General features: G+C 37.8%; 2 protein-coding genes across 6 annotated transcripts in view; both read left to right on the forward strand.

The window, feature by feature from the left end:
• Positions 1-19,191: 19,191 nt before the first annotated feature.
• Positions 19,192-96,429, forward strand: LOC133533112 (P protein-like). Of its 5 annotated transcripts, none has more exons than XM_061872066.1 (21): positions 19,192-19,474; positions 21,073-21,528; positions 65,108-65,259; positions 76,437-76,620; positions 78,602-78,638; positions 79,462-79,597; positions 80,948-81,141; positions 82,072-82,199; positions 82,791-82,920; positions 83,465-83,554; positions 84,539-84,652; positions 85,152-85,267; positions 86,476-86,614; positions 87,186-87,321; positions 88,028-88,107; positions 89,191-89,313; positions 89,991-90,084; positions 91,273-91,415; positions 92,249-92,359; positions 92,890-93,037; positions 95,665-96,429. In XM_061872066.1, exons 2-21 carry the CDS (start codon positions 21,086-21,088, stop codon positions 95,841-95,843), a joined length of 2,877 nt encoding a protein of 958 aa, XP_061728050.1. In that variant the 5' UTR covers positions 19,192-19,474; positions 21,073-21,085; the 3' UTR covers positions 95,844-96,429. The 5 variants fall into 5 exon arrangements, with proteins under 5 accessions (XP_061728050.1, XP_061728051.1, XP_061728053.1 ...); XM_061872067.1 differs by having other exon boundaries at positions 19,192-19,364; positions 95,665-96,428; XM_061872069.1 differs by lacking the exons at positions 19,192-19,474; positions 21,073-21,528 and adding an exon at positions 29,411-29,775 and having other exon boundaries at positions 64,838-65,259; positions 95,665-96,426.
• Positions 96,430-106,087: 9,658 nt separating this feature from the next.
• The window catches only part of LOC133533115 (P protein-like), a 53,062-nt gene continuing 14,970 nt past the window's right edge, over positions 106,088-144,179 (forward strand). Inside the window, exons 1-9 of the mRNA XM_061872072.1 lie at positions 106,088-106,276; positions 119,872-120,113; positions 129,515-129,680; positions 130,676-130,712; positions 133,380-133,515; positions 139,060-139,217; positions 140,396-140,614; positions 141,537-141,740; positions 142,279-142,394. Coding sequence (XP_061728056.1) covers positions 119,912-120,113; positions 129,515-129,680; positions 130,676-130,712; positions 133,380-133,515; positions 139,060-139,217; positions 140,396-140,614; positions 141,537-141,740; positions 142,279-142,394 — 1,238 coding nt within the window. The 5' untranslated portion in view covers positions 106,088-106,276; positions 119,872-119,911. The remainder of the gene's footprint in view (positions 106,277-119,871; positions 120,114-129,514; positions 129,681-130,675; positions 130,713-133,379; positions 133,516-139,059; positions 139,218-140,395; positions 140,615-141,536; positions 141,741-142,278; positions 142,395-144,179) is intronic.

A 144,179-nucleotide genomic window follows, 5' to 3' on the forward strand; every position in this document is an offset into this window, starting at 1 on the left:
TTATTAATGTTATTATTTATCAACGAACGAATGTCGTTATTAGTTTTGTACATGTTTTTGACCGTTGGGGTTCAATGGGTTCGAGAGGATACATGTCAAGAATATATGATACCTTAGTTACCTTGATTACGTTCGCCATTTCTCTATCTGAAGGTTGTCTGGAAGAGATCGCTGTTTAGCGATAAGTCCGCCTGTTGTTACCTACATATTTATACCTTTACATACTTTGTACCATTTTTTTTTGTAGTGTGCAATAAAGCATTTTATTATTATTATTATGAATATTATGATACAGAAAAAAAAACGTTTCAGATCATTGATCCATATCGTGGATTACATAAAAATCTATGTTAATACATATCAGAAGAAAATAAATAAAAAATGGGGATAGCTTGTATCCGGGACACCAATGGTTTACGTGAAACGTGGCGTGGAAAGTTATTGCAAAGGCACTTCAATTTTAATATCTGTGAAACTTTGCTTTGCTCGGAAAACATATAAAAACTCAAAAATGCGCGTTTTACCATAGTTTAAACTTATCAAGATCGATTTTTCGCCCCCGAAAACCCCCATATAGCAAATTTCATCGAAATCGTATGTTAGTTTTAAGGTATTTATCTATGCGCCACTAGTTGCCTGAAATGAAGATTTTCATTCATTACGACCATTAGAATTAGATGGTTATATAATCGTGTTATAATAGAACATTTTTCAGTCAAGTACCGTGTTTAGGCAACGAAGCTTTCTGAGTTGCCTAAGTAAGGTACGAGATTGAAAAGCTTGATTATATCACTATTGTATACAATACTTTTTCTACGAGTCATCAAAAATAATACTTTTTTTACTATAAAACCTAAATACGTAATGAGAATTGGTAAGTATCTCAGTAGACAAAAATGTAGTACAAAGACATAAACGCGCGATCCTTTAGGTATACGAAATCTTAATTCAATAATTACAGTCGACGAGTGGAAATAACTGGTTACAATGGACGTGTTACAATTTATGATATTGTTATCTTAGTGCAAGTCGGACAATAACAGTGCTAAAAATGTAACGAAAACGACTTTCATTTGATTTCAATTTAAATAAAAACCGGCCAAGAGCATGTCGGGCCACGCTCAGTGTAGGGTTCCGTAGTTACTCTTCTGTCACAATAAGCTAAACTGGAGCTTAAAGTATAGTAAATTGTTAACCAAAGGATGAAACGGTACCTTTCACCCGAGTTAAACAAATAGACAATGTTGCATAATCAGTATCTAATTAAAGTAAGTCTTTTTACTATGAAGGGAAAACTTTTTGCGATAACTCAAAAACAGCTAAACTGATCATGTCCGCTATAGTTTTCATTTAATGTCTTTCTTAAGCTCTACTTCCACGATTTTTTTCATATTTTTTGGACCTATGGTTCAAAAGTTAGAGGGGGGGGGGGGGACACATTTTTTTTTTCTTTCGTAGCGATTATCTCCGAATATATTCACTTTATCAAAAAATGTTTCTTGAAAACCCCTATTAGTTTTGAAAGACCTTTCCAACGATATCCCACACTCTAGGGTTGAAGCGAAAAAAAAAATTCACCCCCACTTTACGTGTAGGGGACGTACCCTAAAAAAAATTAAATTTTTAGGTTTTATTGTACGACTTTGTCGGCTTTATTGATTTATATATCCATGCCAAATTACAGCTTTCTAGCACTAACGACCACGGAGCAAAGCCTCGGACAGACAGACAGACAGACAGACAGACAGACAGACAGACAGACAGACAGACAGACAGACGGACATGGCGAAACTATAAGGGTTCCGTTTTATGCCATTTGGCTACGGAACCCTAAAAACCGGGCAAGTGCGAGTCGGACTCGCGCACGAACGTACGGAACCCCCGTACAATTATTTATAAAAACGGCAAAAAAAAAATATGTTTGTTGTATGGGAGCCCCCCTTAAACATTTTTTTAATCTGTTTTTAGTATTTGTTGTTATAGCGGCAACAGAAATACATCATCTGTGAAAATTTCAACTGTCTAGCTATCACGGTTCATGAGATAAAGCCTGGTGACAGACGGACGGACAGCGAAGTCTCAGTAATAGGGTCCCGTTTGACCCTTTGGGTACGGATCCCTAAAAATAACTTTTTTTGCATTTAAAGAACCAGCAACAAAAATAAATATCTAACTAAATAATTGATCTTTATCGCTTAGTTGAAATAATTTGCTTTTTGACCTTAGCCCGCACGTAATCGCTCGCTTGGGCATCGCAAGGCCATCGCAGACAAACTGCGTGTATTTTTGATACGACCACATAACCAAAAGGTTAGTTTAGGCTTTAATGAACATACTTTCATAGGTTTTATAAAAACAGACGACTTATGAAATAATTCCGCAAGCAATATATCACTACTTTGTTTTAACTCAAAACGTCGCCTTTAATGAAGCGACATCAGTACCCCTAGTGTAAATTTGATCGACATCATAACGTGACGAACGCGTTTGCGTTAAGTCTCATTTTGTATAGGATTTTGAGTTTCCAAAACGTCCCGCTTGGCGCGCTCTTTCTAAATCCAATACAAAATGAGACTAAACGCAAACGCGTACGTCACGATTCAAAATCGAATTTATTTACACTAGGGGTACTGAACTGTCACAAGTGCCTGTGATGTACGAAATAGACACATTACCGCTCGAAAAAAAAAAAACAATTATGCTAAATTAAATTAATTAGTTGAGATTATATTTTATATTTGAACCGACGAGCGTGTATGAGGAATGTCATGAAAGTGAAGGAAGCGAAAGAGGTATGTCAGGATCGTAGCAAGTGGAAATCCGTGGTCTCTGCCTACCCCTTCGGGAAATAGGCGTGATTATAAGATTTATAAGTATGTATGTATATTTGAAAAAAATAACAGAATCATTTTATAGCGTGTGAAGCGTATAAAAAACGTTCGTCTAGTTTACGTTTGCGGTTATATCAAAAATACACACTCGATATAAACGTCGCAAATACCACTAAGATACATAATACTTATTTGTAAGATATTTATCTTTTGATTTGAACACTTTCATTTTAATTTCATACCTGGCTCGTACACAATGAGTTTTTCGGAATTTATGTACGAAATATCATTTGATATTTACCAGTCGCTTTTCGGTGAAGGAGAACATCGTGAGGCAACCGGACTAATCTCAACCAGACCTAGTTTACCCTCTGGGTTGGAAGGTCAGATGGCAGTCGCTTTCGTAAAAACTAGTGCCTACGCCAAATCTTGGGATTAGTTGTCAAGCGGACCCCAGGCTCCCATAAGCCGTGGCAAAATGCCGGGACAACGCGAGGAAGAAGAAGGAGAAGACTTTCGTTTTGGTATTATTACCAAGAAAAATAATAAAAGACAAAGAAGAACATGAAAGACCAGACTTTTCATTATGGATTGTTTTGTCAGCCCCCATTAATTAAATTCTGTGTTTTTAGTACTTGTTCGACCTTGGAATCATTTCGAAGCCGTCGGGGACGATCGACGACATCATCGGCGACTCTAACTACGCCGCCTATGAATACAACATCGCGGATCCGAATTCGAGGTAATTTTTGTCATTAGGAACGTGCCAGTTCAAATTAATTACTACATTTTCATATTTAGTTTTAAGATGAAATCCTTTCAAGGGGTTAGAATAACCAAATTTCATACAGTTACCTGCAATAACATGTTACACAACGAAGGCCGCAAAAATATCTGACACGATCTTAATGATTTTATTAAAAGCTTTTATTTACTTTCACCTGACCGTTGTCTGTTTGTAATCAAATCTTGCAAGTTAAATTTGACCCACTTCCCGGTTTCCGATGAAGCTGAAAATTTGCATACATATGTAAGTCGGGTGACAATGCAATATTATGGTACCATCGAGATGATCTGATGATGGAGACAGGAGGTGGCCATAGGAACTCTGTGATAAAACAACGTAACCTAATTGTGTTTGGGGTTTTTAGAATTGTCTCGATGAGTATTAGTTACTTGTGGAAAGAAAAGTACAGTCAGCGATAAAAGTTTGTACCAAAAATGAAATTTTTGTCAAAAACTTATTTGTAGAGCATAACAGCGTAAGAGTCAAATGTTATTGCAGGTGACTCTATGAATATTGTTTATAGCTGTGAAGATATAAACTGTAAAATTTTGATGAAGAAATAAATTTGATAATTTATATTTTTGTAGTTTTTTAGGGTTCCGTAGCCAAATGGCATAAAACGGAACCCTTATAGTTTCGCCATGTCCGTCTGTCTGTCTGTCTGTCTGTCTGTCTGTCTGTCTGTCTGTCTGTCCGAGGCTTTGCTCCGTGGTCGTTAGTGCTAGAAAGCTGAAATTTGGCATGGATATGTATAAATCAATAAAGCCGACAAAGTCGTACAATAAAATCTAAAAATTTAATTTTTTTTAGGGTACCTCCCCTACACGTAAAGTGGGGGTGAATTTTTTTTTTCGCTTCAACCCTAGAGTGTGGGGTATCGTTGGAAAGGTCTTTTAAAACTAATAGGGGTTTTCAAGAAACATTTTTTGATAAAATGAATATATTCTGAGATAATCGCTCCGAAAGAAAATAAAAATGTGTCCCCCCCCTCTAACTTTTGAACCATAGGTCCAAAAAATATGAAAAAAATCGTGGAAGTAGAGCTTAAGAAATACATTAAATGAAAACTATAGCGGACATGATCAGTTTAGCTGTTTTTGAGTTATCGCAAAAAAAAAATCCCTTCATAGTAAAAAGACTTACTTTAATTAGGTACTGATTATGCAAATTTGCCTATTTGTTTAACTCGGGTGAAAACTACCGTTTCATCCCTTGGTTAACAATTTACTATACTTTAAGCTCCAGTTTAGCTTATTGTGACGGAAGAGTAACTACGGAACCCTACACTGAGCGTGGCCCGACATGCTCTTGGCCGGTTATTTTATGATAGAGGAGACAAACGAGCAGACGGATCACCTGATGGTAAGCGATTACCGCCGCCCATGGACACCCGCAACACCAGAGGGGTTGTTAGTGCGTTGCGATACGATACATGTACAGGTTTTTAAAGGGTCGGCAACGCGCATGTAACACCTCTGGAGTTGCAGGCGTCTATAGGCTGCAGTGACTGCTTACCATCAGGCGGGCCGTATGATTGTTTGCCACCGTGGTGTTGTTTAAAAAACAAAGATGGGAGTACGCTCTTTTCTTGAAGGTTTGAAGGTCGTATTGGTCCGGAAATACCACAGGCGACAGTTCATTCCACAGTTTAGATGTGCGAGGGAGAAAGTTCCTGGAGAAACGCACAGTTGAGGACTGCCAACCATCTAAGTGGTGAGGATGGAAATGTTTTCGCGTAGTCTTATGTCTTTTTGACATAAGACTTAATGTACGATGTACTCCTCAATAAAACTCTTGTAATGAAGAATGAAGAAACTGCAGGATTAGTACTATATTCTTTTTATTGACTTAATAACTAGATACAAGTATCGTTTAGGTATTTAGGAAATCTATATAAAAATATGTGTAGCCGCTTTGGCAGTACGGTGCAGTCTAAAATAGGTACGCGGAGCGGGAAGCCGTGAAGTATGTGTGTCCTGTCACGGTAGCCAAAATGTTCAATGTTATTTTAAAACTGGCTTGTTATCAGAGGAATATCAGAGGCTAATCCATCTTTTTAAATCCCAGATACTCAATAAAATGACATCGCTACTAAATTGGCCTATAAAATTTTAAGTAAGTATTTATAATATAAATACAGCCAATTTTTACAGATTTTTTATTTGATTGTTTAAAAAACAAAACAAAATTCCTACAGTTTCCCGCCACCTGGTTACGGCGACGTGCGCCGACGTCTTGTGCTGTCCTGCGTGTTTGCATCCGGACTCGAACCCGGGGCTGCGCGCAACCGCGCCGTGATGCTGCTTGGCCCGCCGCGTAACGGCAAGAGCTTTCTCGTGGACTGCGTTGTTGGAGAGATGAGTTAGTATTTATTTATTTATTTATAATTTCAAACAAGTTAAACAGCATAACATTACAGTAAAAATACCAAACCACTGCTAACTTAGACATAACATTAAAAGAAACAATACAAATTTAAAACATACAATTCAAAACAATATACAATTCATTACAAATTACAATATTAACATCTAATAAGTTTCTGGCAAAAATTTCATTTTTGGTACAAGCTTTTATCACTGACTGTACTTTTCTTTATACAGGCAACTAATACTCATCGAGCAAATTCTAAAAACTCCAAACACAATTAGGTTGCGTTGTTTTATCACAGAGTTCCTATGTCCACCTCTTGTTTCCATTATCAGATCAGCTCGATGGTATCATAATATTGCATTGTCACCCGACTTACATATGTATGCAAATTTTCAGCTCAATCGGACCGGGAAGTGGATCAAATTTAACTTGCAAGATTTGATTACGAACAGACAACGGTCAGGTGAAAGTAAATAAAAGCTTGTAAAAATAAATAATTGGAACATTTTAAACTGTGTGGCCGTGCATCCATCTTCTCACAAAACCACAAACATTCATGACGCACAACTACCTGCCTGCAAACAAATCACACTGACAGACTGATGCGAGGAGCGCATTCAAAAGGAGCAAGAACGAACAAGAGGGGAATTCCTACGTGTGCCACCTTGCCCACCTCCAAGTGACCAATCCACCATTTTAGGGTGACCAAGCACGCGTTGAATATTCGTATTCAAAAAGTGGCTACAAATTGAAAAATAAAAAAATATATTATTTTTATTTCACTAATATTTATTTGGGAACTTTTCACAACTTATATTACCGTATGGCTAACTGCTCAAAAATACATTACAAGCTTTTATTTAACTTGCCCTGTTAGTATGTATGGGACAAATCTTGCAAGTTAAATTTGACCCACTTACCGGTTTCCGATGAAGCTGAAAATTTGCTTACATATGTAAGTCGGGTTGCAATGCAATATTATGGTACCATCAAGCTGATCTGATGATGGAGACAGGAGTAGCCATAGGAACTGTGATAAAACGACGCACCCTAATTGTCTCGATGAGTATTAATTGCCTGTGGAAAAAAAGTACAGTCAGCGATAAAAGCTTGTACCAAAAATGATTTTTTTGCCAAAAACTTATTTTAATCTAATAAAATAAGCCCCTACGATATTATAACTATTATTATGAAGCGCCCCGGTGCGTTGAAGTAAGTTGCCTCAACAAGTGATTTCGTGTTGTGACCTTTAATTAATTTTAGTATAAGACGAAGATAATTATTGACACCTTTTACTAAAAACGAATTCTGTTTATAGGTGAATAGATTATTTTTAGTACTTATAAGATGGCCAGTTACTAAACAGTGGCCAGCAATAGACGATTTACCCTATCATATTTTATCTTCGTCGCGTTGTCCCGGTATTTTGCCACGGTCCACTGGGGTCCGCTTGGCAACTAATCCGAAAATCGGCGTAGGCACTAGTTTTTACGAAAGCGACTGCCCTTTGACCTTCCTACCAAGAGGGTAAAGTAGGCCTTATTGGTATTAGTCCAGTTTCCTCACGATGTTTTCCTTCACCGAAAAGTGACTGATGAATATCAAATGATATTTCGTACACAAGTCCCGAAAAACTCATTAGTACGATACAAGCCGGGGTTTGAACCCGCGACTGCAAGTCGCATGCTCTTACCGCTAGACCACCAGCGCTTAGACGATTTAAGTTACCCTATTGTTGAATGATAAAATATTAACAATAATTTCAAATTCTACGCTGTAGATGCAGTGAAAATAGACATATCACCAGAAATGGTCAGCTCAGTGGTGGAGCGGCCAGGAAAAACGGTCGAAGACGTATTCCTGGCTGCGCGGGTGTTTCAGCCTTGCGTGGTGTACATGAGGGACGTGGAGAGGGTGTTTATGAATCCTGCCAAGGTAATCTATTAAAAAATGCATTTAATTCGGGAGAGGAAAACCTGGCAAAAGGTGGATGGATTGTGTGAGAGATGACATTTGGATCTGTTTAAAAAATAAATATATTGAGGGCGCCACTTGTCACTTGCCCCCCCCCCCCCCCCCCCCCCCGCCCTCGACCTTGACTCAGGAATGCGGCGGGGCTGACGAGTAAGATAAATACCTAAAGTGCGGCAAAACATACATATATACACTCCTATGTTCGTCGTTTCAGGTTCCACCAGAGCAGAGGTATCTGATGGCAGCCAGTGTGAAGACGGCACTAGTCAAGTGTGTGAAAGGGATAGCAGCTGAGGATAAAATCATTTTTATAGGTAAGTTATACAATACAAATACTCTTTTCATCTCTCCTATTCGGAAAGTTCACCTTTCATAGCCTGATAGTCGGGTGGGAAAATGAATTTCCCACCCTAGGGTGGAAAGTATTTTTTTTAAATTTGTACTTCGAGCAACGGCTAACAGACATTATATGCCATAGTATTCAGTTAAAAGCGTTTATATTAGCTTTCGTATTTTCAGGCCAAGTATTATTGAAATTAAATGTTAATGCATTGCACTATTAAAAATTATACTACTAAACTAGTATTTAATATTTAAATATACGCAATAAACATAAATATTTTTTTTTTAATACTACGTCGGTGGCAAACAAGCATACGGCCCGCCTGATGGCAGTCTCCGTAGCCTATGTACGCCTGCAACTCCAGAGGAGTTACATGCGCGTTGCCGACCCTAAACCCGCCCCCCCTCGTTGAGCTCTGGCAACCTTACTCACCGGCAGGAACACAACACTATGAGTACGGTCTATGTTATTTGGCTGCTGTTTTCTGTAAGGTGGTGCTTCCCCAGTTGGGCTCTGCTCTAGATCTGGAATGACATCCACTGGCTGTGCCCTACCACACAGAGCGAGATGACATTCACAATGCCCATACCTCTCTTTTGGACGCAGTTTAAGGACGTACCCGGGTCCGGGTCCGGTTATACTACTAGTATTTAATATTTAAATGTATGAAATAAACATAAATATTTGTCAATAAATCAATATAAATGATGATAAATGTTTAAAATATTATCATTACATTACATTCATTCATTCATTCATTCAGTTTCACTTTTTTTAAAGGCGCGTATACATTAAGGCCGTTTCAGACAGATCCTTATTAAAGATCGGGTTGTCTATGGTTTTAGATTTGTTTCCGATCAAAATGTAAATGGCGCCAATTCCAGTCATAAAACCTACATTTCTTGAGTTTCACTTTCCTCAAATTCGAAATAAAAAGTAGAGTGTTTAACTCAGGTTCACTTTTCACCCTCGGTTAATAATATATTATTGTATAAAATTTCCAGCAACCTGCACAACCCCATTCGGCTTCCCGGCGGCTCCTATGGTATCTGTATTCGACGAGATGATCCTAGTGCCGCGGACCGACTATAATAGTCTGCAGCTGTTCTTCTATCACAAGTTACAAAGGTTATTAAATTAAATTGATAGATTTAGTCGATGAAATTGTACACCTTTTGTTGGAAATAACAAGTACTGGTTTCTATTAGCACATCGTGTTATCTTTGCCACGCCGCTACGTGGGTTCTGATTACATGAAACTTGGCAAGACCATAGATAGATAGAATACTCTTTATTGGCACACCTCAGTAAAAATATACAAGAAAAATAAACCATTGATTAAATTTAGAGGCAGACAACAGGCGGTCTTATCGCTAAAAAGCGATCTCTTCCAGACAACCTTTGGGTAGCGGAAATAGAGAAGTTAATCGAAAAAGTAGGTGTTGCTAAACCGTTATGAAGCCTACATTCACACACACAATTACAGTGAATAAACATACACATATAAGGAATACAAATAGACATACATAAACATACATATAAATATACATAAAATTAACCGAAACATAGCTAAATATGACAGCAGCATGTCAGCCACAGAGTAAAAATAACTATGTACTATATGACCATTTACACGTAACATACCTATGTCTATGTCAGGGTACACATTTTCATTGCTAAAAGTGGTTATACAAAAAAAATGATCAAGTATAAGTTTTATACGTAAAATCAGCATAAAATATTCATGTAAAATTTCATGTTATTTCGGAATGTCAGCTAGGTTCCTGTGATACTTATGATGACGATGTTCGAATGTTCCAGTATAAGGAGCGCGGAGCGTGATTTCTGCGTGCAGACGTTGGCGCACATGCTGCAGGGCTACGGGTTTGGCATCATCATCGAGGTGTTCAACGAAGTTATGTGTGCTGACAGAATCGTCAGGTCTACAACATTTATTACTGCGTGCAGACGTTAGCGCACATGTTGCAGGGCTATAGGTTTGGCATCATCATCGAGATGTCCAACGAAGTTATGTGGGCTGACAGGATCGTCAGGTCTACAACATTTATTTATGCATGTAGACGTTGGCGCACATGCTGCAGGGCTACGGGTTTGGCATCATCATCCAGGTGTTCAACGAAGTCATGTGTGCTGACAGGATCGTCAGGTCTACAACATTTATTACTGCGTGCAGACGTTAGCGCACATGCTGCAGGGCTACGAGTTTGGCATCATCATCCAGGTGTTCAACGAAGTCATGTGTGCTGACAGGATCGTCAGGTCTACAACATTTATTACTGCGTGCAGACGTTCTTAGCGCACATGCTGCAGGGCTACGAGTTTGGCATCATCATCCAGGTGTTCAACGAAGACATGTGCGCTGACAGGATCGTTAGGTCTACAACATTTTGTTCCTACTTAGTATTATATCAAGTCAAAGTCTTCGTAGTGGAGTGATTTTGTTTGGTTTTCTTTGTTGCTGATATTTAATTACATGTTTATCACCTTTTTAGATTGAACATCACACCGCTCTCACCGGCAGAGTTCATCAACGCTATAGCAAGCCACGACGCTCTCACTTTAGAGGTACTATCAGATGTAAAAGTGCATGGCTACTTTATCAATGAATTCATTCATAATGTCTCCATGTAATTTGTGACCGGATATCGACGACTGGTCTGGCCTAGTGGGTAGTGATCCTACCTATGAAGGCGACGATGGTCCCGGGTTCAACCCACAACGCAACCCTTAATGAGCGTGCTGTGGGACTTAGTCAATTTCTGTAATAATGTCCTATATTTATTTATTTATTTTCGCAGCTTACTGTACAGTGGCGTCAGTAACCCTTTAAAGTGCAGTTATTGGCTTACAGGTGTAAATATATATACACCGTGTAACACGAGGAATCCGGAAGATTTTATCCTCGCACTTCTGAGGACAAAATAAGGAAAATAGCCAAATTTTCTTAAACTCATAGAACATTAGTTTTTCATATTTTTGCATGTATTTGTACATAAAAATTTAATTTTATGGTAAAACTGACACAGAAAATTATTTCTTCCGATTTTTTTTTAGAAAATTTAGTTGTTGCAAAGGTTACTTATCATTTTTTGACTTTTATCATCAAGGATATTTAGACTGCGCCCCATAATGGCATCATCAGTCATCACCATCAAGAAGGCGTTTGCACTAAGTAAGTTACAATAAGAAATAGTTTTTTTTTTTAATTTTTGTTATCTCTGAAATTAGGCGAAATCCAGAAAAGTTTATCGGATATTTTAGTATCTAAATGTGAACAGGAATACACTTAAAATTTTTCGTGTTTCTCTTGTTACACCGTGTATATAGGCAAGTTAATCTAATTTGTGGCTCCTCTACACGATAGCCCAGCGTAGCCCAGTCCAAGGGACGCATTTATGCGTTAGAGGGAGCAAGAGATATTGCTATCTCACTCCACTGCATAGCTGCGTCCCTTAGACTGGTGCACGATGGGTCATAGTGTAGAGGAGCCCTTATACGGAATTACAGAAGTGACCACTGTTGCCTTAAGAGCGTTTTCACGTACGATCCGATATCGGATGTCGGATGATCCTTGGAGAAAAGCAGTCGCTAGTGTCCTATGACTTCTTTTTTGGTTTAAGGTTATCTTTTCGACAATAAACATTAAAACAATGAATAAATAAATATAAAGAAATGCCTAATAAAAAAGAAAACGTTAAAGCCTGAATCGAAATTGAAACTTCGGTCGGACACTAATCGGCAATGAATAGGATAATATAGATTTTTTTATTCGTAAGTTCATAGACAATCAATCAACATATAAGAGTAACATAGAAAGAATGAAGAAGAAGAGGCATCAGAGCTAAATGAATGCAGTGGAAATGAGAGCGTTGAGAAGTGTATGTGGTGTAAGATTACAAGATAGAATTAGGAACTGTGTGATAAGGGAAAAGTGTGAGAGTGAGACTGAACGAAGATGTAGTGACAAAAATTGAGAAAGGTATGTTGAGTTGGTTTGGACAAGTTGAAAGAATGAGTGAAAGAAGGCTAACAAGGAGAGTGTATAAGGGAGAAGTAGAAAAGGAGCTGAAAGGGGAGGGGAAGCTGGATGGACCTCGGCAGACTTTCTCTGATCAAATCGGGGAAATCCTGAAGAAAGCCCAGATCAAGAGCACCCTAAACCGGCGAGCGTGTATGAGGACTGTTATGAAAGTAAAGGAAGCGAAAGAGGTATGTCAAGATCGTAGCAAGTGGAAATTTGTGGTCTCAGCCTACCCCTCCGGGAAATAGGCGTGATTATATTGTATGTATGTAGAAATAATAAAATGCCACGAAATGGCCTCACCTCAGCATGTTGCTGGCTACTTCCAGCGCTGATCTTCCGATGAGACCATTAAGTGAGAAAAATCACGGAAGGCCACACGCAAATAGAAAAGAAACATAAAATAAGCCGAAATAAGTTACATCCAGTAGACAAAAGGAAGCGTATACAGAAAGGAGATACATTATGACGACATACATATATATATATATATATATATATATGTATGTCGTATATTGGTGTCTAAGCAACACAACACAACCCTTATTGAGTTTACTGCGGGACTTAGTTAATTTGTGTAATAATGTCCTATAATATTTATTTATTTATACATAACACTATGGTTTCATTGACAGGACTACCAGCTGTACGAAGAGTTCTTTATCACCAACTCGCCTCTGAAGAAGCCACGGGCCGACCTGATGGACATAAACATGCGGAGAGCGGACGCTTATGAGAAGCTGAGAAAAAAGGCCGAGAAAGAGAAATAAGTTAGAAGAATAGATACCAAGACGCATGGCACACTGCATGCTATTCGCACGTCGCTCCGACGTACGAGCGGGATGTCGTTATAATACGCGCATAGTATTGTCTCACTCAAACATCGGAGACAGCGTCGAGTCGGAAGCAATACAGTTCCACATGAATCCTGTAAGGGTATAGCAATATTCTTAAAACTAACTTATGAGATAACATGCATCATGGGCATAAGCCAATTAGAAAGGGCTGGTGTATGATATATCTGTATGTCTTATTTGTGCCGATAACGTTATTCGTCAATATTATCGTTAAAAAAATCATTTACTGTGTAGTACGCTTTTTTTTACTAGATAAGTTTTTAATCTTATTTATTTCATTAATTTCATTTGAGATTTTAGTATATATTTTTATGGCCATGCCAAAAGGACCTTTGTAGATCATCTGCAGAGTAGAATTTGGTGTGGCTAGTCTAGTTTTAGGTCGTAGGTGGGCTGGTCGCAAGTATTGAGGAAAGAGATTTCCATTATTCTTTACGAATAGACACACTTCCAATGGAGATTAGGGTCAGGGTTCTTAGTTTTACGAAGTATGGTTTGCAGCTTTCGAGTTGATGAATATTTACAAGGATTCTAATACAGTGTTTTTGTAATATAAAAAGATTGTTCACACTTGGACTATTTCCCCACAGTATAATGCCGTATTGTAACCAAGAGTGAGCATAGGCGTAGTATACATTTGTGGCTGTACTGCATAAGTGTACTGACTACACTTTTTTAGATGATATAGTGCCACTTATTTTATTTATGTGATCTTTCTAGTAAAGGGCTGAGTCAATGTTGATACCCAAAAATACAGTTGAACTTATTGATTCTATTTTATTATTATTGTAATAGTAATTAATGTTTGGAAAGGTTTAAATTGTATAATTCTCGTTTTTTCGAAGTTTACTTGTAAGTTGTGTTCACTACGCCATGTTACAACTTCTTCTAATCTTCTTCCTCGCGTTGTCCCGGCATTTTGCCACGGCTCATGGGAGCCTCAGGTCCGCAACGACACAACTTCTTCTAATGTAGAGTTTAAATCGTTGTTCAGGGTTTGTTCGTTTTCGCACGATATAACTATCGTCTAAAAGAAATATCGTCAGCAAACAAGGTGCATGGGCTATTTAATATATTGGGTAAATCATTTATGTAGATAAGAAATAAAATACATCCAAAGACACTTCCCTGGGGTATCGATTGGTTTACTTTTGTTATTTGTGATTAGACATTTTGTAATGTATCAGTGTTGTAATTGTGGCAATACACCATCCTTCCTATCGTCCAATCTGCATGACGTTACCGATTGGATCAGTTAGAAATGACCGTGTGTGGGAGTGGATTGGCATGACTGTAATACTTGACGGTACAATTGAATTTCGATTCTTTTGGCTTGGCCATGGCGATTGGATCATGCCGATTGGACCGTTTATGGCAGTCGGCGATCGTCAGTTCAGTCAGGTCTAGATTTTTGTCGGTCATAGACGTCGTCGTGCGCGCGTTCTCACAACATGTCGCAAAATACAGTCCGGTATACCGCGAAGTTCTTTTTTTTGTTTAATTTTGACAAGTAAAATGCCTAAAACATCTCATCACAATCATGAAACGGCTAAAACATCTTCGTCTGTCACCGGTGACGCCATGGCTTCAACTGAACATCGCTGCTGATTGGACAATTTAAACTGATCGTGTGTGGTGTATATAGACGAACTGCACATTGGATCAAGCCAGCGTCATGCCGATAGGGAGCGTGCATGAACTGTAGGAGGCAGCACAGGAGCCGTCAGATTTTTGGCGCGAGGCGTAAATGTAATGTTTATTGTTCCGATGTAGCCCAAAAGATGGCAGAACCTACTATGCACAAGAAAACACGTGACGTGTAAATGTACATGTATATGGTTCCGATTCAGGCCACAAGATGGCAGACCCTCCAACGCGCGCGGTCCCTATTGGACGATAGGAAGGATGATGTATGGCCACCATAAGTTTCCTTTTGGGGCTTAGTAAGGCAGCGTTGCTGGCCTTATCTCTTTTTAGGGATCCGTAGTCAAAGCGCAAGCGCTGAAGCGCTGGTGGCCAACCGGTAAGAGCGTGCGACTTCCAATCCAGAGGTCACGGGTTCAAACCCCGATTCGTACGGTCATGTCTGAAAATGTCGATACGAAAAAAGTGACAAAAATATGTAGACACGACTTTATTGCCCATATATTAAGGTAGAGATCGCTTTTTAGCGAGAAGACCGCCTGTTATTTACCTCTTCTTTATGTGTTGTATTATTTGTACTGTTTCTGTATTGAGGTGTGCAATAAAGAGTATTTGTATTGTATTGTAGTGTATACATATTTTTGGCACATTTTTCGTATCGAAATTTTCAGACGTGACTGTACCAATGAGTTTTTAGGAAATATCATTTGATATTTACCAGTCGCTTTGCGGTAAAGGAAAAGTGCTGCCAAAGGAACGTGAAGTTGTGCCAACTCTAATAATTTCTCGAAGCAATGCTGAGCCGAACGGAGCTGAGAAAGCCCCAACGCTCTAATTTCCTCCCCCTGGCCGTACACGCACACCTTATGCAAACGGTGTGCCGTCTCTGATAACTGTTCATATATTACAACGTGTACGTCTACGTCGTATCCGGTGTGCACAGGCCTAAAGTAAAGAAGCGTTGCTGGGGGCCGAGATGACAATCATACAACGACAAACGCTAACGAAAATAAAAATTGTATGGAAGAAAGATGTTGCGAAAAGTCACGTGAAAATTTCCATAGACTATTCAAATAAATAAATAAATAAAAATGCTATTTATTAAGGTATAAACTCATAACGTTCAAAATTAAAAATTAAAGTTACAATTACAATTGTTATTAATTATTAATTTATATATATTACACTAAACTAAGCTAAGATTAATAAAAACCGGCCAAGAGCATGTCGGGCCATGCTCAGTGTAGGGTTCCGTAGTTACTCTTCCGTCACAATAAGCTAAACTGGAGCTTAAAGTATAGTAAATTGTTAACCAAGGGATGAAACGCGAGTTAAACAAATAGGCAAATTTGCATAATCAGTACCTAATTAAAGTCTTTTTACTATGAAGGGGAAACTTTTTGCGATAACTCAAAAACAGCTAAACTGATCATGTCCGCTATAGTTTTCATTTAAAGTCTTTCTTAAGCTCTACTTCCACAATTTTTTTCATATTTTTTGGAGCTATGGTTCAAAAGTTAGAGGGGGGGGGGACACATTTTTTTTTTCTTTCGGAGCGATTATCTCCGAATATATTCACTTAATCAAAAAATGTTTGTTGAAGACCCTTATTAGTTTTGAAAGCTCTTTCCAACGATACCCTGTAGGGATGCAGCAGAAAAAAAAAATCACCCCCACTTTACGTGTAGGGGAGGAACCCTCAAAAAAATTAAATTTTCAGATTTTATTATACGCTTTGGTCGGCTTTATTGATTTATATATCCATGCCGAATTTCAGCTTTCTAGCACTAACGACCACGGAGCAAAGCCTCGGACAGACAGACAGACAGACAGACAGACAGACAGACAGACAGACAGACAGACAGACAGACAGACAGACAGACAGACAGACAGACAGACAGACGGACATGGCGAAACTATACGGGTTCCTAGTTGACTACGGAACCCTAAAAAGGTGTAAGTAAAACTTTACGCCTAGCATGTTTCGTACACAGTCTTAACAAACAATGCTTTTCGCCGATTCGTTCACTCCCGACAAACGACCAATGCCTTTTACGCATTATAGCGTAAAAGTCATCTACTGTTCTGGGCGAACATACCCGACGCACTACGAGTACAACGCCACGTCACAGTAGCGGTAAATACCTAAACAAGTTCCGATTGTTGTTTTATTTTATTTTATTCAAAAGGTCTGCCAACAGCGGTTGCAATGATACATTAATAGGTATAGTATACACGGTGTAACATGGGAAACCGAAAGATTTTAACAGTGTAATCCTGATCACATTTAGAGACTAAAATGTCATATAAACTTTTCTGGATTTCACCTAGTTTCAGAGTTAAAACCAATTTTAATAAAAATCTTCTTAGTGTAATTTTTGATAGCGATGATGCCATTATGGGTGTAGTCTAAATTTCCTTATTGATAGATGTCAAAACGTGACAAGTAACCTTTGCAAAAACTAGGTTTTACAAAAAAATCATAAAAATTCATTTTCAGTGCTAGTTGTACCATAATATTATCTTTTTATGTACAAATACATTCAAAAATTTGGAAAAATTCTTGATGTTATACCGTGTATAGTATATATCGATAGGTAAGCTTATTGCATAGCTAATTATAGGCAAGCACCACTTGTGTAAACTTACAGTTAAATCAAACATTAAGAAATTAAATATGAAACGGAAATACGTTGTAGTTCTACGGTTTCAGCGAGGTGGATGGTGAAAAGTTTGATGGCGCCACTCTTTGATATTTAACAAATTTAACACATATCAGTGAAAGAATAAGGGTCAAAGTCAAATGGCGTTCTAAAAGTTTTAATCATGTGTCGTAAGATGGCAGTAAATTAACGTAGCTACAAAGTTTTCTTCGACAATCCACCTCTATGTCGAATTCGCTTTGCTCGCACTAATACGAGAGCCAAAAATAAAAATATAAATCTTGTAGCTATCTATCGGCTTAAAATATCAACCTTTTCTTTGGTTTAGTCAAAGAGAATTTAGAAGACTAAGAATTGCCGCGACATCTATTGTGGAGTAGCAGTACTGAGAGTTCTGCTACTTGACGATAGATGTAGACTACGAAAATAACAGTATTTTTGGTAACAAAACCGTTGTATGGAGTGAGCACTCTTGGTCTTCTTAATTCTCTTTGGTTTATGACACGTGACTACGCCGTGCAGTTTATTTGACGGTAGCATCCAACCTGCTGAGCTAATAATGCCGAATGACGTGTCTGCTGAAACATTTGCAGGAGATTTAGTGACAAGGCAATACAATTTTTTTTATTCCATTTGTAACTAAATGATATGCTAGTGTGTGAAGTTAGCATATCATTTGGTAAAAATCCATAGTATTGGTTTTTATGATAAAAACGCCAGAACTATTGATATAAAGTATCAGGAACTCTAGAACTATGGTGCATGCTAATAGAACTCCAATAAAAACGTGATCTGCTAGACTTTGATATGCCAACTTCACAGACATTCAATCGTTTCGCCTTAATACGAAAGTGCGAATCTGTGTGAAATCACCTTTTCATGCAAACTTAGTCCTCATTTTCCTCTTTGGATATTCACATTATTGAAAATATTTTGACATAATTTGTTGTATATTAACCACAGTTAGATTTTTTCGAATTTTTAATTATTATAAGAGTTCGGAGCATTTTTCAAATTGTACGATTTTTTTAAACTACGTCGGAGGCAAACAAGCATACGCCCCGCCTAATGGTAAGCAGTCTCCATAGCCTATGGAGGAGTTACATGCGCGTCGCCTACCCTAGCCCCCCTTGAGCTCTGGCAACCTTACTCACCGGCAGGAACACAACACTATGAGTAGGGTCTAGTGTTATTTGGCTGCGGTTTTCTGTAAGGTGGAGGTACTTGCCCAGTTGGGCTCTGCTCTAGATCTGGAATGACATCCGCTGCGCTGTGCCCTACTACACAAAGCGGGATGACATTCACAATGCCCATACCTCTCTTTGGACGTAGTTTAAGGACGTACCCGGGACCAAATGTTTGAAATATGTTTTTTTGTTCCAATAATAACGTTTTTGTATGATTTTTTACAGTTAGAATTCTCCTCGCGTTGGTGTGGTAAAAAATGTTGTGTTTCACTCGCTGGTAAAAGTTTAACCCTTAAAACCCTTAGCACAAAGCTTAAAATTCGACTTTTCGAACCTCTACGCGCCTGGTTCAATATTGGAATCTTTCGCTTGCTCGGGTATCTAATTATCTATATTGGCACGAGCGGTTAAACAACATTGGCCCTTGTAAAACAAATAACTATTTAGTTTTCGCTTCATCCAGTTAATGTTGCAAGAAATTGCATAGTTTGCACATTCGCGATATAGGTAGTCACGTAAAGACAATTTGAATAATGTTTTACTAACAATATTCTTTAGCGCATTGTTTCGGTGCGAGCGACTGGGCACGTATATTTTTTTTATTACATACGTTTCAATGGTCGCGCCGCGTTCTCACGCCTCGCGAAATTGTGAAAAAAAAAGGTTGTTTTCTGTGTTTTGCGTTATTAATAGTTTGTGATATTATTAAACAGTCCTTGTGAAAACATCTTTTTTGTATGTGTGTAGTGGTCTAAAATCGTAGAGCAGGAAAAGTAATCTTTTTGCATTTTTATCGATGATTTCAACTAAAACTTTGCTCAGGATTCTTAAGAGGGAAGAATAGCTTAACGATTCTAACCGAACGTATTTTAATGAAACGTAATTTTTGATGAAATTTCCTTTTCGGGAGAAAACGGTTTCCACTAAATCTTAAAACAAATTACTTTGATTTTGATGTTAATCAGTTCAGAATATGTTGAGGCGAGCCTATTTCGTGGTAAACAATTTCAATATGTTTTAGACTTTTTTTTGTAATATATCTACTTCTGTATGTAATTTAAGTTTTACCACGAAATAAATGATTTATGATATGATATGAAGTAATATATTCTAGGTTTATAGGTTTAACTTTTTTTAAATGATATATTTTTTATGAAACAAACGTATAAAACGTGATTAAAACTTGGTTGGTTTAAGCCGTTTGTTTTTTAAAAACTATGTATTTTTTAAGTGAAACCTTTAAACCTTAAATATATTATGCTGAAGCGATCGACATCAAAATCAAAGTGATTTGTTAAGATTTAGTTAGTGGAAACCGTTTTCTCCCGAAATGGAAATTTCATAGAAAAAGTACCGTTATTTAGGATCGCAAAGCTATTCTTCCCTCTTAAGCACATCACATTCACCGTTTTTTGTCAAATATTTCATACGTGTATTTTCAAAATAACTTATTTTTCTATGGAAATCGTACAAAAATAAGCCCTTTGTGAATGTAAGCCATATGTATAATACTAAAGTAGCGGGGTCAAAATTATATAAGACTATACATCGTGTTTTTATTTTATTCCATAACGTTAACGGTATGGGAAAATACGTTTATGGAAATTAAATTTTGATGACCAGTCTGGCCTAGTGGGTAGTGACTAGTGTGCTATGAAGCCGATGGTCCTGGGTTCGAATCCCGGTAAGGGCATTTATTTGTATGATGAATACCAGTGTAGGCCAAACGTTAATTAGAATTGAAAATATTGAAAATTAAACATTACTAATTGAACTGTAAACTGTAACCTTCCGTTACGGTTTACGGCTAACGTTTTGATTTTTGCCGCGCAATATACAATTTTTAAAATTTATTATTTTTTTATTTAATAAGCAAGCAGGCGGTAATGACAACTGATATGACCTGTATCCAGTATTCATAAAGATAGTTATCATGAAGGAGTAGTAGATATAATATGCTTGTCTGATTTATTTTTAAACTGGTTCACATTTTGTGCTGAAACCAAATCTTCTGGGAGTTTCTTCCAAGCCCTCACAACTCAATTGCTGAAAAATTCGCTTTCCCCTACCTTGTGTAGGCATGTAACACGAACAGGGAAATTTAAATACTTGTAATAAAAGATTACAAACAGACAAAGACATGCGGTCTTATTGTTTTATTCGTATTCAAATTTATATGAATCATTTGCTTCAGTCATTACGTCCTAGCTAATAATGTGTTAAGTGGTTAAGGAAAATGTATCATGAAGCTTCGTAAGCGTCAGTTGCCGCTCCGGTGGCGGATTGAGGAAAGGAAGCTAGTCAAACACGCAGAAATTCAATTAAGCATTGAACTATTCAGTTTATTGATTTATTTTAATAGTTTCAACAGGTAAACTTACACAATGATGGCCAACAGGGAGACTGGAATAGTAAATGAAGCATTGGAAATTCAAGAAGATGACAACATTAATATTAACTATAACAACAATATAGCTGATTGTGTGGATGAAAATAATGCTGAACTTGAGAATATAAGTGATAATAACGATAAACTAAATGATAAAATCCTTGATGATGAAGAAAAGTTACAAATTGAGGAAAACGTCAATAATAAACGGACCGTCAATGACGACAATTACAGCGCAGAAAGTAGTAATATAAATGCAGAAAATGTAAGAAGTTTTAATGATAATGGGAGTGATGAAAATTATTTTGAAATAGACGATGGTAATTTAAGAAAATTGAAGAAGTTTTCTGGTGTTTTTATAAGTTTACGTAAGAAAACTAAGAAAAAAGTGTGGAACAGACGATCGTTTCGAGAATACAATCTGGAAAACGAAAGCATGTGAGTGATTTTTAAGTTTTTTCACTTAAACAGTGTAATTTAATTTTTATTTTAAGAAACTGAAATCTATAGACAAAACATCGAATAATACTGACATTATACAGTTTATAATGAATTTATTTTTTATTCAATCGCTTGTTACATAAATAATCGTTAACCGTGAAGCGTGCGTTATGGATAATTTACATACTAAGTGGATTGTTTTTAAAGTGGTAATTTATTATGGTACTGGCAAATTAAACAACGAATAACAATACATATCAATTGTTAACTTCACATTTTTTTTAAGTATAGTATCATTTTATGATTTGATTTTAATATAAGGTACTTCTTTATTTATTAAACTAACAACAAGTAATATAAACAACAAACAATAAAAGTATTATGCCTTAAAGTAAAAATTTACAAACCAAAATAAAATATTTTTTTACTAAATATTTTCCAGCTGTGTTCAATAATTCAAGGTAGTTTCAACCGACTTCAAGATTTCGAAAGAGGAGGTTATCAATTTGGTTGTATGTTTTTTTTTAATGTTTGTTACTCCATAACTCCGTCATTTCTGAACCGATTTTGAAAATTATTTTTTTGTAAGTATGTATATATATATACAGATTGGTCCCGTTTTTGTCAAAACTCAGTTCTGATGATGGGATCCATGAGGAATCGAGGGAACTCTTCAAATTTGAAAGGCATACATATAGTGATTTTTGTATTTTCTGTAACAAATCAACCATTAACATTTAAAAAAGTGACATTTGATGAAGTGGAACTGCTGATCATGATCAGAATGGAACTCTTCAACGACGCATAGTACACGTTTGGCGATTTCTCCTCTTCGCTGTGTTTGTTAAGTAAATTAAATTTTCAAGGCAAATTTTTGTCAGGTTCGAGTCCTGACGATGGGGTCCATGAGGAATCGAGTGAACTCTTCAAATATGAAAGGCATACATATAGTGATTTTTGTATTTTCTTGAACAAATCAAGCATTTACATTTTAAAAAGTGACATTTGATGAAGTGGAACTGCTGATGATGATCAGAATGGTACTCTTCAACGACGCATAGTACACGTTACCAGTCAACCATAGGGCAAATCTGAAATGTGTCAAGGTGGGTGCAGTGGCAAAAAAAACATGTTACCTCCTTTTCTACATAATTAGGCGAGTCACCGTCTGCCAGAAATTAAAGTGTAAACCATTTTACTAAACAGGCGACCGGTTTTATATCCCATAGCCCAGCATTTAGTCAATCGCTTTCACCCAGGGATTTAAGATTCCATCAACTCTCAATAGTCCTTACACCCTGGCGGGTGCTGCCTCTGCGTGCGTCCCATGACACGGGCAAGGGCAGCATCCGCCCATTACAATAAATTAAAGTGTCAAAAGGGCTTCTACGTGTTGGATCCGCGCACGCCTCCCAAATGTCCGGTAAAGATATAGGTAGATGTAGAAACAGGCGGGCTGTCGATCGCTCCTTGCTTGCATTCAGCCTGCTCAGCCTACTTACCGGCAGGAACACAACACTATGAGTAGGGTCTAGTGTTATTTGGCTGCGGTTTTCTGTAAGGTTGAGGTCTGAGGAGTACCTCCAAAAAAGAGGAAGTATCTCCAGTTGTGCTCTGCTCTAGATCTGGAATTACATCCACTGGCTGTGCCCTACCACACAAAGCGAGATGACATTCACAATGCCCTTACCTCTCTTTTGGACGTAGTTTAAGGACGTACCCGGGTCCGAAACTGTGATGGTATTGGGATTATTAAATATACCATGCTTTAAGCTTTAGATGATGAAGTTAGAAATTAGATGTAATTAAGAATTGTATTACTTTCTTAGGCAAACCAAAAATTTGAATCTTTCTATCCTTTTTCCATTTTGTTGTTTATTTTAACTTTATTACTGGTTATGTATTAATCATATGTGCTCCTCCCCTCGATCGACATCAACTTCTCCATATTCTACTAATATGCTACTATTGGACAGTTTTGCTCCTTAGTGTAGGTATCAATGCTCAAGGATATATGCACCGTATGTGTTTGTTTGTTAGTAAACGTCATTCTTCGCATATCTATTTGTAATTAAACCGTTTACGATCTATAAACGTTTTTATGATAAGTAGCTACTTATAATAGAAACTACGATCGATTTATGATGTTGTTTTATTGTACAGACACGTCTGATAATATTTGTACGAAATATGTGCCAAAAATATGTATACACTACCTTAATATACGGGCAATACAGTCGTGTATACATATTTTTGACACTTTTTTCGTATCAATATTTTCAGACGTGACCATACAAGAAACAATAACGCTACTGACTAGAGCTCAAATTAATCGGCCAAGTGCATGTCGGGTGATGCTCAGTGTAGTGTTCCGTAGTTACGCATCCGTCATAGTAGTTAGTTACCGGACATCACCCAAAGGTTTTGGCGCCATTGTTCGAAACGATGCCGCCATACCTTTGGCCTTTGATCTATTAGATGGCGCCACTTTTTAATATTTAACAAACTTAACACATATCAGTGCAAGGATAAGGATCGAAGAGAAAATGGCGTTCTAAAAGTTTTATTCATTAAAGTTTCTACCATCAAAAAATGGCAGTGACTTTACTGTGGCCACAAAGTTTTCTTTGACAATCCACCTCTATTTCAAATAATCTTTGGTTTGGGTCAAATCATCTGTGTCAAACAATCTCTCGCTTGATGCAGAGATCGATATTCGTACTGGCAAAGCAGCGACCATGTTCGGGAGGCTACGTTCAAGGGTGTGGTGTAACAAACACCTCACTGTTAGAACCAAGATGATAGTATACCAGACTTGCGTTCTAAGTATACTCTTGTACGGAGCAGAAACCTGGACGACGTATGCAAAACAGGAGCGATGGCTCAACACTTTTCACATGCGCTGTCTACGCAACATTTTAGGCATAACTTAGGCAGGACAAAGTGACAAATCAAAGGGTTCTTGGAAAAGCGCAGCTGCTCAGTCTTGCCGCTCTTCTCTAACAGAGACGCTTGCGGTGGCTGGGGCATGTGCACCGGATGGAACCCTCTGGAATACCTCAACGTGTCTTGCGTGGTGCAGTTGCGTATGCTAAAAGGAACGTTGGAAGGCCGATGCTGCGCTTTAAAGACTCTGTTAAGCGAGACATGTCAGCATTAGAAATGCACCAAACCCGTTGTCTAAACAACAATGCTTAAATCATCTGCAATAGACGCAAAGGCCTGTGATGATGTTCACATGAATGTATGCGGTCCCCATAGGCGTAGGCAGGTACATTAGGGGGCAGCTGCCCCATCCCCTCCCCAGGCCTCCGGCGATGTCCCCCTAGTTCGCTGGCTGGCTACGCCCTGACTCGCCACATCCTTTTAACATGAAATACTATTACTTATTATATGATTGCCGCAAACATTTTTCTAGTAAGTTTGCTCATAAGAAAATCGCAGGCTTTAGTCTTATTAAGTTACATAGTTACATTAAGTTGAAGACATCGACAGCAGGATAAAGAAGGCGAAGGCTGCGTTCGCTCAATTAAAGGCTGTTTGGGAGTCGAATGTGCTCACGCGACGAGTTAAACTTTCCCTCTTCGAATCCACTGTGAAATCTGTGTTGCTTTTTGGCTGCGAAACGTGGAGAGTGACTAAAGGCCTAACTAATAAACTTCAGGTCTTCGTCAACAAGTCCCTCAGGTCGATCCTTCGCGTTTTCTGGCCAAAAACCATTCGAAATGAAGACCTATGGAGTATATGCCGGCAAACACCCATTGACGAAGAAATTGCGACACGGAAATGGAGATGGATAGGACATACTATTCGAAGAGGGGAAACGAATAATGCTACCATAGCTTTCGCGTGGAAACCGCCGGACGGAAGCCGTGGCTCCGGGCGTCCTGTACACTCTTGGCAACGGTCCGTCCAAAGAGAGTTACGAGCGGTCGGGTTGAGCTGGAGCGAGGCCAGAGGACGAGCTGAAGATAGGAAGGAGTGGCGCGAGCTTGTGAAGACCCTTTGCACCTCTGGGGTGCTTTAGGACAACAACAAGTTACATAAAATTCTGCACCTAATTTAAGAGTTCGCAGCAAGCTCGGCCGAATTTCACCTTCTCATATAAACGGGGGTTCGTTTTCATTTTAAAACTACGTTTTGGGTTGAAATGAAACGTTGCACATGCAATGAGGATGCCTGTATTAATTTTATATAGCTTTCAGTGGCGGCGCGTCACAAACATTCGTAGGGAACCCGGAGCTAATTTTGCTTTCCTTTTCTCCATGGACCGATCGTGAAAGTACTCAACGGGCTGAAGTTTAGACAAGCCGGTGGGAATCGAGTTCTTTGAACGATCCGCCACTGATAGCTTTTAAGCTAAGCATAAGAATAAGAAACCATTTAATGCCACACAATAAAAAAACAGATAGGTCACAGAATACAATGTTTAACTTAAAAAATTGGCATGCGCGGCAACAGGAAGGGGCTCAGCATACGCTGCGTCAGCCATTGCATTACAAATTGACTGCGCAGCGCTAATTTGCAGTCCGTCTCCTTCACTGAACCACATTGATATGACATGCGGGTTAATGGATTAGCTAATAACTAGTTTATTAATTAGTTTTCCTACTCCTCTACTGTTATCTGTCATTTATGCATTCATTAACACGAATATAAGAACATACATAAAAGGTTTCAAGAAAAGTCTATATTGTCTATTCCTCATAAAAGCTCTTGTGCTTTTAATCGCTATAACGTTACTGCGATTAATGGCTACCAACCTAACAAAACCAAAACGAATACAGTTTTAAACTAAGTGCATTGCTGCCAACTTACAAAATATTCATTTGGTTGCATAGTAAAAATAATTACTTCATAAGTCAGAAACACGCATGTGACACCCGTAATATAGCAACACCCATAGACTACGAAGACCGCTTAGCGTTGCTTGTTAGTCTCCGTAGGCTACGGTGGCCAAAATTGAGAAAAAACTGTCCAAAAATTTAATTTAGCAAGTAGCAAGTACCAGGGCCTCATGAGTTACGAGAAGGTGTCGCTGACCGGCCGGCCGCGGCCCGGGGCGGGCCGGGCGCGTAACAAGGTATGCTCGCGCGTCTTGGCTATATTCTTTTGCTTTATTTACCTAAATTAAGATTTATTTTTGTTGACTCGTAGGAAAAATATTGTATGCAACGTTGTATAAGTAGGTCAAAAAATGCTCGTGGCGTATTCGACTCACGCCACTCGCCTTTTTTGACCCTTCTTATACAACTGTTGCATACAATACTATTAATGTAACCTTCAGATACCACTGTTTTTCATACAAAACTTATTTTTGTTCGATTTCGTTTGTTTTATAAGCTAAAGGTGCGACCAGACCGCAGCTTAAAAAACGGTCACGATACGGAATCGCAGTGACGCCTCGTATGCGTACCGTTTTTGACGCATGTTCCGCACACCGCTGCTTAAAATACGCAAAAGCACCGTAAATTGATCTGCGTAAAAATCGCAAAAAATATTACACGGAGATCTTATGGCAGACACCACACCGGTGACGTAAAAGACGCAACTGTTTTGCGAACAAAAAAGATTCGCGTGAAGCACGTCACTGCGATTCCGTACCGTCACCGTTTTTTAAGCAGCGGGGCAGCGGTGTGGGGAGCATGCGTCAAAAACGGTGCGCATACGACGCGTCACTGCGATTCCGTATCGTGACCGTTTTTTAAGCTGCGGTCTGGTCGCACCTTAAAAGCCGATATTTAGGTATTTAAGAAATTTAACACATATCTATGAAAGAATAAGGGTGAAAGTCAAATGGCGTTCTAAAAGTTTTAATTATGTGCCGAAAGATGGCAGTAAATGTACGTCGCTGCAAAGTTTTCTTTGACAATCTTACACCTCTATTTCGAATTTTCTTTGCCCTACACTGAGCATGGCCCAACATGCTCTTGGCCGATTTTTATACTGACAAAATGGTTTGCCAGACTATCTATACTTAATGTCTCTTAGTGCAACAATTTTGTGTTTAAAGTCCTTACTCTTGACAATGAACTGTAGAAATCGTTATCTATTATTGATTTATGGATTATGTTTGTTTATTCATCGCATTTGACCTACTTAAAACAGTAATGAGTCTTAAGGCCAGATCACACCGGGTGCGTGTGCGTAGACGTGCATGTGCGCGTGCGTTAAAATGTTGGAGCCCACGCACACGTCACGCAAGCGGTGTGCCGTCTGTCATAAGGATCTGTAGATTACAACGCGCACGTGAATGTCTACGCACACGCATCCGGTGTGCACAGCACAGGCCTTTGCTTGTGACTAGTAAATCCTGATAAGGGTATGTATTCGTGTGATGAGCACGAATATTTGTTCAAAGACACCGGTATTCTAACTCCATTTCGTAGATAATCAATAATTTATTTTTATCTTATAAGGCCCTCACGAGCGTATACACTTGCCTTAGTTGTTTACATATATATTAGTGTTACGCTATATCTTCTACCTCGCGTTGTCCCGTCATTTTGCCACGGCTCATGGGAGCCTGGGGACTAGTTTTTACGAAAGCGACTGCCATCTGACCTTCCAACCCAGATGGTAAACTAGGCCTTGTTGGGATTAGTCCGGTTTCCTCACGATGTTTTCCTTCACCGAAAAGCGACTGGTAAATATCAAATGATATTTCGTACATAAGTTCCAAAAAACTCATTGGTATGTATGAGCCGGGGTTTGAACCCGCGACCTCCGGATTGCAGGTCGCACGCCCTTACCGCTAGGCCACCAGCGTTTCTTAAAACTACATGCAACATTTAATTTCTTTTTATAAAAAAATATATACATATATGAAAATTGACAATAAATAATAAATAAATAAATAAAAATTGTTTATTTCGGACCATAATCCATAGAAATTGGTCAGTAGCTTCTTAAAAATCTATGTTAGTCTTATGAATAAATATATATCTACAGGAAACTTAACCTAGTAGGTATTGGGTCTTACCTTATTTGTCCCTCCCAATAATCACATTAACCCAGTATGCCATTTAGTTTCCTGTTAACAGAATTCAATAAAGACACGTGTATTGTATACGTATGTGTTTGTCGTGGAGTCTTAACACACATAATAATATAAAACAATCATAATTAATCCCTCTGATAAGAGTTATCTAGGTATGTTTAAGATATAGAATACACAGACAACGGATTATGAAGCGTTTACGAAGAATTCAAGGTACCTAAACATATATGTACAGGTTGCAGCCGTCTGGTTAAGTTAGTCGCCTAGACCGATAGAAAATCACTGAACATTTAACAACTTGGCGTAGTGAAAATCAGCTCTTAGAAAACGAGCAAACTTGGCCCGAACGAACCAGTGTTCGAGCCAAGTGATTTAAATGTAACTTAAACAACTTAAAGAAATGAAATAACATAATATAAAATAAATAATAAATAAATGTGCAATATAGGGAGCGTGCATTAACTATAGGAGGCAGCACAGGAGATGTCAGATTTTTGGCGCGAGGCGTAAATGTGATGTTTTTTGTTCCGATGTAGCCCACAAGATGGCAGAACCTACTATGCACAAGAAAACACTTGACGTGTAAATGTGCCTGTTTATGGTTCCGATTCAGACCACAAGATGGCAGACCCTCCAACGCGCACGGTCCCTATAAAACTAACCTAACATCAAATTAATCAATATCCTAATTAACAATATGACTACTTGTCTAGTTATTGTTTAGTTAGTATTATATGATCTGTGCTTCCGTATATTATTTGTGCCTAATATGCATAAATCATTGCCAGGTCTAAAATATATTTATATTAAAGTACATATTTCTATGCACTTACTGTAAATATCATGTGCATAATATGCATAAATGGCTGCCCGATCTAAATATACTTACATTATGTACCTATTTCTATGCACTTAGTGCAAATAACATTTGCATAATCACTAACGTTCACTTCAAATATTTATTTTTCGTCATAGGAAGTAAATCGCTGCACTTTTTCATCCCGCGACCTCTCCAATCATGAAACTGCGTAACGAAACGCATATTTCCCATACAAACATAATAAAACATACGACGTTTGTGTTTTAACGTATAAACAGTCATTTTATGTTACACTTGATAACGCCAATGCCGATAAAAATCACAATAAAAACAAGCAGTAACCATCCGCGCGCCGACGCGATCGCACGCGTTTTAAAAAGAAAAATTAAAAATAAAACTTGTCTGTGACCGTTTCGCGCCAAAAGTAAAAAAAAAGAACAGTGTTATGAGTTCTTAGGTTATTCATTACTTAATGTTAATGTTGGCGGTTGCTAGATAATCGGATTAGGAGTGTGTATTGGAAATGTTAGCTTATAATCTGTGTATTATGAGTGTTTAATTTACTCTTTAGAGGTAATGGAATGTCCCCAAATCTGTTTTAGATAGTGTTTGTGTTATTATGAGGAAATGTATGTTCTCATTAAATATAAATCTGTACATTAATACATATCACGATTGTCATGAACGATGAATGAAGTAGGTGATATGTTATCTTTGTTGGTTACGAATATGTAAGTATTTAATCAATATATGTAAGTGTTATTACACGTATGAGCTCCCTTCCGAGGTTTTCCCGAGGGTCTACAGTATGGGGTTGTTTAAAAAAGGAGTGTACAGGTTTTTAAAGGGTCGGCAACGCGCATGTAACATCTCTGAAGTTGCAGGCGTCCATAGGCTGCGGTGACTGCTTACCATCAGGCGGGCCGTATGCTTATTTGCCACCGTCGTGGTATATAAAAAAACGTAGGCGATGCGATCCGAAAATCCTAAATTTCGACCTAAGGCTGTAATCTCTTTTTTATCACACTTGCTAGGCGAGGCAGTCCGTAAATCCTAAATTTCGATGTAGGTACGTACGAAATTTGGCATAAGTTTTATTTGTTTCCCTTTCTTTTACCGTAAATCCTTTTAGAAATTTAAGCTAAATACGGAACCCTACACTGAGCATGGCCCGACGTGCCCTTTGCCGATTTTTCTTGTAATCTAGGTCTGGGGGTACGGTAGTGCCCCCGCCAAGACGAGTCAAGCGAAGCGCAAAGGCACTACCTACCTTTTTTACAAGCATTTCGTCGTTTTTTTGAACCCTCAAAACTTGGGTTTGGATTATCCTAGATAAACAAGATTCTCGGAATATGATGTCAATAGTAGACTTATTAAACATAAAAAGTTTCGATTGCATAGCTCTTATACTTTAGATTTTATTGATATCTAAATAAACTCGATTTCGTCACTGACTCACTCACTCACTGATGATCATCAAAATTCTATGGTTGCTCCTGAAGTGATAGAAAGCTGAAATTTGGTACATAAGCTACTTTTAGTACATAAACAACAATAAAAATCTAAAACTTGGAACTTTACCCTAAACTAAACTAGGGGATATAAATTTGTATGATAGTTCCGCAAACTTTGATGCTAGAGTTCTGAAAATTGATATATGGACTTCTTGTTATAAATAATAGAATATATATATTAGGATTTTTAGTAAATCACCCTCCACCCTTTAAATTAGGGGATGGAAGATTGTCATAAGCAACTTACAAACAGAAATCCCACCAAAAACATTTTCATGCAAAATGTTGCCAAGGCGAAACAATAAGGCTCGCACTGTCAAAAAGTTATCAGATCTCATGTAGAGCCAAGCTTCTAACTCTACAAGCCCTAACTTCACAAACTCTACACTTATTTTGTATATCTCATATATATAATTATGGCCCATTTGTGCCCAAAAATCTCCTGCGACCGCGAAGTCATAAGCTTTTGGCCGTCCCAAATACACGCACTGTAGCACATAAAAACTCGCCTGCTGTGCGGGCTCTAAGGCTGCTGAACTCCCTTCTGTCATGGGCACCAGATTGTGATATGTTTGCAAGTCGATGGACGGCTGTGTATCAGATGTGTCTGCGGTATTGCGAGGTGATGGACGAAAGTTGATTGTGATCTGTTTTTCCTAGTATGTAATCCTATTATATAATCTGAATTGTACAGTGCTTTGGTCTCGACTGTAATGCTGTATATTATTATGTTACAAAATAAAAAAATGACGGTACGATAAAAAAATGTCCCAAAAATTATTATGGAAATAGTAGTTTCCTTTCCACTACGTTACGCTCATACAAGTGAAACAAAAATCACACTAAATCGTGACGTAAGTGACGTAATGGAACGGTAATTTTTTTTTTAATGATAGGATGGAGTAGTCTTTTGTTTGTTGTTATGTATAATACTTTTAAAGCCTGACCAGTAATATATGATCACGCGCCATATTGCGGAATTTCATTGGAACTAAATTTTTCATACTAAACTGAGCTGTCACCCTATACATGAGAATAACAGCGCCCTCTTGACAATGATTATATAATTCTGGTCGGGATTAAAATTAAAATTAGGCGATGCGTAATAAACGTCGTTTTGGACGTAACGCGATATTAGGTAAGGTTAGAATGAGCTCAAGAAAGTCCAGATCTCTAAGAATCACATTCAATATTTATTTTAGAAAAAACCCGTACTATGTATAATATTTTAATTATTGTATAATTAATAATTGGCCAGGGCAAATTTCGTATAATAATATGTATGAGGTATACATTATTACAATGTTACATTCAATGTTAATGTTTGCTTATAGTTATTATTTTTTGATAGTTACCTCCTCTTATAAAAAAAAAATATATATTAATTTATTTAGACAACGATATATATAATATATAAATATTTATAAATACTTAAATACATAGAAAACACCCATGACTCAGGAACAAATATCCATGCTCATCACACGTATAAATACCAGGATTTGAACCCGGAACCATCTGCTTCGTAAGCAGGGTCACTACCCACTAGGCCAAACAAGTCGTCGAAATGGATAGAGTATGAATGAATGAATTTATGTATGAATGAATGAATGAAAGTTTATTCACAAGAACATATGGAACAATAGAAATATACATTATTGCTCCTTGATATGCTCGACCTTAGGGCATGTGATCATTATTTGTATTGACACAGTTCATGCATGTCAAAGTAAAATACGTTACATAAATGTCCTGTTTACTAAAATATTATCAAATACAAACATTAAATATTAACCCCTTTATTCATAAACGTCTACTAAAGTTACGATGCCGCTAATCATCGTTTGTCTTTTTCCATCATACCAATACGTCGGAAAGGGACAAACGATGATTAGCAGCATCTTAACTTTAGTAGACGTTTATGAATTAGGGGGATAAATTATTAAATACAGACGTCATATTTTAAGTCTCAATCTGCAGTCAGTTAGTCATTCAAATTCATCAAACTATTAGCTAATAACTAGTTAAATCCAATTTACTTATTTATGTCAAAATGAAGTAATAATTACAATTCATAATGTCAAAATGAACCAGTAATTAGAATTTATAATGTCAACAGTTAAAGTAGTAATAGGAAAACTCTTTATTGTACAAAAATGAAAACAAAACAGAAAATAAAACACTCACCTTAAGGGATCTCTTTCAGTTAACCTTTGAGCAATTGAGGGAGAATTGGAGACGGTAGACATCCGTACTGTACAAAGTGGCGAAAAAAAAAGAAAAGGTATTTATTTTACTTATAACCTTTTTTATTTTTCATTTGGTTCTAATTGGACTCAGATACATAAAAATATGTCTCTGGTAGTATTTTTACAGCATCAGACGTGCATTGACATCTCGTCCATCCAAGCGTCGCGAGTCTAAATATAGATCCAGATTCACGGCGGCTTTAGCCTAGATCTAGCTACTGTCAAGGAATTTGATTTCCAAGGCCCCAACGTTATCTGTTCTTAATACAATATTGAATACTCAAGCCGTAGCCATTTTAGTGGTTACACTGCTGTGTATGTGTGCGTAAAAATGTGTGTGTGTGTGGGTTTTTAGAGATGTGGATGGATGATTTTAATCATGTTATAATCGATATCATTAATTGAAGCTTCGATATCTTCGCTATAAATAAAGACCATAGATATGCTAATAGGTAATAAATATTTTATAGTATAATACAATAACTAAATTCTTGAGGAAAACATATTTTATTTATTTATGTATTGTAATTAAAAATCTGAATTTTCCCTTCGTTTCGACCTGTGTTGTCGTCACGATAAAATCGTGATTTGATAAACATGATAAAAAATAAAAGCGTTTTTGTCCGTTTTAGGTATATGTAGTCACTTTTTTCAAGTAAAATTTAAATTGTAAAAAATATCGATTGTTTATCGATATGACTTTATCGACATGGCCACAGCAACCTTTTTTTTTTATACTACGTCGGTGGCAAACAAGCATACGGCCTGCCGGATGGTAAGCAGTCTCCGTAGCCTATGTACACCAGCAACTCCAGAGGCGTTACATGCGCGTTGCCGACCCTAACCCCACCCCCCTCGTTGAGCTCTGGCAACCTTACTCACCGGCAGGAACACAACACTATGAGTAGGGTCAAGTGTCAACCTGGTAACACAATGTTAATTGTACATATATCCGGCCCGGGGAACCCTGATCCCTATGACAGTTCATTTTTGTATGGAGTAACTGTCAATGTCACTGACGACCGGTCTGGCCTAGTGGGTAGTGACCCTGCCTACGACGCCGATGGTCCCGGGTTCAAATCCTGGTAAGGGCATTTATTCGTGTGATGAGCATGGATATTTGTTCCTGAGTCATGGGTGTTTTCTATGTATTTAAGTGTTTATAAATATTTATATATTATATATATCGTTGTCAAAGTACCCTCAACACAAGCCTTATTGAGCTTACTGTGGGACTTAGTCAATTTGTGTAATAATGTCCATTAATATTTATTTATTTATTTATGTCAAAGGTTTTTCGACTTTTTTTGGTTCTTAAACACTTTTTTATTTAGAAATATAACAATTAGGTAATAAAAATACGACGGATTATGTTAGATTTTTTTTTACATAATTATATTATACTGTTTTTACGCAGTGCAAATTCTTATCTATGGATATCTATTGTTGGTAACCTTATTAGGTATTTAAATATTTTGCTTGTGCGAAGTTAGACTGCAACGGTAAAGTTAGGTCTCTTATTTTCAATGAATTGCAACGTTGATAATAGACAACAAATCCGTCTGAAAATATCGGTACGAAAATGTGCCAAAAATATGTAAACACTACCTTAGTATATGGGCAATTAAAGTCGTGTATACATATTTTTATTATTATAAGTTATAAGCATTAAAAAATTTGTATGAAACCTGTTTTTCGCTCCTAATTTTTACTATAACCAAAAAAATCGAAAAAAGTCAAACGTACGGGCATAGCTATGGTTAAAATACATCCAATTGTGTAAAAATATTTTTCATAATGTCAATATCCAGAGAGAAAAATGGGGACTACGTTTGTATGGAGAAGCGGTCGTCCCCTTTCCTCTTAAGTGATTAGGTTACACAATAATCACTGTATCGATAAACAAATCGCACCATTAAGCCCATTAATGATAATTATCTTATCTTGAGATAATAGCGCGCATGTGATTTAGATTTAACGACCAGACAAGATAATTATCACTTAGCTCTTGTGCTTAGACTGTTTAGCTAGCTATGTTACCTTGGTAATTCATTATAATATCCCCTAGCCACCATTGAAATATATCTAAGGACGGGCCTTAAGGGCAATAAGAATGGGGCCAGTTCAGCGGTGTCACGCACACGAATTCTAGCCAATCGTGCAGTCTAACGGCCCGATTCGAAGAATAAGATATGATAACGATAAGTTATCATTTAGATATCGTTTATATTATGGAAGGTAGTAGTAGGAACAAAAAAAAGTGTCCGACAAAAAACCATAAATAGGTGGCGCTACAATACCTAGAATACTTGAGAAAAAAATCTAATCATAGCCAGCGCACTTCACTCCGTCAACAACGCAGGGGTTCTTAGCTACTCTAGCACACAGCAGGCACAGGCTTTGGAACTATTATTTATAGCTGATAGCTGGACACTTTTGCAACAATTCTGCCTAAGGAGTTTCTGTTCCTTGCCTCTACCTTCCATAGTTTATATGTCGTATAATTGACAGAAGCAGCTCGATCAGGCAACCAATGTCACTTTGACGTTAGAAATATCGTAGATAGATCTTATTGGGATCACAGCGGAATCGAAATAAACGTCAATTTTGACATGTCGTTTAGTGATCGATCTTTTAAAGATATTTCCAAGATCTTAAACGTGTCTTAATCATTCTTCGAATCGGGCCGTATTACCACAACGCGATTGGTTGATGATTTCACATCACGCGCGCGATTGGTCGCAACTAGTTGCGTTAGACTGCACGATTGGCTCAAATTCATGAGTGACACCGCTGAACTAGCACCGTTCTTAGTGCCCGTAAGGCCCGTCCTTATATATATGTCAATGCTAGCCGCCCACGAACTGAATCTTGCCGTCTTGCAATGTTATTATTTGTGCATATCTATGCTTATAACACAAATAAATGCCCTTACCGGGATTTGAACCCAGGACCATCGGCTTCATAGGCAGGGTCACTACCCACTAGGCCAGACCGGTCGTCAAATAGATGATATTCTTCTAAATCACTCATGCTGTGGCCTTAGTTGCAACTTTGTACTTTGTAGTGATAAAGTGGTTTCTAGGTTTCTACTGATGACTTGAAAGATAAATGTTATAATTATACTGCGGTGTCGTTACGCAGAAAATACATTTCACAGATTTTTAGGGTTCCGTACCCAAAGGGTCCCTATTACTAAGACTCCGCTGCCCGTCCGTCTGTCTGTCTGTCTGTCACCAGGAACCAGGGCTGCCAGATCGTATAATTCGATACGAATTTCGTTTAATCGGTCTCATTATCGTATCTATAATGTATAGGTAGTCGTCGTTCGGTATAAGTGGATACTAAAAACACGACTGGTTATTTCGCATATCTATTTCAGCACGTGATTAAGAGGCTGTTAACACCCAATGTCCTTGAAATTGATGTTACTTAAACAGTTTTTAAGAAAGACTATTTGTTTTAGTCAAGTAAGAAAAATATATGTTCATATTAATTATATTTCAAAGACCGTGGTTGTACTCGATAAACGATTGAACGAAATCGGCTCGATAGAAAATAATTGCTAAGATTGGTCTTAAAATCACAATTAAACGGTTTTATGTCTTTATTGTTTTGACTTATGGGTCTGCAATTAAAATCACAATTTCAAAACATTTATATCTAAACCGTGGTCGAGTTAAATATTACACTAATAATCCACTTTTTTTTATTTAAATATTTTTCTTATTATTCCCTTGCCCAGGCCCGGTAACATGCGACAGTGCTATCTCATTTACTCCGATACAAATAGACAGCATCTTAACAGAGACGGATTGCCAACTTGATAATACGATACGGTGACGGTTTGAGTGGTTTTTTTCTTTAGACTCGCCTTTGATCGGTTTGGTGTTCTATATGATGGGTGTTTGTTAATATGTGAGACGTGTTTTACTTTATTGTGATGTGTTTCGGCGCTACTTATTAAGAGATTTCAGTACCCCTAGTGTAAATTCAGTCGATAGCGAAACGTGACGTACGCGTTTGCGTTAAGTCTCATTTTGTATGGGTTTTTAAACAGCGCGCCAAGCGGGACGTTTTGGAAAGTCAAAAATCTCATACAAAATGACACTTAACGCAAACGCGTACGTTACGTTTCGCTGTCGAAAATATTTACACTAGGGGTACAGTTACTACTTACTAAATACAAGTCGGTTTTTGAAGTAAGCATTAGGAAAAGTCGGGTATAATCGTTTTCGTATAAAACAATCGAATTTCGTATATTTTTGACGTTGAACTGTACAATCAAGATTTATGTAGACTGTTCAGTATGGTGATGGTGGGCATCCGAAAACGAAAATAATGAGCTGTTTAGGTTTTAAATGTTCTAGTGTAAGAACACTTCTCGATGTGTACTATTGAGCGGCATCGTCTTTTAGACTAAGCTCGTTAAATAAAGATAAAAAAAAAAGATTTATGTAGACAGTTGAAATAGTCACAGATGATGTATTTTTGTTGCCGCTATAACAAAAATACTAAAAACAGAATAAAATAAATGTTTCAGGGGGCTCTCATACAACAAACGTATTTATTTCGCCGTTTTTATAGATAATGGTACGGAACCCTTCGTGCGCTAGTCCGACTTGCACTTGGCCGGTTTTTTTAAGTATCTCAGATGAGTAGGCTACCACCAGTTTGCCACTGACAAATGTATTTCCTAGCGTGTGCGCAACTTACTATCTATGCGTCTCGCTCGCACTCGCATATTAGTGTGAATAGATTATTATTGTTAAAACGATTACCTATAACATTTTAGATGTACGCAACGGTAGTCTATTCGCAAATGTGCATATCCACTTTATAAATTAAATTAAATTATCATTTACTTCGACCATCTGGGATCATACAACAAACAAACAAACAAACATAATACATTACAATAAATTAAATAAATAAATAAGTTAATTAATAAAATTTAACAATATTCTGATTACCGTAAAACTAGCCAACTATAGTCCAATACTGCAACTATGGTCCACAAGTTCAAAAGGAAATTAAGTATCTATACCAATGTTCCTTGTGGTTTACTCCTAGTTTTACCTTACATTTATAAACATACTTTGCCTTAGAACTACAAAAATATAGTAAAATACACACCTGAACGAGAAAAATTGAGTTTATTTGTGGATCATAGTTGGGAGCTTTGGACTATAGTTGGGTGGTTTTACGGTACATTAAAATTAAATATAACAAATTGCCAAAATTACATAACCATGTTAGTACCTACTTATCTTACGTCTAGTGTTAGTATACAATATTATTATTACATATTGTTGTGTATGGCTGTATATAAGCGCTGGTGGCCTAGCGGTAAGAGCGTGCGACTTGCAATCCGGAGGTCGCGGGTTCAAACCCCGGCTCGTACCAATGAGTTTTTCGGAATTTATGTACGAAATATCATTTGATATTTACCAGTCGCTTTTCGGTGAAGGAAAACATCGTGAGGAAACCGGACTAATCCCAACAAGGCCTAGTTTACCCTCTGGGTTGGAAGGGCAGATGGCAGTCGCTTTCGTAAAAATTAGTGCCTACGCCAAATCTTGGGATTAGTTGTCAAGCGGACCCCAGGCTCCCATGAGCCGTGGCAAAATGCCGGGACAACGCGAGGAAGAAGATTGTCGAATACATGGAGCGCACTGCAGTGGTTCAGATACGCACCATCCAACCTGCTTGCAAACATGGCTAGGATGCTGTTGGTGCTGGCCCTCACCCTGCTGATTTATGAATGGAATTTTTCATTCCAATATGATACCTAAATAGCTGCGTTGAAATTAGTTTTTGCAAATAAAGATAATTTCTTTTAGTTTTAAATTTAAACGCACCGCCTACAATCTTAACTGCTTTGCCCTAAGGTTGACTGGTAGAGAATGCCTCATGGCTTTAAGTTAGCCTTTTGTACATTAAGTTTTTCTTTTGTGCAATAAAGTTTTAAATAAATAAATAAATAAACAACAAGATTACGCTCTCATTTTCAAACGACTAGCTAGATTTTTTTTTATGAGAGAGGAGGCAAACGAGCAGGCGGATCACCTGATGGTAAGCGATTACCGCCGCCCATGGAAACCTGCAACACCAGAGGGGTTGTAAGTTCGTTGTCGGCATTTAAGATGGGAGTCCGCTCTTTTCTTGAAGGTTTGAAGGTCGTATCGGTCCGGGATAGCGCAGGCGACAGTTCATTCCACAGTTTAGCTGTGCGAAGCAGAAACTTTGTACTTACAGTAGGATAAGGTATATCTAGTGCTTTAACTAGTTTATTTAGCCTCAAATACCATAGTTAAAAAATACAGCGATTTTAAGATTTTCATATAAAACTTGTTAGGGTTCCGTACACAAAGGACCCTATTACTAAGACTCCGCTGTCCATCCGTCTGTCACCAGGCTGTATCTCATGAACCGTGATAGCTAGACAGTTGAAATTTTCACAGTTGATGTATTTCTGTTCCCGCTATAACAACAAATACTAAAAAGTACGGAACCCTATGTGGGCGAGTCCGACTCGCACTTGTCCGGTTTTTTTTGCTCCATTTTGTTTCTTTTATAAGGTGGAGCAATATAAACTAATTTCAGCCCTAGATATACTTCATGCCATTGTATGTGCAAAGTTTCATTACAATCCAACACGTAGTTTTATAATGAGAACGAAACAATCGTTTGTATGGGAAGGTGCAATTCGACCGAGCTTGCCGGGGACTTGTAGAACAAATTTAATCATGACGACGCCCTGAGGGCTTACCGCGAACCACGTTCGACGTGTTGCCTCCCTGTCACACTTACGAACGAATTCATAAGTGCGACAGAGAGGTAACACGTCGAACGTGGCTCGCGGTAGGCACTCTGTTGTTAATCTTTCCGCCTACGCTTGGTTTCGGTGAATCCCAGAGAGGATAATATGATAAAAAAGCGGCCAAGTGCGAGTCGGACTCGCCCATGAAGGGTTCCGTACCATTTATGACGTATTAAAAAAAAACTACTTACTAGATCTCGTTCAAACCAATTTTCGGTGGAAGTTTGCATGGTAATGTAGTGACTAATATTATATATCATATATTTTTTTTAGATTTTTCATTTTGTTATTTTAGAAGTTACGGGGGGGGGGGGGGACACACATTTTACCACTTTGGAAGTGTCTCTCGCGCAAACTATTCAGTTTAGAAAAAAATGATATTAGAAACCTCAATATCATTTTTGAAGACCTATCCATGTATCCGTGTATCACGTATGGGTTTGATGAAAAAAGATTTTTTGAGTTTCAGTTCTAAGTATGGGGAACCCTCAAAATTTATTGTTTTTTTTTTCTATTTTTGTGTAAAAATCTTAATGCGGTTCATAGAATACATCTACTTACCAAGTTTGAAAAGTATAGCTTTTATAGTTTCGGAAAAAAGTGGCTATGACATAAACGGACAGACAGACGGCTATGACGAATCTATAAGGGTTCCGTTTTTTGCCATTTGGCTACGGAACCCTAAAAATATACCCACGGGCATAATGAAAAAAAAAATCTATTACCGCTCGTGGTCATTATATTGCTCATTCCATCTCCGTTTATGAGCAAGTGTGATGAAATAGTTATTTACGATACAAGGGCAGAAAATAGGAAATTCGCAACGAGTGGTGATAAATTAAAACACGACCGAAGGGAGTTTACAGTACATATGGCTCTTTAAAGATTCAACATATGCACGGAAAGTGCTCATTCCCGCACGCGTGCGTAAAGGTTCCGTACCAAATAATTTATGATTGGTTTCCTTGCCAGAATCCCAAGAGTTGATCATCAATGAAAGTGTACCTTACAATATTTAGGGCGTTTCCTTATCTATTTAATTACGTTTTTGTCAATAATGTTATAACTTTAAAACCATTCTAAGATAGAATAACCTACGACGACCGGTCTGGCATAGTGGGACCCTGCCTACGAAGCTGATGGTCCCGGGTTCAAATTCTGGTAAGGGCATGTATTCGTGTGATGAGCATGGATATTTGTTCCTGAGTCATGGGTGTTTTCTATGTATTTTAGTATTTATAAATATTTATATATTATATATATCGTTGTCTAAGTACCCTCAACACAAGTCTTATTGAGCTTACTGTGGGACTTAGTCAATTTGTGTAATAAAGTCCTATAATATTATATTAATATTATAAAGCTATACAACTCAGCTATAATTATAATAAGGATGTTATTATTCGCTTTCGCATTGCGAATGTTTTTCGTGCTGGCCCTTGATTCGCAAAAGTAATTATTTATAATAAGACGCAAAGTATTTATGATAAGATTAGGCAGATTATAATAAAAGTATAAGGTGTCCAGCGGTGGCAGCATGGTTCCATTTTTATCACTTATCACTATACCCGTCACTTTCGCACTTACATAGTTGTTAGAACGGGACAGGCATGGTGATAAATGATAAAGAGCCGACCATCTTAGCCCTACAGCGGTGGCAGCATGGTTCAATTTTTATCACTTATCACTATACCCGTCACTTTCGCACTTACATAGTTGTTAGAACGGGACAGGCATGGTGATAAATGATAAAGAGCCGACCATCTTAGGTCTACAGTTGCAGATTTATGATTTCACAATAACATATTTAAACCAAACTATTTATTGCTAGTGGGTAACTGGCAGTGAATGTGTTAAGCATATACAATGTGTTTGTCCACGTATAGTGGAGCCGTTAACCACGTATAGTATGATAAATTCTATAGACAACTCCCCCCCATACCCATGGTTTTTCTCACCCATTTTAAAAATGCACCCTTTCAAAGTTTTATGGTGCCAAACACTTGGTTAATGTACCACTATCTGTCCATTTACCTATCGCACATTTAAAAAATAAAAAAACATTCGATAACTTATGAATTAGGCCATAAATGTTACAATTTTCCACAATTACTCGAGAATCAATAACAAAGATAAAAACTGTCTTCAAATATTTTTTTTACATTTTATCTTTTTTTTCGAAAACGTGGTCGTTGACCTGTACTTTTTTTATTGATAAATGGTAGTACATGATATCAGCTAAAATGCCTTTTCTAAATGATAGCCCTAGTTAAAATATTTCACAAGTTACACGTGTCCAAACAAGACCTTCTGTAATGACTGACTGCCCTTGGTCGTTATATATAGGTATGTAAAAAAAAAAATTGTGTATGCGTAGGAGGGCTCAGGTCGAGACTTCTGTTGAAGGCGCTTTTGGTCCAGGTGTTCAAGTCAAACTTCTTCCCTTACCTTCTCTTACCTTATTGCGACATTCTTTTTTTTTTTATGATAGAGGAGGCAAACGAGCAGACGGATCACCTGATGGTAAGCGATCACCGCCGCCCATGGACACCTGCAACACTAGAGGGCGTTGCCGGCATTTAAGATGGGAGTACGCTCTTTTCTCGAAGGTTTGCAGGTCGTATCGGTCCGGAAATACCGCAGGCGACAATTCATTCCACAGTTTAGCTGTGCGAGGCTGAAAGTTCCTGGAGACACGCACAGTTGAGGTCTGCCAACCATCTAAGTGGTGAGGATGGAAATGGTGGTGATTCTGATCTCTGAACCGCAAATTCCTGCCAACGCTCTGATTGGATGTCGCAAGCTTTGAGATGACGCTTCAGAACGTCTTTATATCGCAGAAACTGTCCCTCGTGGCTAAGTTTCCTGTCCTTTCGAAAAGAAAACGGGCTTAGGGAGTCTACAGTCTAAGGTCAAGTCTATGAAGTATAAATAACACTTGGACATTATATGCTATCAAAATCGTTGAAGAGTTATCTTTGTTGAGTTGTGTTGTTGACAATTTACGTTTGCGATTGTAAAAATTGTCATTCGTAACTTCCATTCTCATAATAACACACATATTGTAGTCAAGCGTGGAATATTATTAGATTATTACCATTTACAACGTTTTTCTGTCACATTTATAATTAGACACATAATAAGGTAGGTACTAACTATTATTCACATTGGAATGCACGATTAGGTATGCGGTGTTATACACCGTGAGCTATAAACTCTTATATAAATATATAATGTATTTATCTAGGTTAATATAATAAATAAAATAAAAATAAATAATAAAGGACGTTACTACGCAAAATGATTAAGTCCCACATTATAAGCTCAATAAAGCTTGTGTTGTGGGTACTTAGACAACGATATATGTAATATATAAATACTTAAATACATAGGAAACACCCATTACTCAGGAACAAATAAACGGGCTCAGTACACAAATAAATGCCCTTATAGGTAAAAAACTTAAGTAAGTCACCTGTTGTATGTAGTTGTGACGTGTTCGAATAGACATTTGTTTTGTTTGTGTGTGTCTTTTAAACATGTATTGTCTATTCGAACACGCCACAACTACATACAACAGGTGACTTACTTAAGTTTTTTCCCTATACCAGAATTTGAACCCGGAGGATTCATCGGCAGGGTCACTACCTCATTACCCAATAGGCCAGACAGGACGTCAATAATGTACAAGTAGTAGGATTTACAATTTATTTTATTAAGAGGCTGTCAATACCTAAAGCGCGCACACTGTCTATTTGTATCGGAGTAAATGAGATAGCACTGTCGCATGTTACTGGGCCTGGGCAAGGGAATAATAAGAAAAATATTTAAATAAAAAAAAGTGTATTATTTGTGTAATATTTTACTCGTTAGCGGTTTAGATATAAATGTTTTGAAATTGTGATTTTAATTGCAGACCCATAAGTCAAAACAATAAAGACATAGAACCGTTTAATTGTGATTTTAAGACCAATCTTTGCAATTATTTTCTATCGAGCCGATTTCGTTCAATCATGTATCGAGTACAACCGCGGTCTTTGAAATATAATTAATATGAACATATATTTTTCTTACTTGACTAAAACAAATAGTATTTCTTAAAAAACTGTTTAAGTAACATCAATTTCAAGGACATTGGGTGTTGACAGTCTCATAAGAAGGCGCATTGTAAATTTTGACGTCAGGTATCTTGATTTATCTCAGCAATTACAAAACTTATGAAAGTATTGTTTGGTGAAATGGTTATTCATGGCATTGATTTCATTTCTGTATTTGTCGTTACTCGATTGGTTAACTTTTATAGCAGAGATAAACGTATCAAAGATGCCTCTTTTTAATTTTAAACAAACATATTCATTGTACAGGCAAATGGGAACGATTGAAGGTTGAGGGAGGCGATGGCTGAGATACACGTCATACTCGTGAACGGGTGCTGTTTGTGGAGACCGGTCTGTTTAAGCTTACACGGGGTACAGGTTATGTTAAAGTATGTAACTTTACTTTTGAGTGACATTAACGTGAGACACTTCATTCAGTTCTTGTCTGTTTTAATTTTTTTGTCTTTTAATTATTTATATAAGAATTCAAGCCTTGGCGACCCTCTACATCTCTAAGGATAATTTAATATATATTTTTATATTTTATCTCTGACACTTAGAGACTTATACATCTCTAAAGAATTTTAGTATTTTATGGTTTTATTTTTTTATCATAGTTTTTTTTTGTGTAATTTGACATTTAGAGACAGTATACATCTCTAATAAAGTATTTATTATTTCATAGATTCGATATTTGTAATTGTTTTTTTTTTTAATTTATTGTTTGTAAAAATGGACATGTAAAAGTGCCCCTGTGGCCTATTTGCTGAATAAATGTTTGATATTTGATATTTGATTCACACTTCAAAATTTTTCATGTAGATTAGTCTAAACATATATATCTATAGTTAAGAATTATGCAGAACCCATAAAAAACCTTTATAAGGGAAAGCTCCCTGAATGCAAGTAAAGGGGCCCATTGATTGCTCAAAATAAGTTTGCATTTAAAAAATCCTTACGTGCTTTCTTAGCTAGCAGAATGAAAAATTTATAATGTATGTGTAAGCTCTGTATGTTTTGTCGTTATTCATGTATATATTATAAGAAATATAAGTATGTATATTTATGTATGTATGTATTATGTATGTATGGTATGTTATTGTATTATATTTGGTTGTTGTTGTTAAAGTACCACCGCCCACAATCTCTCTGCTTTGCCTAAAGGTTGACTGGTAGAGAATGCCTCATGGCATTAAGTCCGCCTTTTGTACTATAAGGTTTTCTTTTGTGCAATAAAGATTAAATAAATAAATAAATAAATTACCAGTTCGCCGGACGATATCGGCCTGTCAGTCATTCGCGATTTAATTATCAGCTTTTGCGAATAACTGACAGGCCGATATCGTCCGGCGGACTGGTAATCACTGGGCCCCTTTAAATAAAAAGCTAAAGTAAGTTATATAAGCTTGTAAAAATAAGAATGTAAAACCATAGGCTGAATGAAGGATTCAATTATCACTTAGATGGGGTAAAATAGCAGCGTGTTAGGATGTAATTAAGTTAATATGAGGTGTGTTCGCCCAGGGGTGTGTACTGTGTGTAGTCTGGTCTCGAGCCAAGGTTGACACGAAACCAGGAGGACAAGTGGAACTTAATTTTATTTATGTCCAAATCATGTTGTTATTATTCGCTCATTCTTGTTCGTACATGTAGGTATTGGTGCGAGCGAGACGTACGTATCATCAAAATGTAAGTGTGAAGTTAGTTATGCATGTTATTGTATTGTTTAGTAGAGATAACTATTTTGAAAATACGCGCTTCCTCAGAGCACCTACGTTTACCTATACGTGTAAGTATGTACACACAAGTTCATAGATAATTTAAAGGATCCCCAGTAAGTTCAGTTCGCCATACAAACGTGGTTATGCTCTCATTTTGAAATGACTAGCTAGATTGCTCTGAAACTTTGTACGTACAAAAGAAAAATATATATCTTTATCTGTAAATAGTTTTGTAGCTTCAGATACCATAGTTGAAAAAATACAGGGAATTTAAGTTCTCATACAAAATTTGGTTATGCTCTATTTCGTTTGTTTTATAAACTGGAGCTATATAAACTAATTCCAGGCATAAATATACCTCATTTCATTGTATGTGCAATGTTTCATTACAATCCAACACGTAGTTGTAGAATGAGAATGATGATGAGATGATGTAAGCGCTGGTGGCCTAGCGGTAAGAGCGTGCGACTTGCAATCCGGAGGTCGCGGGTTCAAACCCCGGCTCGTACCAATGAGTTTTTCGGAACTAATGTACGAAATATCAGCTGATATTTACTAGTCGCTTTTCGGTGAAGGAAAACATCGTGAGGAAACCGGACTAATCCCAACAAGGTCTAGTTTACCCTCTGGGTTGGAAGGTCAGATGGCAGTCGCTTTCGTAAAAACTAGTACCTACGCCAAACCTTGGGATTAGTTGTCAAGCGGACCCCAGGCTCCCATGAGCCGTGGCAAAATGCCGGGACAACGCGAGGAAGAAGAAGGAGGAGTTGTAGAATGAGAACGGAACTCCGTTTGTATGGGAAGGTGAAATTCGGTCGAGCTTGCCGGGGACTCTTAAGAGGGGCTAACATTATATTATCTTTTATATCGATTTTTCACACATTTGAATCAAGGGCCAATGACACGAACTATTAGTAGCAAAGAGAATTATCAAAGATTTTTTTTAAACACAGTCAATTTAATGCCATCTTTCGAGATCGCCATCGCTCGAAAAGATGCCGCCACCTCTATTAGCTAAAAATTCCGATCGCTATTAGTGGTTCAATTTTGGAATCTTTTGTTCGGGTATTAATATTAGCACGAGCGTTTAAATAACAACTTTGCCGCCTTGTAAAACAAATAACTATTGTAACTTTAAGGCATTATTCTCGAAGTATCACACAAACGTATGAATTTAAATGAGCTATTGTGTTTAATGCAATACAGAATTGCAACGTACACATGTTTTGAATTATTAAACTTTAGAATTATCTACTTCATGTACAAACGTTTGGAGAATATCATACATTTATTTTAGATTTTGCCTCTTATGAGCTCAACGAGGGGTGGGAGGGGGTTAGGGTTGGCAACGCGCATGTAACTCCTCTGGAGTTGCAGGCGTACATAGGCTTCGGATACTGCTTACCATCAGGCGGGCCGTATGCTTGTTTGCCACCGACGTAGTATAAAAAAAATTATGATTTATTTTGTATTGCATTTTTTAAGGTTATAATTAGTATCGCATTCTGCGGTGGCATCATGGTTCCATTTTATCACTTGTCACTATGCCTGTCACTTTCGCGCTTTTTTGTTAGAACGTGACAGGCATGGTGACAAATGATGAAGAGCCGACCATCTTAGCCCTACTCATTAGGAAAAGACGGAATGATATAAAACTCGATTTTATTAAGATCGCTTTATTTACATAATCATAGGTTGGGAAGCCCATAATAGGTCCTGGTTTCAAGACTTGGCCCGAAAACGGGCATTAAAACAGATGTGCGATGAGGGTCGCATCGGTGCGGACCCTCAGTTTATTTGCCATAAATGTGGGCGATTATGCCGTTCAAGAATCGATTTGTATAGCCACTAGCGGCGCTGTCGCTAGATCATAGATGCTGCTTAAATCATCTGTAAAGATGTACAAGGCCTGTATATTTACATAATAGATGTGAACATTAATAGCTAGCTTAAATTTAAAGGGGCCCAATGATTACCAGTTCGCCGGACGATATCGGCTCTGACAATCGTGAAAAACTGATATACGACGAAGCCATTATGACGACTGGTTTGGCCTAGTGGGTAGTGACCCTGCCTACGAAGCCGCTGGTCCAGGGTTCAAATCCTGGTAAGGGCATTTATTCGTGTGATGAGCATGGATATTTGTACCTGAGTCATGGGTGTTTTCTATATATTTAAGTATTTATAAATATTTATGTATTATATATATCGTTGTCTAAGTACCATCAACACAAGCCTTATTGAGCTTACTGTGGGACTTAATCAATTTGTGTAATAATGTCCTATAATATTTTTATTTATATTTAATATCGTCCGGCGAACTGGTAATCAGTTGACCCCTTTAAATAGGCCCTTGAGGCATTGTACCAACGATGTTGGCGGCATTTCCTCGTTGCATTGCAATACTGATACGTTGTGCGAGGAAGCCGTCAGCTCTTCGGTCACCATTTATTTATTTATTTATTTATTTATTTATTTTATTTATTTCACCATTTACGTCAACCAGACGCTTCGGGATATCGCGATTTCTACAAAAAAACTTGTGCGCTTAACTCTATTCAACGTAATGGCGGAGAATATTGACCTATTCTCATGTTCTCTGAATGAATTCACAAAGTCAGCATTATATATATTATTTTATAGATGTAATGATATACTTTAAATTGTATTTTTATATATAAGTAGTTACAATATTGTCTTAGATTTAGTACCTGTAAAAATAGTTGTGTGGGAAAAAAAATATTTTAAAGGTTCCGTAACAAATAATTTATGATTGGTTCCCTTGCCAGAATCCCAAGAGTTGATCATCAATGAAAGTGTACCTTACAATATTTAGGGCGTTTCCTTATCTATTTAATTACGTTTTTGTCAATAATGTTATAACTTTAAAACCATTCTAAGGTAAAATAACCTACGACGAGCGGTCTGGCCTAGTGGGACCCGGCCTATGAAGCCGATGGTCCCGGGTTCAAATCCTGGTAAGGGCATTTATTTGCGTGATGAGCACGAATATTTGTTCCTGAGTCATGGGTGTTTTGTATGTATTAAAGTATTAATAAATATCTATATATTATATATATCGTTGTCTATGTACTTACAACACAAGCCTTATTAGAGCTTATTCTGGGACTTAGTCTATTTGTGTAATAATGTATGTATTTATTTATAAAATAAGCACACAATGCATTGGCGACATCTTTTGAAGTAGGTATTTTCCTTGAATAAACACCTATGTCGGACGTGGGTAAAATAAAACCTTCTAACAGATTTCTAAGAAATCGAATTCGTATTTTTCCTGTTTTCCTACCTACATAGATTTAGAGTTAAACCATTTTTATATTGCGCGCTCCTCCCAAGAGCACGAAGCGCTGGTGGCCTAGCGGTAAGAGTGTGCGACTTGCAATCCGGAGGTCGCGGGTTCAAACCCCGGCTCGTACCAATTAGTTTTTCGGAACTTATGCACGAAATATCATTTGATATTTACCAGTCGCTTTTCGGTGAAGGAAAACATCGTGAGGTAACCGGACTAATCCCAATAAGGCCTAGTTTACCCTCTGGGTTGGAAGGTCAGATGGTAGTCGCTTTTGTAAAAACTAGTGCCTACGCCAATTCTCGTGAGTTGCCAAGCGGACCCCAGGTTCCCATGAGCCGTGGCAAAATGCCGGGACAACGCGAGGAAGAAGCTCAAGAGCACCTACCACATCTAAAGTAATCTGTACTTTAACTTAATCAGAATACGATACTGAATATGCCTTTAAATTTCCATTATTTTTGTTACACCTTGTTTTTGACTAAAGCTAAAATGTCACCTTTAAATATCCCGATACAGGGCTTATATTAAAAACGCATTATTTTCGGATTTTGAATATCATTTATAATATACGATTAAATTACAATTTTTACTGACGACGACCGGTCTGGCCTGGTGGGTGAGCAAAGAGAATTGATTGTAACAGAGAGGTAAAGTCTAAGAAAAAAACGTGCCCCTTAGTTTGACATCCAAAACACATGGCGCTGTATGTGCCATATGTTTTGTGTATGGAAGGTAGAGGCAAGGAATAGAATCTCCGTAGGCAGAACTATTGAAAAAGTGTCCAGCTGTCAGCTATAAATAATACTTCCCAATCTCTTCAGAGTAGCGCTAGAGTAGCTAAGAACCTAGACGTTATTGACGGTGTAAAGTACGCTGTCTATGATTCGATTTTTTTCTCAAATTTACTAGGTATTGCAGCGCCACCAATTTATGTTTTTTTGTCGGACACTTTTTGGTATATGGAGATTCTATTCCTTAACTCTACCTTCCATTGTTTTGTGGTGAATTGTCAAACGTCAGCTTTTGACAATCAGAGTTACTGCAAACTTGTCACTCTATCCTATGGAGTGTGGAATTAAGAGGAGTGGCATCTCTTATGGTAGAACTGTAGCAAAAGTGTCCAGCTGTCAGCTATAAATAATAGTTCCAAATCTCTCCAGAGTAGCGCTAGAGTAGCTAAGAACCTAGGCGTTATTGACGGAGTGAATTGCCCTGTCTATGATTTGATTTTTTTGTTCAAGTACTTTAGGTATTGTAGCGCCACCTATTTAAAGTTTTTTGATGACACTTTTTGGTACATGGAGATTTCGTTCCTTATCTCCACGTTCCGTACTCTATCCGTTAATTAATTTAATATTAGTTACCCTTTAGGCAAAAATACAAACAAATACCAATTAACTTTGAAATACATTGTAAGCCGGTTATCTTAGATATGATGTTATTAATTAAACTAATATTGACCTTAGATTATTAGTTATATCCACATAAATTGCTACTACTCATTAGGGCTATTTTAGCACAAATGGAAATCGATACTTTCCTATATCAAAACATTAATTATGATATGATATGACTACACTACCATCCATATAATTAATAAAACCCAATCCAAATCAGACAGAGGAAATTATACTTTCATGAGGTAAATATGTCCCTAATACACATTTAATACATAAGTATCTATTTTATTTCAAGATATTGTAGTGGTATTCAAGAATAAATAATAAAAAAAGTATTTGTCTAGGGTCTAGGGGGCAGATTATATAATTTCGAGAACTAGATTTCCTCACTCGAACGTCTGTGGAAAACGGCGAATTGATATTTTTGAAATACGACCAATAGAAATTGGGAATCTAGTGGTATTGACCACTCGTTTTCAATTCTATTAGTAGAATTTAAGTGCCTAGTAGTGGAGATAGGTATCTAATGATTCTTAGACAATTAATTCGCAGATTATCGATTCGCAGACAACGATTCGCCGAACATCGTTTCGCAGAGTGATTTATTTGTAGATGTAACTTTTGTTCGACTAACGCAGACTCTTGGTTCACATACAGTTCAGTTTGCTTCTGTGTAAATTAGCAGAACTATTATTGGCCGATTTTCATTTGGCAGAGTAAGCTTTTCGTTTAAGGAATGTTTAGTCGAGTAAAGTTTCACATTTAATACCTCATTATTTTCGAAATAAAAACTTTTTACAAAAAAAAGACTAAACCTACTTCAAAAAGCATGAAATAAAATATTATTCTTTTTTAAGTATATGTAATAATGTATAAAAAGTAAGTTACTAAGACGTTAGCGAATATTTAGTGTCAAACTCGTGGTAAGCCTACTAATAGTTTCTCGGGTAATAGTGACATTTACTAAATGATTATTCTACGAAAAATAAATATGCTTATCAATGTTCTGCGTATAGACTACTCGTGCAAACGACTATTATGCGTAATGACATTCTTCCAATCGTTACTCGGCCAAAGAACCCGTCTTCGAAACGTCGGCGAAACGAAAATCGGCGTATATTGTCTCGGAGAATCAATAGGGCACCAGTGGAGATATAGTGGAGAGATATACTGGACTGGGGGGTCCAGGCGATCCGTATCCGTAAGCCGATCGTGTCGTGATCGCTACCGTGTCGTCCCGTATAAACCCAACCTTGAACTGTAAAGTCGTTAAGCTTTCATTTGGGTGTCGGCGTATTATTTCGCCTCTGTTATTATTTATGTGTACCGGGCCTTATCTGATCTTAGTGAGTGGAGTTCTGTGTTCGGTGGTATAGTCAGCGAGAAAATATTTTGTGGAAAAATCTATTAATGGTTGGCATTTTTGACGGTATTTTTTGTACGACTGCAAATCAATGGCATTGGATTTATAGGAAATGCTAAAAATGTTATACCTTAGATTTCATATGAGTGTAGTGGTCCAGAATCGTGAGTTTAGCTCGGTTCTGCCATATAGAGCAGAAGATATCTTACTTTAAAGAAATGCCTAAAAATGTCATAGTGTTGTGTTCCTGCCGGTGAGTAAGGTTGCCACAGCTCAACGAGGCAGTCCAGCCTTATTTGTGTCAAACAGACATATTTGCTAACACTGCTTAACTTACTTTCTACACAACTAGCTCGCCCTATATGCGAGTACGAGCGAGATGCCTAGAAAGTAAGTTACGCACACGCTAGCGAATATGTCAGTGTCAAACTGGTGGTAGCTGTACTGATTAGGAAAAACTATAAGAAAAAAAAATACAGCGCAAAATTTTTGGCCTTTATATAGAAGTCGACCTAACCAATAGAAAAAAAATTACGCTTAAAAAAATTGTTCAACGTTTTCCTAATCAGAGCCCCTAGTGTAAATTTATTCGATAGCGTGACGTGACGTACGCGTTTGCCTTAAGTCTCATTTTGTATGAGATTCAGTAGAGAGAAACAGCGCGCCAAGCGGGACGTTTTGGAAACTCAACTTAATGCAAACGCGTACATCACGTTTCGCTATCGAATAAATTTACACTAGGGGTATAGAACGAAACGGATCCCTTGAACAGATTCCCACTATTTTTGTTACACCTTTATTTATTTAAACTTTATTGAACAAAAGAAAACTCCTCGTACAAAAGGCGGACTTAATGCCAAAAGGCATTCTCTACCAGTCAACCTTAAGGTAAAGCAGAGAGCACCTTTGTAAACAGGGCCTATTTGGAGACCAGCCACACACTGATCTTACTTATTTATAGTAAAGTCTTTAAGTAGTAAACTTATTACTATTCCCTTGGATTTTATTTCCGACTGTACTAGTGTTGAGAAACTCAGTATTAACTGTGGTGGCGACGGGACGCCCGCAACTCGATTACTGTCTGATATTGGGCTAGAGAGATTCTGTGGTTAGCCTGTGGTTTCCCTGACATATTAACCATATTTAAACAAAACTGAAAAATTCATTGCATCAGACCATTCAGTTATAATCACCTAAATACTATAGATAAATACCCAGTCAATATACAGCTCTTATAAATCCTTTTACCCCTTATAACTCCGTTAAATTGCTGCTACAACGCTCTTAAGCAGCTATGTGAACTTAAGGCTGCCAAAATTTGTGCCCGTTTAGGTTTTAGAGAGAATCTTTATTTACTCATAAGAACAATACAATTCACTAAAAATGAGCTTAAATATTTGATTTTCTTAAAAATAAACCTAAATAGCATGATCGCCAGAGGTTTATATTACATTATTATGTATGTTTATTTTTAATTTGGTTTTAAATGCACTAAGAGACTCACAATCCTTCACATTATTCGGTAGTTCATTGTGCATCCGTGCTCCCTCATACATTACGCTCCTTTTTGACGACCGGTTTGGCCTAGTGGGTAGTGACCCTGCCTACGAAGCTGATGGTCCCGGGTTCAAATCCTGGTAAGGGCATTTATTCGTGTGATGAGCATGGATATTTGTTCCTGAGTCATGGGTGTTTTTCTATGTATTTAAGTATTTATAAATATTTATATATTATATATATCGTTGTCTAAGTACCCTCAATACAAGCCTTATTGAGCTTACTGTGGGACTTAGTCAATTTGTGTAATTATGTCCTATAATATTTATTATTATTTATTATTATTACTTTTGCCATAACCCGTTCTATTTCTCGAAGTAGTAACTTGTTTGTATTTCTTAAACAGTTTTTAAATTTAAGAGTTACAAGAGTTAAAAACTTCAGCTTCAAGCTTATTCGTACTCCATTATTCAGCTGCTATAAAGCTATCTGTGCTATTTGGGAAGCCATACCAAACGATGAAATTATCGCAATTGCAAACTGTACCTCGCGACCAAAACGTCGTAAGTAAAATATAAGTAAGTAAAATTCATGGCGCTTACTCGTTTAGGTCGCAAGATTCACTCTCCGCTTCTATGGTTTATTTTCAAAACAACAACAACTCACTCTCGTTTTCTGTGCCTTTGAAGTGACAGAATGTGGAATTGCCACTGTAAATAAACATCATTATTTTTATGGTTTTAGTGGGATTTTCCGGTTGAACTTGAAAATGACTAACGGCTCGATTCTAAGAATGAAATACGATACCTAACGATAAGTCCTGGTTTAGATAAGTTCTCATTTAGATATCGTTTGTATGTCGTATGTCGTATAATTGACAGAAGCAGCTCGATTAGGGCAACCAATGTCACTTTGACAATAGAATTATCGTCGATATATCTTATTGCATGGGATCACAGCGGAATCGATTATAAACGTCAATGATGACATTTCGTTCTTTCCAAGATCTAAAACGTGTCTTACTCATTCTTCGAATCGGGCCGGAAGTCTACTCAAGATTGTATTTATTTTTCATTTCATTGATGTTTTCTATGCACTAAAACGTCTACTTTATGTTTGCGATTATATCCAAAATACACAGTGTATTTATTTATTGTAGAACAGTAGATATCTTACTACAAATGTATCCACCAACCTGACTATACGTAAACAACTAAGACTGTTTCTATTAACACAGGTGTTTTTTATTTGTTTTCCTACTCCTCTACTGTTATCTGTCATTTATGCATCCATTAACACGAATATAAGAACATACATAAAAGGTTTCAAGAAAAGTCTATATTGTCTATTCCTTATAAAAGCTCTTGTGCTTTTAATCGCTATAACGTTACTGCGATTAATGGCTACCAACCTAACAAAACCAAAACGAATACAGTTTTAAACTAAGTGCATTGCTGCCAACTTACAAAATATTCATTTGGTTGCATAGTAAAAATAATTACTTCATAAGTCAGAAACACGCATGTGACACCCGTAATATAGCAACACCCATAGACTACGAAGACCGCTTAGCGTTGCTTGTTAGTCTCCGTAGGCTACGGTGGCCAAAATTGAGAAAAAACTGTCCAAAAATTTAATTTAGCAAGTAGCAAGTACCAGGGCCTCATGAGTTACGAGGTGTCGCTGACCGGCCGGCCGCGGCCCGGGGAGGGCTGGGCGCGTAACAAGGTATGCTCGCGCGTCTTGGCTATATACTTTTGCTTTGTTTACCTAAATTAAGATTTATTTTTGTTGACTCGTAGGAAAAATATTGTATGCAACGTTGTATAAGTAGGTCAAAAAATGCTCGTGGCGTATTCCTTTACAATGTTCGCCTACGCCTTCGGCTCCGGCTCACATTGTAACTCACGCCACTCGCCTTTTTTGACCCTTCTTATACAACTATTGCATAAAATACTATTATTTCACTCAGTCATCTGAGAGCCTACCGCGAAGATCGACGTTCACAAATTGCAGGCATCATTCCCTTTTCCTCCAATGAAGACGTAATTAGAGTAACAGAGGAAGGTGCCCGCAATTTGCGAACTTCGGTGATCGCGGTAGACCCCATGACTCATGCAGTGGAATGCGTCTGATAATGCACATTATATTTTACGCCTTAAAGTCTAGGGGATAAAGGTCAAAGATGCCTGTTTTTGAGTGTGAGTGTTTGTTGTTGACAAAACAGGGTGTCTATATCACTGGCGGTCAGATACTCGACACTTGGCTATTCACAAGTTACCTATCAAACATTTGTTAAGTGCATTTTTGTCCTATCAAATTGAAGCGTAGATCGGCGGTTCTCAAACTTAATTGGTGACGGAACCCTTCTGGAAAGCTAAATATTTGACCACAGACGGAGCTCAAATTACTACTTTGTTTCGTCACTGACATATAGAAGAGCTGTTTTTTTTTCTCACGGAACCCCCACAAAGGCTTTGTTAGGGTTAAGAGGGAAGTATACCACGTGATCGTCTGTACAAAAAAGAAAACGTTTTTCCACTTCTAAATATTTTTCATTCTCCATGATTATTTAGTATATGTTATTCACACAATGAAAAACTAGGTTTATAGGTTCTCCTTTTTTCCAAAATTTGTAAAACAGTTTTTTTTCAAACAAGCGAGGCCTAAAATTTAGTAAGTATTAACAATTACAAAGCTATGACTAAGGTTAACTTAAAAAATAAACTTAAATTTCTTAGGTAGGTACTAAAGATAAATGCAGAGAGGACCAGTGCTCTATCATCATCATCCTATCTGTCAGCCACGACGGTCAGGAGACCGCCACCACTTATAACATCATTGAAAATACAGTGAATTCTGTTAAATGTAGTATGTTTAGTTTTTATAGTTGCCCAATTTCACGGTAGATGTCGCTGTTCTATCGGCTACTTCACGCTATTAAGATTTTTCTACAGCTCCTTATAATGTAAATTTGGTTTCGGAATAAAAGTTGTCAAGTGAAGTTTTTCATTAGAAAAGGTAGGAAGTGCAGTGCATTGTATTGAGTGAATATTGGTCCTTCGAGCCGGATAAAAGACAATAAAACACACACACACACACACACACACACACACACACACACACACACAACGACAGACAGACAGACAGCTAACAGTTGACAGAGCTCAACGAGGGGGGGCGGGTTTAAGGGTCGGCAACGCGCATGTAGCACTCCTCTGGAGTTGCACCGTACATAGGTTACGGAGAATGCTTACCATCAGGCGGGCCGTATGCTTGTTTGCCACCAACGTAGTATAAAAAAATAACACAGTTAATCGGAAATCTTTTTGAAATTGTACTTTTTGTTAAAGGCAATTCACAGTTATTCCAACAGTTTAAGAGTATACGTCTTAGAAACAAAATAAATTCATTGCCTTCCAAAACAGCGTTATTTAGGAAAAGTATATTTGGTATGGCTCCAAAAATTTTTAATAAAATTCCGAATGAGTTAAGAAATACAGATGACATCATTAGTTTTAAAAGTAAATTATTTAAATTTTCAGTTGACAAAGCATATTATAGTATAAGTGAATTTTTGTTAGATGATTATTAATGGTAACTGTGCACAGCATGCAGTCACAGTCCATGAATGAAAAATTGTACGCCTTACGGCACAACATAGTGATACGATTATGATGTATATGGGACCTGTACAATTGTATACTTACCTATGTTGGACAAATAAATGCTTTTGACTTTTGGAATCGGAATCACATGCAAGGTCAAATTATACTAGTAACGAGACAACAGTAGATACAAATGTTTTCAAACGAAACAGGAAACGAGGAAGTCTTGCATTACAGCGTGCGACTTTGGCAACGTAACACGAAGCCCAGACGTTACGAGACTTTGAGTATTGGCTGCCTAGCCAAGACGCTAATCGTTTATGCCGCAGCGAACGAAACGGTAATGTCTCTCTGTGGCATGAAATGCTAATGTCTTATTAACATTTACATGTATTTTCTCGGATCGCTCCGCCAGACTTGCGAAGAAAAGTAGCCCTGTTGCGAGAAGTGGCAAAGATCCAGAAAATACTCCTTCCCAATTCACGCGGAGTTTCTTGAACCAGCCAACTGTCGCTTAAGATCTAGGATCGCATCGCCAGACATGTGAAGAAAAGAAGCCATGTGGCGAGAAGTAGCAAAGATCCAGAAAAAACCGCTTCCAATTTACGCGGAGTTTCTTGAACCAGCCAACTGTCGCTTAAGGTCTAGGAATGCTTCCTACAGTATCTCCAAAGGTCTTCTCGACAGTTGCTTCATCCTGAAGCGTGAGTGGACACAGTCGTAGAACTCATTGATAAATAAATATTATAGGACATCATTACACAAATTGACTAAGTCCCACAGTAAGCTCAATAAGGCTTGTGTTGAGGGTACTTAGACAACGATATATAATAATAATAATAATTCAGCCTATATACGTCCCACTGCTGGGCACAGGCCTCCTCTCATGCGCGAGAGGGCTCGGGCTATAGTCCCCACGCTAGCCCAATGCGGATTGGGGACTTGACATACACCTTTGAATTTCTTCGCAGATGTATGCAGGTTTCCTCACGATGTTTTCCTTCACCGAATAAAAACGAACACCTGAAGGAAAACGATATATATAATATATAAATATTTATAAATACTTAAATACATAGAAAACACCCATGACTCAGGAACAAATATCCATGCTCATCACACGAATACATGCCCTTACCAGGATTTGAACCCGGGACCATCAGCTTCGTAGGCAGGGTCACTACCCACTAGGCCAGACCGGTCGTCAAAGAAATTGATGGAATTGATGGCGGGAAAGTTGGGCTCTGGGATCATTTCCGGTACCATAATTAAAGGGTCTGACCTCCCAAGATGGCACTGGTATAACTTGAACAGACTTCGCACTGGCATGGCCGCTGTGCTCATAGAGAGAAAGATTAAGTACCGTTTCGTTTGCTACCGCTCAAATAATTAATTAACATGTGCGATGTGCCTTCGGAAAATTGCGAAAATTCCATATAGAAAATTTTCAATTTGTGTCGTTATATATTTCGACTATTTGGAAATTTTGGCAACGTAAGACAAAACTCAGACTTTGTGCGCTAAAATGTAAATATATTCATCAAGGATATTTTTTTCATAAGACGTATGATAGATTTTGATCTTTAAATTTGAAATATTGCCAAGATTTTAGATGTACCAAAGCAGCTGGGTGTTGTTTTGTTTTTTAGCACAAACAATACTTCAAAGATGATTGATTTAGGCGACCACTAAAAAACCTAAAAAGATAACAATTTCTAAACAACATTTTAATTTGAATAGTTAGTCTTTCAAACGAATAACAGAAAAGCTATTAACTAGCTTCGTTATAAGTAATTAGATTTCTACTTGTGGAATTATAAATAACGTTGTGACCATTTTGTATTTTTGGTTTTGTGATTGCGGGTTCCGAAATTTATTTTTTCATTTAAGTGCATCATGTAGGTGTATTACGCTTTCTCTTTAGGAGGAAAGGAATTCATTGAAACTGCGGGGTTGCGTAATAATTAATAATTCATCGCAACCATTCATGTGTTCTGTACCCCTAGTGTAAATAAATTCGATTTCGAAACGTGACGTAAGCGTTTGCGTTTAGTCTCATTTTGTATTCGATTTAGAAAGAGCGCGCCAAGCGGGACGTTTTGGAAACTCAAAATCCTATACAAAATGAGACTTAACGCAAACGCGTTCGTCACGTTATGATGTCGATCAAATTTACACTAGGGGTACTGTACTTTTCAGTTTCAAGATAGTTTTAAGGATGATTCACGTTAGACTGGCCCGGAGCCGGCCGATACTTCGTTTTCTATGACCACGTTATATATGAAGCCGATGGTTCTGTGTTCCAATACCGGTAAGGGCATTCATTTGTGTGATGAGCTCAGATATTTGTTCCTGAGTCATGGAAGTTTTCTATGTATGTATTTGTATATTATATATATCGTTGTCTGACCCACAACACAAGCCTTCTTTAGCTTACCGTGGGGCTTATTCAATTTGTGGGAGAATATCCCTTATAATATTTATTTATCTATCATCAAAACTTAAATTTTTCTATAAATATCTTGTTGATCGTCATAGCCACTATTAAATTGTTCGCTAAAAATGGCTGTTAAGACTTTTTATTACAAAAAGCGTCAAGAATCAAGCAGCGTCTTGTATTTACATCTTTATTTTTAATTTCTAGCATAATTTGATCTCTTACCCTGTAAAAACTGTAGGTAATTGTAGTTCACATTTATACTGGTTACGAAGACAGGTAAGAATACTAAGAATAGTTGTGAACGTTCATTTTTAGAGTGAACGACCTTCTTAGAGAATCCGGAATTCAGTTACATAACTTAATGTTTGTAAACAAATTGTTTATGTGTTTCTAGAGAAATGTATCGTGTGTATCGTGCTAACAAGAATTTTCTAGATTTTGCATGTTATTAAGAGGATAATGGACAACCGTTTCTTGATAGTAGTTCCTATTTTCTTCTCTATTTTAGATTTAGATTTTATAGGAAATGGTTTTACACAATTTTATGTAAGTATATTAACTATAGCTATGCCTCTACTGTGATCTTTTTTAGATGTTTGATTATTAAGTGTAAAAGAACAACGAACAACAAATTCTATACAAATTTTTGAATGCTCTAAACTTTTATGGTTATATTTTTTCTTAATATTGATATCCGAAGAGAAAAATGGGGACTACTATATGCAGTTTCAACTTAATTAGATTTTTTTCTGGTTTTTTCAGTTAATATGTAATGAATTAAAATAATCTTAAAATATTCAACACTATTTATTCTCTGTATGTTTTTTTTAATCAAATTAATCTTTATTTGCATAAAATCTCAATCAAAACTCACAAGCATCCATAACTTACAAAATGAATATAAAACTATAAAAATTAAAAATACTGTGTATATAATTGTTTTTTGTTTTTATTTTACTGATTTACCTAATATACATGTACTTATATTATAATATACACTCGTATTTGTTAGAGATATCACAGGCTAACCTAACGGAAAAAACGTCTAGAATCTGCAAGTGCATAATAATATCAAAATACTTAATGTTTTGATCTAAGATGGGTGAGGACATCGAAATGGACAGCATTGGCACCGCCACAAGCACATCTGCGTACGTATCAACGCGATTGTCAGCTTTTGCGAATAACTGACAGGCCGATATCGTCCGGCGAACTGGTAATCTGTACCCCTAGTGTAAATTTCTGACATTATCTATGAAAGGGACCTTATTGTCGGTCTTTACTTACGGTGGCGTCGTTGATCGGGTCGCCACTTTCCCGGATGAAGGTTGAGGGAGGCGATGGCTGAGATACACGTCATACTCGTGAACGGGTGCTGTTTGTGGAGACCGGTCTGTTTAAGCTTACACGGGGTACAGGTTATGTTAAAGTAACTTTACTTTTGAGTGACATTAACGTGAGACACTTCATTCGGTTCTTGTCTGTTTTAATTTTTTTGTCTTTTAATTATTTATATAAGAATTCAAGCCTTGGCGACCCTCTACATCTCTAAGGATAATTTAATATATATTTTTATATTTTATCTCTGACACTTAGAGACTTATACATCTCTAAAGAATTTTAGTATTTTATGGTTTTATTTTTTTATCATAGTTTTTTTTGTGTAATTTGACATTTAGAGACAGTATACATCTCTAATAAAGTATTTATTATTTCATAGATTCGATATTTGTAATTGTTTTTTTTTTAATTTATTGTTTGTAAAAATGGACATGTAAAAGTGCCCCTGTGGCCTATTTGCTGAATAAATGTTTGATATTTGATATTTGATATTTGATATTTGATATTTGATATTTGATATTTGATATTTGATATTTGATATTTGATATTTGATATTTGATATTTGATATTTGATATTTGATATTTGATATTTGATATTTGATATTTGATATTTGATATTTGATATTTGATATTTGATATTTGATATTTGATATTTGATATTTGATATTTGATATTTGATATTTGATATTTGATATTTGATATTTGATATTTGATATTTGATATTTGATATTTGGTGGTGCTTACGCCATTATCAACGATGCTCCCATATTATAAACAACGCCGCGCTACGCAGTGCGGCGTAAGCGCCATCGACATTAAGGTCCCTTTTTAGGGTTCCGTAGTCAACTAGGAACCCTTATAGTTTCGCCATGTCCGTCTGTCTGTCTGTCTGTCCGAGGCTTTGCTCCGTGGTCGTTAGTGCTAGAAAGCTGAAATTTGGCATGGATATATAAATCAATAAAGCCTACAAAGTCGTACAATAAAATCTAAAAATTTAATTTTTTTAGGGTACCTTCCCTACACGTAAAGTGAGGGTGAACATTTTTTTTTGCTTCAACCCTACAGTGTGGGATATCGTTGGAAAGGTCTTTCAAAACTAATAGGGGTCTTCAATAAACATTTCTTGATAAAGTGAATATATTCGGAGATAATTGCTCCGAAAGAAAAAAAAATGTGTCCTCTAACTTTTGAACCATAGGTCCAAAAAATATGAAAAAAATCTTGGAAATAGAACTTAAGAAGGACATTAAATGAAAACTATAGCGGATATGATCAGTTTAGCGTTTAGCTGTTTTTGAGTTATCGCAAAAAGTTTCCCCTTCATAGTAAAAAGACGTACACCCACAGCTCATCCCTTGGTTAACAATCTACCATACTTTAAGCTCCAGTTTAGCTTATTGTGACGGAAGAGTAACTACGGAACCCTACTCTGAGCATGGCCCGACATGCTCTTGGCCGGTTTTTATTATAGATAATGTCACATTTATTCGATGGCGTAACGTGACGTACGCGTTTGTGTTTAGTCTTATTTTGTATGGGATTTTGAGTTTCCAAAACGTGCCAAGCGGAACGGACGCGCTGTGTCTAAATCCGTTACTAAATGAGACTTAACGCAAACGCGTACGTTACGTTTCGAAATCGAATAAATTTACGCTAGGGGCTCTGTAGGCCCCTTAAACTTTTATATTTTAGGCTGGCTTCACACGTCCGGAATGTCTCTCTGAATTCATAATCGGAATTCAGATTCTTAATTCAGAAAAGCTTTGCCTCACACATGTCTTAAACATTCAGATTGATCAGTTGTCTCACGAACGTCTGTCTCACTCTCTCCCATGAATGTCAATGGCAAATTCATAATCTGATTCCAGCGTGTGTGTGCTCATCCATACATAAAGTATAGAAAGAGGTGCGTCCGGAATTCATAATCTGTATTTTCAATATTCTGAATTCATAACGCACGTCAGTATCATTTTGACAGATCAATCTGAGAAATTAATAATCTGAAAAAATCTGAATGTGTGGGGAATAGTTAAATTGTATGAAATTCCGTGCGTTCTGAATTAATAATATGAAATCAGATTCGGATTCAGACCAAATTCAGACTGTCTATTAAGAGTCATGTCACTCATGTCATACGAACCTAATCGCCGCCATATAATCGGATACGTTCTCATTTCAAAATGACATGCTTAAATTACATGAAATTTGACATGCACATTCAACTTACAACATGGACCATTGAAACTCTAGGACCATGGGGTCCCAGCGCGCACAAGTTTTTGCAGAAATTGTGAAGCGTCTGGTTGACGTAACTGGTGACCGAAGAGCTGCCGGCTTCCTCGCACAACGTATCAGTATTGCGATATAACGAGGAAATGCCGCCAGCATCCTTGGTAAAAAGCCTCAAAGGCCTATTTTAGATTTAATCTAGTTATATATTTAGTAATCCTCTATATATATCCATTATGTACCCACATTGTTATTGTACTTATTGTAAATAAAATGATTAACATAGACGTAGTATTATATAGTCGTGTCATACGAATGCGTCCGTAAGGGACAGAACATACGCAATGCGACAAAATTAAAAACACGTTTTAACTTTCCTGACAACATACCAAAAACAACCTACGTAATTTGGTCGGGTTCATTGTTACCCACTGCGGCGGGTAACAAAACACATCTACGTCACTTAGAACTTTTTAGAATTAGGCGTAAAGGAAAATGAGACTATGACAAGGACAAACAATAATAGCGCTTTCTCCGCTACTCCTACTGAAAGTTCCATAAGAGCATCTCGTTCGGTCATCTCCATTGGGATTACCAGATTAGGTATAGGTATTGGATGTAGGAAAACCTTTCTACCTATCATAAAAAGTTTGTAATACGATATCAACTGAAGACTTTCCATAGATGATCTAGCCAATCGTTGACATTTTTACTTTTATTTTCATGTTTCTGTCAAATCATCTTTAGTTTAATTTTTATATTATTTATATTTATAATATTTTAGATTTAGGTATATTTTAGACTATACAAACAAGTATAAACAAATAGACATGTATTAGTTATTAAAAATTACAAACAAACGCTATGATATGAGCAAAAACTAACGCAATAACTAGTGTTTTATAACTCTACAATTAAAGAATAATATATACCTAAATTCTACTGCCAAATGCATTTTAAAAGCCGCTAAACTGCAAAATTGACAATAAAAATAACATAATGCGAGGGAGATATCGATGTTGAAGCGAGTAAAAATGTGTGGTTCCAGAGAGCGCGAACCCGAGATGACGAGAAGCCAGTAGGTACTCGTTGGTATCTCTCAAGAACTATATAAGTACTGTACTATTCATAGAGAGCGCAGATTATCTAGCAAACCGTTGACATTCTTAAGAGTTTTAGGGTCTGTGTCACAATGTCCAAGTAACGTCCTGAATAAGCTACTTGCCCATTGACATAATATATATATCTCAGGACGTGCCTTACGGGCAATAAGAATGGGGCCAATACAGCGGTATTACGTACACGATTTTGAGCCAATCGCGCAGTCCCACGCCACAACGCGATTGGTTGACGAGTTCGCATCAAGCGCGCGATTAGTCGCAACTAGATGCGTTAGACTGCACGATTGGCTTGAATTCGTGAGTGACACCACTGAACTAGCACCATTCTTAGTGTCCGTAAGACTCGTCCTTAGATATATGTCAATGTACTTGCCAGTTATCTGACGAACTAAGTCATTGTTGACGTTTTACAATGTTCAAATAAGCTTAACTGGTAGATAAATACCTTTACAACTAAAGGTAGTTTTATCTGACGGTTAATTAGCTATCCAATACTTGGGCATCGAGAATAGGTTCTGTTTCACAATCTCTAAGTAAAGTCCTGAATAAGCTTTTTGCCACTTATCTGACGAATAAAGTCATTGTTGGCGTTTCAGAATCTTCAAATAAGCTTAACTGGTAGATAAAGTGCTTAGTTATTATGTGGCAGTTAATTTATTTGTTAATTAGCTATCCAATACTTTACTCAGACTTTGAGAAACAGACCCTTACAGTCACATTTGTGTAAATATATACTGTTTACATTTAAAATGTTAACATTTTTTAAATAGTTTTTACAGACTTATGGATAAGTAACAGTATCAAATAATATACGAACGTACTTATTCGAGTTATAAAATTACAAGCAAACGCTATAGATAAATATATATGACTACAAGGCGCAATAAATAGTGTTCTATATTGAGACAATATATTAATTATGCAATTCTAGTGCTAATAAAATAGTAAACAATGTAAATACAGTGCAAAAAATAAAGTGACAAACATTAAAAATAATGTGCAATGTCGTTCATGAAGCGAGTAAAAGTGTGGGGTTCCAGAGAGCGTGAACCCGAGCTGACGCGGAGCCAGTATTCGCTCGTGTCGCAGGATCTCACGGCGGGTGCACTGCAGCTGTGGCTCGGGTTACCCGAGGAGGTGAAATACGACCCGGCGCTCGCGGCCTTCAGGCAGTTCTATGAGAAGGAGACGGGTGAGTTTGTAAATATTTTGATTGAAACTTTCACTTTTACAATTATTACTATTCACATCAACGGGACTTATTGCGTATCAATTTTTGAAATGACTCCGACGTTTCGAGGACGGCCATTGTCCCCGTGATCTCGAAAAATTACTTAATGATACGCAATTAAAACTTAGTTAAACGCGATTAAGTCCCGTTTTCCTAAATAATAAAGTACAAATACTTTGTTTTTTATTTTGATCTCTTGAACTTTTAAGACTATCGAAATTCCAAAAGCGTTCCTGTTACCACAGATATAGCTTTTATATTTACACTTTTTCTTTATATATATTTTCGCTGGCGGAAAACTAGCTTACGCCATGCATACCACAGAACAATAAGAGGATAGATATTATAGGTATGTATGTATACACCGTTTTTTTACGAGTTAATACATTTGCTACTAAACATATTACCAGGGGTCGTACAAAAAGTGCGGATGACGTCAAACCACTTATAGGTGATTTCAAATAGTATTTTTGATTTTCATAAACAATTATCACTTATCAGTTATCAACCTCTTTATTAAACGATATCGATTGACACATTGTCAATCAGATAAACAATAAATTGACATCGTTATTGTTTAGCTATTGTATCTTCACGATTATATTTAGCTAAAATTTATATTTACTAATGTATAAGAAAACGCTCTAAAATGTCATCTTTACTCGAATATTGTGGCAATTTTCCGTTTTTGGAGGTACGTGACAAACACGTGTACTGCTAATCTTACCTACTGTTCCCAGTTTTGACTATTAAACCTATTTATCTGAGGATCCCACAGACTTGTTCTAACTAATTTCAAATAATTATACCTTATGGTAACAAGTTTCGTGAAATGTATTTTATTCACTACATCACCCTACCACCTGTATTATTAATTCCATGGATTTATTTACGATTATTTTGTTACTTCATTAATACTACTTTGTTACTACATGTCACACGGAAGTTTAAATACAAACTCAAACATCACCCTGTGTGCAAGATTACGTCATTTTTACGTCATCCGCACTTTTTGTCCGACCCCTGCATATTACATAAGTAATATCTCGAATGATCGATGTTTGAAGTTCGAAGTGACATTGATATGTCACAGTTTTCAATTGTTTCGTTGTAGTTAAATGTAATACCCATGTTACAACAACGGTACATGCAACATTGAATGACTTTTTATTGAAACAAAAAAGGAGGCAACGAGCAGACGGATCACCATGGTAAGCGATTACCGCCGTCCATGGACACCTGCAACACCAGAGGGGTTGTAAATGTTACCGGCCTTCAAGATGGGAGTACGCTCTTTTCTTGAAGGTTTGGTTTTGGTTTATTTAAATTAACTATGCCATTAATGCCATTTAGCTTCCTTAAACGTACTTACAAATACCCCGAAGTTAACAGAATTCAATAAAAACACGGTCTAGATACTGTAGATAGTTATGTATTGTCCGCTTCGCATCCCAGATTTTACGCATACGTTTAGCCGTCTAGAAACTCGAAAGCAATAACCTCTTTATAGCTCACAGCTTCGAGAAGGTAGTAAACACGGCCGGTTTGTGGCTCTCACAGAATATGAAATACTTACAAGCAGATATGACATTAACAGTGTCATTTTTATTTCATTTAATTCTGTATTTTTTTTTATACCACGACGGGGGCAAAGAAGCATACAACCCGCCTGATCGTAAGCAGTCACCTGCAACTCCAGAGGACAGATAACGTTGCAGATGAACGTTGGCGGTCGTGGGAATCTTGAGAGCTTCCATGTTGAGAAAGTCGGACTCGGACATAATATTCAATCGCGACTCCGGCCTTGATTAGTGGATAGGGATTGCAATCCGGTCCGGCGGATCCGGTAATCCGGCCGGATCCGGCACTTTTCAGGAGCTACTGGATCCGGTAAAAATACACCGGATCCGGACCGGATCCGGTAAAATAAAAAAGCCGCCTAAATACAGCACACGCTGTGCGTGTCAGATGAGGAAAAACCGACGGATGAGAGGTATAAAGTTGAATAGAACAAATAACTAATGAAGAAGTTTAAATATAGTGAGATAAAAATATATTTATTATGACGATAACTGGGAACAGGAGAGAATTTCTTCTTCTTTCATGTTGGTGGCACGATATGACGATTACATAAATACTGTAATAGAAGGAAAAATTAAGGGATGGAGATGCCATGGAAGGCATTTGTAATTTATGCTAGAGAGAAGGTTAATGTTATGTCATAATGTTGTGATAGCAGATTAAAACTAAACAAATGAACAGGATTAAGTCGGCGGTTGACCGACTTTAGTTGAGCTTATCATATATATGTATATTGATAATCTTTAGTTTACTCCGATTATATATATGATAAAATATAGATTCTTTTCTATTCAAGTTTAAGAGAGAATCTTTTGTCTTCACAATTTCATCCAATTTTATGCAATTTCCTTCATCTTCGTACGTACGTGCTACTCTACGTCTAGCCAATTCTTTACTTGATCCATGTAACTTTTCTTAGGGAGTCCCTTTCCGCGATGGTTTTAATCCTACACTCTATTATTTTTGCACGAGATCGCCGTGTCGTGTTTCGTTCCCTATAATTTGCCCTTCTATCCCTAAACAACATTTTTAAAAATCATACATTCTACTACTTTTTCGCACAAAAAAATGAGAGCAAGATAATATTGTAGCGCATTTAATATCATTTGGGTTAAAAGTAAAATATATATCTTCTTTTGTTACTAGAATGGATGTCAACGTTACAAAGAATTCAATCAAAGAACAGTTACGAAAACTTGTCCTTTCAAGGAGTTCCATTTCCCACCCCACATCCCATCATCAGGCTTTGGAAACTACTCAAATTCATAATTATTATCTAAAATTTGAGTACTTGTGAATGGTCAAATATAATAAAAAACCGATTTCACATTTTGTTTTTAAAGTGATATTGACATTGTAACACTTTTTACTACTAAGTTTTATTTTATTTTTAAGAAGTTATTTGTTAACTTCAAATTATAGATTTAGAAATACGTATTACGCAAAAAACTAGAAAAATATGTCACTTAAGTAACTTTAATATCCCTATACCAATCCGGATCCGGTCCGGCCGGATCCGGCCGGATCATGGCCAAAATCCGGCCGGATCCGGCCGGATTGAAAATCAATCCGGTTTGCAATCCCTATTAGTGGATAACTATAGTCCGACCACTTTGAAACGAGTACTGCAAGTAGCTTCGATATTATCAATGGGACATTGCTAAGCCATCGAACGTACTCAGTTACTCACTCTACTGCCTTCACAGGCTCCACAAAATGTTGTACTTTGACAGAAAAAATTACTATCTTTCTGGTACTCTTACATAAAGCGATAAAGTCACTGGGTTACTAGGTATAAAATAAATAAATGTTATAGGACATTATGATTATGACACAAATTGACTAAGTCCCACAGTATGCTCAGTAAGGCTTGTGTTGAGGGTACTTAACAATGATATATATAATATATACATACTTAAATACATAGAAAACACCAATGACTCAGGAACAAATATCCATGCTCATCACACGAATAAATGCCCTTACCAGGATTTGAACCCGGGGCCATCGGCTTCGTAGGCAGGGTCACTACCTACTAGGCCAAACTGGTCCTCAAAGGTATATGTATTATTAAAATTCGATGCAATACCAAAACATTGAGACATTTACTACGTAATTAATACGCGGTATTTTCGGGCCGATACAACATCCATCTCAAAGGCCGACAAAGCACTTGCTGCCCCACTGGTGTCCATGGGCGACTGTAATGGCTTACCATCAGGTGATTCGTCTCCTTGTTCGCCTCCAAAATTATAAAAAAAGCCCACGTTTAAGTGACGTATCTACTTATTTAGTCTGTAGCCCGTCTGTTTGTCTGTACGTATGCATGTTCGTATATACCTCGAACCAGATTTAACCGGTTTAAAATAGCTCGCCTGCAGACTTGGCGCGATGACAAAAAGAATACGTTTTATTGCGTTTCATTATATATTTGTAATGATGAAATGCAATATTAAAGACTTTTATGGGTACCAGATATTGAAAAGATAATTAACGAGTTACTGTTTTGATTATGGCTGAGTGAAAAAAACACGGTGTTTTTTTAAACTCCGTTACTTTGCGGGTATGGCTTTACATGTGAGGAAACTGAATGGCATTTTTTTTTCGTAAAAATAGTGTTGGTTTGGTTTTTTGTAAGGTGGAGGTACTTCCCCAGTCGGGCTCTGCTCTAGATCTGGAATGACATCCACTGGCTGTGCCCTACAATACAAAGTGAGATGACATTCATAGTGCCCATACCTCTTTTGGACGTAGTCTAAAGACATACTTGAGTTATTCTCGAAATCTTTCTAATGAGCCTACACTAGTGTGTTTGTGTTTTTCCATCGTGGAGTTTTTTTTTACATTTTCAAGTGCATCAACAGAGCAGCTCCATTTTAGCATTTATTGCATATGCATTGTCATCGGAAGGTAGAAGGTATGAGGTACAGAACATTACGGCCCAAATAAACTGGAATTTCCTGGAATCAACGGGCATTAGTAATGAACTTTAAGAGGCTGTCAATACCTAAAGCGCGCACACTGTATATTTGTATCGGAGTAAATGAGATAGCACTGTCGCATGTTACTGGGCCTGGGCAAGGGAATAATAAGAAAAATATTTAAATAAAAAAAAGTGGATTATTAGTGTAATATTTTACTCAATAGCGGTTTAGATATAAATGTTTTGAAATTGTGATTTTAATTGCAGACCCATAAGTCAAAACAATAAAGACATAGAACCGTTTAATTGTGATTTTAAGACCAATCTTTGCAATTATTTTCTATCGAGCCGATTTCGTTCAATCATGTATCGAATACAACCACGGTCTTTGAAATATTATAATTAATATGAACATATATTTTTTCTTACTTGACTAAAACATATAGTCTTTCTTAAAAAACTGTTTAAGTAATATCAATTTCAAGGATATTGGGTGTTGACAGCCTCTTAAAGGGATGTCACAATAGATCACTGCTTGGGCAACGTGGCACTCAAAGGTCCATAAAATCCCAATAAATAAGTAATAATAATATATACATCTACTTACCAAGTTTGAACAGTATAGCTCTTATAGTTACGGAAAAAAGTGGCTGTGTCATAAACGGACAGACAGACGGACATGACGAATCTATAAGGGTTCCGTTTTTTGCCATTTGGCTACGGAACCCTAAAAACACGGTGTATATATCTTTGGCACATAAAGCTAAGATAATGTCGTCAGCCAATACATATTTGCCTATAGTATCAATTGCTTAAACAAACAGACCTTGAAAATCCCACGGACTCTCTTTGTTTATACACCTCTAATCGTTACTTGGTATCAAGGCAAATATTTAAAGGGTCCTCGCGAAACACGTACGCGACATAGCTCCTTATTCCATCGTGATAAAACGCAAAATGGCATATATTTTTCATGTGCAGTTGCCATCAGATATAACGGAGCGGCCATGGTGCTCACAAATATCTGAACACGCCTCTATTGTCAAGGCGTTAGCGTGCGCGTTCAGATATTTTTGAGCGCCTCTGCCGCTCCGATATATTTGATTGCTGTACAGATTCGCCTTATAAAGATGTGTGTAATACGTAATGTCGAACACAAAACTATTAAGTGGAAATATTTTACCATGTATCTAAGAAATGAGGATGAGCTTTGCTCCTTTTGCGGGAGGTGCGGTGATAAAAACGTGACGATGAAACCAATTCAAATTTTTTACCGATGGTTGTTACATTAAACGTTACACTCGACCCGTCTACAGGGGGCCTACCGCGAAAACCGAAATTCGCTAAATGCGGGGATTTTTCTCTTTTAATTTCACTTAGACGTACTAAGAGTGACAGAGAAAAATCCCCGCACCTGATAGCTCTATATATATATATATATAGAGCTATATATATATATATATGTATAACTATAGCCTATATATATATATATATATATATATATATATATATATCATTTATTATACGGCGCTCGAACTCGTCTGCGATCGCTATCAGTTACATTGCAGGTTATTCAGGTTATCCAATTCAGCCGACCGATCAAATACCGCAATGTACTCATCATTAAACTCTAATTCGAGTTCTTGCACCGGCAAAAGTTGCTTTCCACCAGAGATGTGAGAGAATGCGTAACTATTAGGAATGTATTGGTTAAGAACCAATAGAATATTGTACACTAGAACTGCGCTGAGGGGAGCTATGGAGGAATCTGGTCTTTAACAGAAGGACATGATGTCACTATCGTCAGTATTGAGGGACCGACTAAAGAAGAGGGAGGCTAATAGGTAAAAGAAGGGATTCTATTACTTCGGACAAATTAGCGTCATTGCTCGCAATAATGTGGATATGACTCAAAAGTGATTAAAAAATTAATCATTTAATTATCAGAAAATTTAGAAAAATTACTGATTATTTTCTTTTATAAATCTACATTATAAGAAATCTTTGTATTATTTATTGACTAGAAAAGAAAGAATCAAAATTAAATAAACGCTGCCAGCCTTCTGGGTACCATAATGCACGAAGGTGACCTGGGGAGCATTTTTTATTTATAAGTTTATTTTAAGTTCTATTATATTTTAGTTTTAATATTAATAATTAGTTTATTTATTTTGTTCGTTTTTTTAGTTATATACTATGTTACTTGATTAATTAATACATCCATTAAATGTACAGAAATAAACATAAAACAGTTCGAATTGAAAAAAAAATGATTATTTTTTTAATCAATTTTGGAGTTATGTCCACATTATTGCGAGCAATGACGCTAATTTGTCCGATCTCTGCTTATCAATAAATACATCCCTCGCAACGCATCCTAGCGCATCTCCGGTGTAAACGCAGCTTACATGAAACCTCATGTTACTCATATTTAATTCTTTGTTTATATTTTCCTGGTATTCATTTGGTATAAAAAATTGTAATAGGTACTTTAAATGTGATGACAAAAAAATTTACATTACTTTGACGACTGTATCATAACATAACTATTATACTATGATTACGAAGGTTACGTTTCCTTTCAAGATGGCTACTCTAATTATCATGCCCTTTTATGTTACACGCGCCATTCACTAAAACATCAGCAAAAAACGAACTACTGAGATGTTTTCAAGTGTTTAATAAGTTTTTTCTCAAACTTAATGGAAACATAATGGATATATACAGATGATTACTATAACTAGCTTATATCTAAAATAGGCTCTTGAGACATTGTACCAAGGATGCTGGCGGCATTTCCTCGTTGTATCGCAATACTGATACGTTGTGCGAGGAAGCCGCCAGCTCTTCGGTCACGATATAATTTTTATTAGGTACAGCTGTTTAGGAAGTAGGTACCTATACAGGGTGATTAAGGAGACGTGAGCAGTTGATACTACCTACTTATTCTACTTCCGTCAAATACCGATATTCTTTGTTTTATCATGACGACCGGTCTGGCCTAGTGGGTAGTGACCCTGCCTATGAAGCTGATGGTCCCGGGTTCAAATCCCCTGGTAATACCATATATTTGTGTGATGAACATGGATATTTGTTTCTGAGTCAAGGGTGTTTTCTATGTATTTAAGTATTTATAATTATATATTATATATATCGTTGTCTAGGTACCTACAACACAAGCCTTATTGAGCTTACTGTGTAGTCAATTTGTGTAATAATGTCCTATAATATTTATTTATTTATTTATTATTTATATCATGAGTATCATGACCAGTATGAATGTCAAATTAAATGTCATCAGTGTCTTAAAAAATCGTACGTAGGTATCTCACTCAAATGTGAAAAATTATTATCTTTATAAATAAATTCAATTCAATTCAAATATACTTTATTCATGTGGGCCTAGCAACAAGCACTTATGAATAGTAATATAATTATCTTAATCTAATTATCAGAGCAATTTATTGATGTTGTAAATATTATTCCTGTGCTACTGTGTAATTCCATATAAAGTGCTGTCATAACGGTTTTTATTTTTTTATACTACGTCGCGTCGGTGGCAAACAAGCATACGGCCTGATGGTAAGCAGTCTCCGTAGCCTATGAACGCCTGCAACTCCAGAGGAGTTACATGCGCGTTGCCGACCCTAAACCCCTCCCCCCCCCCCCACCACTATGTTTACACAATGATTATCATCATTTTTATCTCATGGCTCTGACATTGATCCTAACGAGATTATAATTGACATTATATTGTCATTCGGTGTCGTTTACGAAATGGAGATTGCGAATAACTATTGTCATTACGGTGATTATTCTTATTTTATGTTTATTTTTGGGTATAGTTTGTAGTAAAAAAAATTTTCTACTCGTCGACTATAATGGTTGAATTTAGTTTTTTTATCTTCATTTTAGTCTCCAGTCGCCCACTGCTGAGCCTAGGCCTCTTCGTGTACGTCACTTTTCCCGGTCCTGGGCTAGTCGCATCCAGAAGTGTCCCGCGATTTTTCTAAAGCTGGCCATACACTCTAGGGCATATGCCTGCGCAGCTTTATCAACTGCACAGGTAATACGGAGCGTATGTGGCATTCGACTGTGCAGTTTCCTACACAGCTTTTTTACCTGTGCAGTTGAACTGTACAAGCAAAACTGCGCAGGCATACCCTAGTATGTATGGCCAGCTTAATGTCATCGACCCAACGAGCCGACGGTTTTTTCTTAGATTTCTTAATACCAAACCATCATTACGTACTTTTTATGTATGGACTACCAACTAAACTATAAGATTCAAAATACTAAACCGGCGGCGCAGGGCGCAGGGCTGGAGTCGCGCGTTTATGTCTTTTCTACTACATTTTTGTCTACTGAGAATTTTCATTAATTATTTAGGTTTAATAGTAAAAAAAGTATTATTTTAGATGACTCGTAGAAAAACTGTCGCCTGCGGTATTTCCGGACCAAAGAGAACTAAGAAGATGTATGGAGTGAGCACTCTTGGTCTTCTTAATTCTCTTTATCCCGGACCGATACGACCTTCAAACCTTCAAGAAAAGAGCGTACTCCCATCTTAAATACCGGCAACGCACTTACATTACAACCCCTCTGGTGTTGCATGTGTCCATGGGCGGCGGTAATCGCTTACCATCAGGTGATCCGTCTGCTCGTTTGCCACCTATATCATAAAAAAAGGATTGTATACGATTGTATAAAATTTTCTATTATCGTCCTTCTATTATCGTCGGTATTTTTAATTTTTAAAAACATGATATCCCTGATTGCGTTCGTCCAGTAGGGCTAAGATGGTCGGCTCTTTGTCATTTGTCTCCATGCCTGTCACGTTCTAACAAGTATGTAAGTGCGAAAGTGACAGGCATAGTGACAAGCGATATAAATGGAACCATGCTGCCACTGCAGACTCGAGGTTGTCACGGTAAATGACATAAAATAAAGATAACAAACGCTCAAAGTACACATACTCTGTTAGTGTGTCATTGAACTTCAAATTACTAACGTACGATGAAATTTTTTTCAAATTTGTTCATAAATAGTAAATACACAGAATTTACCAGAAGGAGAGATATCTGCGCCCTACCCATCTCAACACAATTCAAGATTATTTCCACCACCCGATTAAAAGTAAAAACTACATTCGTCTGATCCTCTAAAACTGTCAATAAAATTGTACAATAAATTACTTGAAGAAATGAAAAAAGAAGAAAAAGAAAGTATTATTGCAAAGAATTTTAAACAAATGCTTATTACAAAAACCTATTATTCTGTGAATGAATATTTAAATAAATAAATAAAAAATTTAAGCGTTCAACTATAAAATGTAATTGTATAATAGGCTTGTTACAGTTTTTACCTAGTGTAAAAAAAACCTTAGTTTAAGTTAGCTTAAGTTACTTATAAGAATTGTCATACCCTTACAGGGCTCATATTTGAAACTTTTCTTTCATAAGGACTTATGTACAACATGAAAGCAATATAAACTATTCGAATATTTCAATTTAATATAACTTCAAAGTGGCACCAGTTACCGAGAAGCTAAAGGAATCCAGACTAAGGTGGTTCGGACATGTGATGCGTAGACCCGAAAATCACGTAGTGAAGAAGTGCCTCTCCATGGCTGCAGCAAAGGGAAGAAGGGGCAGGCCAGTAACTACCTGGCTGACGAATGTCCGAAGAGATATGAAGGATTTGGGCCTGTCCAGTGACGACGCTTATCAGCGATCAAAGTGGCGCCTCAAGATTAGGAAAGCCGACCCCGCGTAACGGGATGAGGCGAGGATAAAGAAGAAGAATATTTCAATTTAATGTGCGAGAGATCGCTATTGCGACAATCTGCTCGCGTCGCCAACATGCCAATCGTTTACACTTTCGGTGCCGGGCGCCCCGTTTCCAGTACAACACCGTTAACGCGCCGTAGCGTAGCGTAGTTATCTCTCTCTCTCTCTCTCTCTCTCTATCACTCTTCCATATTAGTGTGTAAGGGCAAAGTCGATTATTAGGTCGAACCATAGTAGTCTCATTCGATATTTAATAACACCGTTAGAGTAACAAGAATAGAGATATGTATAAACAATAAGGTTAGAGTGAGACAGCGCTTTACAAATAAAAGACACTTCCAATATGTCGTTGTTTCAATAATCAAGTCGTTACATGGCGCTGCGGACAGGACACCACAGTGCGCACGCCCAACTCTGGCGTCCACTCAGGCCTTACACGTAGTGTTGGGATATGGGCACTTGGACCCGGTTATCCTTAAATTACACCCAAAAGAGAGGTATTGGTACTATGAATGTCGTCTCGCTTTGTGTGGTAGGGCACAGCACAGCGGATGTCATTCCAGATCTAGAGCAGAGCCCAACTGGGGAAGTACCTCCACCTTACAAAAAATCGGAACCAAATAACACTAGACTACTCAAAGTGTTGTGTTCCTGCCGGTGAGTAAGGTTTCCACAGATTAACGAGGGTGTTAGGGTCGGCAGCTGCAGGTGTTCATAGGCAACGGTGACCGCTTACCATCAGGCGGGCCTAGTATTCTTGTTTTCCACCGAAGTAGTATAAACAATAATTTAAAATTATAATCTCATAAAACACGAATATTAAGTTCTAAACTTATCTGTTCCAGCTCAAGAATCCCTCCCCCTCCGCCCTCGAAAATCATCAGCACCGAAGGTCAAGCGGCTTCCAGCCGTCAACTCAGCACCCCACCTCAACAATAATGAAAGGATCTCCGTCGATCCACAAGTGGAGAATGGATCCGTGTACTTTACGCAAGACAGCAAACCTCCTGTGGAATCCACGGAGACAAAGTAAGTAGAGTGTGTGCGGATAGAGGAGGGTCGTGGAATGTATGGAGCCCAATACATTCCACGGCTCTTCTCTTTCCGAACAGACTCTATTATAAGCATTTCGACGACCGGTCTGGCCTAGTGGGTAGTGACCCTGCCTATGAAGCTGATGGTCCTGGGTTCAAATCCTGGTAAGGGCATTTATTCGTGTGATGAGCATGGATATTTGTTCCTGAGTCATGGGTGTTTTCTATGTATTTAAGTATTTATAATTATTTATATATTATATATATCGTTGTCTAAGTACCCTCAACACAAGCCTTATTGAGCTTACTGTGGGACTTAGTCAATTTGTGTAATAATATCCTATAATATTTATTTATTTATAAAAAAAAAAGAAAAAAAAAAAAAAACAAAGCATTAGAACAAATTAAATTATATACATGCGATAGCAGAGGACGCTGGTTCGAGTCCAGCCTTTGACACTGAGGCCTTGGTCAGTTTTTCTTTAGTATATGATATTTATGACAATTTACGAAGAAGAGTACATGTGAATACTTAAGAGACATACGGCCCAATTCGAAGAATGAGATACGATAAGTTCTGGTTTAGATAAGTTCTCATTTATATATCGCTTGTATGACGTGTAATTGACAGAAGCAGCTCGATTCGGGCAACCAATCAAACCAATGTCTCTTTGACGTTAGAAATATCGTAGATCATTGTTCGGATCACAGCGGAATCGAACTAAACGTCAACATTGACATATCGTTTAGTTATCGATCTTTTAAAGATCTTTGAATCGGGCCGACAGTAAATACAGTATATTATAATATAAAATATTTATAATTACATTTACGATTTTCACATTAATAATGACACCACAGGGAAATGGTAATCTGTGTAGGTAATTTTCATTCAGTAAATCTCTTAGTGGACACCTTTGGACACCCAGAAAATTAAAGGTAGAATTATTTTGTAATTTTACCAAATATTGACGACTATAGTTAACCCATCTCAGACAGTTACCGCAGTAAGGTAAATGTTTTAAAGCCAAAAATCAATAAATTAAACGCTTGTCTTATTAATCTTGCCTTCAACGGAGTTTTGGCCGAAGGGTCTCATGGCTCTACACGATGGCCCAGCGTAGGCCAGTCCAAGGGACGCATTTATACGTTAGAGGGAGCAAGTGATATTGCTATCTCATTCCTCTGCATAGCTGCGTCCCTTAGACTGGCGTATGATGGGCCATCGTGTAGAGGAGCCCTCAAGTTTCGGTGGTTCCGAGGCCGGTTCTCTGACACTGCTGGGTTGCGTAATACATCGCAACTATAATGGGATTTGTAGTATTTAGTTTGAAGATATATTGTTATATATGTATGTTAGTTTTAATGTATTTATCTATAGGCCACTAGTTGCCTGAAATAAAATAAAAATCCATAATTATCAGAGATCGGACAAATTAGCGTCATTGCTCGCAATAATGTGGATATGACTCAAAAGTGATTAAAAAATTAATCATTTAATTATCAGAAAATTTAGAAAAATTACAGTTTTTTTTTTTTATAAATCTACATTATAAGAAATCTTTGTATTATTTATTGACTAGAAAAGAAAGAATCAAAATTAAATCTTAGGTAAGAAATTAAATAAACGCTGCCAGCCTTCTGGGTACCATAATGCACGAAGGTGACCTGGGGAGCATTTTTTATTTATAAGTTTATTTTAAGTTCTATTATATTTTAGTTTTAATATTAATAATTAGTTTATTTATTTTGTTCGTTTTTTTAGTTATATACTATGTTACTTGATTAATAAATACATCCATTAAATGTACAGAAATAAACATAAAATAGTTCGAATTGAAAAAAAAATGATTATTTTTTTAATCAATTTTGGAGTTATGTCCACATTATTGCGAGCAATGACGCTAATTTGTCCGATCTCTGATAATTATTCATATTTTAACATATTAATGCGTGAGTTTTTCTTTGTTTTTCAGCAATCACTTACTACAAGGACAGAAGAAGCCTTCAAAGGTAAGTATTAACTATGAGAACTAGAAATAAAATAAATTAATAGTTTAAAAACACTAGAAAAACACGCTTATGATACGATATTCCATCATGGAATGCCAGCGCCTATCTTTCAGCTTCATCATCAGACCTTGAAACCTAATCGTGGTCAAAGTTCATTACAAGACTTTTCTAACAAATCCAAACACAGCTATGATACGATGTTCCATCATGAAGTTCCAGTTCATATCTTCCGGCTCCATCATCAGATCAGTTCGACAGTACCATATTATTGTATTGTCATCAGAACTACATACAGCTGCTAATTTTCATGCCGCTACGATCCTTGGAAGATGGTTAAATTAGTTCCTTAGATTCCATTACATAGTTAGTTACATACAGGTCGACCTAATAAAGCGTGTTAATAAATCGCAACGAAAACATAAATGTGAAATGAGAGCCAAGTTCAACATTAATAATATGTGTCATTGTTGACTCGCCGACAAAAGAATTGAGATCTATATGGGTGCCAAGATCTGTGCTGTGTAGAAAATCCTGAAATTATAAAGGATTTGACTTGGCTAGTTTTTACAAACCAACCCAATTTTAGAAAAGTAACATAGCCGAATATAATAGGCTATACGTAAAAACTAGCTAGGACAAAACCTGTTGTGTAGACCGCGTTCGACATAACTTTGACACCCACCCGCTCAGTTACCCGTGAACAAGATGGATGAAACTGCGTCGAAATATCGGGAGCTCAAAAAACGATACAAAATCACGGTAAACCTAATCAAGGTCCATATCCCGGTCGATTGAACTCTAATAAATGATTAATTTGTTTCAGTGGGACAAAGCTCGGAGCTACACCAAGATGACACTCCTGGTGGGTTGCTGGGTGTTCTTCACCGTCGTATTCTGCCTCTTCAATGAGAAGGAGGTCATCGCCAGGAACTGTGTGCTTATTCCTGGACAGATCAAAGGTAACCCGGATGTGTTCTTAAACTACGTCCAAAGGAGAGGTATGGGCACTGTTAATATCATCTCGCTTTGTGTGGTAGGGCACAGCACAGCGGATGTCATCCCAGATCTAAAGCAGAGCCCAACTGGGGAAGTACCTCCACCTTACAGAAAACCGCAGCCAAATAACACTAGACCCTGCTCATAGTGTTATGTTCCCGTCGGTGAATAAATTGCCAGAGCTCAACGAGGGTGCGGAGTGTTAGGGTCGGCAACGCGCATGTAACACCTCTGGAGTTCCAGGTGTCCATAGGCTACGGTGACCCCTTACCATCAAGCAGGCCGTATGCTTGTTTGCCACCGACATAGTATTAAAAAAAAGAAGGAGACCAAGCAGCGTTCTGTCAAATGAGAAGTAGTTTAAGTACCAACTTTCACTCTGGGCTATAACCGCGAATGTTGTTTGTCATTGTGACAAGGTACGAAATGGGTCACAAATTAAATCTTTTGAGTGTACAAGAGTAAGAAATATAGTAAACACCCCTATAATGGAACAGGCACCAATAATGGGATGGTATAGACAAATCCTGTAAATCAAGTATTTACCATCAGTTTTTAATCGCTGGCAAAAAATAAAATTGTTTTTTAAGAGCCAAAGAGCTTATAATTTTGTTATTTTGAAAATGAATGGCGCCATAAATTCCACGACTGGAGCAAAAAACCACAGTTTTAATTGGTTAATAATATTCAAACCAATTGCAGTAGCTTTCATTAAATACATAGAAAACATGAGAAGAAGAAAGAAGAAGAAGGTACAAAACATAAAGGACGAATTGGACATTCAACTTTTAAAGCGTAAAGCGGTAGAAATTTTACAGGTGTCGGTGAAATATCAAAAACTCCAAATTTTCTCTTAAATGTTCCATGATTGGTGACGTTAATATGTGTCATTTCTGATCATGAGTTCAAATCACCCTGTATTTTATTATTATTATTATTTTCGAAAGGGTTGGTTTTCTCAGCTCTAGGCTGGTAATCAGCTACATTTACGGGTTATTTACCAAGTAAATGCAGCGGGGGTTGTTGAATTTAAGTTGTTTCCGGGGTATTATTTTCTGTGTCAAGTTGCATAAATTTTCTCACAATTCGGCATGTATTTAATATAGCGGCTTTTTGTAGAATAGTGTAGATATACGATTTTAGATCTAGTAATTTTAAACTATGGTGAAGGTGTTTTGGGATGACGCCTGTTGTGGATAAAACTATTGGAACTACGTATACTTTATCTTGTCTCCATATCCTAGTAACTTCGTCTTTTAGTTCTGCGTATTATTATTATTATTTATTATCCCTGTATTATTCTATATTTCCAGATTACATACTCGAGATCCCGAAGAGCCACCTAACACTATTGGTGAGCGTATCAGGACCGTTCCTGACCGAGCAGCAGGAACAGAATATGAACCTTACGGAGAAGAACTCAAGGTCCAAAGTCGATGTGTGGGTGGAGCGATGGGCTGTAGGAGATGCGGACGAAGTTAAAGAATTAGATATTATTGAAAGAGAGGTTAGTTAAGATATATTCATTATAAAAAATGTGGAAAGTTTAAACGTCGCAAGGCCCAACGTACATCATAATGTACAACTTTCATAATCATAAACCAACTAAATACCTAAGGTAGTATTTCTTAATTTTTTTTACTAATTACTTTGTCAAAGAAACGAAGTTGAAATGAAATAAGTTTTCGGCAAAAAATTCATCATCATGTCATTTTTCATAATTTTTGGTACACGTTTTTATGACTGACTGTACTTTTCTTTCGACAGGCAACTAATATCCATCGAGACAATTCTAAAAATCCCAGACACTATTAGGTCCCGTTATTTTATCACAGAGTTCCCATGGCCACCTCTTGTCTTGAGCATCGGATCATCTCGATGGTACCATAATATTGCATTGTCACCCTTACATATGTATGCAAAACTAGCTCAATCGGAAACTGGGAAGTGGGTCAAATTTAGCTTCCAAGATTTGACCCTCATAAACATACATACATACTAACAGGGCAAGTGAAATAAAAGCTTGTAAAATCGTATCGTCTTTCTTTCTCCTTGCACAATTTTTTCATGTCTATCTGCCGATGTTTTCTCGAAGGGCTACAGTATGAGGTTCTTCAAAAAAGGAGTGTACTGGTTTTTAAAGGGTCGCCAACGCTCGTGTAACACAGGCAACCTGTAGTTGCAGGCGTCCATAGGCTATGCTACGGTGACTGCTTACCATCAGGCGGGTCGTATGCTTATTTGCCATCGACGTGGTATAAAAAATACTGTGTTAGGTACTAAAGAAACATATTTTAGGGTCGGCAACGCGCATGTAACACCTCTGGAGTTGCAGGCGTCCATAGGCTGCGGTGACTGCTTACCATCAGGCGGGCCGTATGCTTGTTTGCCACCGTAGTGGTATAAAAAAAAACAGTAATTTTACGCTTCTCAACAGAATTTCACCCGACCTCACTCATTCGTCTTTCTGGACACGAACGAATTGGAATTCAGTGAAGCCACGCCGCGGTCGGCTAAGTTCGAGCACCATTCGAATTTGAACTCAACGGCCATTTATGTTATCAGGTAAGAATTTGTGGTTCCGCAGTCCGTCTTCGACTTCACATGACCTTATAAGTTGTGAGACCATTTGCAAATTTTTGGCGATGTTAAGAATTCGTTTTCACATTATCAGCTCGAGCAAGCATACTTTGAGAAGAGTGGAAGAGTTATCCATCTAATAAATTCATCTTCTATCGAAGCATAACCTAAAAGCCCTCCACCAACACCATTGACTGCTTTGGTCTCGGATCGTCTAGAACGCAAAATTACTAGTGTAATATTTTGCCTATATCCCTTTTAGTCTACATCGCAAACGGTCTAGAACACAAAATGACCACTTATAGGTAGGTTAGGTTAGTTAGTTATCTTTTAATGGCCGAAGACCAAACCGCACAGAAATAGGAGCCCCGCGGTAGCGGGGCTCCGTCAACATCGCTAACGTATAGGTAAATCGACGATACGTAGATAAATAAAGGTCTAAATTGTAGTCATTTTGTGTTCTAGACCGTTTGCGATGTAGACTAAAAGGGATATAGGCAAAATATTACACTAGTTATTTTGTATTCTAGACAGTCCGAGACCAACCCCATTGACTTATAATAATTTTTGTTACAGAATGTTGTCAGACTCGGCGGTGGCGACTCCCTTATCGTTAAGTTACCAGGACGGCCCGATAGATGTCGCCGACGGCGTCACTTACGCGTGTCTGCTTTTGGTCATGCTGTATGCTTTGATCATATTTGAGGTAAGAGAATATTTTTATACCATACAAATTCCCCCATAAGCTTGCGCTGCCAAGAGAATGTTGTCAGACTCAGCGGTGGCGACTCCCTTATCGTTAAGCTGCCAGGACGGTGCTATAGATGTCGCCGACGGCGTTACTTGCTCCTGTCTATTTTTGGTTACGCCATACGCGTTGATCATATTTGGGAATAAGAGACTATTTCAATACCATACTAATGCCCTAAAAGCTTGCGCTGCCAGAAATATGTTGTCAGACTCAGTGGTGGTGACTCCCTTATCGTTAAGTCACCAGGACGGTCCGATAGACGTCGCTGTCGGCGACACTTAAATTAATAAAACATAAATTTATTGAGGCTTGTAAAATTGTTTGAAGGTGAAAGTCTTTGCAATATTGCTAACCCATTAATTGTTAGTAAACAGTGTGACGATGGTACTCGTACAAAACAAAAATGTGCAAAATATAAAAGTGTTCTAAACAAAAAGTACGGAATACTTCTAGATTAACAATATAAACTTTAAACGAAGATTTATTGTTTCTTTTTCAGCTAATAAACCGCACTTTAGCAGCAATATTGGTGTCGACGTTGTCACTGGCAGTCCTGTCGTTGGTGGGTGAACGACCCTCAGTAGAGCAGGTAGGTTAAGAGCTGTAGGGCTCTGGGGGAGTCTTTGCGGTTAAAAGCCCACAGGACTGGGGTGCCTGACCAACTGGCTCCCAAAATGTCTGCGCCCTACAGGCCGGCCGCCGGGCGCACGCGGTCGAATGCTGATAGCGACCCTGCGGCACCCCATCTAAGGCGGAGCCGGCATTCGTTGGTGGTTTTAGACGGCAGTCCTCTACTGGTTAGTCCGTCATCGCCCCTGGTTTCCCCCGGACTAGGTGGCATACGTAAAAGCATTTCCCCAACGTTAAAAAAAAAAGGTAGGTTAAGAGCTTTTTTCTTGTCACCCATTGCCATAGTTACATCTCCTCTCCTCTCACTTTTTTAAATCTATAATGTTATAGAGTTTTATAGCATGATTTTGATTTCAATTTATTTTATGCCTGTACTAGTATCAAATAGAATTTGAAATAGAGGTGCATTGTCAAAGAAAACTTTGTAGCCACAGGAAATTTACTGCCATCTTTCGACACATGATTCAAACTTTTAGAACGCTATTTGACTTTGATCCTTAACCTTTCATATCAGTGAAGTGTTTTTTTTTTTAATTTTTTTTAAATATTATAGGACATTATTACACAAATTGACAAAGTCCCACAGTAAGCTCAATAAGGCTTGTGTTGAGGGTACTTAGACAACGATATATATAATATATAAATATTTATAAATACTTAAATACATAGAAAACACCCATGACTCAGGAACAAATATCCATGCTCATCACACGACTAAATGCCCTTACCAGGATTTGAACCCGGAACCATCAGCTTCGTAGGCAGGGTCACTACCTACTAGGCCAAACCGGTCGTCGAATAATTTGTTAAATATCAAAAAGTGGCGCCATCTTACCTGGCATAACCCAAAGATTGTGGTGCCATCTCTCGAATGCCGCCATATCTTTGGCCTTGATCTATTAGATGGTGTATGTATATATGTATTAATGTAAACGTGTTGCAGTTGGTGTCGTGGCTGGACGTGGAAACTCTGCTGCTGCTGCTCAGCATGATGCTGCTCGTGGCTATCATGGCAGAAACTGGCATGTTTGACTTTCTGGCCGTCTTCACTTTTCAGGTATTTTGGCAATTCGACATTTTTATCTCGTCCTTGTGTTAAATTATACCAAAATACTCTGGACAGATTAGTCATATGTATTTTTTAGGTAAAACCTGGGGGCACGTATCCTACAGGTCACCAAAGCGCATAGAGCAATTATATTAATGCAAAAAAAAATACATTTTATATTTATGTATTTCGGGGATCACGGAAACGGCTCTAACGATTTCGATGAAATTTGCTATATGGGGGATTTCAGGGGCGAAAAATCGATCTAGCTAGGTTTTGATTTTTTTAGGTATATGATATTCGAGCAAAGCTGACAAGACTTATCAAACTTCTTAACGAAATAATGAGCCTGCAAACCTTACTTCATACAATTCATATTACAAAACCCCGAATACCCGAATATTTATCTACCAGAAAACTTTCTTGCAAATCTAGTGAAATTTTCCAGAGATTTTTTACCAATTTGTGACTTTTATTTTTCGAAATTTGCACGGCGATATTTTTGCAGGTGACGAAGGGCAAGATGTGGCCGCTGATCAACGTTTTGTGTGCTATCACAGCCGTGCTCTCTACTTTCCTGGACAACGTCACAACCGTGCTGCTCATAACGCCCGTCACCATCAAGTGAGTGAGATTATTTCTCCAGGTAACGAAGGGCAAGATGTGGCTGGTCATCAGTTTTGTGTGCTATCACAGCCGCGCTCTCCTTACCATCAAGTGCGTGAGATTATTTCTCCAGGTAACGAAGGGTAAGATGTGGCTGGTCATCAGTTTTGTGTGCTATCACAGCCGTGCTCTCCTTACCATCAAGTGCGTGAGATTATTTCTCCAGGTAACGAAGGGCAAGATGTGGCTGATCATCAGTTTTGTGTGCTATCACAGCCGTGCTCTCCTTACCATCAAGTGCGTGAGATTATTTCTCCAGGTAACGAAGGGCAAGATGTGGCTGGTCATCAGTTTTGTGTGCTATCACAGCCGTGCTCTCCTTACCATCAAGTGCGTGAGATTATTTCTCCAGGTAACGAAGGGCAAGATGTGGCTGATCATCAGTTTTGTGTGCTATCACAGCCGTGCTCTCCTTACCATCAAGTGCGTGAGATTATTTCTCCAGGTAACGAAGGGCAAGATGTGGCTGGTCATCAGTTTTGTGTGCTATCACAGCCGTGCTCTCCTTACCATCAAATAGTTACTAGTAAGGCACTAATATCCAAGAAAACATAACATAGTAAATAATCACAGCATTAGTCCAATATTAAGTAACGAAAACATGAGGATCGATCAATGAGTAAAAGTGACATCATCATTTTAGCCTCCAGTCGCCCACTGCTGAGCATTGGCCTCAGTCCGTGTATGCCACTTATTCCGGTCCTAGGCTAGTGTCCCACGATTTTTCGAATGTCATCCACCCAACGAACCAACGGACGCCAGGAGTTCATCTAAAAGCGGCCACCAATCTGTCAACACTTTGGTCCACCTGCCATCACTCTGCCTGGCGACAGTGGCGACATGTCACGCCCAATTCCATTTTAGCTTCGTAATTATTTATTATTATTACGATATATTTACACAGCATTACAGTTCGCACCAACATTACGTAATGACGTCACCCACGTCTCGCACCTTGATGCGGCGTCGGATCTCGATATTCCTCACTAAAAGTCACAAAAAGAGATATAAAGAACAACATGACAAATAATACACCGTATTTTCTAATTCTTGATATCAGCAATATCAGCATTGGCTTTTAAATGAATGCGCTGACTACTAACTGACTATCTCTTGGAAGAATCTTCAATTATTTAATATAATATACCTAATATTGCATTTTCTAGACTGTGCGAGGTTATGGAGATGCACCCGATTCCTGTTCTGACAGCTATGGTGCTGTACAGCAATATCGGTGGAACAGCCACGCCGGTTGGCGACCCACCCAACGTGATCATAGCTTCCAACCAGGTCGTCATGCAGTCGGTGAGTGGTTATACCAAAATAGCGACTTGGTATGTCTATATCAAGTCGCGTATCGTGAGGTTCAGTTGGATTTTGACAACCCAACACACTATTCGTCAAGTTTTAATTTTTGGGCAGTTAGAAGTTATGTGTATCCATCATGCCTAAAGGTTTACGGTCTAGCCTATTTTCGCCTTTGTAGGAGCTTGTAGAAATTCTCTTCTGTAGCAAACAAGCATACGGCCCGCTTGATGGTAAGTAGTCTCCGTAGCCTATGTACGCCTGCAGCTCCAGAGGAGTTACATGCACGTTGCCGACCCTAACATTCAGCACCCACGTTGAGCTCTGGCAACCTTACTCACCGGCAGGAACACAACACTATGAGTAGGGTCTAGTGTTATTTGGCTGCGGTTTTCTGTAAGGTGGAGGTACTTCCCCAGTTGGGCTCTGCTTTAGATCTGCAATGACATCCGCTGTGCTGTGACCTACCACACAAAGCGAGATGACATTTACAGTGCCCGTGCCTCTCTTTTGGACGTAGTTTAAGGACGTACCCGGGTCCGGGTTAGTTATTGACATATTTTGCTTTCAGGGCATCAACTTCGCAAACTTCACACTACACATGACGCTAGGAATCATGCTGGTGTGTCTGCAAACCTACTTTCAATTGCGGTTCATGTATCGGGACGTAAGCAAGCTGCGACCGAGCGAGCCACGGGAGATACAAGGTCAGTAGATCAAAGGAGTCAAAAGGGTCAAAGAAGTTTTGGCCAGGATATGACACTCCGACAACACCAATTGTCGAATGTGTGGTGAAGAGGAAGAGACAGTAACACACCTAATGTGTGAATGTCACGCCCTCGCCAGACAAATAATGAAGGACTTTGATGCAGGCTATCTGCATGGGAACCAAAGGAATTCAAAATGCTATCCAGTCAAAAAAGCTCTTGAGTATCTGACGGATCTTTGCTATGGGGGCAACTACCCAAAGGATCCCTAAGGGCCCCTGAAAATCATAAGATAAGTTAAGGTCAGTAGCTAAACGTGTATACAGATGTGCAAAGTTTCCAAAATATTGGAAAATTTCAGGAAAATTTCAGGAAAAATCACAAGACATAAAGGAAATGGGAAATTCCGATCCTCAAACAAAAATAATACAAGTTTGTGAAAATTTTCCACGTGGAATAACCGCGATTTTGGAAACCTTTCAACGGCACATAAATACTGATGTCCAAAAGGAAGCCCTAAGTAATTTGAGCATTTAATAAGAAGGCTACTGGCACTGAACCTGCTTCTGGCCCTTTACCATATTCGGGTAATTTTTTTTCAGTATGAGTTAAGATTATTCGTCTTCTCTGTAGACCTAATACATTCTGTAAGCCAATAAATCGTAATTTTCTCATTAGATCCTTATAGCACGTACTGGTGTTTCAGATCTGAGGAGACAACTAAACGTCTGGCGTCGAGCAGCAGACTCGCTTCCTCACATGAGCAAGGATGAGTTAGTCGTAAAGGTATGTATCATTGTTTACGGTGAATACAAATAGAGCCAACAACATGGGAGACTAGTTGGTGACCGTCCACAGTGGAGGCATATTGTGCAGATGCAGGTGCGTGAATTCAAAGCCAGGCGACGCACAGAACTCGACGATAAGCGTGACGAGCTAAAGGCCAGACCACCTATGGCCATCACATATAATTACGTCGGAGGGGTGCTGACCTGCAGCGAGTGTGGCCGCACATTCGCTGCTAAGATTGGCTACGTCAGTCACCTGAGAGCGCACCAGCGACACTCTCAGCGGTAGAAAGCAGTTGCTGTGGCCGAAAACGGCTAGGAGACGATGATGATGATGATGAAACTTGATGCATAGTCATAAGGTCCATTGATGGTTTTATTAAGTGTTGCTGTTAGTACCACATTGAGTATCACACTAGTCATATTGTTTGAAACGCTAGAAGAGTCAAGGATATGGTACAACTCTGTTTACCATCAAAATCAACAATGAAACAAATATAAAAAGAATATTTTTAGTAATGTAAGGTAACATTTGGCATCTTACAGATTTATAATCAATCATTAATCATATTTTATTTATTAAGGGATAGTCAATTGACTCTTTGGACAAGTCACGTGGTCTGTCACGTGACTTGTCCAGCGGATTGACTGAGGGGGTAGACTGGCGGGAACAGCTGGCTTTAAAAAACACAAGCGAGTACCTGAACAAGGCATTCTGTTGGTAACCTCGGAACGAGACGGAGCTCTCAGGGAAATACTATTCCAAGTACCGATTAAGTTGAATTAGGATTGTTGGATACATATTGTTTATTCTTATAGTAAAACGTGATTAAAGGACTGACGGAAAATACATGACTAACATGACGATATACAGTTGATGTGGTGTATCCTGACCAAGTGACCTCAATAGTAAGGACTGCCACCTGGTAGCCTAAATTGGAAACTTCAACTTGATATTCCCACTTCAAGCCAATAGACAGAAGGTTCCTGTAGTTTAGCATATTCACTCTTGCCCTTAAAATGAGGTATGTGATGAGAACTTGGAAGTAGGCAGTATTAATTTATGCCTTTTAATTCCCAGGAGCGGTTAGAACGTAAGGTCCAAAAGATCAGCTCGCAGTTGGCCGTCGCGCTAAAGGAGAGCAATAAGCGCGCCTGCCCCAAAGACACCTTCCAAAGGACTCTGTCCGAGCTCAAGGAAAAGGTATCTAGACTACTCAATAATTAATTTGGCCTTTATTTTGTGTTATGTACCACTCAGTGTTTTCACTTATAAATGGCCCCAACGGAGGGCCAGCTGGTCACCCAGGCTAGCACTATGCTGAGTCGGGACCATTTCGTGGTAAACAATGTCTTTTTAGAGTTTCGTACGTCAAAGCAAAAGTCAAAACTCCTATAGGACCACTCATGCGTCTGTCTGCCTGTCTGTCCGTTGGTCACAGCCTATTTGATGGCATGCGATAGGAAATATAGAGATTCGAATCTCTATATTCCCTGTCGCATGCGTCTAACTTACTCATTCATTCCGTGAAAGTGGCGTCTATGTTTTAAATTCATTTCTATTACATGTCCATCTTTGGATCACAGACATACATATGTTTTCAACTTTATTCTTCAAGTAGTTTTGGAACAAATAGGCTGTGACAAACGGACAGACAGGCAGACAGACGCATGAGTGGTCCTATAGGAGTTTTGACTTTTGCTTTTGAGGTACAAAACTCTAAAAATACATTGTTTAACACGAAATGCTCCCGACTCAGCATGGTGCTAGCCTGTGTGACCAGTAATGGTCCTCCGTCGGGGCCATTTGTCCGTGCTTAGCGTCTTTACTTTTTTGTGTGAATTTTTCGAACACACAACCAATTTTATCAATATTTTCAGCACAAGATCCGGGATAAAAAGCTGCTGATAAAGTCATGCGTGGCCATCGGATTTGTGGTCATCATGTTCTTTCTCCACGCTTTTCCTGAATTCAGTGAGTCAAATTAGCTTTTTTTAATTCCTCAACCGTCACAGATGTCAACTGACCCACGGCTACAACCCAATATCAACCTTGGCACATTCAGACTGTTAACTTGTGAAGTTAACAGTGCCATCTATCTGACCCTTTATATACTCAATCGAACCCTAGATGCTGGCTTATCGATAATCGATACGCATCCAGTACATATATAGTTCTCTATACAGTCCATAGGTGGCGCTGTCAATAATTTTAGGCTAGTGAATTTAGATCAAAGAGAATTTCTAATAGAGGTGTATTGTCAACGGAAACTTTATATATTATTACACGTAAATTTACTGCTATCTTTCGACACACGATTAAAACTTTTAGAACGCCATTTTATTTTGATCCTTATTATTTCACTGATTTGTTAAATTTGTTAAATATCATTATTTATTATGTGTTAAATTTGTTAAATATCATTATTTATTATGTGTTAAATTTGTTAAATATCATTATTTATTATTTGTTAAATTTGTTAAATATCATTATTAGTTTCTATCTGATATGATCAATATTTATTTTTCTCGTACAATAAAGTGTTTAATTACTTACTTAAGAAAGAAAGAACGAAAGAAAGAAAGAAAACAGAAAGAAAGGACATACATTAATGAACATCATAATTTATACAAATATGTGACAATACTGTAAAATAAAACACACAATACAAACTAAATATAAATTATAATATATTTTTATTAACTCACACAAATACACATTTGTCAAAATATTGTCTTTTCTGTAACCAATAATTAACTACTGCTTAAAAGTCTCGTTTAACTGGCTCTGCAAACAAGTCTGGCATTCATAAGTCTCACAAAAAAGATACCCACATATGTTCCTATTACTAACCAATCAAATCTAAACCTTATATTCAAACCATAGGGTCGATTGCTAGTTTTATTTTTGTCTTTTACGAGTATCCTGTAATCATTAGTTTCTCAATGCAACTGTATTATTGTTAAACATTGTCATAATAAGTGCTTGTTTATTGCGTAACTTGTATTGTTTTTTTAAGTTAGCTATTTATAAGTTGTCTTTAAGTGAAATTTCTGTAATTTCTTAGACAACAATAAAGATTCTTTAAACCGAAATGCTAAACAGGATATTGACGGTGAAGTACGAGTAGTGTGATAAAGTATTTTGTGATATTCTCACCAGATCGCGTGTCGCTCGGCTGGACAGCGTTACTCGGCGCCATCTTGCTCCTGATCCTGGCTGACAGGGAAGACATAGAATCCATCCTGCACAGGGTGGAGTGGTCTACGTTACTGTTCTTCGCGGCTCTCTTTGTACTTATGGAGGTATACTTAAATATTTGCAATATTTTGTGTTATCTTATACAATGGACGTAGTTTAGTGAAAAGGATCTATCCGGGTTTTTACCAAAGCGACTGCCAATCCGCAATCTCCGCTGGACTATTACGACGCCATTTTGCTCCTGATCAACGCTGACAGGGAAGACATAGAATCCATCCTGCACAGGGTGGAGTGGTCTACGTTACTGTTCTTCGCTGATCTCTTCGTTCTTATGGAGGTATACCAGTTTTTGAAGATAGGTACTTAATCTTCCTTTTCATGTTGGCAATCTTAGAGGCACTGATTTTTGCAAAAGCGACCCACCTCACGTTCCAACACCGAGAGGAACAAATTTAGTGTACACGGGGGGGGGGGGGGGGGGGGGTTTAGGGTCTGCAACGCGCATGTAACTCCTCTGGAGTTGCAGGCGTACATAGGCTACGGAGACTGCTTACCATCAGGCGGGCCGTATGCTTGTTTGCCACCGACGTAGTATAAAAAAAAAACTTAGTGTGAAAATATCACACACTTTCTCCTTCGCTGAAAACCGCCAGGGAACGATAGAACGATCCAAGTCCGGCCCGAGGCGTCCGACACCGATCATCCGTCAAAGAAAACTAAGCCTCGCATGCATCGGCCTGGACGAGGACTGTTCTAGCATTCATTATGTTGTTTCATTACTATAAAAAATATTTTCCTTGGGTTCAATATTCTCCCATATTATTACTTGATTTATTGTGATTTTTCTTATGTCCATGGACGACGATGACGTCCGCTTCCCATCAGGCCCTTCTGCTCACTACCTATTAGCTATTTAAAAAAAACTGTTTTTCCGCAGGCATTGACCAAGCTTGGTCTGATCAACTACATCGGCGGGCTGACTGAAGCTCTCATCATGAGGGTCCACGAAACTCATCGGCTGGCGGTCGCTCTGCTCCTCATACTCTGGGTAAGGATATAGGGGAGATCAAGTCATGTTGGATCTGCATGATCGGCGGCCTGACTTAAACCCTCGCCATGGGAGTCGACGAAACGCTGAATATTTTTTTGTATTTTGAATTTAATCGAAGAACGCGAAGTCTATAAATAAATCCTATATAATTAAGCAGACATAATTATTTTTAACGATTTTAAGAACTTTTCGGTTACAAACCATTTTTCAGTCACAATCCATTTTCAGTTTGCAAATTGTTATTCAGCCACCGGACTAATCCCAACAAGGCCTAGTTTACCCTCTGGGTTGGAAGGTCAGATGGCAGTCGCTTTCGTAAAAACTAGTGCCTACGCCAAATCTTGGGATTAGTTGTCAAGCGGACCCCAGGCTCCCATGAGCCTTGGCAAAATGCCGGGACAACGCGAGGAAGAAGAAGAAATTGTTATTTCTATAACTTTGTAGCCACAGGACTTTGTGAAAAAAACCTCAATGTTTGATATTGATGGAATCCTCTGGTTAAGTGTTGACAAAAAAAAATTCTCCAGATATCCGGCTTAACATCAGCGTTCGTAGACAACATCCCGCTGACAACGATGATGGTGCGCGTGGTGACGTCACTGGGCACCAACCCCGCGCTGGCGCTGCCCCTGGCGCCGCTCATCTGGGCGCTGTCGTTCGGAGCCTGCCTGGGAGGTAAGTTGAATGAAATTATGGATGTAGGTGGATCGATAGTTTGATGGATGTATAGGTGGATCGATGGTTGGATGGATGGATGGTAGGTTAGATGGATGGAAAGACGGAATAATGAACATATAAAAGGATTGATAACTTGGTGGTTTAATGGAAGGATGCTCAGATATTTTTAGAAGCTTGGTGCGGTTTCTGTCGCGCCGATTTTGTTTGATGGCACTGTTATTCCAGTAACTAAACAAGTGAAAGATCTCGGCCTTGTATTGGATTCTAGCCTTACCTGGAATGACCAAGTCTCTGAAATAAGTCGGAAAGTTTCAGGAACATTGCGTTATCTCTATAAATTTAAGAATTTTCTCCCAGTAGGTACTAAGAAATTACTTGTGCAGGCTCTAATTTTGCCAGTTATTGACTATGCGGACGCGTGCACAGTTATAATATAATATATATATATGTACTAGTTGTAAATCTAGGGAAGAGCGGTGCCTCCCAACACAAGCATTGTTTTGCTTACCGGGCGGCTCCATCCCCTGCATCACAAAAATGTATATTATTAAGAAATAAAGAATTTTGTATTTTTGTATTTGTATTTGTGCACGACTAATATCTCTCAGGAGTACCTCAATAAGCTAGACCGTCTTATGAATAATGGCATACGTTTCATTTTCGGACTTCGCAAATACGACCATGTTTCTTTTTATCGCCGTCAGCTAAATTGGCTCTCCATCCGTCGTCGCAGGTCCCTTAGAATCCTGAGTATTTTATTCTCCAATTTGTTCGAGCCTTCCTCTCCTGGTTATCTTAAATGTAAATTCACTTTCATCACCCCGCGTCCAGGATGTGAACTCCGTTCCTCCCGTTCTCTCAAACTCTCGATTCCTTCTCACCGTACTGGTTTTATGTCTAACTCTTTCGCCGTTGAGGCAATCCGTCTCTGGAATTCCCTCCCTCTCTTTATTCGACAAGCCCCAAGCAAACCCGTTTTCAAACGACTACTTCGCAAGCATCTTCTGTCAGAAGAACTTAAATAAGGTTCACCATCATGTATATGTACATAATTATATGTATTAGTCTATCTTTTATACATTATATAAGTAGTAGTATTTAACTATTTATATATTTTTAATATTATTTGACTTCACGTTTAATTTTTTCCTTATTATTTGTTATTATTTTTTCCTGCACCAACATACACAAATGTCTCTATTTGACCAAATGGTTGACTGGTAGAGAATGCCTTTTGGCATTAAGTTCGCCATTTGTAAATTTTTCTTTATGTGTGCAATAAAGTTTAAATAAATATTTTTGAGCATATTAGCCGCTCCTTTTGTCTACTGGAGAATCAAAAAGGATGGGAAGATGGATGGATCGATGGACGGATGGTTGGAGTATGGGTGGATGGTTATGTGAATATATGTATAGATGAATAGATCGATGGATGGATGGTTGGTTAAGGAGCTCTACGAGTAGAGTGTATGTTCATATAGTTTTAAGTGGTTGGAAGGATGGATGGAATTATGGATTGATGAATAGATGCAAGTTTAATTTCGGATAATTCAGAGGTTTTTTGGCATGGCCTTATTCTTCCTTGTTCCTCATGTCTGAGAGAGATGACCACATGAGGTGCTTTATTCACCAAGGCTCCCCATTCTGCACGATAGATAGACGCTTGTTTGATCCTTGTCAGATCTTTACTATATCGGTCCAACGGGTCCTTAGTACTTACTCCGTTTTTCGTCTCTGAAATACTACTAAAAGGGATCTGCAGGTAAATGGTTGACGGCATTGGACTTTTTATGAAGTTATTATGTCGTTTCAAAGTCAGCTTAGACGGACTACAGTTTCAGTTTCTTTATTGGTAAAAAAAATAATTTACAGGTCACACAGGTACATTTGAAATTTATGCTAGTTATACATAATTCTAGATAAAAATTAACAGGTGAAAGTTTACGGTTCCTTAATTTTAAAAATAATCGTGCAATAGTTATTACAATATTTTTTAAATCATATATAAATCATCGACAGAATAACATGCTTGGTCTAGTAGTAAACATTTAAGTTTTTTAGCGAATATTGAGTCGCTTTCAATCAATTTAATGTCATTAGGAATTTTGTTGTATATTTTGGGCCCAATAACACTGAGTTATGACTACACACACACACTATACTGAGTACTGAGTATATTTATTTTAGTTTTAGTTTTATCTTATTATTTCGTTTTAAATAATATTTACTCTAATTCTAACTACTACAAGACGACTGGTTTGGCCTAGTGGGTAGTGACCCTGCCTACGAAGCTGATGGTCCCGGGTTCAAATCCTGGTAAGGGCATTTATTCGTGTGATGAGCATGGATATTTGTTCCTGAGTCATGGGTGTTTTCTATGTATTTAAGTATTTATATATTATATATATTATCGTTGTCTAAGTACCCTCAACACAAGCCTTATTGAGCTTACTGTGGGACTTAGTCAATTTGTGTAATAATGTCCTATAATATTTATTTATTTATTTATTATTTATAACTACTAAGTACGAGTAATAATGATGCTAACCGATGGACTTACGTCTGAAATAAACGATTTTTTAAAATAAAATAAAATCCACTTAATAGAAATTTCTTGTTCATAGGTAACGGCACATTAATCGGTGCAAGCGCAAACGTGGTGTGCGCGGGAGTGGCGGAGCAGCACGGCTACAAGTTCACCTTCGTGCAGTTCTTCAAAGTCGGCTTCCCTATCATGATTGGGCATTTGATCGTTGCCAGCGGATACCTGATCGTATGCCATTGTCTTCTTACGTGGCACTGAAGCCTTAGGTACGGCGCTTCGGAAATTAAAACCCAGTACACGAAGCACTGGATCCTTGAAGATCTACATTAAATTTGAAGATTGGATATTTTTTGGTGTGCGCGGGAGTGGCAGGGCAGAACGGATAGTACAGCTACAACACATTCGTGCAGTTCTTTAAAGTCGGCTTCCCCATCATGATTGGGCATTTGATCGTTGCCAGCGGGTACCTGATCGTATGCCATTGTCTTCTTACGTGGCACTGAACCCTTAGGTCCGGCTTCGGAAATTCGACTTGAATTTGTTCTTTTAAAGTTACATCGGGGCTTAACAGGGAAGAATAGCTTTTTGAATCTAGCCAAGTAACGGTAATTTTTCTATGAAATTCTTCTTCTTATGAAAATCTTAACAAATCACTGTGATTTTGATGTCGATCACTGAAGTACAACCTCTTAAGAGGAAAGTATAGCACCTGATTATCAATACAAAAAGAGAAAACGTTTTTCCTCTTCTTTTTTTCCATTCTACAAGTTTTTTTTTTTTTCAAAATTTGCAAAACAATAAACACAAAACAATTTTTTTTATTTTTCATAAAAGTGAAACCTATAAACCTAGATTATATTACACTGAAACGACTCGATGTTTCAGTATAATATAATCTAGGTTTCACTTTTATGAAAAATAAAAAAAAATGTTTTGTTTATTGTTTTGCAAATTTTGAAAAAAAAAAAATCTTGTAGAATGGAAAAAAAGAAGAGGAAAAACGTTTTCTCTTTTTGTATTGATGATCAGGTGCTATACTTTCCTCTTAAGAGGTTGTACTTCATAATATGAAGATTAATCATGATCAAATTTACCTTGGAAGATTTAACAACCGGAGTCGCCTTTAAGAGCTTATCCCTCTATCGAAAACCTCGGCCAATGGTCATATGCAGACATAGGAATCCGTGGGGCAAAGTTGTTTGACAAATAGGGAGTTCCTGTATCGATAAACTCGACTATTGATGCTAGTTCTATAGTGATCACTCAAGGGTTTGCTTGTAAAAATATGTTTTTTTTTTTTTATACTACGTCGGTGGCAAACAAGCATACGGCCTGCCTGATGGTAAGCAGTCTCCGTAGCCTATGTACACCTGCAACTTCAGAGGAGTTACATGCGCGTTGCCGACCCTAACCCCACCCCCCTCGTTAAAGGTAAAAAATAATAATTAAATAATAACTCAATGTACTCTTGTTCGTTTTTAAGACAAGACAAGACAATTTTATAATTTTACCCCTTAATTTTAAACGCTTAATACCCGAAAATATGGAACAAATTTTGGTCGTTTACTTTAACAATAGTAAATGGGACATCCACGAAGAAATTAATTGGGATGAGTATAATTACAAAATTATCTTGACTTGTCTTAAAAACGAAGAAGAGTACATTGGGTTATTATTTAATTATTATTTTTACTCTTTTAAAAAACTTATTTTTACAAGCAAACCCTTGAGTGATCACTAGTATATAGAACTAGCATCGATAGTCGAGTTAATCGATACAGGAACTTCCTACTTGTCAAAAAATTTTGCCCCATGGATTCCTATGCCTGGTCATATGTATTGTATGGACTGACGTTTATCTGACATGGCTATTTGTACGTTACGTACAAATAGCCATACATTTGACGTGCCCTTCTCCGCAAAAATCGGCAGACTGTTTTGCACAGACAATTATATACAAGGCGTCTCCAGTTGTTAGATGCTCCAAGAATTTTACCCACCTTTTGTCATCGTTTGTACCTTTAACACGTACTTAATACGTTACATTTTTGTTAATAAAACTGTGTGTGTCCTTGTTGCATTCAGACTACATAACAACGAAAAACGATATATGACATACATACATTACATTACTACACATTATTTTAATACATTTGCGGAAAGTTTACAAAAAGTTGGAGAAATTTTCGGAAGTATCTGTAAATTTTCATTAGATTTTTTATTTATTTTGGAAATGGAGAATTTCGTTCCCCATACATTTATGTGAGATTTTTTCGTAAATTTCGCTATTTTAGAATTGGTATTTTTTGTACTACAATCGTGTACCGAACTAGGAGGCCTATTCTGATTTTTATAACAGGTTATAAATTTGATCTGGATTGGATCTGTCAGTATCAAAAGATCCATTCCTTCGATTCCACGTCACTTTTGACACCGACAGATTAGATCAATAACTAGTCCGCTTTATTGCTAACGTTTGTATACGGGATGTGTTCCCTGCGATGTTCGTAACAGTTAGTTGTTTTTAGGTTTTTCCACCTATATCCTAAATGCCGGGACAACGCGAGGAAGAAAAAAAAAATCCTCCCACAAATTAAAAATATTATACCGAACATTCTCCACACGTATGATTGTTAGAAAGTCGACACCGGCATTGGCGAATTCACCCTGTGCAAATTGGCAGGGAGTAAAAGTCAACGCCGGCATTGGCGAATTCACCCTGTGCAAATTGGCAGGGAGAAAAGTCAACACTGGCATTGGCGGATTCACCCTGTGCAAATTGGCAGGGAGCAAAAGTCAACACTGGCATTGGCGAATTCATCCTGTGCAAATTGGCAGGGAGTAAAAGCCAGAAAAAAAAACTAATCGAGATCTAATTCATAATCTGAAAGACATATTCTATTTTAGTATTTTTCACGTAGCTTGGGCACGGTGACAGCTGTAATCTAAATTAAATATTGAGTTTTAAGATTATAAATTGTATGGAGATGCCAGCTCTCACCGTATCCCAGCCATGTGCTTTTTTTACAAAACTTATGTGTATGGAAGGTGTGTGAAAGAACTGTTGCAAAAGTGTCCAGCTGTCAGCTATAAATAATAGTTCCAAATCTCTCCAGAGTAGCGCTAGCGTAGCTAAGAACCCAGGGCGTTATTGACGGAGTGAAGTGCGCTGTCTATGAATTGATTTTTTTTTTCAAATATTCTATGTATTGTAGCGCCACCTATTTAAAGTTTTTTGACGGACACTTTTTGGTACATGGAGATTGTATTCCTTACCTCCACCTTCCATACTTATGTGATAAATTTACTGAAATGTACGGTCGGTCTTTAATTTCTTTGGACCACCGTCACTCTAACCAACTGAAGAATATTTTATTCACATATGTTTCTAACTTTCTTCTTACTTTTAATGGCTTAAATATTAATTTTCATACGCAAACGCCTGTGATTAAACCGAAATAAAAGATGCTTTTGAAGCATTGATGCTATGAAATTCTAAATCTAAAGTGAATGGTTCCGAAAACTGTACTTTTCATAATTAGAACAGGTATAATCTTTAAAGTTATAGATATCTGTATAAAATAACATTATTTATTTATAAATTGTATATACAGATGTCAATCACAATGAAAAAATCAGCGATGATCAACTCTAGCCAACGTGGGATTCGACCCCAAATCTTTATATTGCCCTGCATTATCAATCACGCGCGGCAATCCAAAGATGTGGATTCGACTTCCACGTTGGCCAGAGTTGATCATCGCTGATTTTTTCATTGTGATTCGACCGCAAATCTATATATTGCCCTGCATTATCAATCACGCGCGGCAATCCAAAGATGTGGATTCGAGTTCCACGTTGCACGTTGGCCAGAGTTGATCATCGCTGATTTTTTCAATGTGATTCGACCCCAAACCTTTATATTGCCCTGCATTATCAATCACGCGCGGCAATCCAAAGATGTGGATTCGACTCCCACGTTGGCCAGAGTTGATCATCTTTGATTTTTTCATTGTGAGTTGATCATAGTTGATCATTGTGATTGTCACCTGTGTATACAATTTATAGATTGTAATGTGGTATGTTCCACAATAAAAGAGGAAAAATATTAACATTATTTATTTACTAAATATTACTAAATAATAAATTTATTATTTTATTTACTATTTAGGTCATAAAGTTCGTTATTTATGTAGTTCTTTCAATATTAGTGTAAAGTTATATGTTCCGTCCTTTAGAAATTATTGTCATTAAAATTGTTAGTATTACATATAATACATAATTATAATCAAATATTCGCTAAATTTTAAGCATATTATATTTTATATTATAACGAGGCACATGAAACATTTTTAAGCCTACAGATACAGTCAAGGTAATAAATATCGACACGGCCAAAGTGCCAAAAATATGTATACACGACCTTATTGCCTATACATTAAAGCAGTGTGTACATATTTTTGGCACTTTGTCCGTTTCGATATTTAATACTTTGAGTGGATATGATTTTGAACATTGCGACACAGATCCTTTTGGCATAGTTTAAATATGGCATATTTATTTATTTTTTATTTAGTTATTGCAGCTGATGGTGAGAAAAACTACAATACTATGTAACATCAAAAGTATCGGATCAAACAACGCTTCAAAAGTATCTACCATTATGTAACAGCTTAACAAAAAGTGATAGTTCTATATGTAGAACAATTTAGACTCTAAAAGATATACTTTTGGACGTGAATATTAGAGATTAATATCGTGAATAATATCGACACTATACTGTGTTAGGTTTTTAAGTGAATAAAGATTTATTATTTATCTACATTTTGAAAATGTATCCTTAATATCAGATACTTTTGGCGCGTTGTTTCATCCGCTACTTTTGATGCTGACTGTACCAACATTAACTTTAATAATTATCTTTGTTTAGGCATAACCATTATTTAAACCAGGGCCGGATTTAGGGGAGGGCAACCGGGGCTACTGCCCCGGGCCTCCACAAAAGAGGGGCCCCACAATAGAGAATTCGGAAAATTTACCATTTTATTTGGAAAAAATTTGGGGCCAGGGGGCCTCCACTCCTTTATTGCCCGAGGCCTCCAGACCTCTAAATCCGGCATTGATTTAAACGACGCAGTTCCGAGGGAAGATATTTTCATAGCAGAGAGAAATGAATCGCACAAAAAAAAAACAAATAAAAATTACCGCGTTAGTTATATTGGATAATAGTTACGTAGTTTTACGTTACTTGATGCAATATTTATTTTAAGTATATTGCACAATACAAAATTTTGCATGGCGGACTTAATGCCTTAAGGCATTCTCTACCAGTCAACCATTGGGGAAAACGGAAACTTGTAGTTAATGCTGTGGTTAATATTGTGCCGAGAAAAGGAAGATATTACCAACCAGTTGGTAATTTATTAAACGCTTATTTAGTATTTAAGTATAACTATTCACTGTTTGTTGTTAAACATTCCATTTATAATACAGTACCCCTAGTGTAACTTTAGTCGATAGCGAAACGTGACGTACGCGTTTGCGTTAAGTCTCATTTTGTATGGGTTTTTGAACAGCGCGCCAAGCGGGACGTTTTGGAAAGTCAAAAATCTCATACAAAATGACACTTAACGCAAACGCGTACGTCACGTTTCGCTGTCAAAAATATTTACACTAGGGGTACAGTAACTTTATATATTAGCGTTTACGTTAAATCTGGTAGTTCTGACTGTCAACATCATAAACAAGTCCGCAAAAAATCAGACCGGATTTGACGCAGATAACCCCGTACTTTCAGGGGATAAAGTTACTCGATTATTATTACATATGGATATATCCTGAAGAGAAGGTGCATGAAATTCTATTTATTTTATTTTATATAAAATATATAATCATAAAAAGGGTCTCTATTGTTTCCCATAAAAGTTTAAGTCATAATGTATTGTTTGTCCGCATTTTCGTTAGTCATAATTTGGTTTTTCTCAGAAACGTGTAACTTTTCAGAATTGCCATAAAACAAACCTAACCTAACATATCTATAGGATAACCTAACAAAAATCCTAAAAAGTTAACGGTTTCAGAATTATGACTAATGATAATCTGACAATCATTGCATTATGACTATGGAAGGTAGAATTAAGGAATAGAATCTCCATATACCAAAAAGTGTCCGACAAAAAACAATAAATAGGTGGCGCTAAAATACTTAGAATACTTGAAAAATCTAATCATAGGCAGCGCATTTCACTCCGTCAATAACGCCTAGGTTATGGAAGGTAGAGGCAAGGAACAGAAACTCCTTAGGCAGAATTGTTGCAAAAGTGTCCAGCTGTCAGCTATAAATAATAGTTCCTAACATCTCCAGAGTAGCGCTAGAGTAGCTAAGATCCTAGGCGTTATTGACGGAGTGAAGTGCGCTATCTGTGATTAGATTTTTTTCTCAAGTGTTCTAGGCATTGTAGGGCGCTACAATGCCTAGAATACTTGAGAAAAAAATCTATATCTATAGGTGGCGACCTATTTATGGTTTTTTGTCGGACACTTTTTGGTATATGGAGATTTTGTTCCTTGCCTCTACCTTCCATAGCCTAGGTTCTTAGCTACGCTAGCGCTACTCTGGAGAGATTTGGAACTATTATTTATAGCTGACAGCTGGACACCTTTGCAACAGTTCTGCCTATGGAGATTCTATTCCTTGTCCCTACCTTCCATAATTATGACTTCAATAATTATGTCAAACAAAGGGTCACAAAAATTATAGCCATATTGTTTGTAATTGAAACCTATGAACACAATATAATAAATATTGTTTTCGCAATATTTTTTTTTTTTTAATACTACTTCGGTGGCAAACAAGCATACGGCCCGCCTGATGGTAAGCAGTCTCCGTAGCCTATGTACGCCTGCAACTCCAGTTACATGCGCGTTGCCGACCCTAAAAAATAAATAAAATTATGTAAGAGTAGACTTATTTTTAATATTATTTAACAATATTGTGATTCAAAGTATTATATATCCTTACTTGTATTTGTTATAGACAGTGATCGGAACTATGGGAGTAAAACTTTAACAAAACTTATCAAGCGGACGTAAAAAGAGTGCTTATAGCCTTAAACATATTCGAATATCTATGAATGTAAACATTTTTATGGCTGTAAGTACTATACTATTCCTATCCGTATGTCCGCTTAACAAGTTTTGTTAAAGTTTTACTCCCATAGTTCCGATCACTGGTTATAGAGTTATGCATTAAATGTTATTTAGAATAATGACGTAAATCACAAATGACGTAATTATGTTAAGATATCAAATAAAATTTTGTTGTAATAATGTTTTGTTTTATTATTCAATATGCATAAATTTATTTACAGTACATATGATGCTACTTTACCGCACTAGTGCGAAAATTAGCATATTACGTTACTGTGTCGAACATTTAAAGGGCCATATGTACTGTAAAACGTTGTACGATACATGTGCGAATAGGTAATTCGCAACTCGTGTCGATTTAAAACCCTCCCTTTGGTTGTGTTTTAATTTATCAGCACTCGTTCCGAATTTCCTATTCTCTGCACTTGCATCGTAAATAACTATTACAGTATATGGCGCTTCTTTACCGCACTAGTGAGATAATTAGCACATTACGTAAGATTGTCGAAAATTTTAAGGGCCATATGTACTGTAAAACCAAAGAGAATTAATTGTAATAGAGGTAAAGTCTAAGAAAAAACGTGCCTCTTAGTTTGACATCCAAAACAGATGGCGCTGTACTGCGCCATCTGTTTTGCGGTCACTGAATTGTCAAACGTCCACTTTTGACAATCAGAGCTACTGCAAAATGTATGGAGCTGTACAGCGCCATCTCGTTTACCTGTCAAATTCGAAACACGAAATTGTCTTAGATTTTTTATTTTTTTTTTTTTTTTTTTTATTCCGAAAAGGTAAGCATTTGACCACAATCTCACCTGATGGAAAGTGCCGATGTAGTCTAGGATGGAACATGCTTACCTAAAAGATGTCTATTCACTCTCGATTTAAAAAGGTCCAAGTTATAGTGGACTGGGAATAGATTTGCAGGATTTGGGTCTTAGATTTTACGCATTCATAACGGTTTCGAATTTATCGCACTTGTATCGTAATGTAAATTAATCCACATTTTTTATTTTATAGTGTTCGTTCCGCTACATATACGCTAAACGCAAACTTTTTTGTAAGAATGAGAAAAAACAATATGTCTGCGTGTGGGAAAAGGACGGCATTATTTCACACTGCGTGACCTCAAGTGGAACGGATTTGGCTCATGATTGCTAATCGTCCGGATACTTTGTGTCATTGTGCGGTGTGTATAAATTATATTAAAAAATATCTAGAACAATAGGGTTGTTTCCAATTTTTTGAAACGCTTGTATTACGTTCTATATTAACTAAAAGGTGCCCTAAAATTCAACTTTTATACTAAAAACGGCTTTAAATATGTTAAATTAGCAAAATATATTTTGACAGATGCTTTCGCGCCCAAAACGCTCTTTGAAAATTATGTGACGTCACAGTTTACGGTTTGACACATAACTACATACACACGTAGAAGATACGAACTGTCAACTGACATTTGTCATTTGTTGTTTATCGCGTAACTGTCAACAGTGTCAATCCGAGAGTTGTGACGTCATCAGAATCTTCAATGACGTTTCGAGTTTGGTCACGTGACGTGTGCCAAAAGATATTTTAAATTCAATATTTACAAAAATATTGTCATTACACGTCCCCTAAAAGTAGTTTAACATGTTCTTATAATCCAAAAGAATTTATTGGGATGCAATTCTGCCCTAAGATTTGTAGATGGAAACAACCCTATTGTTATTGGTAGAAATCAAACCAATAGACCTTATACCGGGTGGGCCTAATTATGAATAATTTGTTCCTGTTACAGGCCCCACCCGGTATATCTTTCATCTATATCTATCAAAAGTAAAAGGATTGTATTTTAGTAGAAGTAGTAAAACACTTTAATGTACAAAAAAAAACATAAAACGAAGGCGAACTTGTCCTTTTCAAGGATATTATATTATATATCTACCTATGTAGGTTGTCTGGAAGAGATCGCTTTTTAGCGATAAGACCGCCTGTTGTCTGCCTCTAAATTTAATCAATGGTTTATTTTTCTTGTATATTTTTACTGAGGTGTGCCAATAAAGAGTATTCTATCTATCTATCTATGTATATTCTACCTGTGGAAACTTGTAATTGACTTATTGTTTCTATTTCGCAACCTATTATGTTACTAGCTGTTTTCCTAAGAAAAAAAGAAAAAATACCTACCTATTCAAAAAGTGTCACACAACGAAATACCGAAATAAAAAAGAGAACGTCTTAAAATTTATTTTATTGTCGTTTGGATGTAGAAAGTAGAAAAACAACTATTAGAGTACATATGGTGCTACTTTACCGCACTAGTGCGAAAATTAGCATATTACGTTACTGTGTCGAACATTTAAAGGGCCATATGTACTGTAAAACGTACGATACATGTGCGAATAGGTAATTCGCAACTCGTGTCGATTTAAAGCACTCCCTTCGGTCGTGTTTTAATTAATCGCCACTCGTTTCGAATTTCCTACTTTTCGCACTTGTATCGTAATGTACTATTTTATAACACATGGAGATAAGATAAATCAATATATATCGGAAACTTATACCTGCAGAAAAAAAAAACTTTATAAAAAGTATTCAAAGCTTCCTCTTACCGAGGCTGCATTAAATTATATCTTATATTAAATAGTAAAAGTTATATGGAATTGACGACCGCTTTGGCCTAGTGGGTAGTGACCCTGCCTACGAAGCTGATGGTCCCGGGTTCAAATCCTGGCAAGGGCATGTATTCGTGTGATGAGCATGGATATTTGTTCCTGAGTCATGGGTGTTTTCTATGTATTTAACTATTTATAAATATTTATATATTATATATATCGTTGTCTAAGTACCCTCAATACAAGCCTTATTGAACTTACTGTGGGACTAGTCAATTTGTGTAATAATGTCATCTTCTTCTTCTTCTTCCTCCTCGCGTTGTCCCGGCATTTGCCACGGCTCATGGGAGCCTGGGGTCCGCTTGACAACTAATCCCAAGATTTGGCGTAGGCACTAGTTTTTACGAAAGCGACTGTCATCAGACCTTCCAACCCAGAGGATAAACTAGGCCTTGTTGGGATTAGTCCGGTTTCCTCACGATGTTTTCCTTCACCGAAAAGCGTCCTATAATATTTATTTATTTATTTTATTTATTTATATGGAATACAAAGGAACCCAAATCCTAGATTTATCCATCCAACTTTGACAGTGTTCTTACGGCAAATTTATCCGCTATCCACCCTTGACATAAATTCACACATTCAATAATTCTTTTTATCTACAAGTTAAAAAATCGCTCCGCAAATTTAGTGCAACATAAATCCGAACGGTATTCATTGATAAAAATCCACATTTCAATGTCAGTTGCGGCTGACAACATCAGTGTCCAAACATACTTAGCACCGCGCACGCGCCGGCCACAGCGCGTTCTAAATTTAAAATTCAAATCATTCGAACGCCAGCTGATTATACGCGCAATAGAAGTGATTATAAGAAATTATAAACAAAATAGGAACGCGTTTATTTTAAACTTTGGAATGCTATGTGTCATATTGTGATAAAATGTGAGTAATGTAAAGTAATAAATTGTTTATTGCTGTCGTAATTTTGCAGGAAAATGTAATTATACTTTGTTGATAATTATGTGTACTTATTTCATATACTTTTATAATTTGATTATGATGGAACGAGTACATGATAAGATTTTTTTGATATTCTAATTATCACTAGGTATCATATACCTTGATAGTTACGAAAATGAATAATTCATTTTCCCAAACTTGCAATGAAATGTTGACATGACTTCAAATTAGGTTCAGAAATACCTATTATATAATAAACAGGAATTTCATACAGCCATACACACCCTGTAAAGCAACAATTTATGACACGTCTTACGTTCCGCTTTTTTTAGTATTTTTTTTATATTACTTGGGGGTCATTAATAGAAACGATTTGATTATTTTTGCGCTACGGCGCACGGTTTAGGAGGTACAGCCCTATAATAGTAAATTACGATACAAATGCGAAAAATAGGAAATTTGAAACGAGTGGCGATAAATTAAAACACGACCGAAGGGAGTGTTTTAAATCGACACGAGTTGCGAATTACCTATTCGCACATGTATCGTACAACGTTTTACAGTACATTATGTCCCTTTAAATGTTCGACACAGTAACGTAATATGCTAAATTTCGCACTAGCGCGGTAAAGTAGCACCATATGTACTGTAAAGATATTTGCATGACTAAATAACTTTACTGGTGAACCGGCCGCGTATCCCTACCCGTCTATATTTACTTGGCCTGCAGCCCTTTGTTTCCTGGCCTCTATAGAAATGTACTATTAAAGCAATAACCTATTTTTATAACGGTACTCGTGGTATTTCTGTTCCTGAGTCAGACAAGTTTTCTGTGCAGTTAATTATATCGCATCGTATGTATAATAAACATAAATTAAGTAGGTAGGTAGGATACTCGGAGTTTCTCTACGCGATCGAATCAGAAATGAGGAGATCCGTAGACGAACTAAAGTCACCGACATAGCCCACCGGATTACCAAGCTGAAGTGGCAATGGGCAGGCTACATTGCACGCAGAGAAGATGGCCGATGGGGTCGAAAACTGCTTCAGTGGAGACCACGGACTAGCAAGTGCAGCGTAGGACGTCCACCCACAAGATGGACAGACGACCTTATTAAGGTCGCCGGAAGACGTTGGATGTGGGTCGCTTCCAACCGGTACATGTGGAGGTCCAAGGGGGAGGCCTATGTTCAGCAGTGGACGTCTTATGGCTGAGATGATGATGATGAAGTAGGTAGGCAGGTCTCGGAGCGGGTAGGGATCGTCGGTGCGGAGCGGTTAGTGCGACACTAAGATCAGCCTTGCTTGATGTCCTGAACTGCTGACGACTGTTTCATGTAATATTGTAGTTATTGACGTTTATTTCATATAAGTACAGAACAAACCGAGAACATTTCACGGGAACACGAACGTTGCAATTTTTGAAAATTCTCTTTGGGAATTGCTAGTCGGGAAACGAAATGCTGCTGCGTTATTTTGCGATCAATCATCAACTTTTAAATGGCGACATTTTGTATACGTTTGAAAGAGACATTACGAAAAACATCTACTGGTATGTAAGTAATATGTTGCATTAAATACATATCTCAAATGTATTCTCTATACAGACCGGTACGTACGGTACGTTCGTTTTGTCCGTGCAATTTTATTTCAACTTAGTGTTAAGTGTGTTCGTCATGTTTATTTTATGTTTCTTTCCTTTTGTCTGCTACCTTCCGTGATTATTTCGCACTCGATGGTCTCATCGGAAGATCAGCGCTGGAAGTCGCCAGCAACATGCTGAGATGAGGCCTCACTATGTTCTCTTTTATGTCTGTCTATTACTGTTTGTGTGTTTATGAATAAAACAAATTCTATTCTATTCTATACTGATATTGAGACTCCCTGTGTGAATTAAGTATGAAGTCAGACTGAAACATGCCAATTTCACCTTTTTTTTTTTTTTTTTTTTTTTTTTTTTTTTTTTTTTTTTTTTTTTTTTTTTTTTTTTTTCGGGCCTGGGATGGTTATGTGGGACTCCCGTATAGGCTGATGAGACCCATGGTTTACCCACTAAAACCCCTCTGTTGCCGCCTCAGTGGTCCCAGGAACGCCGAAGTACTCTTCCGCAACCTCGCCAGCGGCCGCCCGGACTCGGACTCGACGCGTGGGGGAATATATATCACCTCTCCACCTCAGTGGGCGCGTTGATCATGCATCGCACCCGCATGCAAATTTCACCTTGACACAACTTCTCGTGACAGCGCCGTGTGGTGCCGGCGTCTTAGAATAGCATCTCGTCCGGGGTGTCGTAAAAGGCTACTAAGGGAAAACCGACGGACGGGCAGCAGCGTCCGTCGAGTATTTTTATAACACCTACTGCGGTCCCAACTCGTGTACTCAACCAAAAATCTCAAACAAAACCCCTATCTTCAAAATCAAACCCCTATCTTCAAAAAATCAAACATGCTAAACTCTAAATCAAAATCTTAAATCAAACATCCATCCTAAAAACCAAACCCCTATCATAAAAAATCAACTTTACAAATCTCAAACTGGGCCCATGGCCGCCCGTACTCAATGCGGGGACCATGGGTCCGTCTTCACTCATAACAATAACGCCGGGTCTTCAACTCGAGCATCACCATTGCTTTTTGACTGATGGTGATGCCGGACCCGGCATCGCATAAATCAAACCAGCATTTCAAAAATGTCACCTCGGGCACAGGGTCGCCCGTATCCGTAGCGAGGGCCCTGTGTCTTCAATTGACACAAAAAAACTTAAAAAAAAAACTTCTCGTGACATTACGTATCATGTATTACCAAAGAGAATTTGAAATAGAGGTGGATTGTCAAAGAAAACAGCTACAGTAAATTTACTGCCATCTTTCGACACATCATTAAAATTTTTAGGACGCCATTTGACTTTGATCCTTATTATTTCACTGATATGTGATAAATTTGTTAAATATCAAAAAGTGGCGCCATCTAATAGATCAAAGGCCAAAGGTATGGCGACATCGTTTCGAGCGATGGCGCCATAACCTCATGAAGTTTTACATAAAGTGGAGCGCGCAATGACTTTTTTTGCCATACCAAATTGAACCTTATCACCGAGCCAGAAAGATGTTCGTATCAGACTAGAGAAAACGGTCCACTTGAAATAGCAAAACCAGAGCCCTGTGTCTCACTCGCACATGTTGCCAATGTTTAAAAGATACCAGTGATAGAAGATGAAATTAGTTACCTTCTTATACTATTTTTTTGCTATATTCAAATTACGGTTCTGATATTTTTCAAGTATTTGTAAATAATTATGATGTTGATATTACTGACTAACTAAAACAAGCATGTTAGACCAGCGGTTGAACAAAAATGGGTTTCGATAATATTAAAGTTTTTTCTTTTTTGATATGTCATTGGGAGTATGTTAAATAATACTTTGGTAAAAAGTTAGAAATTTTAAGGTTGAGCTTTCGGTTATATTTAAATATTTTAATTTTTGCTAATAACTAAGTAAATATAGAATTAAAGTTACAGAAAACTTTAGCATATCGAATAACACTTCAATTTATGTACAATTTTCAGTTTTTAGAAATCTGGAACAGCTGCTTTCTAGTAAACGTAAAAACACGAGTTATTTTGTAAATATAGAATTAGAGTTGCTGATATTGCAAAATTACGATATTATCGATCAACTTAGTATTCTAGTAAAAAGTTAGACATGTAGACAATGTGCTTGTCTAGATATTGATTTCAGGTTAAGCAGTATAGCTAATATTGAATTAAAGTTTGTAGAGTTAATAATAATCGATCATCAACAATGATCTCAGTTACTAAACAAAAATTTAGAAATATAAAATCACGGCGACACTCATTACTGATATGTATGCATTCCTTGCTTATATAAATACGTTACGTTTCAAACGCGCGGCAAGTTTGCGCGCGCCGCGCGCTGTGGCAGGAGGCAGCGAACAACGGTAGTGGGGAGCGGGGTGCCCTTGACTGCGTCTACGGTCCATCAAAAAAATTCCTAAAGCGTGTTTTAAATTAATAGCAATAGAAAATTGTTATTTTGTTGTTACTATAATAGGTATTGCCCGCGGTTTCGTTCACGTAGAATTCGTTATCGCGTTACATGAATATTATTTATTTATTTAAACTTTATTGAACAAACAAAAAAAAAAAACACAAATGGCGGACTTAATGCCAAAAGGCATTCTCTACCAGTCAACCATTGGGTCAAATAGAGACAAAAAAAAACACATTCTCATACAGATGACCACCCTTCCTTGTACCATTTTAAAAGCCAGTTGCAGCTTTTCTTTCCCGATTTTTTTCAGATGTTTGGACTTGGTAGTTTCCTCGCGATAGTTATTTGTTTTAAGGGGAATGTTGTTGTTAACCGCTAATGCTAATATTGATAACCGATAGTTATATAGAGATACGTTATAAGGTATATGCACCCTCATGTTATTTATTTCTGATAAGAAATAAATGTAAGACAAAATTCACAGTGATACATTTCAAGTAGGTTGCCTTGTAAGATTGCGTACGGATAGTATTTTTGTTTGTTATTTCATCGTATGATATATCAAATGAAAGCTTATTTGAAAGTTGCCGTATTAAAAAAGTTGGTCCAGTTAATGGTCGCCTAGATTAACCGATTTTTATATAAAATGTAGGCAACCATGGACTGGACCAACTTGTTAAAAAGGCAACCTAGTACAGTTAGTAATATAGTACCTGGGCGACCGAGCTTTGCTCGGTTATAACAATTTATTGTAATATGGTGGTGATAATGTACATAAACTTAAAAAGTAAAATGTGAACTGACAATTATTATTATTTACAATCGATTTTAACATTACAGCACTTGTCACAGAGTAACGCCATCTATTGTCGATTTCTCTTATTACATAGGTCATTTTTTTTTACTAAATTAAACTTGTGTAAAACAATAAAAATTAAAAAATTATATAATAACTTGAACATATAAAAAAAACAAAAGTTAGTCACCGGGCGAGATTCGAACCCGTAACACTCGTTTAGCAGTCCGCGTCTTAACCCGCTGGACCAGACGGACAGTGGCCGGCAACACGAAATTAGTGACCATATTCTGCGTCGAAAGAAAAACGCATGAAAACTCGAAAACATGCGTTTTCCCAAACATAAGACTAATCTAGATAGATTGTATACCCCCAAAAACCCTTATATACCAAATTTCAGCGAAATCGTTAGAGCCGTTTCCGAGATCACAGAAATATAATTATATATATATATATATACAAGAATTGCTCGTTTAAAGGTATGAGATAAAATAACTTTTCTTTTGATATATCATGTGACGTTTTCGTTTACACACTAAAAGCATAGTGTAAAAAGTAACAGTGGGCCGACGCCTTTGATGTTTGCGTAAATGCCGACACCGCTCAAGGTCTCCGTACCTACCTAGGGTTATCACAGACTTACACAACTGCCCAAAAGAGGATGGAAATGTTTTTAGTTTTCATGTTGTATGATGTATGTGTACTAATTTTACAAATGACGTCCATTTTGGAAATAAAGATGGCGGACGTCACTTTTTTGAAAAAGTCGTCATGGGTGTTGTTTTCTGGGTTTTTAGGGGTGTGGATTTCAAAAATGGCATCTATTTTGAAAATAAATATGGCGGACGCTACTTTTTGAAATGGGTGTCGATGTGTGTAGCCGTGATATCAACCACCTTTAATTCTAAAATGGTCTCTATTTTTGAAATCTGCACCAACAAGAACCGCCAAAATTGACGTCATTTTTGTAATTGGAACCCCGAGGAACCTCGGAGATGACACCCATATCGATTTTCAAGAAAAATTAATGTCCGCCATCTTGGATTTCAAAATAGACGTCATTTTCGTAATCGGAATCCTGAGGAACCTCGGATATGACACCCATATCGACTTTTAAGAAAAAATATGTTCCGCCATCTTGGATTTCAAAATGAACCTCATTTTCGTAATCGGATCCCCGAGGAACCTCGGAGATGACACCCATATCGATTTTTAAGAAAAATTAATGTCCGCCATCTTGGATTTCAAAATGAACGTCATTTTCGTAATCGGAACCCCGAGGAACCTCGGAGATGACACCCATATCGATTTTTAGAAAAATTAATGTCCGCCATCTTGGATTTCAAAATAGACGTCATTTTCGTAATCGGAATCCCGAGGAACCTCGGATAGGACACCCATATCGACTTAAGAAAAAATAATTTCCGCCATCTTGGATTTCAAAATGAACGTCATTTTCGTAATCGGATCCCCGAGGAACCTCGGAGATGACACCCATATCGATTTTTAAGAAAAAATAATGTTCGCCATCTTGGATTGCAAAATGGACGTCATTTTCGTAATCGAAACCTCGAAGAACCTCGGAGATGACACCCATACCGATTTTTAAGAAAAATTAATGTCCGCCATCTTGGGTTCCATAATGGATGTCATTTTCGTAATCGGCACCCTGAGGACTTTCAAAAATAATGAAAACATCAAATACTACATGATACATATACAAACAGAAGCAAGAAACAATTTCTTGCTTTTTAAAGTCTTAAACTACTCATAATTTCTTAAAATAAGTTATAAAACATGTCCGCCATTTTGAATTTGAAAATTGATATCATAATTATGATATATTTTTGTTTACACTGAGACAAATAATTAGCACATTTCGTATGAAATATTTTAATTGTGTGTTTTTTTTAATTTTTTTTATACTACGTCGGTGGCAAACAAGCATACGGCCTGCCTGATGGTAAGCAGTATCCGTAGCCTATGTACGCCTGCAACTCCAGAGGAGTTACATGCGCGTTGCCGACCCTAACACCCTCCCACCCCTCGTTGAGCTCTGGCAACCTTACTCACCGGCAGGAACACAACACTATGAGTAGGGTCTAGTGTTATTTGGCTGCGATTTTCTGTAAGGTGGAGGTACTTCCCCAGTTGGGTTCTGCTCTAGATCTGGAATGACATCCGCTGTGCTGTGCCCTACCACACAGAGCCAGATGACATTTACAATGCCCATACCTCTCTTATAATGCCTGTGCTAAAAATGTGATTGCGAACTACCTGCAATAACTATACAGTACCTGGGCGACCGAGCTTTCCTCGGTTATAATTAACTATTTATTGTAATATGGTGGTGTATAGGTGATAATCTTAACTACATTCTTTTACTAAATTAAACTTGTCTAAAACAATAAAAATTTAAAAAAATATATATAAAATTGAACATATAAAAAAAAAAAAAGTTAGTCACCAGGCGAGATTCGAACCCGTAACACTCGTTTAGCAGTCCGCGTCTTAACCCGCTGGACCAGACGGACAGTGGCCGGCAACACGAAATTAGCGACCATATTCTGCATCGAAAGAAAAACGCATGAAAACTCGAAAACACGCGTTTTCCCAAACATAAGACTAATCTAGATCGATTGTTTACCCCCAAAAACCCCCATATACCAAATTTCAGCAAAATCGTTAGAGCCGTTTCCGAGATCCCGGAAATATATATATACAAGAATTGCTCGTTTAAAGGTATAAGATAATTAGGCATTAAAACACTCGTGTGATCTTTTTAAGAAACTCACTTCGTTCGTTTCCTAAGCCCACACTCGTGTATTTTAATGCCTTTTATTATGTAGCAGTAACATAAACTACTAATATATGTTGAAAGTAAGTACAGGCGGCTAACACAATGGTACCAAAAGACAAAAGTTTTGAAAATGTAATTTTCATCATCGTCACTTGGCTGTACATTTGAGGGCCTATCGCGAACCACGTTCGACGTGTTACCTCTCTGTCGCACTTGTAAATTCGTACGTAAGTATGACAGGGAGGCAACACGTCGAACGTGGTTCGCGGTAAGCCCTCTGATGCCACCTCCATTAGTCTTTTGTACGCCGGTATAGCCTTCGACTCAATGTATAATCTACACTTTTTATGGAAACGTAGTTCCTCCTTCCTGTAGAAATATTTAACTTTCCCATCACCAAGAAAGATTATTTGCTCGCAGTTATTAACTGCTCAATTCCTCGTTTTTTCTCTGTTACTAAGTCAGTACAGTACACATATCAAACATTTTTCACTCATTTTGAAGTCATAATAACTTTTATTCTATAATTAAATTCATGTAATGTCCGCATCTAATTTATGTGCACGATAAACAAACAAATGAATGATTTGAAAGAAAAGACAAACAGCGCTTGCGAAGCTGAGCGGGGGGCGCGGGCGGGGCGAGGTATCTATCGCTCACTAGGTCGGCTACGATAGGCTCCCGCGCGCCGAGCCGACATGTTGACGGACCAGCGCGGCGTGGTTATGAATTTCGCGCCTTTTTAAGTTGATTTTACTATTACAATGCAAGCTACACACAGATATTTCTACCTTTCCATAAAATGGCTGCATATATTATTTTATAGTAATAGACTTATCTCTACGGACTTTAATTCAATATTAGATCTTACAGGACAAAAAACGCTTATTAATTGTAAAGCACATATCCTATTCTTCTAATTTTTTGCCTTGCCTATTAACTTAAGAATTTAGATATGATATTGTGGATTTTTCAAACTTTAATTCAATATTGACAAAATAATAAGCTAATTTGAGTTTGACAAAGTAGCACGTTGATTTTTTTTCTAAAAAATTGATAGCATCAAGCCTCATACATATTATAAAAGACGATGCTTAAATTTTGTACTTTAATTCAATATTCAAAATTCATCAATAAAAATACATAAATACCTTATTTATATCTAACGCTCGTTCTAAATTTTCTTCATATATTACAAATATGCTTAAAAATATGTCCCATACCAGATAAACATCACTTTTCACTCTTTAGAATTATCGAAACTTATAGGGCAAAAATCCGGTCCCACTATTGGTCTATGTGCACAACAAACAAAAACATTAAATGTAATATGGTAGAAATTGTAGTAACTGAATATTAACTCCCCCAACTTGATGATATATTTATAAAATATTTTCGTGTATTTTCAAAATACGTTAATGGCGCCGTTTTGCATTAATTCGTATAATATAAAAAAAAATGGTTAAAAAATGTTGTGTTTGAGTTATAGGAGTGAATGCTATGCTGAATGTGGGCTGTCTTTTCACAGTCACATTTATTTAATTTTACGATATAAATGCAAGATATAATATTGTCAAACTTATTAGGGTGTCTATATGTCGGCATGATATGAATCGGTCTCACAGAATTCTTATTACGTATTTAATGTAAAATTAAGTATTTCTAAATAGATATATCTTTATTTCGTCAAGTTTAATTTGGTCGACGTAATGAGCGCTATTTTACAATAAATAATTGTCAAAATTTAAATCCAAAGACCTTAAACATTACAAACTCACGTTTAATCACAAATCTACGATGATGCTTACGCTTAAAGATAGCTGAAGTGTGCAAAAGGGTAGCCATCCCATAAGTGCGAAAGAGGCAGACTACAAATGAAGAAGCCTGACCAATGACCATTTTTTAATTCGACAGTGGCCACCAACGGTCGGCATTTATTCATTTTCAAACACATGTAACATCGTAACACCTACATTTTAAAATTAGAAAATATAAATCAATCGGGAAGAAACCTATTAATAACGTATAGCAGTCAAAATAATGTCGTGTTGTTTTATAGGCCATTATAATATTGTTAAATTAAAAGCATAAATAGTGTAGGATGCGGGTTTACATAGTTAAATAAAAGTTTTTTATTTCTTTGTCTGCTAATATTTTTTTCATTTTAGTCAGTAATCAAGATACTTTTTTTGTAAAAACCTAAATTGTTGCGCTACGCATTATACGCGATATACATTCCATTAACTTATCCTAATATCCCACATACGTATGACTTATGGTCATCCTAATTAGAACGAGATGCAAGGCTCTACTTTACCTTCTCATGTAGGCATACTTTTTGGCCAGTGTACTCTATCCAGCTTATTATCTAGGTCCGTGCATAACCTTTAGCCGATGCCCGGTAAGATGGCACCACTTTTGATATTTAACAAATAATAGGGATCAAGTTCAAATGGCGTTCTAAAAGTTTGAATCATGTGTCGAAAGATAGCAGTAAATTTACTGTGGCTACAAAATTTTATTTGACAATCTACTTCTATTTCAAATTCTCTTTGAAATAGATGCTTAATGATATCACAGACATGTAAATTATAATTTTCATACCGTCTAAAGTGGTGAAATTTGGGTTAAGTGTAAGATAGATAGATAGATAAACCATTTATTCGCTTGCCACAATACACAAAACTAAACAAAAAAATAATACAAACAATAGCAACACCAAAATAAAAATTAAATAAAGAACAAAAAGCATCAATAAAAGGTAATGTGTGCTGTGTGCGTTGCAGCAAAACAAAAGGGTTCTGGCTCAGTAATACGCTCCACTCTTTCGGGTGAAGCACTGATAATTATTATCAGTGATCTGGGTTCTAGCAGAATTATTCTGCTAGAACCCAGATCACGAACGATTCACGATGTAACAAAAAAAACATATAGGTATATACATAAATATTTAGTAGCATGCCTATAAAATAATAATAAGTGTCGTAGTATGGATTATGTAAAAGTGTGGTGCGTGTTGGTATATAGTACCTTATTATATCAGATGTCGAGTATAAAACGGCCTACAATAATATAAAGAGTTTGTACACATACAGACTAGATTCGGTAATCTGCAACCAAGTACCCGTGCGGTATTCCTGCAATTTGTTTATTTAAAAGGTACATTTTAAAATGAGACTTAAACGATTGCTTTGTTTTAAGGCATCCTAATGGTGGAGGGATATTATTCCAGCACTTGGTTGCGAGAGGGAGCATAAACCAACTTATACCGGGTGTGGCTTTTAGCACGAGTAAAAAAATAAACTGTAGGGTATGGTTTTAAAACTGACCAACATTTGTTCAGCGACTTTTAAAAATTAATTGTATTTTTATTTTTATTACACTTTAAAGTTTGTATGCACACAATGAATTGCAAATTTTGTTATGTTTAAAACGTGACAAGCAACGTCAATAAAACTGATGAGGATGACAGCAATCAGCATACATTGAAGATAATATTTAATTTGTATGAAAAATAGGAAGTCTGAAGACTTCATAATTTTTAAAAGTTATTGAACAAAACAAAAGCGTCATCGTTTGAGGAGTATTATCTATGTTTAAATTACTTGCTCGTGTTGTAGGCCACACCTGCGGTCGCAGTATGGTTCCATTTTTATCACCTGTCACTATTCCCGTCACTTTCGCGCTTACATACTTGTTAGAACGTGACAAGCATGGTGACAAATGATAAAGAGCCGACCATCTTAGCCCTACTGCGGTGGCAGCATGGTCCCATTATTATCACCTGTCACTATGCCGGCCCTTTCGTACTTACATACTTGTTAGAACGTGAGGAGAATGGTGACAAATGATAAAGCCGACCATCTTAGCCCTACTGGTATAGTTAATCGTTGACATATAATATATTTTCATTATATTTTTCATTTAAATTATTTTACAGATAAAGTTATTTATAACTTAGTGTTTTTGTAAATATGTTTGTTTTTTTGTTCTTTTTGACATTTTCGACAATACCTAGGTTGTCCCTAGCTATGTATACATTGACATTTTCTTTTTTGTGGTGACATTTCTTTATTTATTAATTTTATATATATTTTTTGTTTTAATGTTAAGTTGACGATCTTTTAGTGAAAGCCTTTGTTTTATCCTTTTGTGTAAAATACTGTGTCTTTTTCTTTAAGAAATAAATAAATCTAATCTAATCTAATCTAATATAGGTATGTCAAAGTCCCAGCGTACAGTATATATTTTGGACTGCAATCTTAAGATAATTCCTTAAAAGGCTTTAATTTTTGAATATGTGTGTGGTGGTCAAAAATTGTGGTATCAAACCTCGAACTTCTGCTGTATACTCCGAGTTTTTTTAATCCCTTAATTTCTAGGGTGAGCTTTAATTAAGTAATTTTATAATATTTGTTCCTGAGTCATGGTTGTTTTCTATGTATTTTAGTATTTATATATTTATCGTTGTCCGAGTACCCACAAGCCAGCCTTCTTGAGCTTACTGTGGGGCTCAGTCATTTGTGTAGAGTTGCCAATATTTTTTTTCTTAAAGAAACTGGTATTCTGATTAAATATGTATCTGAACGTAGAGCAATTACTTAAACCCGTTAATGCTGTTTACGCTGTATTGAGCAACTTCTACTTTGGGACCAACCCTGTAATGTTAAGGGGTTTGAGTAATTGTTCGTTCAGATAGATACTGATATATTTGTATATGAATATTTGTATATGTATGTATTTATATTTATGTATCATATTATTTATGTACGTATAATTTTATATAATTTTGTGATATTTTTTTTGTCATTTTACTCTGTATTCTGACCCTGCACCAATTAGGATCTTTCGGTTTGGCTCATGGTTGACTGGTAGAGAATGCCTTCTGGCATTAAGTCCGCCATTTGTACTCTTCATGTATTGTGCAATAAAGTTTAAATAAATAAATAAATAAATACTGTATATCGCATGTCGATATCTAAATGATCAGCCGGTACTAATCATCTGGAATCATTGACATGTGAGCGTAATGATTGCAATATGTACAGTGATGTTTGTTCTTGAGGATTCAAGGTCATTTGAGGAGTAAACGTTGTGTCGTTCTCGAGAACGTTCTCCGTTTTGTATGAGGAATGTTCTCGCGGGAGAACATTCCCAATAGTAAACAAAGAACATTTTCGAGAACGGCACAACTATCTTAACGATCTATTCTTCTTCCTCGCGTTGTCTCGGCATTTTGCCACGGCTCATGGGAGTCTGGGGTCCGCTTGACAACTAATCCCAAGATTAGTTTTTACGATAGCGACTGCCATCTGACCTTCCAACCCAGAGGGTAAACTAGGCCTTATCAGGATTAGTCCGGTTTCCTCACGATGTTTTCCTTCACCGAAAAGCGACTGGTACATATCAAATGATATTTCCGAAAACCTCATTGGTACGAGGCGGGGTTTGAACCCGCGACCTCCGGATTGCAAGTCGCACGCTTGGTAGGCCATCCCGCCAACGCCGTCCGGAACTCTATGTTCAAGTCCTACGCTTACTCTGGTTTATAATATTAGCGAAAAATCGTTGAGCATTAGACTTTTTATTTGCCGTGACATCTAGTGTCGAGTAGCAGTACTGAGAGTTCCGCTACTTGACGCTAGATGTAGACTACGAAAATAATAGTATTTTTGGTAACAAAACCGTTGTATGGAGTGAGCACTCTTGGTCTTCTTAATTCTCTTTTGTATTTTATTTTTTATTTTTTTAATAGCCTATTTTGTGTCCCACTGCTGGGCAAAGGCCTCCCCTTTTTTCCGCCACTCATCACGGTTTGAAGTATGTTCCCGCCAGTCTGCAAAAAGCGTCGAGGTCATCCCGCCATCTCTTTTTTGGTCTGCCTCTGCCCCGGCTATTTTGTGTTTAGCTATGCTAATTTTCCACCGTAATTATTACGTAACTAATTTATTTATTTTTCTAACTTTCAGAAGCCGTCAACCCTAGCGTATTAAATTAAACAGCTCCAAAATGGATTGGTGGCAGAGCACAAAGGAATGGGTAGGGTTATCCAAGAAGCAACCAAAAGTAGAAGACAATAGAAGTCAATATTCATTGGTATCTTGCGGCGAGCTGACGGCAGATATATTGCCAATATGGCTGGAGTTGCCAGATGAGGTGAAAAATGATCCTTCACTGGCTCCGTTTAAGAAATTGTATGAAAAAGAACATGGTAAGTTTTGAATTGAAAAAACAAAAAACAAGCATGTATAAATTATACATAGTGGTTGTATATTTGGGTTGAGACTGGGGCCCTGGGGGGAGAGCGCCCACAGGGTCTTCAAAGAATGTAGCCGCAAGTTAGTGGACTTGACGCGTGACCAGAGGGCTGGGTCATATCTAGCACAGCGGATCTATTGGGTCAAAGCAACGAATAAAATATGGTTCATGGTCAATGCCGTCAGGAGATGAAGTAGGTACACATGCTAGCTGTACAGTAATAATAACCGATCTTGTTGAACAATTGATGAACGCAAATTTTGTTAAATGTTAACGTAAGTATATTATATGCAGTTTGTTCTGTACTCTGTAGGTACTGTGAAGGTTGGAAACCTTCACAGTCTCTCGATAGATAACTGGCAAAAAGCTCAGCAACCCTATTGTCAAAAAAGCGGCCAAGTGCGAGTCGGACTCGCCCATGAAGGGTTCCGTACCATTTATGACGTATAAAAAAAAAACTACTTACTAGATCTCGTTCAAACCAATTTTCGGTGGAAGTTTGCATGGTAATGTATATCATATATTTTTTTAGTTTTATCATTCTGTATTTTAGAAGTTACAGGGGAGGGGGACACACATTTTACCACTTTGGAAGTGTCTCTCGCGCAAACTATTCAGTTTAGAAAAAAATGATATTAGAAACCTCAATATCATTTTTGAAGACCTATCCATAGATACCCCACACGTATGGTATTGATGAAAAAACATTTTTACTTTATTTTACGACGGATTAAAAAAAAAAACTACTTACTAGATTTCGTTCAAACCAATTTTCGGTGGAAGTTTGCATGCTAATGTATATCATATATTTTTTTTTAGTTTTATCATTCTGTTAATTTAGAAGTTACAGGGGGGGAGACACATTTTACCACTTTGGAAGTGTCTCTCGCGCATTATATATATTAGAAATAAATATATATACGAGTATTAGAAAAAAATGATATTACAAATCTCAATATCATTTTTGAAGACCTATCCATAGATACCCCACACGTATGGGTTTGATGAAAAAAAAATGAGTTTCAGTTCTAAGTATGGGGAACCCCCAAAATTTATTGTTTTTTTTTTTTCTGTTTTTGTGTGAAAATCTTAATGCGGTTCATAGAATACATCTACTTACCAAGTTTGAACAGTATAGTTCTTATAGTTTCGGAAAAAAGTGGCTGTGACATAAACGGGTTCCGTTTTTTGCCATTTGGCTACGGAACCCTAAAAAAAATACTTGTTAGGTAAATTTTCTACCTACTGTTCGAGGTTGTATCTTTCAAAAGGCCATCTCTGTCAATCTATCAATGTTAAACTCTGTTTGCACGAGCATAGTCATGCAAATTGTCATATAATTTTTTTCAACAGCCCGCCAAATACAGGTAAATGATGTGCTAAAAATGGTCATACCTAATTATTACAATACATTCATAATTTACATATATACAGTCGCCATCAGATATATCGGAGCGGCCGAGGTGCTCAATAATATCTGAACATGCACTCTAACGCCTTGACAATAGAGGCGTGTTTAGATATTTGTGAGCACCCAGGCCGCTCCGATATATCTGCTGGCGACTGTATATATATAGTTACTAGGTAAAGATTTGATTTATGAGACCATTTATGTCGCGGTTTGTCGTCAATTTGAATGTGGGTGTCATAATTTTAACTTGTTTGTATAAATCATTTAAGGTGCATGTGTAACATGTTGACTTTGCCCACTTTTTTGGATAGGTTGAAACATGATTTCCGAGAACTCGCCTGGAAGCCTGGCCAAAATAACAAATGCTTTGGTCTAGTACTGTAAATTATATAGCATATATTGTCCAATAAGTAAGGACTTACTATCCTCTAATAATCATATCTTTACAAAAAGAGAATTAAATGTTTTTAATCGCTATGTGCACGACTGTCACGCAACCTAGCGTCTGCAAGTCTAGAGGAAAACGTCAATTCACTACATCTTATAAAACTACTCCATAACTAAAAACTACTTTCATCTATGAATAGAGTGACTCTAGAGGAAAGCTATATAACTTGTTAAGGTTTTGTGTGGTTGAAATATAACGATGTTGTCGGAAAAAATCACGCTGGCTAGGGGCTTTAATCGAAGACGCTGCCTAATCCGTTGGAGCTATAACAACACAATGTATGGTGGGGTTGTTTCTCATTTATAGGTCTACAAAAAGGTCCGCGATGTTAAATGTCTATCTTTTAAGGATAACTTACTATACCCATTCATAACTTCTAGAAAAAGATCACGTAATATGTGGCATTTGCAAAGCTATTTATATGGATACATTATTAGTAATTATCAAACTAAATACGTTAGTTATATTAAGCATTTCATGCAGATTACAATATTTCAGGAGAATACGTAAATTAAAGTTTCATTTCGAGCCATATAATTGTACGAAATGTTAAAGACGCTATCCGCAGTTAGTTCTAATTTTTACCACCTTATGCGCTGGGATCGCTTTACTTACCCCCACCATGCAATTCGCACGGTCCCAAAAATTAGAGTATTATGTCAATTTGTAAACCAGGTGGTGAAAAATATCATTATATCATCATATCAACCCTTTATCGTCCACTGCTGAGCATAGGCCTCTCTTCCAGTACGCCACTTATCCCGGTCCCGAGCCAATCTCATCCAGAAGTGACCCGCAATCTTCCGAATGTCGTCCACCCAAAAAAAATTAAAAATATATTAAGTAGATTGTATGTATGTATGAATGTATGTATGTATGTATGTATGTATGTATGTATGTATGTATGTATGTATGTACTTTATTGTACATAGAAATAAAAACACGAAAAACACAGTTACAGAGTAAATTAAATACAACAAAGGCGAACTTATCCCTGTATGGGATCTCTTCCAGTTAACCTTTGAGGAAATGAGTAAAACAGAAGTAACGGTGAATGAATGACAAACACAAACAAAAGTGTACAATCACATTCATTGTCGTTGTTATATCCGCTAAGTGTACTTGCATCAAACTAAATAACAATTACATATACGATTGATGTTACACGTATCTCCTAATTTCTGTGCAAATATAGTACCTATAGAGACTACACGGATAGCGCTCTGTCTCTTTCACGCCCTGAGGGCCTACCGCGAACCACGTTCGGCGTGTTGCGTCTCTGTCGCACTTATAAATTCGTACGCAAGTGTGACAGGGAGGCATCACGTCGAACGTGGTTCGTGGTAGGCCTTCTGTTCCCCGCACCCAAAAGGCGCATCTAGTTTGAAATTAAGAACCATAATATCAATAGTTAAGGAATAAATTAAGATTACCTAGCATCCATCGCAGAATGATACCTATCAAATCTCTATTTGTGACCCCGGCCGGCAAAGCGTCCCACTTTGTCGCATGCCATAAGGACGAGATTTGCTTGTATTGTAGTGTTTATACGAATGACCTGTCAAGGCGTCTTTATGGCAAGCGACAAAGTGGGCCGTTTTGCCGGCCGCGGTCACATTTTTATTTTAAATGGTAAGTAATTCTGTCTGTCTGTCTGTTACTTCTTTACGCTTAAACCGCTGAACCGATTTAGATGAAATCTTGTATGAAGATAGTTTGAGGCCCGAGCAAGGACATAGGATAGATTCAATTAATCATCATCATTACACGCGGACAAAGTCGCGGGCAAACGCCAGTTTTATAATACCATTATTATCATACCCCGGACAGACGGAGCAATTTAGGGTTTGACAATGGTTATGACAATTTAGGGTTTGACAATGGTTAGACAATTTAGGGTTTGACAATGGTTATGACAATTTAGGGTTTGACAATGGTTATGACAATTTAGGGTTTGACAATGGTTATGACAATTTAGGGTTTGACAATGGTTATGACAATTTAGGGTTTGACAATGGTTAGACAATTTAGAGTTTGACAAATGAAAATCAAGTAGATATGTCTGCAAATCAAATAAATAATAATAAGTTAAATAATAATGCAGACATATCTGCTTGATTTTCAATTTTCATTTGCCTTTGCACTATTAACAAACCTAAATTGCTCCCGTCTGTCCGGCCTATGATCATTATAAAGGCTTCTGGTTTTCGTAAAGATATAAGTAGGTGTATGTTTATTGTTTAAATATAAAATTCTATAATGTCAATCTGATTACATATTATTGCTGCCTTCCTTATGTAATTACAGCGACATTGTAGATAATATCATTTTTAATTGCTAAACTACATGCAATTGTTTTTAAATCATAGTTATTACAATATTAAAATTATTTGTAATGACCAAGATACATTTAAAATGACATTACGAAGTATTATTATTTATTACAAACCTGGTACTTATCTAGAAGGTCACGGGTGTATCTACGCTACATATTACCATTTGTCATAATAGGATTGTAATAATACTTCCTAATGTCATTTCAAATGTATCCCGTGAAATTTTTCCTGAAATTTCTGAGAACTTTTTCAACTTTTTGGCAACTCTGAGACTTGCACAGATATGCAAGTTGAAGATCTGATCAACCATTTATGCGGTTTTTATGCAATTAAAGTACAGCAGCCGCGTAACCGTTGAAATTAGGACCTGAATAGGAAATATTACCCGGGTACGTTTTTTTTTTTTTTTTTTTTTTTTTTATACTACGTCGGTGGCAAACAAGCATACGGCCTGCCTGATGGTAAGCAGTATCCGTAGCCTATGTACGCCTGCAACTCCAGAGGAGTTACATGCGCGTTGCCGACCCTAACCCCCTCCCACCCTCGTTGAGCTCTGGCAACCTTACTCACCGGCAGGAACACAACACTATGAGTAGGGCCTAGTGTTATTTGGCTGCGATTTTCTGTAAGGTGGAGGTACTTCCCCAGTTGGGCTCTGCTCTAGATCTGGAATGACATCCGCTGTGCTGTGCCCTACCACACAGAGCGAGATGACATTCACAATGCCCATACCTCTCTTGTGGACGTAGTTTAAGGACATACCCGGGTCCAAAATCCTTTTCCAACGTCCTTTTGGACCCGGGTACGTCCTTAAACTACGTCCACAAGAGAGGTATGGGCATTGTGAATGTCATCTCGCTCTGTGTGGTAGGGCACAGCACAGCGGATGTCATTCCAGATCTAGGGCAGAGCCCAACTGGGGAAGTACCTCCACCTTACAGAAAACCGCAGCCAAATAACACTAGACCCTACTCATAGTGTTATGTTCCTGCCGGTGAGTAAGGTTGCCAGAGCTCAACGAGGGGTGGGAGGGGGTTAGGGTCGGCAACGCGCATGTGACTCCTCTGGAGTTGCAGGCGTACATAGGCTACGGATACTGCTTACCATCAGGCAGGCCGTATGCTTGTTTACCACCGACGTAGTATAAAAAAAAAAGAAACGCTGCGTAGGGGGCGCCATTACCACAATCTACCATCCATTCTGAGCGCCTTGGCCACTCCAATATATCTGATGGTGACGCCGACTGTACTAATGCTTTCACAATACTGTGTGTACGTATGCAGATATTTACGAGTGCAATGTTCGCTCCAATATATCTGATACTGCATTTATATGTATTTTTATCCTCATAAGGCCAATTTTATTCTTAGATCATAGTTTATTTTTTAACGACCTAATTCTAATTATAGCAGTGTGATCTACGTAGCAACACCGCGTAGTAGCTGTTACAATTCATTTGAAGATCCGAAATATACTACATATTTCAGAACATCGTTGGGCTTTAATTTGATGAATTAAGATAATAGTACATTACTATAGAGGCCGGGAAACGTAGGGTTGAAGGCAAAGTAGATATATACGGATAGAGATACGCGGCCGGCAACCCCGTTTTGTCGCCGAGATATGTATAGTGCTTTTCTCAAACTTGCAATGAAATAATAAAAAAAAAATCGGATGATGATGATGATGATTGTTTCATGTCCTAATGTGATAGGTTATTTAGTGCGTGGGGTATTGAAGGGGAAACAAAATTTAATTATTTTGGCGCTACCACGCACGCCATTACGCTTTTTTCTTTTTTTTTCTTTTTTGTGTTTTTTGTTGTGACCGAAAGGGGAACGAAAATTTGATTATTTTTACGCTACGACGCACGGTTTAGGAGATACAGCCCTATAAAGATTTCTGCATGACTGAAAAAAATAAAACTTTTTGGGGCTGTATCTCCCAAACCGTGCGTCGTAGCGCAAAAAATAATGAAATTTTTGTTCCCATTTGAATCCATAAAATAATATTTAACAAACACAAAAAAGAAAAAAAAAGAAAAAAGACAAAAAAATGATAAAAGCATACTGGCAGAGTTTTGCTTATAGGTTTTTTATGGTTGAATGCCAAGACGTGCCATAATTTGACGTTTAAAAACAAAAGAAGGTTGCTTTACAGGCCTAGGTGTGTAAGGCAGTATGAAATTCCTTTACATATCATCTTCACTCATGCCACCTGATATGTAGTATTTCCGGACCTAATTTGACGTAAGTCATGTCAACATTTCATTACAAGTTTGAGAAAAGATAGTTTATTATTCAAGTAGCAAGTAGTATAAAGCTACACCGGCTCTAACCCTACACCTCTGACCCGAGAAGATTTAAATCCCCCCCTCAATTGGAGGACTTGAAATAACTAGTAATTATTATAATTTTATTTTAGAGTGGATGGAATAAAGGAATAGAATGGGTATCTATTGTTTCCCATAAAGTTTTAAGTTATAATGTAATTGTTTGTCAGCATTTCCGTTAGTCATAATTTGGTTCTTCTCAGAAACGCGTGACCTTAGGATTGCCATAAAACAAACATAACCTAACCTAATCTATCTATAGGACAACCTTACAGAAATCCTGAAATGTTAACGGTTTCAGAATTACGACTAATGATAATCTGACAATCATTACATTATAACTTTCAATAATTATGTCGAACAAAGGGATCTGGAATAGATGACTATCGCTTGTAAAGTTATGTAAACTTTACAAGCGATGGTCAATTGAGGTTCAATATCTGGGAGAGCTTTGCTGGGAAAACATAAAACTCAAAAATGCGCGTTTTCCCATAGATAAGGCCTAGATCGATTTTTCGCCCCCGAAAACCCCCATATAGCAAATTTCATGGAAATCGTTAGAGCTATTTCCGAGCTTCCCGCAATAAACATATATAAGAATTGCTTGTTTAAAGGTGTAAGATAATAAACTTTGTTATTTGTGGGTACTTTTTATTCCATCCAGGATGTTCTTCAAACTTACCAAATTTTAGCAAATTAGTCCTACAACCAAATAAAAATCTGCCCAGTTATGTTCGTACTAGTATTTCCCATTCAGGGATAAAATTAAGCCCAGTAATTTCAGTATCCTTGATTTCTGAGAACAGATATAGATTACTTCTGTTTTTCTGGGTCTATTAATATAATAATATAAATATAAATTCATTTATTTCGACCAACTTAGGATCATATTACATTTAACTTATTATATTTAAACGTAAGATTAAAATTTAACTTAAACTAAATTAAATTAAGTCAAATATACTAATATTTTAACCTATTCTGGAGAGGCTTGGACATCAGTACGTGAATCATATGACAGTGATTCAGGCACTGGCAGTCAAATCTCTCCGCAAACGCTCTCAAGATGCCGTTGGAACTAGCCCACACCCTGCGCACCAGGGATGTGCAGCGTTTCCTCATTGTAGTGTAGAAACAGTCTACTCTGGCCTCCGCGAACATCCCCGACGCACTACAAAACCGAGGTAGTCCCATCAGCACCCTGAAAGCGTTGTTATACTGTATACGAAGAGCGTTGTACTGTTTTTGCGTATAGCATGCCCACAGACTAGAAGTGTAAAAGGTTGTACAGAATGCTCTAAAAAGAGTCTTTTTCACCTCAATTGAGCAACTAACAAATCTGCGGGCCACCATATTCGATCTAACACACAACGCTCTCCGTTCCCTTTCAATGTCTGCATCGTCTTTCAAGTCAGAGGTTACTACATGCCCAAGGTATTTGAGTTGGTTCACCCTATTCAGTGGAGTTCCGTTTAGCTTAATAGGTGGTACGTGGCAGTTCTTTACCTCTAACTTGAAAGACCATGCATTCACTCTTCTTGACATTATACGTCAAACCATGACTGAGTGCATATTTCTCACATGTATTTATTAGCTTCGCCAGACCACAAGGAGAGGCACTCAGCAGCACCATATCGTCTGCATAGCTAATATTATTCAGACAAGTATCGCCAATTTGGCATCCAATAGTAGTGCTGCTGAGCTCCTCTAAAAGTTCATTGATATACAGGTTGAAGAGCTTGGGCGAGGTCACTCCTCCCTGTCTCACGCCACACTCCAACCTGTATGGGTCCGAATAAGCGTTCGACCATCGTACTACATTCCTCTGGTTAAGGTACCAGTATTTAAATATTCTACGCAGCTCAACTGGCATTTTCGTGTTCTTTAACTTCCGCCAGAGGACATCGTAGTTGACGAGGTCAAACGCCTTCGATAAGTCGAGAAAGCATGCATAAATACACGTGCCTCTCTCTGTGTAGTGCTTGACAGTTTCCTTAAGACACAATATGGCAGTTTCCGTAGAGAGTCCAGGCCTGAAGGCGAATTGATTTTGATGTATATCAAGGTAATTGTCCAATTGTGTACTAAGCAAACTGTCCAGCACTTTAGCTACCTCTGTCGCTAGCGAGATCGGTCTGTAATTGGTTTTATCACTTACATCACCACCCTTATCCTTGACAATTGGTACTACCACAGTCCTCATCATTGCCTCAGGTAAGTACGCGTGACTAATGCAGAGGTTGTACAACAGAGCGAGCACCCTCGGCAAGTGAGGGCCTGCATACCTCAGGTGTTCAATACTGAGGCCATCGTGACCAGGAGATTTTCCACGTGCCATAGATTTTAAAACCGCGATAACATCTTTCGATGTAAATCTAATTTTGATCTCCTGTTCACTCAACTCCTCCTCCAGTAATGAACACTTCAGCCTTAAGGGTGACGCCACAGTAAATTGGTTTTGAAATGAACTGGCTATACACCTATGATCACTTATGCCCTCAATACTTGCAGGAAGGCCAGGTTTACTGTTTAGGTTCCTCGTGGCTTTCCAAAACCCAGGAAAGTCATGCTTAGAATGATGAGATGCAAGGATATCCATCCTTATCTGGTCAGCGTGTTTTTGACACCATTTTAGCTTCGCTTTAAAAATACCTCGGCTTCTCTACATCTCATCATAATAATAACCTGACTCCTGTCTCCCATACCAATTCCACAACCTGAACTTCTCCCTGGCCTCCCACACGCATTAAGCACGCAATTTCCCTTAATTCTCTTCTAGTACCACTTTGATTGAACTAAAACTCTAAATATTTTTTCCAAATTACAGGAAAAATCCCAGAAATATCAAAGAATCCAGAGTCGCAGAAGCGATTGGCGAATGTACAGTCAGCCCCAATGCTACAGTCAGTACAAACAGACGATGTCCAATACATAGACGGCTGTACCAAGAGTGAAGCTGCAGAGAAACTGGGCAACCATGATGGGAAACCAATGTAAGTATCCCTCTCTCGGGTTGGTCTTTCATCTCTGAGGATTATGGTCAGTATCAGGGTCGCATCTGGAGCGGACGATCTGCCTCCACCGGTCTCTGTACAGCACATAAGCCGGCCTAGCCAAGCTCTTCGACAACGAAACGCTTTGTGTATCTCTATTATCACTCTCTTCCATATTAGTGCAACAGTGACACTTGCGTTTCGATTGCTATGGAGCGTAAGCAGTTTGCATGTTGGCTTCCCGGCCAGGACAAATTTTATTGGTCCATCTTGTTGGTTAACGACCGCGCAATCTTTGCCCTTGGTGTTTCCAACCACATATAAGTATAGTTTTAAATCGGATCCCTTTGTTTGACATAATTATTGCAAGTCATAATGTAATGTTAGTCATATTATCATTAGTCATAACTCTGAAACCGATAACTTTTCAGGAATTTCCTTAGGTTATCTTATAGATAGGTTAGGTTAGGTTTGTTTTATGGCAATCCTGAAAAGTTACGCGTTTCTGACAAAAACCAAATTATGGCTAACGAAAATGCGGACAAACAATACATTATGACTTAAAACTTTATGGGAAACAATAGAGACCCAGTCTTAAGTATAATATTCACAATAAAGTGGTGTAAAGTGTTTTCGAAGTGGCTCTCTTTATTCTTAAGAAAACTGATGAGAAATGTGAATTTTATCCACAAGAGTGACAAAGTAATTTATTGTGAATTTTGAGTTTCTTCGCTCATGTTGGCTGGTAGAATTGACTTTTAAGTTATGATTTTAATGATAAATGTATGACTGAATACGAAATATTATATTCATTAGTATTATATATGGAATAATATTTACAACATCAATAAATTGCTCTGATAATTAGATTAAGATAATTATATGTAATACTGTCTTACTATTCATAAGTGCTTGTTGCTAGGCCTACATGAATAAAGTATATTTGAATTGAATTGAATTGAATACTGAATTAAATGATACTTCGTCTCTTTCAGTTCGGAGCATAGACTTCCAACTTCTCGACCATCGCAGGTATGTTTCTATAAGTGTTCAACGTAACACCAGATTTATCTGCAATAAGTATGGTCAAGTATGGTTTATAATCTTCCAATATAGGTATACGAGGGGTCATCCAAAAGTAATGATAATCAATATGAAAGACACATCACATGTTTAAAAACATATTTTATTTTTCAACTTAGATGCTGGGGGCTAGATCTGCCGAATATGGGGGGGGGGGAGGGGGTCCGGCAATTTGAACCCTGCCCTGCATGACGTATGGCTGCCACTGCGACATCAGTTTTGTTGGGGGCCCTTTGTTCGGGCGGGAACAATCTAGGCACCCAACGAGCGGAGCCATTTTTCATGTGTAATGAATGCGTTAAGATTTTTTGAATACTGCCACACGAGGTCTTCGTGAGCTCAACTAGATGCCTGATGGGTTTTTTTTTTTTTTTTTTAATACTACGTCGGTGGCAAACAAGCATACGGCCCGCCTGATGGTAAGCAGTCTCCTTAGCCTATGTACGCCTGCAACTCCAGAGGAGTTACATGCGCGTTGCCGACCCTAAACCCCCCCCCCCCTCGTTGAGCTCTGGCAACCTTACTCACCGGCAGGGACACACTATGAGTAGGGTCTAGTGTTATTTGGCTGCGGTTTTCTGTAAGGTGGAAGTATTTCCCCGGTTGGGCTCTGCTCTAGATCTGGAATGACATCCACTGGCTGGATAGGTATCCTTCGATCGTGATCTTTTTGACGTTATCTTCAGTAAGGACGATATATGGGCGGTTTTGGCGGTTTTCGTCATTGGTTGATGTTCTACCCAGGTAAAACTGCTTGCTTGCACCAGCGTGCAACTGTAGGATACGGGGAAGTAGAGTCCCCCAATGTTCCCGCTAAATCAATCAATCAATGTGCATATCTTCAGTACACATTTTTTTCAAACAGAAGTAACGGTGCTCACTTCAGTTTTCTCCATTTCCACGCATTAATTCCGACAACTCACGAATAAATGGATTTATCTCACACTCACTAACAGATCTATATTATTTAATTCTATTTTTTTTATTTACTAGCCAGGAATCACTTTATAAAATCATACCACTTTTTTCTGTTTTCATCCACAAAAATACTTTAATTATCATTACTCCTAGATCATTTCTCGTATGTAGGACGACTGGTCTGGCCTTGTTGGTAGTGACTCTGCCTTTAAAGATGGTCCTAGGTTCTAATTCTGGCAAGGGCATTTATTTAAAAAAAAAAAGCATTTATTTCGGACAATATCCATAACACACAAAACAACAAACAATCAAAATATTTACATTAAATTAACATTATTCATTACATTAAATCAAAATTATCAATTAAATTACATTAAAATTATCAAATAAATTAAATTAAAATTATCAATCACATTATATTAAACTAATTATTTGTCGTAGTTGGCATGTGGCGCGTGAGATTTCGCCCAGTGGCCAAATATCGGGCTGTCATGGGCCCCTGCGACCGCGCTCAAGAGCCTGTTGGGGCTACCACGAACACGACGCATCAGGGACGCGACGCGTTTGCGCATAATGGCATGAAAATCGTCCGTGTATGCCTCCGCGAACATCCCCGACGCACTGCAGTACCGTGGCAGCCCCATCAGCATCCTGAACGCGTTATTGTAGAGGACGCGCAGCGCACTATAGGCTTTTTTCGTGCAGTTGATCCACAGGCTGCAAGTGTAAAAAGTTTGGCAATAAGATCTGAACAAGGTTATTTTAACACTTGTTGTGCATTTTGCAAACCTGCGGATCAACATGTTGCCTCTCACTGATAGAGCCCACTGATTTTTGTGACGAGCACAGATATTCGATCGTGAATTTGTTTTTCGTGGTGTTTTCTATTGAAGTATTATATATATCGTTGTATGAGTACCCATAACCCATAACACAAGCCTTCTTTTTTCTTTTGAATATAAGTATTTTTTTGGCAGCTGTAAAGGGTCTGATAAAAGTTACCGACGGCGAAAATGGTCTGGCAATGAAGAAAAGTTATTAGAAGTACGAGTATTAGAACAAATTAAATTATTTTTAGAAAATATTTTTATTTGTTTTCATTTCAAGTAGAAACACTACTATATAAATTATAAACTGAAATAAATGTCATATACCAAGAAAATAATTTAATTTGTTCTAATACTTCTCATAGTTTGGCAGCGCCATCTCTCTCGATAGCTCGGTATCACCTGAGTTGACACAGTTAGAAGGTATGATGATACCTTACTGTTCTACCTTAGAGATGGCTAGGGGGCGCCGTAAGCCTTCAGTAAGAAATGCATATATTTGGAAAAATTCGACCAATGCTGCCGTGACCCCAGTGGCCGAGTGGCTCAGGCAGCTGCCGCGATAGCAGAGGACGCTGGTTCGATTCCAGCCTTTGACACTGGAGGCCTTGGTCACTTTTTCTTGGTATATGACATTTATTTCAGTTTGAAGAAAAGTTAGTATTATTTTTACTAACCTTTAGCACCTTGTACCGGACAAATGGCAGTCGGGCCAATATAGCAAGTATGCAGACATTAAAAGTAAATACTAACACTATATTATCTCATGAGAAAACAAGTAAGGTCTCATTATGCAGCTTACTGTGTGGTTTAGTCAATCTGTGTAACGATGGCCTGTAATATTTATTTATTTATTTATGTGTGTCGTTAGATGGCGCGTGCCCGCCACTACGTGAAGATGACAATTCTTCTTAGCTGCTGGGTGTTTTTTACTGTTTGCTTTATGATGTACAATGAGAAGGAGGACAACGTCAGCATAACTGCAGTGGTGCCTGGAGAAATTAAAGGTGAACAGACAGAATTAAAGTTGTACTAGTTTATTGTCTTCTTCCTCGCGTTGTCCTGGCATTTTTGCCACGGCCCATGGGAGCCTGGGGTCCGCTTGACAACTAATCCCAAGATTTGGCGTAGGCACTAGTTTTTACGAAAGCGACTGCCATCTGACCTTCCAACCCAGAGGGTAAACTAGGCCTTGTTGGGATTAGTCCGGTTTCCTCACGATGTTTTCCTTCACCGAAAAGCGACTGGTAAATATCAAATGATATTTCGTACATAAGTTCCGAAAAACTCATTGGTACGAGCCGGGGTTTGAACCCGCGAACTCCGGATTGCAAGTCGCACGCTCTTACCGCTAGGCCACCAGCGCTTCACTACTACTAGTTTATTGTACATTCACATAATATTTTCGACGTAGTTTTACCTTCCTCGTTTCATCCATATAATGCGAAACGTCACTTTAAACGTCGCAGATGAAGCTACAGCACAGTCTTACTTATTAATAACTAGCTGTGCCCGCGGCTCCGCCCGCGTGGAATTCGGTTTCTGTTATTAAGCGGCTATTTCGCCCCTAATTTCTCTCCCTCTCCCATGGAGGTGGAACTTGAAGTAAAGTTGACAGATGGATACGCTAGAGGACTATAGTCCAGATAAAATATTTTACAATTAGGTACCACTTAAACTACACTCCAAAATCAAAAGTTTTTTTCGCGCTTATAAATTTTTTTGAGGTGATTTAAACGACATAGAGTAGTAGGTGTATATCGGACAATACAATACCATTTTTGTATTTTTACGTGCTTGACTGTACCTATCCAAATCATGTCCATGGCAAATATCATCCAAATCGGTCCATGAAAAGGTAAGAAATAAACACATAGAAATCCATACTTCCTGTAATAAAACCAGCACGTCCGTTCTAACGCCATTTATTTGCGAACAACCCGAATACCCACATCCCATATTTATCAAGGATTATATGATTACCTACATTACACTCCTCTACGCTAAACATATGAACTAATATTCTAGGGAACCTTTTAACCACCGTCTATTGAGCTGGGGACGAATGTCATCTCAGAACGAGCCCAACATGATAACTTGCAACTGCGAAAAATTAAGTTACATTAGGTAAACGAAACTAGTATATAATAATTTAGTAATAGGCGGTTAAAGGGTTTTAACAGCTTTTACATTCTAAATTTTATAATTAGGTTTAATTAATCGACACTGACGGATTGGGCGAGCCCGGGCAGGTGTAGAAGCACGAGGAGAAGCAAACTGCCACTCCGGTGAAGCCGGAGAGGCGCTGCCAGAGCTGGCGGTCTGCGCCGTGCCGCGCGACTCGTCCGCGGAGGCCGCCGACGTCTCCGCCCGAACCCTCACCGGTGTTACCGGTGTCTCCGCCGATACCGAGCGATGCCCTTGAGAATCTGTGCCAAGTGTGTCGGATGGTTCTATTGCCGTCGTGGTAGCTGCGAGAGATAGCCTACCGTTAACTGACCGTTTCCGCAATTGATCGATATGCCTGTGTACAGTTTCACCATCATCTCCTAAAACTTTATAATTGCTCGGCCCTAGAACATCTACTATTCGACCCGGAAACCATTTTTCTCCCTTCAAGTACTTCCTATACCAGACCGCGTCCTCCATCTCTACACTCCTACTCACTCCTCCCGCCGCCTCCTGCTGCCGCTGCTGCGCACGCCGCACGTGTCCCTCCCTGTCCGGTTTAATTGTGTCTAAACGCGTGCGTAAACGTCTACCTAAAAGAAGCGTAGCCGGGGATTCGCCCGTAGTGGAGTGTTCTACATTTCGGTAATGTATCAGAAAGGCCCATAATGCCCTCTCCACGTTTTGGTTTTCTTGCAGTGCCTTACGGATCACCCGCTTTAATGTCCTAACTGAATTTTCCGCTAACCCGTTTGACGCCGGATGATACGGAGCTGTAAATATATGTTCAATGCCACAATATTTTGTAAAATCATCGAGTTCCTTTGAAGTGAATTGCTTGCCGTTATCACTGACTATTTGTTTAGGTATGCCGAACCTACTGAACAATTCGCACAGCCGATCTATTAACCCTCCCGCTGTGGTATTAGTGACATTAAAGACCTCTATCCACTTAGACATAGCATCCACTACGACTAAATACGTTTTGCCCCCTATAGGGCCCATGTAGTCCAAATGGAGGCGCGACCAGGGTCGGTGAGGCCAAGTCCACATGCGCGGCGTGTGCCGGGCCGGCGCGTCCGCGTGCGCCGCGCACACCGCGCACGCGCGGCACACGCGCTCCACGGCCTCGTCGATCCCCGCCCACCATACATAACTGCGAGCGAGCGCCTTTGATTTGACGATTCCCATGTGAGGCTCATGAATCATAGTTAATATTTTATCTTTACATTTTTCTGGTACCACCAGCCTGGGACCCCACATGACGCACCCTAGTTCCTCGTACAACTCGTTCTTCCTATTGAAGTATGGTTGTAAATCCGAAATCTCACATGATTCGGGCCAGCCATCCCTAATGTAACTTAAAACCTTAGATAGCAATGGGTCACGTGCAGTCTCTCGTTTAATTTCATTATAATCTAGCAAGAGTGCTTGTTGAACAAAGTGCAAATAAGTTTGTTCCGGTGCCGATAATTTGTCTTGGCTCTTGGTACTAACAGGTAACCGCGAAAAACCGTCCGCGCCGTTATTATCCGTTCGCACATATTCAATATCAAACGAGTAGGCCGATAAAATAATCGCCCATCGCTGCATCCGACTAGCTACCATAGTCGGTATACCGGTGTTGGGTCCGAAAATTGACACTAGCGGTTTATGGTCGGTACGTAATGTGAAATGCCGACCATACAAATACTGGTGAAATTTATTCATACAAAATATGATAGCTAATGCCTCGCGATGTATTTGTGAATAGTTCCGCTCGGCGTCATTGAGAGTGCGCGAAGCGTAGGCAACGGGCCGCTCGCGGCCGTCCGGGCCCGGCTGCGTCAGCACGCCGGCCACGCCGCGCGAGCTCGCGTCACAGGTAACAAACAGCTGTTTCTTAGGATCATAGTGAGCGAGTACCTCCGCGCTGGCTAATATTGCCTTAATTTCTTTAAAAGATCGTTCACACTCTGAAGACCAAAACCATTGTTTTTCCTTTTTAAGAAGTTCATATAGTGGGACTAACTTCACACTCATATTCTTAATAAATTTCCCATAGAAATTAATAATACCTAAGAAGGAACGGAGCTCCGTGACGTTACTTGGTCTAGGTACCCGAAGTACAGCCTCGACCTTGGCCGGGTCGGTTTTTATCCCATCCTCGTCGCCACTGTAATAAAACCAGCACGTCCGTTCTAACGCCATTTATTTGCGAACAACCCGAATACCCACATCCCATATTTATCAAGGATTATATGATTACCTACATTACACTTCCTAACATACTTTCGGATTTAGGTGTAATGTTAGTTAGAAGTAAGATGAGAGGAAAGGAGAAGAGATATCAAAATCTTGAGGACGAGCATTTGCATTTTATTTACAGTTATGTTTATGTATGCACACCCAAATATATACATACAATTATATCTACAGTTACATACAAATAAGTAGGTATGTAAAGTATATTTACATAACATTGACATTTTACAATATTTCTTTGTACACCACATTGTAAGTCTCCCTGGCGGGTATTAGCACGAATAGCTCCGTGCAGCTGGTAACGCGCAAACACGTCACGTAGAGCTGCCCGTGCGAGAAGCAACCCGTGCGCAAGTCCATGCCGGAGGCGCGCAATGTCTGCCCCTGCGACTTGTTAATGGTTATGGAAAAGCAGACGCTCAAGGATAACTGTAGGTGCTTGAAGCGGAACAGGAACTTGCTCAGGATGAGGGGCATGCGCGGGATGAACACGGCGTCTCCGGCGCCGCACCCCATCAGGATCTGCGCGTCGATGAGATTTCGCTGCAGTTGCACTACTTTTAGCCGGGTTCCGTTGCATAACGTGTGCTAGGAATCCTGAAGCACTCGATGAGTTTAGGAACTCCACCGGGTATGTTGTGACGTTGCCTTCATCCAAGACAGTGTTAGAGGAATTATATACTGCATGTTCACCTTCGATTTCCGCGCATTAAGTGCCGCTGCCTATTCCTTTTTTTTTGCGTGAGTATGGCTCTCTCACAAACCCAAGATTTCTCACGCTGCGTCACCTGTGTCAGGTCTCCGTTCCGAATAAGGTTTTCACGGACGGAAGGAACGATTCTGCATAACGTCTCTGGTAGTCGCGGCTACGTTTGAAATCACGATCGTCGCTAGTTTTGAGCGATCTCACAGATTGCGTACGATGTCTTTGGGATCGCAACGGAGACTCGCGCTGGCATGCCGTTTCAGCCGAAAGTGAAGCGGCCTGCCTGGCTAGAGCGCCACTGAGTCTCTTACCGTGGTCTTCCTCAGACTCCTGAGACCGTGCCCCTTGTAGCCTTAATGCGTTGCGAGACTTTCGCGAAAGATTTCATTTTTTCGGGAAGGCATTTAAACGCGTATAAAATGCGAGTTCTAAATCGTTTGACATTTACTCCGCAAACGTCAGAGAAAACTGTTTTTTTTTTCAAAGTACCCACCTTCGTGGCCATCATTAAGTGCTTAAAGAAGGCTATACGTATGAATATGGATGCGATATAATTACGATTAGGTATAATTCATGACGGAGAAAATTAATATTTTTTAAAATAATTATGCAGTTATGCGCGTGTTGATTTTACCACTAATTCGTAAGTATTTAAGTAAACTCATTTTTAGTTTACTTGATTATGATTACTAAATGTTTACTCAGTTCCTCAAAAGATGGCACTGTGCAATGTGTGACAATCAATTTACTGTTAAATACAAATAAATTTGTTGATATCCGTACCCCCTCTTCTAAATTTAGAGTTAATTTGGAAAAATCCTTTCTCGCAGGTTTAATTTTAGCGCCATCTGTTAGTTTAGCAGGGTACTCGATAGTCGTAGCATATTATATTTGAAAAAAGTTTGCACCTCCTTCAAACCAAAAAAAAAACCAAGAAAAGTTTGCACCTTCTTCTTCCCTTTTTTAGCGCCATAAGACTCAGGTGCAAACTTAATCGAGTGTAGTGTCTAGGCCCCCCCCCCCTTGAATTTTTTTAGCCTATAACTTGGCCGGGGATTTTCTCGACAGATTAGTAAAGTTTGCATCAAAATCCGTTTAGCCGTTTTCACGTGATGCGCGGTTAAATAAACAGACAAACAGAAAAACAGACAAACAGACAAAAATTCTAAAAACTGTTATAACGTGTTCTGTTATCGATTCTAAGTATCCCCAGGCAACTTTTTTTCGAATATCTTCCATGTACAGACTTTCGACCCTCTTCAGCTTTATTATATGTATATTAATAATAAATGGCTCAACCCCTCTCATGCTGCCTTTCAAATTTGATAATTGAAAAGGTGACATTAAAAGCAATAGATTTAAATTCCGGCCTGTTTCACAATGTCCAAGTAAAGTATTAGTAAAGCTAGGTAATATAAACTGTTTTTTCCAGAGTTCCCTATGCCGATAGACAAAGCAGAGTCAATACTTCTCAAGCTGACGGGTCCATTCATGTCCAAAAATGATGAAAGGCGGTTGAACTACACTACGTTAATGGATCATCAGAAACTTGAAGTATGGTTGGAAGCTGAAAAAAACAATGTCACTGAGGTAACAATTAATGATTTATAGCTTAGGGATTATTAAAAAAAATATATCGTCATCAGACGAGATTTCGCTTGCGTCTTTTAATCACCATCCATAAAAGAGGTATAAAGTAAAAAAATCGTGTTTTTAAATTGACAACTGATATGGGTTGCAGTAGCGGCGCGTGGAAATTCTGGCTAGGCAACTCGGAACAAAAAAAACCTAACTTAACATTATGTACTTCTTTCAAGTAAAAAGTGAAGCGAGCGCTAGGTGTGTCCTTGGGCGCGACCTTTTGCAGTTAGTGAATAACCACCTTTGCCATACTATTATGCACACAAAAAACAAAAAAATCACGGGCTTAGTAACTTTCTATATAAATTTGTGCACAAAACTACGTAAAATCACATAAAAACATTTAAAACTCTAATAATAACAACAAGCCTTGGTAACAACCGCAACGAGAGTGTTATCATAATATTATTCCATTTTCACCCACGAATTCTAAAACCTATTACTACAACCCTACAAACAGTACTTTATTTGAAGAAGGAGAGACTTCGATGTTCGCGGTAGGCCCCTCAGTACCCGCGGACTTTATGAATGTGTGCGTGCATTTTTTCAATAAAAACCTAGACCGATACAAGACCGAGTTGCTTTGAAGCTGATTCGCGCGGACTCTCTATAGCAAATTTTATGAGCGTGTGCGTGAGTTTTCGTATCTGTGTAGTGGCGCATGAATTAATAGTCAAGCTGAGCTTCTCGCTATGATTAGTTGAAATGTAATAAATAGTGAAGCTTTATCTAAATTGTGTTAACAATTCCAAGGTAATATATTACGTAGTGTTTTCATTATGGATATATGTATTTTTAATTTTAATGATGATTTATAAGTTTGGTTTATGTAGCAATAAATTTTAGGCAAGCCGGTGGGAATCAAGTTGTATGGAGCCGCCGCCCCTGATGGGTTGTAATATGCAGCTTTGTATGTGACATACCTTAACACTTGTTTTCAAATGTAGTAGTCCAGTTTCCGCAAAACATGGCTTCATACAGAACCATCTTTTGTAACTGTCAAACTCAGTTCACGATTTTTCTCAAACTCCTACGATCAAAAATTGTTTATTTCAGTTTAGCAAGCCAAATTACCAGCAGAAAATTACGGTAAATCTGAAATATGTATTAATATGTGTTATTCACAGGCCTCAGAAACATGGTCCATCCCCCTACACAACTCCACCCACCAACGATCGCGCACCCTCCACTTCAACTGTTCGCAGTGCGCGCTGCGTGTGCGCACCGACGCGCGCGCTGCCGTTGCGTTTACGTACAGTTATACAGAAAATCCGGTAGATGACACTACTGGCGTGATCTATGCGTTGGTGTTGCTGCTCGGCTTATATATATTGATTATTTTTGAGGTGCGTTTAATGGTAATATACAAAACTAGCGTGAATGAAAGCCTAAAAAATAATTAAATAATAGTTACCTACTTATTAGTTTTACAAGAGTGTGAAGTTTTTGTTTAACCTTCGTGCTAATATTGATACCTGAGATAGAACCCAAAATCCCAAAATCCAAGTTTGTCCCAAAATCGAACCAGCGTTGCGAAGGTATGGAAGTTAGATAAACTTTGCTCCCGAGTGAAACAAGAAATTTTTCACCCCACCAACGTGAGGGAAATACTAACTGTAAAACATTAAAAATTTAATTCAACTGAACGCTATTGATATAAATAAAAAAATAAATAAAAAAATTTATTGGCATTAAGGTAAGTACATTTTAGTGTTGAAGTCCCTGACTTCTGAGCTAGGTAAAAACCTGTGTTACAGAAGTCAGTGTCCTCTCCCAAACATAATAGTAACTATTAAGACATTAACCATTTTCATTTTAGACTTAAAGTAGATAATTAAGGCTTGTTTTAATATTATAAAACAAATGCCATTCTAATAAGAATACAATGCAATTTATTTTACATATATATTTTTTGTGTAGATGTGTGTGTGTGTGTGTGTGTGTGTGAGTAAATCAGGGTAAGATGCTTTCAGTTTGTACATATATATGTAAACAAATAAAAAAACCCGTGTAAGGTAAATCAAAAAATACATTCTTAAAAAAATTTTGTACTTTAAATTTGTTTACATACAAAGATAGTTTTTACTGCAGCCTCTTTCCAGTGCTGAATTAAATCATTTTGATGCTCTATTTTCCAGACCATGATGTTCTCTCTCCACGGTCATCTATTAAATTCGAATTATTCCTGAGATTTTGATGGTCCCCTAGACATTTTACTCTAAGAAACTGCTTAATTGACTTTGGCTAATTCAGCTCTGTCTCTTTCAGATAATAAACCGCACGATGGCAGCAGTGCTAGTATCAACCATGTCGCTGGCTGCCCTAGCAGTGGTGGGCGAGCGGCCAACCGTCCCGGAGATAGTCTCGTGGCTGGACATTGAAACGCTACTGCTGCTGTTTAGCATGATGCTGCTGGTCGCCATCATGGCTGAGACAGGCGTGTTTGACTTTCTTGCTGTTTTTACTTTCGAAGTAAGTATGCATTTTAGAACAAGTTGGTTAAGCAACCTTGAGATGAAGATATCTATGTAAAAAGAGCGTACCTGGGCCGCTTAATAGGACGTCCTGTCGGACCCAGGTATCGCTGGAGCGACATGGTGCAGGATCTGCGCAAAGTCCGAGTCAACAATAGGCGAGAAGTACCACAGAACAGAGAAAAGTGGCGCTGTCTTGCATCGGAGGACAAGTGTAATTTTGGGTCACTGAGCCAACGGAGTAAGTGAGCAAGTAGCAGCAGCAGTTCTAGTATCAACTATCCCCTTAGCTGCCCTAATTATGGTGGGCTAGCGGCTAACAGTTCAAGAAATCGACACTTAGCTGGACATTGAAACGTTATTACTGCTGATTATCATGATGCTGCTGATCGCCATCATGGCTGAGACTGGCGTGTTTGATTTCCTTGCTGTCATTACTTCTCAATATCACTGGCTTCCATCCTTACTGCTGGATGACAAGTTATGACAAATTGTTTGTGTTGGCAGCAAAGATTCATTGTTTATATTGATTTCAGGTGACAAAAGGTAATCTCTGGCCGTTGATATACCTACTGTGTGGTATCACCGCAGTGATATCCACGTTTCTCGACAACGTGACTACAGTTCTGCTGATGTCTCCGGTTACTATTAGGTAAGATGGCTGCCCGGTATCACTACACATAAGATCTATATGTTACATCTACATTACATGACAGCTTCAAAACATGTTTAAGGACCCTTACTACTTAATAATAATAATAAACCACAACAGCCCCCAGGGCAGCTTGTGGTGAGCTGAATGGGAAGTGACGTCCCTTGGGTCCCATACCCCCGAGAGTCGGTCAGGCCCTTCTCTCCGGCTTGCCTTGATTGGCCGGCTGGAGTGAACACTGAGCAGGGGCCGCAGGACTCTCACCTCTGGCTTGCCTTTACCGGCCGTCCAGAGTGGGGTGTCAGAGCTATATGCTCGCATGGTGTAAGTGAAATTTGCATAAGATGCGAGTTGGCACAGTGGCTGCTTACAGCCACTGGGTAGAAAGCGGCGCACACCTCTCCACACCCTGAGTCGCTCACGCAATGTTGTCCCCTTGTCGCTCCGTGCGAGCGGCCGTTTTCGGGGACCCATATTGTGAGTTGGCAAGTCACCACCTGCCCATTTTGTCGTGTTTTTAAAAACATATGATCAGGGCAGGTGTCATAGTATTCTCCATAGTCCCGGTTACCAGATCACTTGCAACTCAACCCAATAGCCCGGTTTATTTTGGTACCCTTTTTTTTACAATAGTCCTACACTAACCGGGGCTTGTCCTTGGGTGCACTGCTACAGTGTGAACAGGGATAATCGTCGGTTGGTGTCACGTTACATTTAGAGTAAATTGTCTTATTACAACCCCTTGTAATAAGACTACGTGTTGGCTTCGGCCCCACGCACGTCTTCCAAATGTCCGGGACCCCATGGTCTCGAGAATTTGTAAAAGACAGACATAATAATTTATTTTATTTTCTTTATTTAGAATAATAATAAAAGAAATAAATAAAGGAGATAATAATAAATAAATATTATAGAACATTATTACACAAATTGACTAAGTCCCACAGTAAGCTCAATAAGGCTTGTGTTAAGGGTACTTAGACAATGATATATACACCGTGTTTTTTTTTATTTGCGTTAATTTCGAGGGTGCATTCCTGAGCTTAAATTAAGTAACTTTCTCAAAGTCACCGATATTCTAATTAACTCCATTTCGGAGATAATCAATCATTAATTTTTATTTTATAAGGCCCTTACGAGCGTGTACACTTGCCTTAGGGCCTGTTTATTTATTGATTAGTGTTTAGTGCGAGTTCATACATTTGCTACTAAACGTAAGTACTATCTCAGACGATCGACGTTCGAAATGACATTGATAGGTCACAGTTTTCAATTGTTTCGTTGAGTTAAATGTAATGCCCGTGTTACAACAACGCTATATGCAACATTTAGTTACTTTTTATAAAAATAAAAATCGTAAAAAAAACAAAAAAAAAATTTTTTTTTTTGAAAATTAACTATGCCAATTAGTTTCCTTAAACGTACTTACCGATACCCCGAAGTTAACGAAATTCAATAAAAACACGGTGTATAATATATAAATATTTATAAATACTTAAATACATAGAAAACACCCATGACTCAGGAACAAATATCCATGCTCATCACACGAATAAATGCCCTTATCAGGATTTGAACCCGGGACCATCAGCTTCGTAGGCAGGGTCACTATCCACTAGGTCAAACCGGTCGTCTTACACTTATACTTCACTCTGAATAAAATTTCGGCGCTTTCCGCCGCTGCACCCGCTTTTCATTAGTCCATTGGAGGCGGGACGGTGCCATTAGCGGTGCGGCCGCAGGTAGCATCCTACACTAACATCCGTCCCAAGGAACTAAGGACAC

Source organism: Cydia pomonella, chromosome 28, assembly GCF_033807575.1.
Source record: "Cydia pomonella isolate Wapato2018A chromosome 28, ilCydPomo1, whole genome shotgun sequence".
Taxonomy (NCBI): domain Eukaryota; kingdom Metazoa; phylum Arthropoda; class Insecta; order Lepidoptera; family Tortricidae; genus Cydia; species Cydia pomonella.

Coding starts and splice junctions, on each gene's coding strand:
- LOC133533112 (XM_061872066.1), top strand. CDS start 21,086: ATGATGGCCAACAGGGAGACTGGAATAGTAAATGAAGCATTGGAAATT. Junction 21,529..65,107: donor AATCTGGAAAACGAAAGCAT/GTGAGTGATTTT, acceptor GTGGGGTTCCAG/AGAGCGTGAACCCGAGCTGA. Junction 90,085..91,272: donor CCACGCTTTTCCTGAATTCA/GTGAGTCAAATT, acceptor TATTCTCACCAG/ATCGCGTGTCGCTCGGCTGG.